The 124,426-nt window shown below is 38.2% G+C and overlaps 10 protein-coding genes, 3 long non-coding RNA genes and 1 pseudogene across 26 annotated transcripts; 3 read left to right on the top strand and 11 right to left on the bottom strand.

Moving 5' to 3' along the window:
* Positions 1 to 36,463: 36,463 nt before the first annotated feature.
* On the bottom strand, positions 36,464 to 38,726 carry LOC112202117 (plant UBX domain-containing protein 4). Its single transcript, XM_024343038.2, has 4 exons — positions 38,529 to 38,726; positions 37,897 to 38,182; positions 37,199 to 37,294; positions 36,464 to 36,996 (listed from the first exon to the last, which is right to left on the bottom strand). The coding sequence occupies exons 1-4, from the start codon at positions 38,663 to 38,665 to the stop codon at positions 36,616 to 36,618; spliced, it is 900 nt and encodes a 299-aa protein (XP_024198806.1). The 5' UTR covers positions 38,666 to 38,726; the 3' UTR covers positions 36,464 to 36,615.
* Positions 38,727 to 39,679: 953 nt separating this feature from the next.
* LOC112168362 (uncharacterized protein At4g22160) lies at positions 39,680 to 40,159 on the top strand. Its single transcript, XM_024305483.1, has one exon. It carries the CDS (start codon positions 39,680 to 39,682, stop codon positions 40,157 to 40,159), a length of 480 nt encoding a protein of 159 aa, XP_024161251.1.
* Positions 40,160 to 40,223: 64 nt separating this feature from the next.
* LOC112202116 lies at positions 40,224 to 45,835 on the bottom strand (annotated as a pseudogene).
* A 6,812-nt stretch (positions 45,836 to 52,647) lies between these two features.
* Positions 52,648 to 54,909, bottom strand: LOC112202118 (plant UBX domain-containing protein 3). Of its 2 annotated transcripts, none has more exons than XM_040506667.1 (4): positions 54,773 to 54,909; positions 54,234 to 54,426; positions 53,232 to 53,327; positions 52,648 to 53,064 (listed from the first exon to the last, which is right to left on the bottom strand). In XM_040506667.1, exons 1-4 carry the CDS (start codon positions 54,784 to 54,786, stop codon positions 52,807 to 52,809), a joined length of 561 nt encoding a protein of 186 aa, XP_040362601.1. In that variant the 5' UTR covers positions 54,787 to 54,909; the 3' UTR covers positions 52,648 to 52,806. The 2 variants fall into 2 exon arrangements, with proteins under 2 accessions (XP_040362601.1, XP_024198807.1); XM_024343039.2 differs by having other exon boundaries at positions 52,648 to 53,061.
* Positions 54,895 to 58,993, top strand: LOC112202119. Of its 7 annotated transcripts, XR_005800023.1 has the most exons (9): positions 54,895 to 55,274; positions 55,363 to 55,526; positions 56,300 to 56,347; positions 56,598 to 56,717; positions 57,207 to 57,296; positions 57,863 to 57,976; positions 58,282 to 58,326; positions 58,401 to 58,481; positions 58,729 to 58,993. It is a non-coding gene; the product is annotated as an uncharacterized LOC112202119 (long non-coding RNA). The 7 variants fall into 7 exon arrangements; XR_005800022.1 differs by lacking the exon at positions 58,282 to 58,326 and having other exon boundaries at positions 54,949 to 55,274; positions 57,920 to 57,976; XR_005800021.1 differs by lacking the exon at positions 58,282 to 58,326 and having other exon boundaries at positions 54,950 to 55,274; positions 58,740 to 58,993.
* A 2,436-nt stretch (positions 58,994 to 61,429) lies between these two features.
* Positions 61,430 to 67,279, bottom strand: LOC112202115 (probable 26S proteasome regulatory subunit 10B). Its single transcript, XM_024343037.2, has 14 exons — positions 67,067 to 67,279; positions 66,728 to 66,891; positions 66,466 to 66,621; positions 65,850 to 65,980; positions 65,550 to 65,697; positions 65,128 to 65,411; positions 64,582 to 64,706; positions 64,098 to 64,141; positions 63,107 to 63,238; positions 62,845 to 62,922; positions 62,474 to 62,556; positions 62,261 to 62,383; positions 61,890 to 61,950; positions 61,430 to 61,811 (listed from the first exon to the last, which is right to left on the bottom strand). The coding sequence occupies exons 1-14, from the start codon at positions 67,188 to 67,190 to the stop codon at positions 61,644 to 61,646; spliced, it is 1,821 nt and encodes a 606-aa protein (XP_024198805.1). The 5' UTR covers positions 67,191 to 67,279; the 3' UTR covers positions 61,430 to 61,643.
* A 3,397-nt stretch (positions 67,280 to 70,676) lies between these two features.
* On the bottom strand, positions 70,677 to 72,236 carry LOC112165602 (translation initiation factor IF-2). The gene has a single exon (XM_024302173.2). The coding sequence runs from the start codon at positions 71,945 to 71,947 to the stop codon at positions 70,937 to 70,939; it is 1,011 nt and encodes a 336-aa protein (XP_024157941.1). The 5' UTR covers positions 71,948 to 72,236; the 3' UTR covers positions 70,677 to 70,936.
* A 4,014-nt stretch (positions 72,237 to 76,250) lies between these two features.
* On the bottom strand, positions 76,251 to 81,410 carry LOC112167006 (pyrophosphate--fructose 6-phosphate 1-phosphotransferase subunit beta). Its single transcript, XM_024303942.2, has 16 exons — positions 81,102 to 81,410; positions 80,691 to 80,852; positions 80,478 to 80,599; positions 80,181 to 80,234; positions 79,982 to 80,088; positions 79,657 to 79,762; positions 79,257 to 79,320; positions 78,834 to 78,922; positions 78,196 to 78,327; positions 77,897 to 78,067; positions 77,697 to 77,812; positions 77,391 to 77,502; positions 77,119 to 77,203; positions 76,965 to 77,009; positions 76,776 to 76,844; positions 76,251 to 76,684 (listed from the first exon to the last, which is right to left on the bottom strand). The coding sequence occupies exons 1-16, from the start codon at positions 81,283 to 81,285 to the stop codon at positions 76,608 to 76,610; spliced, it is 1,695 nt and encodes a 564-aa protein (XP_024159710.1). The 5' UTR covers positions 81,286 to 81,410; the 3' UTR covers positions 76,251 to 76,607.
* A 1,476-nt stretch (positions 81,411 to 82,886) lies between these two features.
* On the top strand, positions 82,887 to 83,417 carry LOC112168350 (probable transcription repressor OFP9). Its single transcript, XM_024305473.1, has one exon. It carries the CDS (start codon positions 82,887 to 82,889, stop codon positions 83,415 to 83,417), a length of 531 nt encoding a protein of 176 aa, XP_024161241.1.
* A 1,148-nt stretch (positions 83,418 to 84,565) lies between these two features.
* On the bottom strand, positions 84,566 to 88,080 carry LOC112201780. 3 transcript variants are annotated; one of them, XR_005800165.1, is made up of 6 exons: positions 87,807 to 88,080; positions 87,332 to 87,380; positions 86,638 to 86,702; positions 86,384 to 86,536; positions 85,288 to 85,386; positions 84,566 to 85,087 (listed from the first exon to the last, which is right to left on the bottom strand). It is a non-coding gene; the product is annotated as an uncharacterized LOC112201780 (long non-coding RNA). The 3 variants fall into 3 exon arrangements; XR_002936905.2 differs by having other exon boundaries at positions 86,638 to 86,699; positions 87,332 to 88,078; XR_005800166.1 differs by having other exon boundaries at positions 87,332 to 88,077.
* Positions 88,081 to 95,168: 7,088 nt separating this feature from the next.
* Positions 95,169 to 97,512, bottom strand: LOC112202250. Of its 3 annotated transcripts, none has more exons than XR_005799177.1 (3): positions 97,015 to 97,512; positions 96,627 to 96,761; positions 95,169 to 95,426 (listed from the first exon to the last, which is right to left on the bottom strand). It is a non-coding gene; the product is annotated as an uncharacterized LOC112202250 (long non-coding RNA). The 3 variants fall into 3 exon arrangements; XR_002937234.2 differs by having other exon boundaries at positions 96,627 to 96,741; positions 97,015 to 97,511; XR_005799178.1 differs by having other exon boundaries at positions 96,627 to 96,741; positions 97,226 to 97,508.
* Positions 97,513 to 99,755: 2,243 nt separating this feature from the next.
* Positions 99,756 to 104,593, bottom strand: LOC112168346. Its single transcript, XM_040507303.1, has 7 exons — positions 104,037 to 104,593; positions 103,778 to 103,927; positions 103,286 to 103,471; positions 103,164 to 103,193; positions 102,514 to 103,037; positions 100,744 to 100,815; positions 99,756 to 100,450 (listed from the first exon to the last, which is right to left on the bottom strand). Exons 1-7 carry the CDS (start codon positions 104,584 to 104,586, stop codon positions 99,788 to 99,790), a joined length of 2,175 nt encoding a protein of 724 aa, XP_040363237.1. The 5' UTR covers positions 104,587 to 104,593; the 3' UTR covers positions 99,756 to 99,787.
* A 790-nt stretch (positions 104,594 to 105,383) lies between these two features.
* LOC112168338 lies at positions 105,384 to 108,932 on the bottom strand. Of its 3 annotated transcripts, XM_040507030.1 has the most exons (8): positions 108,587 to 108,932; positions 107,845 to 108,276; positions 107,376 to 107,564; positions 107,190 to 107,279; positions 106,967 to 107,092; positions 106,726 to 106,822; positions 106,387 to 106,626; positions 105,384 to 106,297 (listed from the first exon to the last, which is right to left on the bottom strand). In XM_040507030.1, the coding sequence occupies exons 1-8, from the start codon at positions 108,678 to 108,680 to the stop codon at positions 106,249 to 106,251; spliced, it is 1,317 nt and encodes a 438-aa protein (XP_040362964.1). In that variant the 5' UTR covers positions 108,681 to 108,932; the 3' UTR covers positions 105,384 to 106,248. The 3 variants fall into 3 exon arrangements, with proteins under 3 accessions (XP_040362964.1, XP_040362963.1, XP_040362966.1); XM_040507029.1 differs by having other exon boundaries at positions 105,385 to 106,297; positions 106,967 to 107,089; positions 107,845 to 108,932; XM_040507032.1 differs by having other exon boundaries at positions 105,385 to 106,297; positions 106,967 to 107,089; positions 107,412 to 107,564; positions 107,845 to 108,932.
* A 1,016-nt stretch (positions 108,933 to 109,948) lies between these two features.
* On the bottom strand, positions 109,949 to 113,396 carry LOC112168327 (ankyrin repeat-containing protein ITN1). The gene is made up of 7 exons (XM_040507160.1): positions 112,761 to 113,396; positions 112,496 to 112,651; positions 112,261 to 112,377; positions 112,123 to 112,152; positions 111,570 to 112,018; positions 111,358 to 111,474; positions 109,949 to 111,275 (listed from the first exon to the last, which is right to left on the bottom strand). The coding sequence occupies exons 1-7, from the start codon at positions 113,326 to 113,328 to the stop codon at positions 110,610 to 110,612; spliced, it is 2,103 nt and encodes a 700-aa protein (XP_040363094.1). The 5' UTR covers positions 113,329 to 113,396; the 3' UTR covers positions 109,949 to 110,609.
* Between the last annotated feature and the right edge of the window lie 11,030 nt (positions 113,397 to 124,426).

Genomic DNA, 124,426 nt, shown 5'->3' with positions numbered 1-124,426 from the left:
AAATAATTATGATATCAATGACTCATGGCTCTCTTGATATTGGACCAAAACATATATTTTCTGGTGCACCTGTTCCTTAAATTCTTTTAACATATTGTTTAGACTTTCTCATAAATTGATTATTCTTTTCAAAAAAATTGATTATTAATGATATATTCAATGTTGTTCAAATTTTCACTTTTAATTTTTTTTTTTTTTTCAATAGTATGTAAAAGAAATTTTTTCGATTGTACGGACATATATAGACTTCTCCCGTAGTAAGCCATTTAGACAATTAGATGTTATATTACCATAATGTCAAATTGAAATTTTGAAGACAATTTTATGGATGACCCAAGAAAGTACAAATATATGGAACCACAGAAGCTAGCACAAGCAAATCTTCTTCTGCATGCCATGCATATATCCTTCGTATAACGGTATAACCTATTAACCTGCCTTCCAAGTTCAATGTGTTATAATCCTCAAATATTATTATTTTTGGTCGGTATCCGCAAATATTTTCATTTACATCTCATACTTGGAAACAGTGATCGATATCCCAGTTTCAGACGAGACAATAGGGAGAAGAGCAAATATGGGAGCTAGACCCAGATTACCTTTTCAGTCTTCAAGGGTTTGGTCAAGTGAAAAATAAACTGACAAATTTTTTTTTTTTTTCTAAAGCAGGTGTAAATGTAAAATGTCTCCATCCCATCAAATTATATCTCTTAATTATTACAGGATCTGGTCACGGTCATAGCATCGATCTAATCTGTAATTATTCAGCACAGGAAAAAACTGGGGTTTTGCTGCAGCTAGAAAATAAAGCTGGTAAAGTTAGTGGGACAGTCCGAATGTCTCTTCCTGAAATCTCTCTCTAGCTTCTAGCTAAGCTAGGTTCTTGGGTTGGCGAGCTAGGTTCTATTTTTTCTCTCTCCCACTAAAGCTAGAAGCTCCATCATGTATGGCCCTATGAAGCTCCCACTGCTCCACAATCCACTCGATCCACACCTGATGTGAAAAATCGCAGAAAGGAAAGCTCCAATCAATGGAGAACAAATTGTCTTTATTTCGTTGTCTCACTGCATAATTCCTTTCTTATTTTTCTCGCACACTGACACACTTCGAATATATAAGACGTATTTCGATCTTAAGTTAATTATTGTGCATGTATGAACCACGAAGTAGTCCTTAAGTTAATGACTTAATATACATGGGACTGATGGGAGCACAAGCAATGGTATATATAGAAAGAGAGAAGTAGCCCTCTCTGAACTACCTGGTAATTGTTAATAGTTGATACTTCCCAGTTCCCACTTTCACAGTTGACAGTTCAGAATGCTCTATCATGAGAAAGCTATCATTCTTTAAATTTCAATGACTTATAAATTTGTATTTACCCCGTGGAAGACATTGTTGAATCTTCTAGCACTGCGATGAAACTTGTTCGACTTTGCTGCCTCGAATATGTTGCAAAATACCCAGTTTTTTTAATTTTAATTTTAATTTTGCACAATACCTAGTTGGAGGAACTTGTTGAACCTCTTACATTTTTTTTTTTTTTTTTTTTTTCATACGATTTTTTCACAGTTTACTGCTCCAAATTTACTCTCAAATGATCACTATGCATTTTAACTCTTCAAGACGTTAGTATGTCTCTCAAACAGAAACTTGAAACATAGTTCCTTTAAAAAAAGTAATGTTTTTGAAAGAAAAAAAATTCATAAAAGGAAAAGTGTAAGTGAAAAGAAAAAGAAAAAGGAGAAGGTAAAAATCATCACTTGTCAATCATTATAGAAAAAAAAATGAAAATCAATAATATTATTGGCAAAAAAAGATAATTAGGTTAGCAAGATTGAAATTGAGGAGAACATATTCAGTGCACCGACGTGTACTTACACCAACAGAAATGGACGGCTGAATAACATTGCATATATTTTTTTGTTATTAAAAAAAATTGCATATAAATATCAATGGTTGAGATTTGCTAGATCTGCTAATTCACTTGCACCGCCGATACATAGAAAAATTTTCCGAAATTGTGTTATTATTTATTTTTTTCTCACATCATGAAGGGAAATCAAGTAGATAGAATGATCCAAATTGGTAGAATCATTCTATCTTTTACATTTTCTTTTAGTAGTTAAAACCGCTTTGTATTTCCAATTTATTAATTTAACTAATCTTGATACTATAAGAAGGGAGTGAAAATAAAGCTAGGGTTTCTGGCTTTTGCATCTTCATCCAGCACCACACTGATTTCTTGATGGTTGTGGAGGTTTCTGTTAGACATGCGGCTGCGCTGGCTATCACTGACAATGGTTGGGTTTCGTTTGGGGCCTTCGGAGACGTGGCTGTCGTAGGCCACTCCTACATTGTGGGACGGCTACTTGCGAGGAAGAAAAAGCTTGATTTCAAAGCTCTTATAGGGACTATGGCTCCGGTCTGGGGACTGAAAAATCAGTCCTCGATGAGGGCGCAAGAGGATAGGTACGTGCTACGTTTTACAAAGGCGGAGGAAATACTGCACATTGTGTCAGGTGATCTGTGGTTCTACGGCTGATCTATGTTTTTGTTGGCTGATTATGATGGTTTGAGTGATACAGCCAAGGTTCTCATCTCATTGTAACTTGTTTGGGTGGAATTTATAGGGTTCCTTTAGTCCTGATGACAAATAAGGCTACAGCAATGCTGGGTGTGACGCTAGGTCATGTTCTACAGTTGGACAAGGTGAGGATCCGCCGGGGCACTAGGCCTCGGGTCCGAATCAATTATCTTATCTCTAATTGGATCAAGAAAGAGTATCCACTGATGTTTTCGAGTTCGAATTAGGCACGGCGGCGACTCTTTATCCCTAAATAGAAACCAGACTTGTCTGGTGTGCAGGTGGTCGACAACTTTGGGTTAGGGCTGCAACAAGCAAGTTCTTCATCTGGTTTGGGTAATCTGATACAAGGGCTGGGAGGGCTCCAATTCAAGGTGCTTCGTCAATAAATGTGGGCAGACTAGTGGCTCAAGATTTGAGCCATAACCTTTTCCAGTCTGTGCCTTCGTCTTTTACTTTCTCTTTGACAGGCATCTCTGTTGCAGATTTGGCTCCTCAGCTCAATAGGTTCCGCGCTCCAACCTTTGTAATTGTCAAACCAGCCCAAGAGCGTCTTGATGTTATCATGTTGTAGCCTTTGTTTGGCGTGAAGCACCATGCTTCCACCGGGATGGTGATGTACAACAAGATAACAAAATATGAGGCTTCATCCTCTGTCTTGGCTCCCCTAGAGCTAGAATTCCAGCCTCAGTTGGAGCTTCCTCATCAATATGGTAAGCTGAACGTTTCCCCAGCTAAGAAACGTAAAGTTGGAAGACTAGTAAGGTCTAAAAACAAACTAATGTGGAGGATGTGCATCCATGGAAGTTGGAAGCTGTTGCCTTGGGCTCTAAGAACACCAAGAAGAGAAAGTTTAGTACTGCTAAGCGAAAATTGGAAATGGTTGAGGTGCCAGATGATGGCACCTAAAATGTTGTGGAGGAGACTTTGATGGATTCTGCTAGTTGTGCTCCTAAAGAAGTCCCCTCTGTGTAGGAAGGTCCCAAGTTTTTTTCGAATAAGTTAGGGTGGACCTTGGTCCATCACCCTAACTTTGTCATGGTCACTTTGGTTTTGGTGCTGGTTTTAAGGTATTAACATTTAGGTAGCTCTAGGTTTACCTTGCATGGCTTGATTTTGATGTAGCCCGTAATGGTGGGTCATGTTTATATTGTTACCAACATTTTCATTATATTAATATAATGAATTGAAAACCCTTTTATAAATATAAAATAAATAAATAAATAATCTTTATACTACTCTGTATACGTTAATGTCCTTCTATATTTTAATATTTTTGACCTTTTCCCATATAAATTTCATGCTGCCATTAAATTTCTTTTCTTTTTCAAAAAGCATGTTAACCTTTAAAATTAAGAAGCTTCTATTCATACCTCCAAAATTGGTTTAGACCTTCCCACTTAATAGACCTCCAACTTACTTTTACAAATAATCAATATGTTATCTACACCTCCCTAATTTTTCCATAATACCCATCATTCAATAATATCAATAAAAACTTCTTTTTAGAGTGTTCTATTCATATACCTCCAAAATCGGTAGTTAGACCTCCATCAATTTTTGAACATTTCACAATATTATTTTACTCTTGGTACAACTAAGCCCAAAAAAAAAAAAAAAAACAAGCTTTCAGTTGATAGCTCTCTCTCTCCCCCTTCCCTTTTCTTATTGTTGTATTTAGTAGACATATGCATCTTTAGAGGCTAAGAGCAGTTCATTTCTTCAACTTCTTAAGATTCCCTCGTTTCATATATATATTTACTCAATGGGAATAGTATGTTCCAATGGATGAGTATGAATTTAAGAGAAAGTGGCATGTTGGTGTTTTGGTTAGAGAATATTAATTGCATATCTGAAATTGACTTGAGGAACTACAAAGTAATGAACTGGTCTGTTGATTTCTCAGCTTGGTAAGGATGAAGACCATAACAAAAATGACATGAGGATGACTATTTGTTGATTTCAAACCTCTAAAAGGGAAAAGACTTTTTTTTTTTTTCTTTCTCTTTTGTGTCTTTATTGGTAATTTGACATGAGTTGACAAAATCAACTATCTCTTGAAAAAAGAAATAGGTCCAAATACCAATTTTGAAGGTATGAATAGAAGCTCTCTTAAAATTAAAATGCGTAGTAATTGAAAAATAAGATGAAGTCTTACTTTAGGCTTCTTTTTATTATAGATAACAGCTGGGGGGAAAGAGAAAAAAACATAAAATATTTCAAACCACCAAGCCACCATTAGGTGGCAACCTCCCCTTGTTAAGATCAATTTTGATGGTCTAGTTTCGAATAACTTTGCAAATTGTGGAATTGTTATAAGAGATTCCGATGGAAGTCCTCTCATTGCGCTTGCAAAAGACAATGGAAGAGCTTCAGTACTGACTGTGGAACCAATTACCTCAAGAAACAGTCTTGTTCTAGCCAAAGACAAAGGATGTCAAAACATCATTTTTAGAGGAGACTCAAAATTAGTCATCAATGCAGTTAACAACAAAATCAAGCCACTGTGGATACTCTTTCAAATTGTTGAAGATATCAGGAGCATTGCAAGTATATTCAACTCAACCAATGTCAAGCACATTCTTAGATAAGCAAATTTTATAACGGGTGCCTTTGCCAACCCTGGTCATAAGACCGCTAAAGAGAAAATATGGGAGAGTTCTTTTCCAATATGTGAGACAAAAGCTTTATTTAGGGTTAGGATGCCCTAGAGACACTTATACTTAACTTTGCATGTATTTTTTTTTAGAAAAAAAGGAAAAAAAGAAAGATAGGTAAAATATAGGTTTTCTCACCTAAGTAACAATTGAGAAACAAGTGAATCTCAGCCGCATGTATTAAATTTAAATGCTAAAATTATAATAATTTAAAGGGGGGTGAAATTTGCACACCCAAAATTACAAACCACACACCCTATAATTTTTTTAATAATATTTTGTCTCACATCTCTTTTCACTTCCTCAAATACCCTCAAGTCAGATTTATTTTTTTGCTTGGTCTTTTTCTTTTCTCCTCCAAACCACGACAGAACCTTTCTTTTTATTTCTCTCTCTCCTCCAAACAATGACAGACTCTCCATTGAAGATTAGAAGTTGCCTCCAGAGATTATTTTATTTTCAAATTAGTTTCCCCATCAAGGTTGGTGGTCTCTGCATAGCAAAGTGCTTCATCATAGCTTGATGAAAGTAAGATAAGATAAGCAGGAAAAAATTGGTCCTTTTCCACTTTCACTATATCCCTAACTTTCAAATCCCTCCACTAAGTAAAATCAAATTCATCTTCCGATCGATGCACCAGAACTTTTCTGGTTCCCAACCTTTATGATTTTTGGAGGAGAAGTCTGTCATTCCATATCATCTCCGACAGAGCCCTTCTTTATGATTTGTGGGTAATATGTATTCTGATAAATTGAGAAGTTTTGGGTTTTGTTTGAGTTTTGGGTTTTGTGTTTTTGCAGAGGAGACTTCGTGTTTGCTTTCGCTTGTCAAGACATTTGATTATGTGCTCTCTGCCTATGAAATTTTCTGTAGCTTGAAGCAGGTCAGTGACATCAATTTTGTTTCTTTGTATATTGTGAATTGGTCAATTGGATGCTGAGACAAGTATGTGAGTGGTCAATTTGTTTCAATTTTGGGTGTTGGGGATTGAGATTTGAGAGCATGTGAATTGTGGGCAGGTTGATCCGAAGCTAAAGGTGTGTAGCGGCAATCCGATCAGAAAAGTTCTAGTAAGGGAAACAAAGGCATTTCATGCTAATACTCAAACTGTTGGGACTTCCAAAACCTACCATAGAATTCAATCATATGTTTATATTGCCAAGTACAGTGCCTGAAAATTGCCCAAAAGTTTCTCTGTTTTCGATGTCGATAATGGCAAGGTTGTGTTCAAGAGGGAAGAAGTTGATAGCTTTGCACAGCAATCACAAGTTCTTGTTTTCATTTCCATCTTCTGGGTTTGGATTATTTTAGTTCAGTGTTTGACTATTTGATTTTGGTACAAGTGAGTAATTAGCTTGTTTGCTTTGCCATTGAACATATAATAATCACAAGTCATCTCTGAAGAAGTTCTTGAAGATGTTAAACTAAATCAGTTTGAGAAGAAAAGCCTTATGACAAAATGTCAGAGTTGTGAAGGGGTTTCAGTTTTATTGGATAATTCTGGAATGCAATTAACAGCTGAGTCGCCTGGTGATGGAAATGAGGACAGAAAACCCTTGAAAGAATTTTGTTGTGGTTTGGAGGAGAAAGAGAGAAAAGAAAAAGACCAAGAAAAAAAAAGGAATCTGACTTGAGGGTATTTGAGGAAGTGAAAAGAGATGTGAGATAAAATGTTATTAAAAAAGTAGTAGGTGTGTGATTCGTAATTTTGGGTGTGTAAATTTCACTCCCCTTAATTTAAAAATATGTATTCATAATCCCTTAAAAACCGATCATTAGATGAGGAGCCCTGAGGTAAAATATAGCTTCAAGAATGGATAAAAGAGCTGGGAAATAGTTTACATAAGAGCAAGTCCACCCGTTGAGGTTGGCAGGTCAATATTATTTACTGCTTTTTGTCTTTTATTTTCACAATTTAAGTTGCCCTGTCAGATACTGTTCATAAAAGGTCACCGAATGTCAGTTGGCAGGTCAATAAATTAACCCAGAAAGTGACTTAGAATTACTTTTTGTGAATAATATCTGACTTGCCAACGTAAATGGTAGAAATAAAAGATAAAAAGTAGTGAATAATATTGATTAGTCAACCTCAATAAGTAGACTTACTTTAAGTGGGTCCTAATATGCTGATAGATATTCCCGTACGCAATTAATCAACTCAGTTTCCATATCGAGAGAGTAGAGACTGATTATCAAATAGAAAGATAAAGACAACAAGAAAACCCTAAAATTATTAAAAATTGGGAAATTTTGTTTTTCTTGTCATTTTAAAGAGGCACCAGCGAGCCAGCGAACCACTGAACATAGATGGGTTTGAAAAATGGGTACAAGGTAGCTAGACAACAGAACAGAACTTTGGGCTATGGTTAGGATTTAGCCAGATTTACGGTTACTGTTATAGGTAGATCTAGGGTTAGGGTTTCAAGGGAAGGAGGTACTCGAATCCGTCACAAAAGCGTAAGAATAAGAAAGCAAGCAAGGAGAAAAAGTTAAGAGGACGTCACTGGTGTGAGGTTTGAAGTCTGTATGGGAGGGAGGGATGGAGAGACAGGGAGGCTAGGCCCCTTGCAAGCAAAGCTTTTCTGATATGCACTTTACGTCAAGTCCATCAACAGCTGCATAATAGCAAGAATTGTTCAAATTTTATAAAGTAAAGTGTGTTTCTTTTTTTTCCTTTAAAGTGAACAAATTTAAACCCCAGATTTCAAAATGCTGGATAAACGCTTCACTATATGGAAATGTTGGTTGTATTCTGTTCATGGGATAACAGTTCCAAAGAAACATTTCCCGGTCCATGAGTCATTTGAAAGTTGAAAATCACTAACAATTTATTAGAAACATATAAGATGGAAATATATATATATATTTTTTTTCTGTGAATGGATGGAAATATAACATTAAAAAAACTCAGTAAAATCATACTATTCGGTAACAATTTTAAATATTGTACATCCCTCCCTGTTTTAAGTTATTTTATACCGCTCGGTAAAATACAACCCTTGATATAAAAATGGGGAAGATTCGAATTTAGGATATCTAATAACATTTTATTGAAAATAGTTACTTTATCTTTTTTATTATAATTCTGTTAGAAATGACATTTATGATCTCTCAACAGACAAAATTAATCAAATTCATTTTACGAGATAAACTAATTACTTTCCTATGCCAAAAATAAAAGATTCTTTAATTATTTTCATACTAATTTATCTCTCTGGTTGACTGTTTTTTTTTATTGTTTTTGTGAAAAACTGTTTTATCTTTTGATAAGTAAATTTTCATAAATATCCATTGTTTCGTTCTTCTAACAGTATAAATTGTACTAGAAATTCCCAAACAAACGAACAATATGCATCAAGGTGTCAATATCGATCGATCTAGTCAGTCAAGGTCACAACTCTCAAGGATGAGAATTCCATCAAATGAGGTTGATATGTTCATTCAAATAGTACAAGCGAGTTGTAGCGCGAGTTGCATTTACAATCTCACGAGCATGAATTTGCAAATCATGTTGCACCTATAGACTATAGTAATTATTCTTTTTGGCCTATGCTCCTGTTGTTCCCCAAGTATACAGCCTTCCGGTTTTTTTCTCTTGTCCGGTTAGACTTCTTTTTTTCCTTATTTTCCCAATCAAGTTCTTCACTTCTTTGTTTTGTAGACTATGCTTTTGCCAAAGCTGTCATTCTATCTATGGCATTGAGGAATCTTAATGTTTTGAGACCCAATCATTCAATGGGGGTGGTTGTAGCTTCATCTTATGGTCCAGTGTGGAAATATCATTGACAGCGTTACTTTTCAAACAAAGCCAAGAGGTTTCTATTATCAAAACGTTCTTATGCTTCGGTTTCTTGAACGCATGCGATGTTTATGATGTTGGAACCATAAGAATCATATCCACAGTTTGGCACAAATTTTCATTTTTATTTTTAAAATTCACTTTTAATTTTCTTTTTATTATGCTGATGCGTGATAAGATCAATATTAAAATTTAATCAACATACGTTATGTAACTAAACGATGGAAATACATTTTTGTAAGGTACTTGGGGCCTTTTTGGACTAGATAATTAGGATAGTTTCAACTTTTATTGCTGAAGTAAATCTATAACCAAAAAGTATTGCTTTTGGTGGCCAAATCTTTTTTTTTTTTTTTTTTTTTGTCAAGTTGGTGGCCAAATCTTAGTAAGCTTATCCTGTATTCCATTAATATTAAGCGATAAACTGGCAACCAACTAGAAAGGAGTTATTTGCTTTTGCACTTGTAGATAGTAGATGCCTCATTAGTGGTGTCCCTTTCTCAGTTCGTTTCACTCGTACAATGCTTTCCTCCATGCAGGTGCTGCTGCCTATTAAACCCTAGCATTAACGTTAATACTTTAGCTTAGTATTAATATAATGATCATTATGTGGGATAAGGTGGGAAGCTTTTTGGTTTATGATTAGAGTTTGAGATTCTTAAACGGGATTGAAAACGTCTGATCTTTACAGATCAGACGACTTTTTTTAAAAACCACTGGACAACTTTTAACTAATTCATAGGGTTAGGGGTGGTCTCATACTCATTTTTCATGTTCTGTGGCTGGCTGGCACATCAGTCATTAGTGATTAGAACCAAGAGGCCATTAGGCAGACCAAACCTCTAATGATAGTGAAGAAAGATGTTTTCATCTTTGAATAGAATAGCACGGAGCATATAATTATGTAATGCTTCTTTTGGCCGACAACATATATTGGCTTTTTGTTGTCTAATCTTTAGGCCACTATGAATGGAGGGAAACTGTTGCTCAAGAGTGTGCGAGATGCCTAATTAGTTCCTCTCCCACACTCAATCCCTCATAGAAAAGAAACCAGACACAATATGCATCTTACACTTATAAGGCAACAGACTGAACCAGGGTTCGGCTTCACTGGTTAAGAGTATGTTTCTAATTTCACAGATTGGGCCAGACCGCAGAACGCATTTATGACATTATACTAGCACAGCCATGTAAACAAGACTGTCGAGTTTCTGCTGTGTTCCATATCCTAATATCCTATTGTCTTCATGGACTTCTCTGTTTATCGGATTTTACTGTATGAATGTATGGTTTTTAATTTCGTAATCTTTGAATCCATTAAACACCGAGGCTAATCGAATCGGCGTTGTGAATTTTAACTTTTAAGATTACTGAATAATGGAAACATGCTGTGGCTAGCCATCGGACCATCTCTGTTAGATGGTTAATGCAAATGATGACATTAAGTTATCTAAAACTTCACATTAGAATTAACATAAACACTTTCACATATGAGGAGTCATACAACAGATTTATTAATAGGCTGGAGCAGCATAATGACAGTATCCAGACTCATTTTCTATTCCTTGAGACCATCCACTTCTCCCATTCTTCATGCTTCTCCCTATACTTCGCAAGCTTAGCTTCCTTATATGGACATCCCGAACTCCAATGAACAGCACATGTATATTACAAACAAAACATGCCCTCCGAGAAGGATCTTCAAAATCTGGAGGGCAGCCATCCTTGTAACCACAAACATGCCCTCAAGTTCTGGCTTAGTAAGGGTCAATTTATAAACAATCCAATCATAGTTTAATTTGATGGAATAGAAAAGCTACTTGAAACACTCCAAACAAAACATTAATATGCATGGGTAAAGCTATGGTATGTTAACATTTCTCATACATCAACTATTTTTACCACTTTAAGGATTCATGTTACCACTTTGAGGACTAATATTACTATTTTGAGGACTCATGTGGTAACTAAGAAAATTTACCACTTTAAAGACTCATGTTACCACTTTGAGGACTAATATTACTATTTTGAGAACTCATTTTACTACTTTTAATGTAATTGTATGCATGTCATATGTTAACATATTATAGAATTTTCCTAATATGCAGTATTGAACCATTATTGATTGAATTTCATTTGTATTCCCAAAACTAAGAAAGTGTGACGTCCCGAACCCGAATTCACCGGGTTACTAGTCATTTGGACGGTAAACAACTTTTACTTTCACTTTTACTGTCGTTTCAATGCTTTTAGGGGGCCCTAAAAGTTGACTTTTTGTTCGGGTCAAAATTTGAGAAAATTTCCTTCATGAAAGTTGTAGAGGACGTTAAACCGAGCGCGTGCATATGTGGTACGTAAAAATCGGAGTTCGTATACGAAAGTTATAAGCGAAATGGTAAAGTTACTGTTTATGGTAACTTTCTATAAATAGGACGAGTTACTGTGGTAACTCGTCATTTTTCTCTCTCCCCGATTTTCTCCCCCTCTTCCCCCGCGTCGCCTTCTCTCCTTCTTTTTCCGATTTCTTCACCGTCCGGCGTCCGATTGACTTGATTCCAGTTGTCCTTGGACCGTCTCTTCCTCCTCTATACGATGGTATCAGTGGGTATCGGCAATTTGGCCGGAAAACCCCGAATTTATGCAAGCACTGTTACTGTAGCAGTTTGCTTCCCCGGCGAAATTCCCCAGTTTCCGGCTATCTTCGGCGGTGAAATTGGCTCTATTAGGAGCGCCTCGAGTCACTGATCATCTTCCCTCAAGACTTCTAGTTGGAATTTCCACGTTTGGAAGGTGAATTTGAAGGATTTCCAAATTGGTGGGTTTGGAGATTTCCGGGTTTGTGTTCATTGGCAAAATTGGAGCATTTCAAGGTATTTTCTCACTTGGTCACAGTTATGAAAAGTGCTTAAAATGTTGAGATGATTCTGTGGTTGAAATTTGGTGGCCGGAGGAGGAGTTGGGCGCCGCATGAACAGTGGCACGCATGAATAGTGCGACGGTGAATAGTGCGGTCTATGAACAGTGATTTATATTCTGTTTTTTTTTAGCTAGTTAAATCCTATATTTGTTGTAGAGGTTGTTTATGAAATTTAGTGAATTTTGGAGAAGCTTGGAATTAATTATGAATTTTTGAAGTTTAGGGTTTCGATTATCGAATTACGAGAATCCGGCCGTCGGATATCTCTCGGTTCTGCCTTGGAACCTTTAAATTAACGAAATGGTATTAGTGATATAATTTGGGTTGCATCCGAGGAGAAATGGAGATGTAATTATGAGGAATTGATTTTAGGAATCGTATTAATTTGTCGAATAACTATTCACAGAATATAATTGTGTACAGGGCGATGTACCGAGCTATTGCTCGACGAAGGAACTCGTATGCATGGTCGCCTAAATAGTACTGTGAGTGGACATTTGTTTTTAAATTAATTCCGCATGCAGTATTATTATTATTTTCTTCCAATTGAGATTTAATTATGTTTTGAATATTTGAGATTTAGTTTATCGAGATTAGTATTGAAATTCCTTCCCGAGGGCTTTTCGTAGATTTTTGAGATAGTCATTCATGAGTTATTGAATTGAGGAATGATTTTCGGGAAGTGACTGATTCAGAAAATATTATGAGAATTTTGGATTTCGAATATCGATTTTTATGAGGATTCACGAGTACGAATGTTTCATCGAATATTTGAGCATGATTGATTTATCGAAATTTATTGAGCTTTGAGCTCCGCACTTATCAGCCTTGAAGTTAGATTGAGTTTTCTTTCCGAAAGCATTTATTGATTTACAGAGTATTTGATTTTATGCTTTCGAGGATGCTTTCGAGGATTTATTGAGATATTGAGGTTTGATTTAGTGAGTTAATTCTGAGTTATGCTTTCGGTGAATTATTATTGATTTATTGAAGTAATACCGAGTTTCTTTCCGAAAGCAAGTAATTGAAAGAGGTTATTTTCAGTTTCTTGAGGAGGCTATTCAGTTTAGTAAGGAGGCCAGTTTTGGCGCATGCGTATCTTACCTAGTTGGCAGTCCCTTCTAGGTAATGGTCTGGTTGGCAGTCCCTTCCAGACTACAGCTCGGTTGGCAGTCCCATCCGATGCGTCACCTGGTTGGCAGTTCCTTCCAGATGACATGAGGTAGTTGGTCGGCAGTCCCGTCTACTACCTGGGGTTAGTCGGCAGTCCCGTCTACTACATGTGGCTAGTTGGCAGTCCCATCTATCCACCGCCTCCTATTCCGGTTGGCAGTCCCTTCCGATGCGTCATCGGGGTGGCAGTCCCTCCTAGATGGCATGAGATGACTAGACAGCAGTCCTTTCTAGTCATCAAACGAGCCTCATGAAAATGATGTTTTTATAAGGATTGAGGATGAGATTTTAAGAGACTTCAAGATGTTCTTATTACGTGATTGAGATTTCAGTAAAGAGGATGATTAAGAGTGTGTTCAAGATTGTTACTGCATGCGAGGTTTTAGATAATAACTTGGGAAAGCATTAAGTTTTACTTATTCATTTGAAATTACTTATTTTTCGTCCACTCACTCTAACAGATTTTAAATGTTTTCCCCTGGGCCCTTCGGTTTTAAATGCCCAGTTTGCAGGCCAGTTTAGCTTGAGGTCGAGCGTACTTGGGGTTGAGGCATAGCTGTCATAGCTTCCACATTATAAGAGCATCGGTCATTTATCTTGCTTTCTATTCTCTTGTTCGCCTGTATATTAGATTGCTCTGATAACCTATGAGATTAATATTCTAAAATTCAGAATTGTTTATGAAATGAGAGATGTGAGATGTTGTGATATAGGGAGCAGGGTGGCTCCAGGAGAATAAGGATGGATGATTTAGAAGTGTGGATGTTTTTCTACAGGTTTTGGGTTGTCCATTTTTAGGGGAAGTTCTGTCAAATTTTTGGTAGAATTTCTTCTAAAGTGGGCCCCGCAGGGCCTCTTCGGATTTCAGGGTGAAATCCGGAGCGGGTTCTGTCAGTTGGTATCAGAGCACTAGGTTTTAAGATTCTGTAGACTTGTTTCGATCTGGTTACCTTATATGCTTGATGTTACTCAGTACCTCCCGAGTGATGGCCCGACTGCAGCGGTTCCCCATCGTTTACTCTTCGGTGCTGAAGTATTCATCAAGTATGTAAGGTACGTGGTTAGTTGATTTTCCTTCAGGTGCTATGCCTCTTATACGCCGACCTCATAGGGATCTGTCTGCATATCAGATTGTTTAAGTGTCTTGCACCTTTTCATGGTGATGGTGATGTTAGATTACCTTACAGGGTTGAGTTATGCTACGAAATGTGATCCGAGGGAATGTGGTGGTTATCTCTCCCTCGATGCCAACAAGTTTGTTGGGGTAAGGTTTAAGGTGCAAGACTGGAGTTCGATTTCGTGTTTGATTGTTAGAGTTGAGTGGGCATAGATTTGGGTTGTCTCAGTTTACTATAAATTGCTTTAGAATCAGAATTTTCGATGGAAATGGAACTAGTAATATTAGTGGTTCTGACGTTGAACCAAGTTTCAGGAGATGTGTTACGTGATGTGATATGGCACGTATGTGACATTTGTGATATCATTGATAGTTGTTGGAGATTACTTGGAAATCATGACTGGTTATCTTGGCTCTTTGACCTAACCATGATATTTGTATTTTGTTTTGTTCAGATTGGAAGGAATTGATTTTAGATACATTGACTTATAATTGATCCTTTTGAAGTTTTGGATCGTATTGAGTAAGGAGATAGACAGAATTTAAGTTTTTGATATAGTTTTATGTTTGAAACTTGAATATTTAGTTGGACGCTTAGAGCTTTACAATCGAGTTACGATGTTTGGCAGTATTTAATTGAGAAGATGAGAAACAACTTTTATATATGAGATTGTGCCTATTGCGTGTACTTAATTGGTTATCCGTTTTGGTTGAAATGGTTGTACCTAAAAATTGGAGAATAGTGGTAGTGATCTCGTTGGGTATTCATAATGGTGCAAGTGGAATTACTTGTGATACAGAGTATGTTTCGAGTTATAAATTGTGGAGCCTTGAAGATTAATTGTGATAGATTGTTGGTGAAGTTTTTGCTAGACAGTTAGATTGTGATATTGTAAGAGTGGTTAGTGGGATAACTTTGAGGAAATAAGTTTCTCAGTTGGCTCCGGAAATATTTCTAATTAAGGTTTGACCATAATTCTTGTTATATGTGGGTCAAACGTAATGCGGTATGTCTGTACAGTGGCCTATGTCGACGGCGATTAAATGAAGGAATTGGATCGCCAGGTGGTTGGATTAATTTCAGATCCAGGTACCGCTTTGTGTGAAATGATATGTTGGACAGGTGTCTGTTTTGCATCAAGGTTGTTGTTCGAGGAAAGACTCTGTGAACAACGTTTTGTCATCTAGGAAAATTGGTTGCTGCTTGAGTTGAATACGTATATTAACAGTTTGCTTTGAAGGAATTAAGTGAGTTTTACTACCTTGGTATCGTTACTTGTGGAATGGGTTAAACTGTTTGAGATTTAGTTCTCACATTAATTGATATTTCTACTGTATGGTGGCCCATATTTGGAGAAGTATAGGAAGTTGTAGGTACGATGACTTAGCAGGATGTTGGAGTTGAGTTTAAAAATTAATTGTTTGGACCTTGTGTTTTATCAAGGGTTTCAATTGACTCTTGAAGTACTAAATTGTTGAGCGACTATGGTTGAGTTGTGTTGTTGGATTTATGCTTAGCGAGATGAGGATTGAGAAATTTTGGTGCAATCTTAGTTAGCGCAGATTAGTTTTTGAAATTGTTGTTGTAGCTGGAATATTATTGAATAAGTGTTGTTAGAGGGTGGATCTTCAGCTACTTTATCCTCGGTTTAGCGATGACAGTGTCACTTGGGGATACCGGCTTTGAGCCATGCCAGGAGAGTTTGCTATACTCAAGTACTTGCAAGTTTGACGTTGATTATTGGAATATTATGGTGTGGTAACGTAGAGAAGAAAGAATGGACTACTTTGCTAGCAGTCTGGTACAGAAATTTTGAACATGAACAGGTATGCGAAATGTGTCGCCTTATGGCCAGCAGGGTATGTATCAAAGAAGTTTCTCTGGTTGACTTAGATGTCATCTCAAGGCGTTGATCAATGTTTTAGTTGGGTATCAAAGTAGCGCAAAGAAAGTATAGTGACCCTATAACCTTCATGATTAAGAACTTATAGGTTGGTTCGAGGCTACTCTTTGATATGCTTGACAACTGTGGGACCTCTACGTGCACGACATTTGATCAAAAATCCAAGCACAAATAGACAAAGAGGAAGTGTGGTTTTTGTGGTTGCTAAGGAAATTGGTTGTTTCAGACATGTGGGTTATCAGTGAGCATCTTGTGGTGTTTTATTAATTGTTGGACTTTCCATAACCCGTGTACGAATTGAAATTGTTTTAAGTGTGAGTAAATGTATTATCATGTTGTTGGTGAACAAAGTGGATCTTCACTGTACGAGTTATATGAAAAGGTATGAATGCTACTATTCAAACTGCATAGTTTGTGATATTGATACCATGAGTCATCTGAACTATTATTTGACCTAAATTTCTTGACGTCGAAGTTGTGTACTTGTGAGTATGTACTATTACATAGTTAGGTAAGACAAGGGTATCCAACTTGGAACATTGATACATTTGGGATTCTAAGTATATGTTTTGGTTGCTTGTGTAATCGAGATTGTCGAGATTATCAGCTACTCCAGTCGTTGACTTAAAATTGCAAAGGGAAAACTTAATCCAAAGAAGATTTGATTTTCGTTATGCAGTTTCAAGGTGTAGTTCGTTCAAGTAACCGACCTTGATTTAGCCTTGAGTCTTTATTCTGAGAATTTTAGTAGGTGTTTCTGCTCACATAGTTGAACAGTTTACAGATTGCTTCAAACATAATGCTTTGACGATGTTCTCCCTCAGTTGTTAAGGACTGTCAGTAATGAGTGGAAGTAAATCTATCTACTAAGACACTGAATTTAGTAAGAACGCTGTGGGAATTATTCAGATAGCAATAATTGGCTAGATTTCAGCTAGAGAATTGTTTCTTATAAGGGTTGATCTCCATGTTCTAATTGGTCAAGTTTTGGATCAGTTTTGAAGGTAATTTCTACATGATTTGAGCAGACTTGCACATCTTTTCTGTGCCTTATCATCGCCACGGCCGTACGATTGATGTGCTATTCATCTTGTGACTGTTTACTATGGATTGGCGTGTGCACCCATCTCTACTTCAACAGTATGGAATTTCGAGGACGAAATTTTTATAAGGTGGGGAGATTGTGACGTCCCGAACCCGAATTCACCGGGTTACTAGTCATTTGGACGGTAAACAACTTTTACTTTCACTTTTACTGTCGTTTCAATGCTTTTAGGGGGCCCTAAAAGTTGACTTTTTGTTCGGGTCAAAATTTGAGAAAATTTCCTTCATGAAAGTTGTAGAGGACGTTAAACCGAGCGCGTGCATATGTGGTACGTAAAAATCGGAGTTCGTATACGAAAGTTATAAGCGAAATGGTAAAGTTACTGTTTATGGTAACTTTCTATAAATAGGACGAGTTACTGTGGTAACTCGTCATTTTTCTCTCTCCCCGATTTTCTCCCCCTCTTCCCCCGCGTCGCCTTCTCTCCTTCTTTTTCCGATTTCTTCACCGTCCGGCGTCCGATTGACTTGATTCCAGTTGTCCTTGGACCGTCTCTTCCTCCTCTATACGATGGTATCAGTGGGTATCGGCAATTTGGCCGGAAAACCCCGAATTTATGCAAGCACTGTTACTGTAGCAGTTTGCTTCCCCGGCGAAATTCCCCAGTTTCCGGCTATCTTCGGCGGTGAAATTGGCTCTATTAGGAGCGCCTCGAGTCACTGATCATCTTCCCTCAAGACTTCTAGTTGGAATTTCCACGTTTGGAAGGTGAATTTGAAGGATTTCCAAATTGGTGGGTTTGGAGATTTCCGGGTTTGTGTTCATTGGCAAAATTGGAGCATTTCAAGGTATTTTCTCACTTGGTCACAGTTATGAAAAGTGCTTAAAATGTTGAGATGATTCTGTGGTTGAAATTTGGTGGCCGGAGGAGGAGTTGGGCGCCGCATGAACAGTGGCACGCATGAATAGTGCGACGGTGAATAGTGCGGTCTATGAACAGTGATTTATATTCTGTTTTTTTTTAGCTAGTTAAATCCTATATTTGTTGTAGAGGTTGTTTATGAAATTTAGTGAATTTTGGAGAAGCTTGGAATTAATTATGAATTTTTGAAGTTTAGGGTTTCGATTATCGAATTACGAGAATCCGGCCGTCGGATATCTCTCGGTTCTGCCTTGGAACCTTTAAATTAACGAAATGGTATTAGTGATATAATTTGGGTTGCATCCGAGGAGAAATGGAGATGTAATTATGAGGAATTGATTTTAGGAATCGTATTAATTTGTCGAATAACTATTCACAGAATATAATTGTGTACAGGGCGATGTACCGAGCTATTGCTCGACGAAGGAACTCGTATGCATGGTCGCCTAAATAGTACTGTGAGTGGACATTTGTTTTTAAATTAATTCCGCATGCAGTATTATTATTATTTTCTTCCAATTGAGATTTAATTATGTTTTGAATATTTGAGATTTAGTTTATCGAGATTAGTATTGAAATTCCTTCCCGAGGGCTTTTCGTAGATTTTTGAGATAGTCATTCATGAGTTATTGAATTGAGGAATGATTTTCGGGAAGTGACTGATTCAGAAAATATTATGAGAATTTTGGATTTCGAATATCGATTTTTATGAGGATTCACGAGTACGAATGTTTCATCGAATATTTGAGCATGATTGATTTATCGAAATTTATTGAGCTTTGAGCTCCGCACTTATCAGCCTTGAAGTTAGATTGAGTTTTCTTTCCGAAAGCATTTATTGATTTACAGAGTATTTGATTTTATGCTTTCGAGGATGCTTTCGAGGATTTATTGAGATATTGAGGTTTGATTTAGTGAGTTAATTCTGAGTTATGCTTTCGGTGAATTATTATTGATTTATTGAAGTAATACCGAGTTTCTTTCCGAAAGCAAGTAATTGAAAGAGGTTATTTTCAGTTTCTTGAGGAGGCTATTCAGTTTAGTAAGGAGGCCAGTTTTGGCGCATGCGTATCTTACCTAGTTGGCAGTCCCTTCTAGGTAATGGTCTGGTTGGCAGTCCCTTCCAGACTACAGCTCGGTTGGCAGTCCCATCCGATGCGTCACCTGGTTGGCAGTTCCTTCCAGATGACATGAGGTAGTTGGTCGGCAGTCCCGTCTACTACCTGGGGTTAGTCGGCAGTCCCGTCTACTACATGTGGCTAGTTGGCAGTCCCATCTATCCACCGCCTCCTATTCCGGTTGGCAGTCCCTTCCGATGCGTCATCGGGGTGGCAGTCCCTCCTAGATGGCATGAGATGACTAGACAGCAGTCCTTTCTAGTCATCAAACGAGCCTCATGAAAATGATGTTTTTATAAGGATTGAGGATGAGATTTTAAGAGACTTCAAGATGTTCTTATTACGTGATTGAGATTTCAGTAAAGAGGATGATTAAGAGTGTGTTCAAGATTGTTACTGCATGCGAGGTTTTAGATAATAACTTGGGAAAGCATTAAGTTTTACTTATTCATTTGAAATTACTTATTTTTCGTCCACTCACTCTAACAGATTTTAAATGTTTTCCCCTGGGCCCTTCGGTTTTAAATGCCCAGTTTGCAGGCCAGTTTAGCTTGAGGTCGAGCGTACTTGGGGTTGAGGCATAGCTGTCATAGCTTCCACATTATAAGAGCATCGGTCATTTATCTTGCTTTCTATTCTCTTGTTCGCCTGTATATTAGATTGCTCTGATAACCTATGAGATTAATATTCTAAAATTCAGAATTGTTTATGAAATGAGAGATGTGAGATGTTGTGATATAGGGAGCAGGGTGGCTCCAGGAGAATAAGGATGGATGATTTAGAAGTGTGGATGTTTTTCTACAGGTTTTGGGTTGTCCATTTTTAGGGGAAGTTCTGTCAAATTTTTGGTAGAATTTCTTCTAAAGTGGGCCCCGCAGGGCCTCTTCGGATTTCAGGGTGAAATCCGGAGCGGGTTCTGTCAGAAAGAAACTGAAAAAATCCTCCAAAAACCCTAAACCCTGAACCCCGTACATTTCTCTTGAAGACTATTTCCAGATAAGTTGAATGCCCATATTGTACTACAGAAACCAATTAAATTCCACTACAGAAACCAAATTCCACTGCACATAACAAAATTAAACATGTCCAATATAACAAGTGGATTTTCATACACGAACCATAGAATTAATACAAACAGCAATGTTATCCCCTCAAGACACAGATCAAAAGCATATCCTCATCTTCCATTTGCTGCTCCGAAAAAGGAATGCTATCAATGCAACCATCATCCACCAACTGAAGCTTCATCGTTGGATGAACACACGTACTCTTCCCCGTGCAATCAGCTGCTAACAAATATATTGATACGGTGTCATAGGATGAAAAGATCGAAAAAGAATGACCTCCAGCCAAACTTGAAATGAGAAACTCAAGAACTAGTAGCGTGTATCTCAAGGCCCATAGAGAATTTTTCTTGCTACGCAAGCCTATATTGTACAACACTAACGAAATTTTTAGATAGCCGAATTTTTTCCTGATATATATGTTTCTTTAAAACTATGTTCTAAACTTGTAATTAAATAAAATCATAAAACTGTACTACGTACACTAACGAAATTAGGAAGGAAGATTGATGACCAAAGCGAATTGGTAGACTCGAATCAAATCCTTAAATTTATGTAGTCGTTTAAATTTATGGAATATCTAACACATTAGAATATATTAAAAGCCGATCACATTGGGGATCATGTTATTGGAGAATGTGTCAAACTTCATCCAAATTTATATCTACTAGCCTCCGCATATGTCAATTGGTTTTTTTTTTTTTATATTTTTAGGAAGTTTTTCATTTTTTCATGAGAGATATTATAATCTTTTGAATTATGATATAGTCAATTGACTATCTTATCCTCATATAAAAATAATTTATTTATTAATATCTATATTATGTGAGGGCATATATGGTAGTTCAAAAATTTAACCATTCCCTCAAGAATTGGCTTAATTATATAAGATTTTCCACATTCTTTTTTTTTTTTTGGCTGAATGATTGAGGATAGGAGAGTAATAAAGTCTCCATATCACTCCATTTGATTAATCAAATAAGAAGAATAAAAGGAGGGAGACCAAAACCAATACCTCCTATAAAAGAGATTAACTAAAATGAAATTTATTTTTCACGTTATTTCTTTACATGAAAATTGTATATAGTTAATTAATTTTAAGAAACAAAAATACTAGTAAATGAAAGGGATCCTGACCTAAAGCATAGAATCAGGCCAAAGCTTTACCACTTACTCCACCAAGGCCCCGTTTGGTTGACAGGAATGTTATGGTAGAAAAATAAATTGTACTAATTTTCCTTTCAAGGATGAAATATAATTGATTTAGCATTTCCATTTGTGGTGTTTGGAAGGATTCAAGACTTGAGATTAGAAAATGGTTTGAGAGAATTAATTTGTTAATGATTTTCCAATAATGCCCAATCGAATTAAATATGGAAGATTAAAAATGAATGAGTGGAGATAGGAATTATTAATTGACCAAATTTTATAAGGGGCTAAACAAGTAAATTTTCAATTCCGTTTGAGTGAAGGAATTGAAATACCACACCCTAGATGGTATTTCTATTCCGCCTCTTTTATGGAATTGAACTCCGGTCAACTCATTTATTTTATTTTCATTTCCAGACTTATGACTTAACCAAACACGACAATTTAATTGAATAGAAAACTATTTCACATTCCAGATTTGATTTCCTGGCTAACAAACGGGGCTCAAGAGTTTTTTATACCCAACTACCCAATTAAGTGTTAAATGACAATTTTAACCTCCAATTAATTAAAAAAATTCCTCTCTCTGTGCAGAATCAACCGGCACCACAAAAACGGAATCGTCTGAAAGTCACTGCCAGTGCAAGATCACCAATGGTCTTTTGGTGGGCCGTCGGCTTCTGTTTGGATTTGGTTCGGGTATGTCGGAGTCAGGGGGTGATAGTTACAAGTGAGAAGGGAGATCTGGTTGTCTTCGCTGTAGAGACTGGACCGTGGGGGCGGTGCTTGTCAAAGATTTGTGGATCTCGGCCTTATTCTTCTTCCTGGTGTAGTGAGTGATGGCGGCGTTGAGGTCTTTTGGTTCATTCAAGTCACGACGGCAGGCGGTGGTTCTAGGTTTTGGTACGGCTGTTGGGGATGAGTTTGATGGCGGCTTGAATGATGAGGACGAAGATGACACAGTTCTTGGTGGTGGCAGCGATGGCATCGGTGTTGGCTATGGCGGTGGTTGGTGCGGCGGCAATGCTTCACCCAAAGCTAGGTTTGGTTGGGCCTTGCAGTGGTTTGTGGGTTTTATGGTGAAAAATAAGAGCTTGGAGACTCTGCCATGTTTCTTTTTTTGGTCTGAAGCGTCTTTTAGGTTTCTATTCTTCATTTTTGAGAGAAACTAAGAACAATTGAGCGGTTGATTGAAGAATTTGGGGAATTTTATCATTTTTTTTTTTGGTAAAATGGGGGCAGAAGGCCTATAAAGAAAGGAAAAATGAAAAAGAAAATTTTATTGGGGGGCAATAGATGTTTTGAATTGATGTAATCTCCTTTTTTTTTTTCCTTAATCAATGTTTTATTTGTCTAATTTTACGGAGATTAGTTTCAATTCCGGCGACCGAAAGTTTTATTGGGAGCAATAGACGTCTATTGGGGGGGGTAATACATGTTTATTCAAGGGGCAATAAACCTCTCAAGCCTCATATGAGATCTCTGACAACAGCTTTGGAGACTTCCGGAGAGGTTTCATAAACCTCTATTGTCCCCTAATAGACGTCTATTGGGAGACAATAAACCTTTCCCGCGACTTATGAAATCTTCGACGACCTCTTTGGGGACTTTCGGTGAGGTTTTCAGAAAAGTCCAGTGGCTGGTGACCGAAATCAGGCGGCCAGTGATCAGACTCCGGTGAAGTCTCCTATGGTTTCTCTTTCTTCCATTTTTTTTCTCTCTCTCTCTCTATGTAACAAAGGGGTGAGGGTAAAATAGTCTAAAAAATAAATAAAAAATAAAACTTAATCGGATATTAGGGAATACATTTTTAGAGTGTTTTGGGTAATAGAGAATTAAAAAAACTTAATAGAGTAAGTGGGAAAAAAATCCCTAAAAATGAGGTAAATGGACAAAAACCCTAAATGAAACTTGGGAGCTACTCATTTTCAAAAATCGGCAATGATGGAGTTTAGCCTGAGTGAGTACGATAAATTTTCAAAAATGAAAATGAAATTTGTGTTAGGCAAGTCAAGAGTTCTACTGAGTGAGAAGGCTCGAGTAGTTAAGTTATCAAGCCGAAAATAGAGTATTAAGATATAATATATAAAAACATAAAATGTGAAAACAACCACAGTAACCAAGCAGTGAATCATCAGTAGTTGGTAAACCGTAAATGGTTATTGAAGACGTATAAAGAGCTAAAGGAGGGAACAAAAATGGCGGCATGTTTTGAAATTCAAAAGAAAATCTCATAATCTTGAGTCAAACGGTCAGAGTTGCTTGAAGATTAGGACTACCACAGAATATCAGTCTAGGTCCACATGTCCTCTTACCATAATATCAGCCGTTCAAATATGAAAAACATCCAACGGTGCAGATTATGCTCATGAAGGACTAACCCTGCTAGGAATATTGGTACTATTATGAGAAGCACCCTTCTGCCCTCTGAATCTCAGTTCCAAAATCAAGCCAAAGATCAAACCCAGCGTTAACTTTCAACCCAAAGCCCTTTCATTTGTTTTGAGTTTTGACCATGGGGTTGTCCACCATGGGAGACACCACTCATAGATGTTCAAAGTAAGCCTCCTCAGTCTCTCATTCCCTCTTTGTGCTTTTGTCAATCTTTTGTTTCTTTTCATCTCAGCTAACTGCTATTTCCTAAATTCTAATGTTGCGTTTATTCCAAATTGCAGGAGGATTTTAATGAAATCGGTATATAAACAGAGGTAAATAAACGAGCATAGCAGGAGATCTAAGTAATTTTGATTATTTTCCTTTTTATCTGTTCTATAATGTGTTGTTTTCTTCACGTCTATAGGTGGCTTACCCTGCATATGGGGCCTCACTCTCTTTTCCGGCTCCATCTCCGGTGTCGGCCTCATGGCAGCCATACCCTCTGCATGCATCAGAGATTACTTTACTAATTCGTAGTTGCGGAAATTATGCCTATGTAGTAGGATGTCTATAAGCTATATTTAGTGGTGTTGCTTGATTTGCTGCTGAGGACCTTAGACTCTGCAAAAGAACATGTCATGATCCTAACAACCAATATAACTTGAACAATTCTTAGGTTCACCCCTAGGGTGAATGAGCATATTCACCCTCGTTGTCGATTAACATATTTTAACTTAATAAATTTATAATCCAACCATTCATGTTATATAACGTAATATAAAGATTAGCTTTATAAAAAATCAATCAAATTGAAGACCTTTTAGTTATTAATTTATATGAAATACATAGACGGTTCATCATAGTAGTAGTAAGTGTTGTTAGAACCATCTATTTGTTTGATTCAATTAGATAATTAAACGATTTCCGATTCGATTGATTTTTTACAGAGATGATCTATAAATGATAATTTAAGATATAGACCGTTGGATTATAAATTTATTAAGTAAAAATGTGTTAATCGACAACGGGGGTGAATATGTTCATTCACCCTAGGAGTGAACCTAAGAATTGTTCATATAACTTTATACATACATCATCACAAAAGAAGTCATGCGTGTCATGGTCAGGAATTTCGTCACCAATTTGGTGCCCTATGAGGAATGCCTTTCCTTCTCCTTTTAGGTCTCGTTTCGTTCGCAGAAATGAAAGTAATTCTTTTGTTTTTTTTATGAGAAGGGAAATGAAATTTTTGAAAAACTTTCCGATGTTTGGTAACATCTTTAGTCGTAAAGTTGTTAAAAAGTTTGTAATTTAATGCAATAAAATAATGTGTTGTGAGTAATAAACACAATGAAAGAAGAGGGGAAAGTGATTCTTTTGGAGTATGGAAGGAACCATTCCCCCTTATTTCCTTTGCTTCAGAAAAGTATTTCCTCTCCTTTTGCATCCCAAACGCAAAAAAGGAACAACTTTCCTTTCTGTAATGCCCCGGAAATTCGTATTTATTTTCCGAGGAATTTCCGGAATCTAATTTATGGTTGTTGGACGGTTTCGTGGCTCGTGGATGGAGCGGAAGTATTTCGGACGAAATTCTATTTGAAAAGTGTGACTTTAGGGGGGGCTCAAGCTGGACTTTTTATTCGTTGGGATTCTCCGAAAACTTCTTTCACGAAAGTTGTAGAGCGCGTCGATACGAGTTCGTGGATATGTGGAACGCGAGAATCGGAGTTCGTATGAGGAAGTTATGGCTATGGAAAGAAGTTTCCATTTTAGTATATATAGGAAAAATCAGAAAAAATATATTCATTTTCCTCATTTCCATTTCCGGAAGATATTTTCCTCTCTCTCTTCTCTCTCGTCCGCGCCTTCCGAGTCGAAGAATTTCGACTGACCCGACCCGAACCCGGCATTCCGACCCGACTTTTCCGGCCAACTGCGGCGGTCTCCGGCCGTGAAACTTGGCCAGCAGGGTCGCCTCCTCCGTCTGGTTGTCTCTGTGGTGCTCTCTAGAGCCGATTCATCTCCACGGCGGCGCTGCAAGGTGGTGCAGCCTTTTGTTTTCGGACCCGGTCGGAAAACACAACTCCGGCGACCTCATGACTTCAGGCTTCTTGGGTTGAGTTCAGAACAAGCTCGCTGATCGATCCATGGTGTTTGTTTTGATCGGTTGACGTGGAAATCGGTTCAACTCAGTTGGGATTACTGTTCACGGCTTGTGAGGTAGTTTTCGATCCCTTAAGCTTGTTTTCTGACTTCGAGCTAGTTATGAGAATTCACAAGCATGCTTAGATGAAGAACTTTGATGTTGGGAGTTTTGTGAAATAATGTGTTTTGGCCGGCGGCTGTGCACCACCGTCTGTGGTGGCGTTCCGGCGGTGTTCCGGCCACTTAAGGAACTGTTTTTGGTATTATATATGTTCTACTCGTTGATACGAGCGTTTCGATATATAATATGCAAATTTTGGAGTTCGTATGGAATTGTTATGATTTTTGCAGTTTCATACCGATCGATTATTCTGTCCGTGTGGATTTGAGCTTCCGATCGACTTGTGGTTTGGTCACATCGATCGTGGACGTATTCCTGAGACTTTGGGAGGTCTCGGATGTGGTTTTGCCTCGATTGGCGCCACTTTGGGGATTTTAGTTCAAAATAGGGGTTTCGAACTTTAATCAAATGTGAATCGTTACTGATTTGAGATCATTGGTGATTAGGTGCTTTTAAAGGTGAATTGGACGAGTTGTTGGTGATAGCGTTAGTTCGGTTCTGTATAGAAGACGCAGCGGGATTCTGAGGTGAGTAATCTCACGAAGTTCATATCACGAACGGGCTTACCTTTATCGTTTTGAGAGTTATTTAGTTAACTACAAACTATAGTTGGTATTAGTAGGCATTCCTGAGCGGATGACTACGTATATATATATATATATATTTACATGAAATATATGTGTTTTGGTGGTTTGTGGATTTTGAAACAATATGCATGAAATGATGCTTTTTATTGTTTTGGGTTGTGGCTTTTGGAAAACAAATGATTGTGGAAATGTTGATTTCGATTTGTTTTGAAAAGCGTTGAGACTTGTGTATTTGAGGAACATTTTAGTTCGCGGGTGGTTTATTCAAATATGGGTTTTTACCGAGAGTAATTGATAGGGATCAATTACGGGGAATCTTTCATTTTAGATTCGTGTAACATTTTGGGTCCACTGTGACTCCTTTAATGTTTTGGTATTTATACCGCGGGTCCAAAGACTTACGAGTTGAGGATCGTGGGTGGGAAAATCGGGACTTCACGCCTTTGGCCGGGTTAGTGAATACGATCAGTTAGAGCTCTAGTCTGTCCGCCGCGTTTGTTTATTCATTTAAACGTGTGAGTTTATCTCGTGATTTGAGTGAGTTTATCTCGTGCTTTGTTTATTGATTTAAACGTGATTTGAGTGAGTTTATCTCGTGCTTTGTTTCTTGATTGAAACGCGTTTGTTTATTCATTTAAACGTGTGAGTTTATCTCGTGATTTGAGTGAGTTTATCTCGTGCTTTGTTTATTGATTTAAACGTGATTTGAGTGAGTTTATCTCGTGCTTTGTTTCTTGATTGAAACGCGTTTGTTTATTCATTTAAACGTGTGAGTTTATCTTGTGATTTGAGTGAGTTTATCTCGTGCTTTGTTTATTGATTTAAACGTGATTTGAGTGAGTTTATCTCGTGCTTTGTTTCTTGATTGAAACGCGTTTGTTTATTCATTTAAACGTGTGAGTTTATCTCGTGATTTGAGTGAGTTTATCTCGTGCTTTGTTTATTGATTTAAACGTGATTTGAGTGAGTTTATCTCGTGCTTTGTTTCTTGATTGAAACGCGTTTGTTTATTCATTTAAACGTGTGAGTTTATCTCGTGATTTGAGTGAGTTTATCTCGTGCTTTGTTTATTGATTTAAACGTGATTTGAGTGAGTTTATCTCGTGCTTTGTTTCTTGATTTAAACGCATTTGTTTATTCATTTAAACGTGTGAGTTTATCTCGTAATTTGAGTGAGTTTATCTCGTGCTTGTTTATTGATTTAAACGTGATTTGAGTGAGTTTATCTCGTGCTTTGTTTATTGATTTAAACGTGATTCGTGTGAGTTATTCTCGTGATTGGTGTGAGTTGTGTGTGGTTTGAGTTACTCATACGGGCTTGCAAAAGCTTACCGGGTTTGTTGTGTGGCAACCCGGTGCACCATTCAAACGGTGTAGGGGTTAATCCTGCAGGTCAGGAGAATCGGGGCTGAAGTTGGGGTTGCATACTTGCAGCTAAACGGTAGGAAGCAAATTTTGTGACTTTACCGTTATTTGGACTTCCGTTGTAGTGAGCTCTGAGGAGCATTTACGTTTTATCTTGTTGTTGACAATTTAATTCGTAAGCTTGTGTAATATATATAACTCTATGGAGCGAGTGTATATTAACTTTGAGGGTTCAGGGCATCAATATGTGTGTAAGTTAAGGGGAAAAAGATTTCAGGTATTTGTATTGATGACTGAACGTTCACGCATGTATAATTATGGGATTATATATATCGATTTTCATGTGTGTAAAATCAGGGGCGTGACACTTTCCATGTGCTTACTTTTCGTGAACCAAACGAGGCCTGATAGCAAGTTCACCCGTTGGGTCAATAGATTAGGGTCACTGGGTCAAGACACTGTTCATTGCCACTAGATATGGGTTTCCACCCGTTCTGTTTCTTGACCGGTCAGTTACTGTTAATTGAATTTAACAAAAAATTATTCATTGTAAAATTGAAATATATTTGATCTAAATAGATAGTATTTGTGAGCCCCGAAAAATTCATCGAGCTTATTTTCATAAATTTTCACGAAGTGAAATCCTCGATTTAAGAGTTGGATAATAAAGTATATGACACAATGAGTTCGTGGAAATTTTAGGAGAATTTTTCGGATACCCGAACTATTTATAGTGATTTTCTAAAGTTTTGGGATTTTAGAAATTAATAAGGAAAAATGGAGAAATTTGTGCGGTACGATCTTGGCCATTAAAATACCCATTGCCTTCATCGTAGCCGTCCAAATTCAATTATTGGAGAGGCTATATATAGGATCAAATCAGGTCAAACATTGGCATACCATGATAGAAGCTTTTGGGCTTCTGACCCGCGAGCATGACTCGAAAACCCAGAAAGAGAATCCGACTGGTGCTCCATCGTTCGGCCATCTCCCAGTGACAAACCACCTGCGTTCGATCCCTCTCCTCAGCACAGACGTCTTCCTGGTGGTAGATTATACGATCAGCGACGGACAGCGACGATACGAGGCTCGTGAAGCTTGAAGTTTTTCAGCGGTTTCGTAGCGATTTCCGGCAGTTCCGACAACTGATTTAACTGCACGAGGTAGAAAAATTAATCCTATCAATACGTTCCACTTACTAATATTCTCAGTTTTTGAAATCGATCCAGTTTTAAACTTTTGATGATTTGGTTTCTGGGTTGTTCTGGGCTCCGTCACGACTTTTCAACACGCGCTTGATACTTTTCAGCGCTAAACAACAAGAACATGGCCTCCATGCGTGTTGCTTCTCGCGTCGCTCTCTCAACGTCTGGGCTTGGGCCAGCGTGGCAACCGGCTTGCTTGGGTCAAGAATTTGGTCAGGAGCTTCACCTTTTTCTTGGCCTGGGTCACGAAAGCTTAATTTGAAGCTGGTCAAGAGACCAGCGGTAGAAGCAACTTTTTCTTCCATTTCAATCACCACCTCAGCTTGCCTAGGTGGAGACCGGTCAAGAGAGCACCGGTGAACTTGCTCTTAGAGCATTTCCACCGGTCTTGTTTTGATCGGCCTTCAGCAAGGATTAATGAGGTGGTGACCGGCCACAAGGAAAAACTTGCATCCACCGGCCTAATCTTGCCCAGCCAAACTTTGGCTTTTCATGACCTAGTAAAAAAAAAAGGCAAGCCCTTGACTAAAATCTTGACCCAAACTGACTGGTTGCCAGCTCGGCCCAGAAGAAATCGTGGCTGACATCAGCCACTGACGTGCAGAGAGAGACGCGGAAGAGAGGAGGCGTGGTCGCCGGGTCCGATTTGCTCGGCCTGGGGGCAGCGGCTGGACGAGGCGAGGCAACCTCGGGGGCACCGGGATCATGGCCGGAGGACGCCGGAGAAAGGAGAAAAAGCGGGGTCGGGTCGGATGAGACCCGCTGGGTCTGGGGGCACGCCCAAGAGAGAGAGAACCTGAGGGGGGGGGGGAATGAAAAAAAGAAAAATTTTCGTCCTTTCAAACAAAACATAAATTTTTTTTTGCTATTTATAGAAAATTCCCATATTTGAAAAATTCATAATAAATTCATACGAACTCCGAATATTGCGTTTCATATATGCACGAGATCGTATCGACGAGCTCTACAACTTTCATGAAGAAAGTTTTCCCAAATTTTGAACATATAAAAAGTCAATTTTCACGACCTCCTAAATAACGTTCGTTTCGAAAATAAAAATCGATTCGAAACCGAATTTCTCGTACAAAACATATGTAAGAAAAAATCAATGAACAGTAAAACTGACTAGTCAAGAAACGGAGTGGGTGAAAACCCATGTCCAATGGCAGTGAACAGTTTCTTAACTGGTCGACCTCTTGACTTTTCGACCTTGACATTTCTTGACTATTCACTGCTTTTTGCCTTTCATTTCCACTATTTTTCTTGACCAGTCAGATACTGTTCACAAAAAGTCACCAAATGTCAATTGGCAGGTCAAGAAATTGGCCCAGAAAGTGATCCAGAGTGACTTTGTGAATAATATCTGACTGGTCAAGAAAAAAAGTGAAAATTAATGAAAGGCAAAAAGCAGTGAATAGTCTTAACCAGCCAACCTCAACAGATGGACTTGCTCTTAGTGTGTCACGGTCATAAATTTAGTCACCAATATGGTGCCCTATGAGGATGTCCATAAGCTATATTTTTTTTTTTTTTTTTTTTTTGAAAGGGGTTTGGAACCCAGCCTAGCTGGGAGGCTCAGCCCCACGCCCGGTTCCCTTTATTATATTAATAGAATAGTTTTGCAACGGGGGGGACATAAAACCTGAACCCCGTGCTACAGAAGTACCATCACAATTATCCTCGTAGAGAACATCCTGAATGATAGCAGGAGTCTCATCTAACCAAACCTCATCAAGTGCAAAACAACTAGCAAGGTGAGCCAGCCTATCTGCTACACCATTTGCTTCACGGTAAATATGTCTAATCCTAACTGATTGAAAAGCAGTAAAGTAATCCTTACAATCATCTAGGACCCGGCATACCTCCGAATAATTCTTCTCCTGGCTAGTTAGAGCAGTAATTAGAATGGTAGAGTCGCTTTCAATATCAATGTCTGACCAACCTTGGTGAATCCCAAGTAGAAGACCTGCTCTACATGCCTCCGCTTCCATATTAAGGACCGAGTGTGCATGTACAAAAGGTCGAGCCAACGCAGCAATACCCATACCCGAATCGTCTCTAACCACTACTCCAATGCCACCACATCCGTTCTCCACTTTAAATGCCCCATCCACATTTATTTTTAGTCTACCAGGAGGAGGTCTTTCCCATTTAACAATAGTCCTCTTCTTTTTCCGTACAGCTTTTGGATGATACAACTGGAACTCCTCAAGCAGCTTAACAGCCCATTGAATCATATTCATAGGTGCAAACCCATCCTCCTTCCATAATATATTATTCCTTTCCACCCAAATAACCCACAGCCCCATCAGAAAGAAATCACGCTGATCAGCTTTGAGCACATCCAGCATATCCAACACCCATTCAATTAAAGAATAGGAAGGGTGTACGCTAGCATTTAACTTGAGGGGCCCAAGCACCCAAAAACAAATCAAAGAAGGACAAGATTTGAAAGTATGCAAACCTGTTTCCAAGACATCCTTACAGAAAAGACAACGAAAGTCATCCACTTGTACATGACGTCGTAATAAAGCTGCACGTGTAGGGACTATATCCTTCAACAACCTCCAAATAAAGAACTTCACCCTTGGAGGTACTCTAGCTTTCCAGATCTTCTTCCAATAATTAATCCCAACCCCACCATACTCTCCCGACGATGAGGAAGGTCTAGTGACCTCATCAACCGAAGAATTATAAATGTGGTACCCGCTGCGGACAGAGTACATCCCTGATTTTGTGAAGTGCCAACTCAGCCTGTCATGGGCACCACGTAAACTCAACGGAATACACGCCATCTTCTCTACCTCACCCTCCGTAAACAGCTCCCCCATGAACTCAACAGCCCAATCTTTTGTAACTGGATCAATCAAGTCAGCCACTCGCAAATCCTCCATGCCCTCCATGACTGGAGAGTACGGACGAAATGAATAAGGCAATGGAACCCATGGGTCATCCCACACCCTGATACTCGCCCCGTCACCAACCTGGAATCTCAAACCCTTTTCCAACACTTTCCTCCCTAATAAAATACTACGCCAGGTATACGACTCCCCGCCCTTTAATGCAGCCTCCATGAAAGAACAACGCGGAAAGTATTTGGCTTTAAGGAGCTTAGCAATAATGGAGTCCGGTTGTTGAATCAATCTCCACCCTTGTTTGGCAAGTAACGCCAAATTGAAATTATGCATATTTCGGAAGCCCAAACCTCCTTGACATTTAGGATAACACAACTTCTCCCATGCAATCCAATGAATCTTCCTTGCATCTCCATCATCCCCCCACCAGAAACAAGCCATCAAACGGTGCATCTCATCACACAAATATTTAGGTACCTCAAAACAACTCATAACATAAGAAGGAATTGACTGAGCAACTGCTTTAATTAAAATCTCCTTACCCGCAATACTGAGTGTTTTCTCCCTCCAACCCTGGGTCCTATTCCGGATCTTCTCATTTAAATAACCAAATGCCTCCACCTTTGAGTAGCTTACCTCCGTCGGAAGACCCAAGTACTTGTCATGCTTATCAACCCTAACCACCCCAAGAATAGCCGCAATCCCTTCTTGCATCAACATATGCACATTCTTGCTAAAAGAAATACAACTTTTTTGAAAATTTACTTGTTGTCCGGAAGCTCTTTCATACTCGAGCAGGATTGTCTTAACGACCTCACAATCACCTCTCCCTGCCCTGAAAAAAACGAAAGAGTCATCTGCAAAGAACAAGTGACTAATGCTAGGAGCACCCCTACAGATTCGAACTCCATACAATGCCCCCCTCCTCTCGGCATTCAAAATACTACGGGAGAGCACCTCAGAACAAAGTAAAAAGAGATACGGCGAAATGGAATCCCCCTGACGAAGACCCCGTGAAGGGATAATCTGCCCTCGAGGTTCCCCGTTTATAATGAATGAATACGACACTGTGCTAACACAATCCATTATCCACCGTATCCAATCCTCCCCAAACCCCATTTTCCTCATCACCGCCTCCAAGAACACCCATTCAACCCTATCATACGCCTTGCTCATGTCCAGTTTTAAAGCACAATAGCCCACCTTCCCGCTTCTACGTCGCTTCAAGCAGTGAGAAATCTCAAATGCCATTAGGGAATTATCAGTGATAAGCCTACCCGGAACAAAAGCACTTTGAAAAGGAGAGATCATGGAATCAAGCAAAGGCTTTAACCGATTGGCTAGAACTTTTGAACCAATTTTGTACACAACGTTGCACAGACTTATTGGACGCAGTTGGTGCATATACTGGGGTACTTCCACCTTTGGTATTAAAGCCACAAGCGTACTGTTCACAGCCCTCAGAGCATCTGTCGATACAAAAAACTCACGCACCGCCCCAACTATGTCATCCCCTACCAATTCCCAAAAGGTCTGGAAGAAACAAGGAGAAAAGCCATCTGGACCCGGAGACTTTGAAGGATGCATGCTTTTAAGGGCAGCCATAACTTCCTCCTTTTCAATCTGTCTTGTGAGAGCCCGGTTATCTACCTCCGAGACCACACCCATCATACCTTCTAGAATATTCCGGAAATCTTCCGGACAGGAAGAAGTGAACAGGTCCTCAAAATAATGAAGCACAATACCCTCCAGCTCATCTCCCTCTGTACACCACACCCCCTCTTTATTAAATAAACCTATAAGAGTATTCTTCTTTTTTCGGTTCTTGACTCGCTGATGGAAGAATTTAGTGTTTAGGTCTCCATCCTTCAACCAAAAAACTTTTGCACGTTGTCTCCAAAAGACATGTTCTTGATGGAGGAGATCATTTAGTTTTGACTGAAGAGCCGTTCTGTCCTCTTCCAATGGTGCCGAAAGAGACGAGTCAAAGAAAACGGAAAGTTGGTTTCTTGTTGTAGCTATCTCCTTTCGTATACTCCCAAAAGTCTTCTCACTCCAAGACTCCAGAGCATCACGTGTTTTTTGAATTCTATTCCACAATAGTTGGGCAGGTCCCACCCCAGACACACTCTCCCAACTGGATTTGACCACCTCTTTGCACCTTTCATCCAACAGCCAACACTCCTCAAACTTGAATCTCTTTTTCTTTCTCTTTTTTCTTCTCTTCTTTTGTGTACGTACTTCGAGTAGAATTGGCAGGTGGTCTGATGTGCATGGGTCAAGGTGACGAACCTTAGATGCTGGAAACAAGTCACGCCAATGCAAAGAGCAGGTAAATCTATCTAACCGGACCTTGACCTCCTCCCCTCCCCTTATACCTCTCCATGTAAATTGAGGCCCCACAAATTTGATGTCGCCCAATTCACAAAAAGCCAACGCCTCTTTCATATCGTTCATCAGCCGTACACATCTTTGAGCACCCCCCTTCTTATCTGAGTTCTCACAGATTTCATTATAATCCCCCCCAACAACCCAAGGAAGATTACCATGCATACTCAGCTGTTTTAATAAATTCCACATACGAGAACGCTCCCCAGCCTTTGGAAAGCCATACACACCAGTAAAGCGCCACCGTCGAGGATCACCCTCGTCCCCGATCACAACATCAATATGATTATTCGAAAAGGATTGGAGACACACCTTAATATCATCATTCCACAAAAAGCAGAGACCCCCAGCTCTACTTACCCCCTTACCTTTCTTTTTCTGCACAAACCGACAGTTGACAGAAATCGCATTCTTCCATCCTAGCTGTTCCCCAACACCCTTCATTTCATCCGCAGTACACCTTGTTTCGCTAAGAAAAATAACATTGGGAAGGTTGAGGGAAACTATCCCTTTAAGCCCAGACACTGTCCAGGGGTTCCCAATCCCCTGACAGTTCCAACATAAGACATTCATTTCTCGTGATGGGTCGAGACCGGACCCATCACGGAGGAACGTTCACGAGCACGTCCATTGCTCATAACAGCTTTAGTAATCATCCTCGAACCCCTACCACCTCCTGTCTTCCCACTTCCACCCACTACAAAGCCCCGTTTGAACATTGTCTGTTTACTCTTGACACTAGGCCTCCTGCGGTTAGGGCCCAACTCGGCCTTCAGTGGAACCCTTCGCTGACTATCCAACCCACCCACTAAAAAAGACCCAGTCTCTAGATCACTCGAAACAAATGACACGTCCTCAGCAGACTCGGCCTTCGAGCCTTGGTCACGGACCACAGAAACAGGCCCAGACTGGGCAGACTGTAAAGGCCCCCCCGACAGCCCATTCTCCTTTTCCGCCGCAGATCCAGCAAACCCCACCACTGTAGTTGCGTTCGAAAATGGCGGGATAGGTATCAAATTATCGTGCGAATCCATGCATTGAATACCTCCATCACTTACGCTTAGCCTATTCGATTCCAGTTGAACAACTGAGGGATCCGTAGCAATTAGCGCCCCGGATTTTACTGGCTCATCAATGTTGTCATTATTACGAGCCGAGACACCTTCCAAATCTGGTGCATCACTAACCTCCGCCGTCAGCCTCCGTCGCTTTCCCGTTCTGACGTCCTCCTCCACCTCTCCCACCCCAGGACCACTATCAACCAACATCGCACTGTCCTCAGTTCCCAGCCTCCCATCCTCCAATTCCCATTCAGATCTATCCCTAACCATGCCAGACACCGGGAAATCTGGGGCCATCATCGACCAACCCCCCCTACCCTTGTCCAGAAAGCCGTAGCGCCGACCGTTCCGTCTCAGATTCTCCATCGCCGTCTCCCTCGATTGTAACTCCTTCTCTAGCAACCACTTGTCCTTCTTTTCCGCACAAAGCATGAAATCAAACTGTTGTTCGAGAATAACACCAGTGGTATGCAGGACACAATGGTTCGAATCATGGTGCAGCAGACCACAAAAATAGCAGAAAGATGGCAGCTTCAAATAATCTAACTCAAAACAAGACCCCCTGCTGTGACCGGGTAGCCGTATATGTGCCACTCGCCTCAAAGGTTTATCAATATCTATGAGGACTCTAATCTTCAAACTCGTGCCCAGATAAATCCCATGAACGGGCTCTTCCATCCTGACAAAGCGCCCAACAGCGTTGCCAATAAACCATAAGCTATATTTAGCTGTTGATAGTCTTGTTAAAGGTGGTGGTGGAGGATCTTGTTGTGAGCCTTCACGTTACTCTTCCTCCCCCATTGTCACTGTCCTTGTTGTTAGGCTGCATAAGTCATCACTTGGTAGAAATTCTGCTGTAATTCCCGAATATTTGGTTCTTGTTTAATAAAAAATTAAATTAAATTACATAAAAAAAACTTTTTTCAAATTTTATTGTATAGAATCAACCTTCTTGCCGAACATTGTACATGTGCACTGAAACTCCAAAAGTATAAGTTCACCCTCTTAATACCTTGCACATATAAAGATCAACCAGAATAAAATATAAAGGAGCAGCTGACTAGAATTTCTGGATCACAACCGAATTGGCAAGACCTGCCAGTTCTATTGTTTGAGTCGGATCATTGAGGATTTTGGGAGGGAACCCCATCACCTGCAACTGATAATTACTCGGACTCTCGGGCCTAGATGTGTTGACAAAGGTGCGTATGTCACTGATGGTGTGATGGTAGTTAAATTGTGCAATCATGCGGGTGCCATCAGCTAACCTAAGCTGAACTGATGTGGATGGCAAACTTTCATCCACAACTAGGCCCAGGGATGGAGTTGGACCAGTACTTGGAGGAGTTGATGAAGCGTTTGGCTCAGATGCCACTGGTGCAGAGCTGCTACCTAGAGTTCTTCCAACACCCTGAAATGCAACTTGACGCTTCACCGCTTCCTGCAAAGTGAGAAATATTAAAGCCTGTTGTAACTTGTAAGTAACAAATTCAACAATCCCCCTTGAGAACAGGCTAAATGTAATGCATTTGAACAGCATTGAGATGCATTTGCAGATTTCATTACGAACTTTCAATTACAATACTTCTGAATGGCGAGGTACATGTAATGCACAAAGTACATCTTTTAGAGAGAAGACTCACCGGGTATTTCTCGTTCCGCCTTATAAGATTGACATGAACTGCAGTACTTCTATCTTCTGGTTCCAACTCCCTTGGACATTCAGACTTTCGGATGCTCTGTGTTGAGACAGGAAAAACTTAGCAGTAAAAAACTAAAAACTACAAAATCATTGCGGAGAATACCAAGAACACAGAACCGATACTGGTGATAAAAGAGACATATATATACATATCTAAAAGCAAATATTTCAGAAGATCACAAGCATAGTCATAAAACTAACAGCTACAAGTTGAGAAAGCAATGTTTGATATACAATTAATAATTTAGATATTAATCATGAAAACCATGCCTAGTTCTAAGGGAATCAAATTGCCTCTGCCCCCCAAATATTTGGACAACTTAAGGGAGGCGTAATTTTAAAACTGAAGTCTAGCTTTTGAAATCAAACACTAAAAATATAGGTAACTATTATTAACAGTCCCACACTCCATTGTGCGGATGGACTTTAGACTTTAGAGTGTTAACAACAATTCTCAAAATACAACGGGACATCTTATTTTAGCTATGGATAGAGGGTCCCATATAATTGGTGCTCCTCGAACCCCCAAATTGCCGAGGCAAGTCCTGATCACTAACAGTCATTCTACAACCATCTAGTTTTTTTCTTTCTTCTTTTCTGTTTTTTGTTTTTGTTTTCTAAAACTTCCATAGCCATTACCTCTAAGAACGGTGCATTTTCAGGATCGTCCAACCGCCTCAACGGGCCATCATTTACACTGAAACCATCGGACCAGAAAATGATGTTATGAACAACAGTCTCGGGCTGCTGTGGAGCAGACTGTATAGTCTCCCCCGATAGTAATCTACCGGTTCCAGCAAAGCTCCTCGAGCTTGAGGATGCAGAAGAAGGATCAATCGGTCCCTCCACCGCTCCCAATTCCCTAGCTTGATCAAAGATCGAATCCACATCATTGCCTTTCGTAGGATCCTGTACGAGCATTCCACTGCAAAACATTGTTGATTGTACTTACAAACATTAACTCTCTTCCACAATTCCACTCTAAACTATCACATGTTTAGAAGAAAGAGTAGAACTTCCATCGAAAAAGAACCGAACTTTCATTAATCAAGTAGACTAGAAAAACTGTATGAAATTATGAAGCTAATCTTTAATTACAATTCAGTCCTTTTCGAGTCTAAAAAAACACAAACATGAAGAAAACCCCAAATTTCTGATAACATATTCAGATTTCTAAATCCAACATGAAGAATTTGCTAGCCATATGCATATAAACGAAAAAAGAAACAGAATTCAGAGAAAATTAGGGATGGGAGAATCGAAGGAGGGACCTTTTCTCGCCGCCGGTGTAATACTCCTGGGGAGCATCGGAGTCGCTGTCGGAGTCGGCGGACCTCCGGTTCAGATCGGAAAGTGTACGGATGCCTCCGGCTCGGGGTTTCGAGGGTTTCTTGTCCTTTGAGGCCATTGCTATCTGCGAAACCAGAGAAATTGAGCGATCTCGATTCTTGACTTTACTGATTAGCTTTGAGCGCGTCATTTCCTATATAACTATTTATTGCACACGCTCGTCAGAAGCGCGTGTGTAACATGGCTCCAAATAGCGGGAGATAATAAGCTGCGCGCGGTAATTTCTGTGTGTCAAAACTCAAAACATGCCAAATAATGTTTTTATTTATTGAAACTATCGAGCGTCATACTTCTATTATTGATAAACATGATTTTTAGGAGGTTCATAAAACATGGTTTTTATGAGGTTCTTCTGAGTGATAGATTTCAAAATTTTTAATCCGATTGTTTAAATTTTGAAAAATTATATAAAAAAAAATTTAAGTCTAGATTTTTAAAGTCCAGAATTACTTGAAAATCATGATTTACAAATAAGAAGAATTTGGTTAGAAAATAATAATATGAATTTTTTAATAAAAAAACGTGTATTATAATATACAGTTTTTCCCTTGAAGAAAATCATGATTTTAGACAAAAATAAATAAATTTGGAGAAAATTCAACAATCGACTACCGTAGAGTTGAGAATGCACGAGTATGGTTGTCATTAGCCTCGTTTGCTTGCATAAGCGTGGTTAGTCTCGCTAGTCGCTTGCACGGATGTCATTAGCATCACTAATTTGAATGGATATAGTTAACCTCGCTGCTTTATAATTTATATGGATACGAGCATCTTTAGCCTTGCTGGATTCCATATGCTGTAACTGCAAGTATCACTACTAAAGAATTCTCATCGCATATTCTTGTTAATTTGCGTGGGCATTACTAACCTCACTTGCATTCAACTAAAATAAACGAATCATACCGTCTCTCATAATTAAAAAAGGAAAAAACCTTCTAAAAAAGAAAAAAGCAATATAGTGGTAAATTATGACGAAAGCAGCTTTGCAAAGTTGTATTCATTTCACGTAATATGTCAACGTAATGCAGCATCACTTTTCGCAGCTGAGGAAGAAAGTCTCCCGACTCCGATAATGGCACACCGGGCCGGTCGACCCGGACCCAACCGGAGAGCGCGCAACCACCGCAACCGTCCACTCGCCCCCGATGCCGAGGATTCCCACGCGCTGCCGAGTTCCGACTCGGACAGCTCCTCCGAATCGGACGGCGAGTCGGCCCGCCTCTCCGGCCTCGCCGCGAGCTTCCGAATCGTCTCGGAGTCGCTGCTGAGGATGGAGCAGACGGAGCTGGAGATGACCAAGGCGAGGGAGGCTATGCGGCTCGAGGCGGAGAAGCGGCGGCTCGAGTCGGAGGCCGAGTTGACTCAGATGCTGCTGCAGACTCAGCTCCAGATCGCGTCGTTGGTTTCGCGGCGGAGGAGGGACCATCCCAGCCGTAAACGGAAGCGAGCTGAGGAAGAAGGAGAAGAAGGAGGAGAAAACGACTCGTCGTCTTCGCCTAACAGTGAAGGAGCTTTGGCCTTGAGCTTGCTTCAGTGTAATTTGTTATTATGAGTCAAAACCGGTGGCAAAACGGGAATTGCAATTCTGTACTCAAATTGAAAGTCTTTCATACCTGTACTGTAAAACATGCCATTGCTATTTATGAAGAAGAGAATGTACTCATTGATAGTAAAGAACTTATGCACACAATTGTCGTTGTCAACTTCTCTACTAAAAGTTGGAGCTTCTCTACTGTGATAAACCCTAATGAAATGGGCATGATATATACAGAAGTGTGTAGTACAATAGCTCATCTAGTGACTTCAATCAAGTACAACCCTGGCCTTCTTTATGTCAGACGCGGAATTTTGGGTTTGTCGGGGTGGGGAGCTGAGGAATCCCTTGCGTCGATTCATGGCACTCCCTATGTAGTCCTGCAGAGGTGGAAGACGGGTTTGGTCTCCGTCTTTGGGTACTTTTCCTCGGATCAGCTGTCAAAACCAGGAAGAGAAGTCTGTGAAGGCTAAAGACTACTGGAGACAGTGGGAGGGAGGTTCTAAAACAAAGATATTCTTTACCTTTGATGCCCACGACCTCTCTGCTTGTTGACACACATCTCTGATATCCCTTCCAGACATCCTGAAAATGGTCGGAGACGATTAGACAACAGTCAAAAGACAATATCTGTTGTAGGATTAAAAGGCACATTGAATATGAGGGCAACGGTAAACCAAGCTCCCAAGTTATTGTGAGTGATAAAAACTTGTTTTATAAACTAGTCCCCATGCAGCTTCTAGCATAATAACAGAGAGACAAGGTTATGAGCTATTGGCAGTTGGTTTCAAGAAACTCTCATTCCCAAAAGGAACAGGGAGAAGGAACATGTGTATGCAAATACTAACCAAAGGGGAAAAAGATTCAAGACAATTTTAATTATATGTTGAACTTACTCTTCTGTTACTGTTGCCAATTCATCTAATTCAGTTTCGGTTAGATGCTTTGCATACTGAGCTGCTATTTCCTTACGATTTTGATGATCAGGTAGGCCAAATGGGATAATTGAATCGAACCGACTGCACATAAGTGATAAAAGGAGAGTAAACAATCCTGGAAAGTTATACATTACTTTCATCTTCTAAATGAGAAAACTAAAACCAATATACCTGATCAGGGCCGGGTCGAGGTCTTGCTTCCTATTTGTTGCAGCAATTACAACCACTTTCTTATCCTGTTCAAATCTATCAATCTGCACAGGAAATGGTTCATTCAATAAGGGCATGACAATAGCTTCCTAACAGTGTCCAAGTTGATTATGGAAAGAATAAGTCTCGACTCTCTTTATTGAGGTTTTGAACCTAGTTGGAAGCTGGAGCACCGTTTGGATCATACAACCGCTTTTGCTAGGGCATGAGCCATGGTGACTCCAAACTTTTCTCAAAACATTTGATTAATGCTTGAATGAAATCAAATTTAGAACACTAGTTAAAAGGTGCATCATCTGTGTATTGTAAAACAATGACAATCCAATTATACCTTTTACAATCCAATTATACCTGTCGCAGCAAAACTGACAAAACTCTCCATGTGGCTTCATGCAAATCACTATCTCGCGAAATAGCAAAAGAATCAACCTGGAATTGCATCAAATAGGAAGCCATGTTATTTAAGAACCTTCTACAAAATATGAAAATCAAATAGAACATAAAAATACAGATGTCAACCATGCAAAGACAAAATATTATTGGTCGCAGAGGTATCACCATAACACTTAATGCATATTTCAAAGGTTGCCACAAAGCATTATTACTTCAATTACCTCATCTAGAAAAATGATAGCACCATCTGGGAGTTCATTAGCAAGTGAAAACACCTTCCCTAATAATCATTCACTCTCACCATAGTACTTGGACAAGATAACCTCAAGGGGAACATATAACATTGGGACGGCCTGCAAAAATACGCCACATTAACTTTTCTTTTCTTTTCCTTTTGTTCTGGCAGTAAATTTTTTTTCAGGGAACTTGGAGTTCAACTGCATGCAAAACCTTTGCAAAGATGACTCTGTTCACTTAAAAAGATAGATCATCAAATCAATCAAGCCATGTGATATATTCTATAGAGTGTGAAAGAAATCAGAACTTTCCATGTTTTTTGAAACTGGGATTTCATCTACATGCAAAACCTTTGCAAAGATGACTCTGTTCACTTAAAAAGATAGATCATCAAATCAATCAAGCCATGTGATATATTCTATAGAGAGTGAGAGAAATCAGAACTTTCCATGTTTTTTGAAACTGGGATTTCATCTACATGCAAAACCTTTACCAGAAACATTAATCTGCTCACTTAAAAAATAGATCAATCAAACCAAGCAAGCCCTTGACCATTTACTAGTCAAATCAGATGTATACAAGAAGCAAAGATGCTTATGCTACTGGAATGGAATGTTTATTTCATGAACTTACTAGTGTTTAGGCATTGACACTAAAAAGGGGGCATTGAAATGCGTAGCAGCTCACCGCTTGATTAGCAATGACACGAGCAGAAGAAGTTTTCCCTGTACCTGAAATTTAACAAATGTTCTAAGTAAGTTTGACAGATGTCAAAACTAATGCAATTGTATATTTCTCACATGTTTCAAAAGCAAGCACAAAAGTGGGACAAAGCTCACACGTTCACATCTCAAATATATTGAATCAACAAAGTTAAATTGGGTGCACCTGGTGGGCCTTCGAAGAGTACAGCTCGAGGTTTGTTTGACTCAAATTTGCGACGAGTTCCATGGGCAATTTCATCATATGTTTCAGGACTAAGCAAAGTCAGTAGTATCGTGTCTTCTATCTGTCTACACAAAATGAGCAGTGGCAGTTCAATATAGGTAATTAGGTAGTCTTAAGCACTCATGCACTCAGATAGTACACCCAAACAAAAGCAATCAAGAGTTCAAGACAGAAAGTAAGTGAGAAATGAACTCATTTTAATATATTCAATATCACCACACATAAATCAGTGATATAAAAAAATAACACAATCAAAACATGAATGTTATTGCAAGATAACAAAAGGCAATTGAGATTCATGTACGAGAAACAATTTCATCTCTCATACTCAATATCAGATATGCACCCTCATTGGTGATTGTTGAATTGACTGCTTTTCAAGGACACAACCTTGGAAAGCAGATATGTTCATTAGTTGCCTAACACCGGAAAGTCATTGTTTACCACCAGAAAATGGCATATCTATTACTGTTTGCCTCAGATCATAACACATCACATCCCACTCAAAAATAACTATTCATCAAGAATCAAGATTGCTCATCTAAATTCAAGAATCAAGATTGCACATCTAAATATAATTTTAAAACATTATAGATTTTTCTAAATATCTTCACTTACCGCTTTTGCAGATCATATCCAGCAAGATTATCCCATTAAATATCTTTGCTTGTAGAACTCATATTGGGTTCATCAACTCCATAAACTCTCACTCCCATGGACTCAAGACTGGTTATGAATTTCTCTATAGATGAAGTCTGCGCGCTATCTTCCCTCACTCTTCGCTCTGCAGTAGATTTTTTCTTGTGGATTAAGCTCTTTTTTGCCCCAGCTACTTGTAAAGCAGATACCAGAGCATCATGCTCTTCAGGACTCAAGCTGCCCTGCTTCATAAATTCAATTTCCTGCGATAATTTATGTTGACTGATATGAAAACCCCATAGCTACAGCTTCTTTACTTTTGGAATATTGAAGCAGCAGAAAGTAAAACCAAAGGTTTCAAAGAGAACACTTTCATAAAGTGCAAAAAGCTAAAGACTCACAGCTTTTTCTGTTGAGGTAATGACTGAACAGAAAACGAGGATGTGCAGATCTCGATCATGTTCATTCACATCTTTTAATTCCCCTTGATCAACTTCAGTTTCCTTCTGTTTCTCTGGGTGTCATAAGCATTAGTTGCCAAGCAACTCCACTGACATAGTTCACACAATATAGATAACACTACTTAGCACATCTTGCTTAATGCAACAATAAAGCCAAAATATATAGATAAAACTGAGTATACATTTAGGACACTAAAAAAAATAATGGTCTAACAGTACCTGTCCCAGGCGCGTAATGATATATCTGAACCACCACCATGCGCTTCAACTTTCAAGCCAAGATTAGAAGCAATATTTGCAATCACTTGTGAAGCTTCACATGCAGGAGGAATTTGGAACTTGATGGCTAACTATACCCCATTAAAAGCTCATTAGTGTTCATATTGAAAAGAGAGCTACACACAGATTCTTATAACAGAACAAAGCGCATACAAACAAAACTAATGTAGCTCAGAACTCAGAAGACCCTTTTAAAACTCAGTATACACTATAAGAGATGATTAGGCACTCCTCACAGTTTAAGACATTAAATTTAGAAACCAAGTAAGGGTAATGATGTACAGCTAAGACTTTTATCTTCTTCTGTTAATGATGTCTCTTTTGAAGTTTAAGGAACAATCAAAAATCACATTGTAATATCCTCAACTTGCCAAAATTGCACCCTCTTCTCAGCAGCATGAATTTTCTTTTACAAAGTAGTTTACTTTCGCCAGTTACTAAGTAGTCCTCGGGAGAGGACATTGCTAACTAATGCATGTGTGCATGTCCCAATCTAAGAAAACTTGAACGTGACTTATAAACCAACAGACATGTAAGGCCGTAGCATTTCACTAACCTTTTGCCCCTTGACAGAAACACTAAAGTTGGGATCAGAACCATGCTGGATCCCTTTACTCTTGAGCAAGTCTTCAATTTCCTGTCTTTGCTTCTTGGCAATTTCCTCCACATTATTCCCCGAGGCATCAGCCGGCAAACCCTGCACGGAAGCAGCCTGCAGAACACCAAAAATAACAGCAAAACAACTTCAACAATGCACCACGTAACCTATCACGCATTGCTCAATTCACAAAACCCTCCAACAAAATAATGCAAATGTACCTCCTCAGCATATGCATAAGCCACCTCCAGACCTCCAAGTCCAATCAAACCAGCCAAAACAGCCGGATACATACGATACCGCCCGGCTTGGCACAGCTTTCACCACCTCAATTTCATATGCACTGGAACGATATGGTTGCTCAAAACACCCTGCATTTTCATCAATCAAAGCCATAAATATGGTTAATGCTTCATAACACTCACAAAACTGATCACAAACACATCAACAAGCACAAACAGCTACCACATTACACAAAAAGCATTAGCATCAAACTTCAATACATGAATCATTATTGCTCGTATAGTTCAAATCAATCACAAAATCTTGAAATTGAGTAAGCTTACGGTGGCAGAGAAGGCGGGGAGTTGGGAGGTCACGTGAGCAAGCACGTGGAGGAGGGTTTGGGGTTTGGGGGACCGACCGCCGGGTCCGAGCTGTTCGGAGTATAATTCGTCGGAAAATGGTCATAGTTTCTCTCTCTAAGTTTAGTTAGTGGAGGTGAGAGTGGCGAACGGGTCCAGGCTTATATAGGGCGCAGCACCGCCGTTCGAAGGCGGTGGTGGTTCAGAGGACTTGAAATAGTATATAGAATTTGGGCCGGAAAGGCCTTATGTTGGGGATATATAGTCCATCTATGAGTTGGGTCAAGTGCCCGCAGCCCACAGTTATGGTTTTTAATTTCGTAATCTTTGAATCCATAACTGAAAGCTGAGCTATGAATTAGAGACCAAGGAAGGGAGAGACGGAGAAAACGTGAAAAATGAGAGGACTACCTGTTAATGAGTTGGTTACAAATTACAGTTTTACATACTTAATTACTTATATATCAGCTTTTCTACTACTAAAATTACCAAAATACCCTAACATACTCTTAACAATAACTAGTTAAACACCGTGGTCAGTCCAATCGGGTTTGTGAATTTTAACTTTTAAGATTACTGAATAATGGAAAAATACTGTGACTAGCCGTCGGACCATCTCTGTTAGATGGTTAATGCAAACGATGACCTTAAGTTATCTAAAACTTCACATTAGTTAATCAAATTAACATAAGCACTTTTACATATGAGGAGTCATACAACAGATTTATTAATAGGCTGGAGCAACATAATGTGACAGTATCCAGACTCATTTTCTATCCCTTGAGCGCATCCACTTCTTCCATTCTTCATGCTTCTCCCTATACTTTGGACATCCCGAACTCCAATGAACACCACAAGTATTACAAACAAAACATGACCTCCGAGAAGGAGGATCTTCAAAATCTGGAGGGCAGCCATGCATCCTTGTAACCACAAACGTACATGCCCTCAAGTTCTGGCTTAGTAGTGGTCAATTTATAAACAATCCAATCATAGTTTAATTAATTTGACGTAATAGAAAAGCCTACTTGAAAGTTGAAACACTCAGGACAAAACATTAATATGCAGTATTGAACCATTATTGATTGAATTTCATTTGTATTCCCAAAACTAAGACACTGAAAAAATCCTCCAAAAATTCTAACCTAGCTTGTACTTTTCTCTTGAAGACTATTTCCAGATAAGTTGAATGCCGATATTGTACTACGGAAACCAATTAAATTCAACTACAGAAACCAAATTCTACTGCACATAACAATATTAAACATGTCTAATATAACAAGAGGATTTTCATACACGAACTATAGAATAAATACAAACAGCAATGTTATCCCCTCAAGACACAGATCAAAAGCATATCCTCATCTTCCATTTGCTGCTCCGAAAAAGGAATGCTATCAATGCAGCCATCATCCACCAACTGAATTTTATCCTGATATATATGTTTCTTTAAAACTATGTTCTAAACTTGTAATCAAATAAAATCATAAAACTGTACTACGTACACTAACGAATTTATGAAGGAAGATTGATGACCAAGGTGAATTGGATACTCTACAATAAAGACCATTCATTAGGATGGGCATGTAATCACTAATCAATAGGAGCTCCATCATTGTCACGAATCAAATCCTTAAATTTCTATGGTCATTTAAATTTATGGAATATCTAACACATTAGGATGTATTAAAAGCCGATCACATCGGGGATCATGTTATTTCATTCTCCAACGTGTCAAACTTCATTCAAATTTATGTCTATTTTCCACGTTCTTTTTTTTTTTTTTTGGCTAAATGATCGAGGATATGAGAGGAATAAAGTATCCATATCACTCCATTTTATTAAGGATTTTTGTTCATTTACCCCATTTTTAGAGATTTTTTTCCCACCAACCTTATCTTATTCCCTCTTACTCAATACACTTTAAGGAAGTCTTCCCTAATACCCCATTAAGATTTTTTTTTTTTATACCATTTCACCCCTCACCCCTTTGTTACTTAGGGAGAGAGAGAGAGAAAAAAATGGAAGGGAGAGAAACCATAGGAGGCTTTGCCAGAGCTCGTCACCGATCGCCGGATTCCGGCTAACTTTCACCAATCCTGTCATCGGCAGCCGGATTCCGGTCACCCGCGGCAGCTCACCAGATTTTTCTGAAAATCTCACCGGAAACGTTTATTACCTTCAATAAACATCTATTGTCCGTTAATAGAAGGGCAATAGACCTCTATTGCCCCCTAATAGATGTATATTGCCCCCAGTAAACGTCTATCAGCCATGTATTGGCCCCCAATAGAACTTTTGATAGCAGAAATGGAAACTAATATTCCTAAAATTAGACAAATAAAACTTTAATTAAAGAAAAAAAACTAAGAGATTATATCAATTTTAAAACGTCTATTGCCTTCCAATAGACATCTATTGGCCCTCAATAGACATTCAAAACTTTTTTTTCTTTCCTTCTGTCCCATTACTTAATAAATAAATAAAATTAAAAAAAAAGATATGGGCACCCATGTCTTCTCCCTCTTGCTCCCTTCGCCGATTGCAGACCCGGGAATCCGAGATCTGTTGGAGAAGCAGAGCAGTGGCACGAAATTCTGAAGAAACCGCTCGTCAAGCACGCCGCTCTCGCCTACCTCCAGCCAATGTAGTCACTGCCGGAGCTCGGTGGCAAGGGCCTACTCGTCTTTCTCCTCCTCAACTACTTCCTCTTCCACACTTTCCCCAATCCTCTGCCGGCTTGGCTGTACGAATTCTTGGGATTGGGATTCAGCTTTGATTGGAGAGGTGAAGGAGTGGTGGAGCTAGGGCCAGGAGATGTCGGATAAAGGTGCGCGACATTGACCGGAAGCTTCCGCTGTTAGAGTGACGCCTTGAAACGATAAGATGCTGGAGAACCTCTTAGAACAGAATGACGATGTGAGGGGGGAGAAGCAATTTGAAGATGACATCGTGGTGGACAAAGAGGATCTCGGCGACGACGGAATGAACCAAGGAGATGACAGCGATGACCCACGCACAATTGATCTGGTTTTGTAATGATATCATTATGGTTTCGCCGAGCTCCGGCGTTGATATCTCGGCTAGAGAGAGAGAGAGGAGAGAAAGAGTAATCTGGTGAGAGAGTGGTAGATCGGAGGGATGAAAGAGAGAGGAGCATGGCATCGATGCATTTCTTTTATTAGGTTGAGGGCAAAATTGTCAATTCAGTTTAAATTGCGTAATGAGGAATAAAAATCTGTTGCTGGGGTAAGTGGGATAACTTTAGCTCATTTTGGGGCTTTTGGTCAAGAACTCTTTTATTAATCAAAGAAGAAGAATAAAAGGAGGGGATCAAAACCAATACCTCCTATAAAAAAGAGATTAACTAAAATGAAAAAAATTTATTTTTCACGTTATTTCTTTACATGAAAATTGTAATATTGTATATAGTTAATTAGTTTTAAGAAACAAAAATACTAGTAAAAGAATCTTAGGAGCTACTCATTTTCAAAAACCGACAATGATGGAGTTTAGCCTGAGTGAGTACGATAAGTTTTCAAAAATGAATAAAAGGAGGATGAGGCAACGACCATGACGTCGGCGAACAAACATGGAAGAATCCGCATGGCTACAGTGGAACCCTTTATAAAAAACGAAGCAGTGAAATGAAATTGGTGTTAGGCAAGTCAAGAGAGATCGAACGCTCGAGTAGCTGAGTTATTAAGCCTGAAAATAGAGTATTAAGATATAATATATAAAAAAAAGAAAATGTGAAAACAACCACAGTAACCAGGCAGTGAATCAGTAGTTGGTAAATGGTTATTGAAAACGTATAAAGAGCTAAAGGAGGTAACAAAATGTTGAGAAAGTGTATAAATATAACTCCAACATTGGAAAAATATAACTTTACTTATGGGTTTATAAGGGCTTGGACCACTACATCTATTGCCAATTGGTTTTGGATGTGAACTCCAGATTACTTTATCATGGTATCAAAGCCAGGTTTCCCACGTGTTTAGTTTCAGCGATGGCCACACGTGCTCACCGTCACCCAACATAACTTGTCCACGTGTATGGCTTGAGAAATCTTCACACATGTGGGGGCGTGTTGAGAATGTGTATAAATATAATTCCCATATTGGAAAATATAACTTTGCTTATGGTTTGTAAGGGTTTGGGCTCCATCCATTGCCAATTGGTTTTGAATATAAACCTTAGATTACTTTATCACAAAAATGGCGGCATGTTTTGAAATTCAAAAGAAAGTCTCATAATCTTGAGTCAAACAGTCAGAGTTTCTTGAAGTTTAGGACTACCACAGTATATCCTCGTGGTCTAGGTCCACAGGTCCTCTTACCATAATATCAGCCGTTCAAATATGACAAACATCCAACGGTGCAGATTATGATCAGGAACGATTAACCCTGGCTAGGATTAGTACTATAAATAAGAAGCTGTTAGTGCAAAATATTGTAGAATTGGCATTTCCTAGCTCAACAATCAAGAGTCATTATAACTAGGAATTGTTCATCTCTTGGGACTTCATAAATATGGAGATTTCAAAGCTTTAAGTCCTACTCTCCTCAACACATCATCATCAGGTATAAATTGCATTCATATTGCTTGCCGTTTTAGGACTGAAGGTTCTTATTTCTCTTAGCTTAAGATGAGACTTGCGTTTCAATCCTGTGTGTCTAAGCTGAGCTGGCTTGCTTTTTTTTAATTTGTCTGATCTTAAACAAATGAGTTATCTTTATTACACATACACAATCAGCCCTAGCTCCAGTCTTTTCATATAAATAGGTTCTCACACTCAGCTAGCCACATGCTTGCATTTTAGAGAGCACTGTTCTTCAGTTTCCCTTATCCTCAGATCTCTCTGGAAATGCACTGAGCCAAAAATCTTCTTTGAGAATGTCTTGGTAAGCTGTTCCATGTCTAGCTTCCAAAGGATTGTCAAACCCATAAAATCATACCTTTAAAACACCATCTGTGTATGTCTTCATGTGTGTTATATACATGCCTTTGTGCCTTGAGATGATTGACAACTATGTGGAGAGTTGTGTCATCTGAAGATTGATGAAGGAGGTTCATATATCCATAATTCAGAATCAGCAACAAAGCAAAGACAAAGCTGCCTTCTAGATTGGGTCTAGGAAGATTGTGTGTCTGTAAGTTCTTTATGTACTGATTTCTTTAGTGGATTTATTTCCAGCATAGTGCCCGCAGTTGTTTCACTTTGCTAAGGGTTTTACTGCGCTAACAAATTTGGTGTTTGTGTGTGTTGTTTTAGTTTCTGTTGATGGTTTGGTAATTCAAGAAAGTCATAACATTATTAGAGATATTGAGATCGATCTATAGTTTCAATTAGGATTCAAGTTACACTGCAATCCTATTTTAGGATGTGAACCAGCCTACACTCCTAAGACTGATTCCTAAAGTTATTGACACATTGACTCATTTCCATCGGTACTTACAAAAGCACCCTTCTGCCCTCTTAATCTCAGTTCCAAAATCAAGCCAAAGATCAAAGCCAACGTTAACTTTCAACCCAAAGCCCTTTCATTTGTTTTGAATTTTGACTATGGGGTTGTCCAACATGGGAGAGACCACTCATAAATGTTCAAAGTAAGCCTCCTCAGTTTCTCATTCCCTCTTTGTGCTTTTGTCAATCTATGGTTTCTTTTCATCTCAACTAACTACTATTTCCTAAATTCTAATATTGCGTTTATTCCAATTTGCAAGAGGATTTTAATGAAATTGGTATATAAATAAAGGTAAATAAATGAGCATAGCAGAGATCTAAGTAATTTTGATTATTTTCCTTTTTATTTGTTCTATAATGTGTTGTTTTCTTCACGTCTATAGGCGGCTTACCCTGCATATGGGGCCTCACTCTCTTTTCTGGCTCCTTTCTAGCTCCATCTTCGGTGTTGGCCTCATGGCAGCCATATGTGGTCTCACCCTCTGCATGCATCAGAGATTACTTTACTAATTCGTAATTGCAGAAATTATGCCTATGTAATAGGACGTCTATAAGCGATATTTAGTGGTGGTGTTGCTTGATTTGTTGCTGAGGTCTTAAAATCTACAAAAGAACATGTCAAATGATCCTAACAACCAATATAACTTTATACATACATCACCACAAAAGAAGTCATGTGTGTCCTGGCCAATATGGTGCCATATGAGGATGTCCATAAGAACAAGTTCATCCGTTGGAGGAAAAGGTCAAGGTCACTGGGTCGACCGGTCAAGAAACTGTTCACTGCTACTGGACATGTGTTTCCACTAGTTTAGTTTCTTGACCGGTCAAGTACTGTTCATTGAATTTTTTTGAAATTTGCTTATTGTAAAATTGAAATATATTTGATGTAAATAGATTGTAATAATGGACATTTATAGATAAATTGATATAGAACGGATGACAGCAAGGATCAAAACCGCGTTTATTTGGCATTTAGTTTGCTACAAATTTGGGTGTGAGATGTAAAATAAACGGTAGTTATTTATAGAGAATTTTTTAGATTTTTTTACCATTTTTTTTTGTTGCCGTCTCTTACCGTTACACATATAATCATACAAATTAATCAACCACCGTCAGATCTGGAGATACTATTCAATCCAACGAACCAGATTATTTGACAGTTGGGTTCGAAAATCCAAACCAACCAACGGGATTGTTCCACGTGCACCAGCTGCTGTCCCCTTATTGTCGCTTCGCGACAAAAAAAACTGCTGCAAAACGCTGCTGCGCGTTTTGCCGCGCTACACGACAAGAAGTGGCCTCCACGTTCGGTTCAACGCGTCTCTGTCTCCACGCTTACTACTGACGTCACCCACGATGGGCTCTGGGCCAAGGTGGCAACCGGTTAGGCTGGGTCAAGGTTTTGGTCTTGGCCTGGGTCAAGGAAATTAGAATTTTTGATGTTAGGCCAGTTACCCCTTGACCGGTGGTAGCTCCATTTTATCAATTCAAGGTCACCACCTCACCAATGACCAATCATAGGTGGAGACCGGCCACAGCAACACGCTGAAACATGCTCTAAGCTATATTTAGCTGTGGATGGTCCTGTTCAAGGAAGAGGTGGTGGAGGGTCTTGTTGTGAGCCTTCACGTTACTCTTCCTCCCCCATTGTCACTCTCCTTGTTGTTAGGCTGCATACTCATCACGTGGTAGAAATTCTGCTGTAATTCCCAAATATTTGGTTCTTGTTTAATAAAAATGTAAATTAAATTAAATAAAAAAAAACTTTGTTCAAATTTTATTGAACAGAATCAACCTTCTTGACGAACATTGTACATGTACACTGAAACTCCAAGAGTAAAAGTTCACGCTCTTAAATACCTTGCACATAAAAAGTTCAACCAGAATAAAATATAAAGGAGCAGCTGACTAGAATTTCTGGATCACAACCGAACGGGCAAGATCTGCCTCTTCTATTGTTTGAGTCGGATCATTGAGGATTTTGGGAGGGCGCCCCATCACCAGCAACTGATAATTACTCGGACTCCCGGGCCTAGATGTGTCGACAAAGGTGCGTATGTCACTGATTGTGTGACGGTAGTTAAATTCTGCAGTCATGCAAGTGCCATCAGCTAACTTAAGCTGAATTGATGTCCATGGCAAACTTTTATCCACAACTAGGCCCTGCTGCAAAGTGAGAAATATTAATGCCTGTGGAAGAACAGGCTAAATTGAATGCATTTGAACAGCATTGAGATGCATTTGCAGATTTCATTAGGAACTTTCAATACAATACTTCTGAATGGTGAGGTAAATGTAATGCACAAAGTACATCTTTTAGAGAGAATACTCACCGGGCATTTCCCGTCCCGCCTTATAAGATTGATATGAACTTCAGTACTTCTATCTTCTGGCTGTAACTCCCTTGGACAGTCAGATTTTCGGATAAACTGTGTTGACACATGAAAAACTTAGCAGTAAAAAACTAAAAACTACAAAGTCACTGCAGAGAATACCAATAACACAGAACCAGTACTGGTGATAAAAGAGATATATATACATATCTAAAAGCAAATAATCCAGAAGATCACAAGCAGAGTCATAAAATTAACTAAACCATAACAGCAGAGGCTAAGAGTCGAGAAAGCAATGTTTGATGTACAAAAAATAATTTAGATGATATTAATCATCAAAATCATGGCTAGTTCTAAGGGAATCAAATTGCCTGCCCCCCAAATATTTGGACATCCCAAAATACTTGCTTTAAAGGAGGCGTAATTTAAAAACTGAAGTCTAGCTTTTGAAATCAAACATTAAAAATATAGGTGACTATTATTAACAGTTCCACACTCCTTTGTGCGGATGGACTTTAGGGGAGAGGATCAGAGGCGGAACGAGGATTTGTAACTTGGGGGGTCGTCCGGAATAAGAAGGGGAAAAAAAACCAACACTAAACAAAGTTAAGCACTTGACGTATAATACGTAATCTCGTTAAGAAAATATACCATATATATATATATATACATAATGTAGATATATACAAAAAATTAATGTTCTCTTAACACTTAGAGTTCATGCGACGTCCATTCTTTATACATTTTTGATTTATTTCCTATTTAAATTTGATCTCACTAATCAAACCACTTTAGACTTTAGAGTATTAACAACAATTCTCAAAATACAACCAGGCATCTTATTTTAGCTATGGATAGAGTCCCATATAATTGGCGCACCTCGAACCCCCAAATTGCCGAGGTAAGTCCTGATCACTAAGAGTCATTCTACAATCATCTAGTTTTTTTTCTTCTTCTTCTTTTCTGTTTTATTTCTATGAGTCAAAGTTCCATAGCCATTACCTCTAAGAACGGTGCATTTTCAGGATCGTCCAACTGCCTCAACGGGCCATCATTTACACTGAAACCATCGGACCAGAAAATGATGTTATGAACAACAGTCTTGGGCTGCTGCGGAGCAGAAGGAGGATCAAACCGTCCCTCTAACGTTCCCAATTCCCTAGCTTGATCAAAGATCGAATCCACATCGAATCCACTGCAAACATTGTACTTACCAACATTAACTCTCTTCAAACATTCCACTCTAAACTATCACATGAACATGTTTAGAAGAAAGAGTAACACTTTCATCGAAAAAGAACCGAACTTTCATTAATCAATCAAGTAGACAAGAAAAACTGTATGAAATTATGAAGCTAATCTTTGATTACAATTCAGTACTTTTCGAGTCTGAAACAAAAACGTGAAGAAGACCCCAAATTTCTGATAAAAATTTCAGATTTCTAAATCTTAACATGAAGAATTTGCTAGTCACATACATAAAAACGAAAAAAGAACAAGAATTCAGAGAAAATTAGGGATGGGAGAATCAAAGGAGGGACCTTTGCGAGGCCATTGCTATCTGTGAAACCAGAAAGAGTGAGCGATCTCGATTCTTGACTTGACTGATATAGCTGATCTGAACCGGAACGTCTTTCCTTCTATCACCTACCAGTCATCACTCTGACTCACAGCTAATCAGTAGAGTGCGTCATTTAGTATATACCAATGATGAGAGTCACAAAGTGACGCTTTTGGCCTCATTTGAGATGTTTTTTTTTTGCGGTTCTGCCACTGAGCTATGCTTGATGCTTCCTTCCATCAGTCTCTTCTTTCTTCTTCTTCTACGGCCATCGGATTCTTCTCTCTTCCTGCCCCTATCGCCATCGCTCACTCAGTACGACATCGAAGAAGTTCAGCAACCACACAGCAGGAGATAGTTTGAATTGAGTTCCATCAAGAATAAGCTAATGGGTTCCATCATTCTTTTTGTGCAGAAAGATATTCAAGGGAGGATTGACAAAGAACAAGCGGTTCTTTGCTTTGTTCAGCTCCCCGGCATTGGTAAGTACTCATTGAATTGAGTCACGATCCTCTTTAATATTTTCATTTCAATCCTTTCATTTTAAACAAAAGTCTTTCAATTGTGCAGGTTACAATTCTGAGTTCAGTTGCGTCTGAATTTGGTTTGAATGTTGGAGCTTTTGGGATTAATTTGGGTTTGTTTCTGTTGACAACTACAGATGCAGAGAGGGAAACTGTATGTTGGATATTATGCGGCTATGAAGGGGTTCTCTGCTTTGCTTATCGGCATTGGTAAGCACTGATTGGTTATTTAGCAATGTGGTATGAAAGTGAATTTTTTCTGTATAATTCCATTCTTCTTGCTTTCTTATCAATTTTTGTGGGTGAGTGAGTGTAATAGATTTGGTTACTTAATTGGATGAATAGACATTTCTATAAGTTCAAAACTGTGGCTCTGGTTAGAATATGTAATATATATATATATATATATATATATATTGAGTGATGAACTTTTATTAGTTGATTGATTGATATTAGTTGCTGACATTGACTGATCTATGGAGAATGTTAACATATATTAATGTGTTAGTTTTTTTCTGAATTTCAAGGAGTACTATTTTGTCTCTGTATGTTGCTGCTTCTGTTTTGGCGTTTTCTATTGGTTTTCTCCCAGGTTGTGAGATTCATGGTCAGGTTTTTGTGTAATTGTTTGTTTTATCTGCAGAAAAGGTTTCAAACAAGACATATTCAGATTTTAAACAGAATATACAAAAGATATTGGACAATAAGAAGATAAAGAATCATAATAGGAACAATAGTACAATTGAGAGTGGTGCCTCAACTTGTGTTGGGGTTGGGTATTCACTCATGATTCAAATAGTTGAGAATCTACGAGTACATTATTTGGCTGCCCGTGCTGCTTTTACATATTATTTAGTTTCAAATACTGTATTATTATTTGTTGAGTTCATATAATGATGTCCTTCAAGATTTAAATTCACAGGTTGCCTTATTGTGTATATAGCTGTAATAAGTAATCAATTTTTCTGTTTTTTGTTCTACAGATATCAGGAACAGTGAGCTGTCAAAATCTCCAAGTATTTCAAATTTAGGTGCAAATGTTTGAATCATGTTATTAGGATTGCAAGTATTAATCTCTATGTAAATAGATCTTAGTTTTATGTGGAGTTGATTATTGTTCATATATGAATGCTGTCAGATTGCAGGAGCAGTTAATTATTAAGTTATTGTCAATTTGTTTGTTGTCAGTCTGTTAGCTTGAAGTAATGTTATCAGTTTACAAATTAATTTACAAATTATTATTGCGAAAAATAATTATCTAAACTTTTAAGTAAATTACAGTGATGGCATCGAAAACTGTAGCAAGAGAAACAAAGAGAATGCTAGGACAGTGTGATGGCATTCAGAATTCTGCTTCAACGAGAATTGATAGCTCAAGAAGATCAAAGATGTGGAAAACAGGTAGACATATCTGATATATTTGGAGATGTTAATTTGTATAAATAATTTTAGCAAAAATTGTTGTCTATTTACAGGTTAAACATTATTTAAATTTTGATTATAGCGTGTCAGCAACAAACGGCTGAATCATCAAATAGTTTCTGTGGAAATGACAAACAAAATTCTTCTGTACTTCACCTCAACGAGCTGCCATTGTGTATCCCCTTTATATTCCATTAATAACAGAAAAATGATATGATCATGTTCAGTTTGTATGGTGTACTGATGAAATTTTGGTCTGTCATTGTTTGGTGACAGACTAATAGATTGAAAAATTGAAAATGGATCAATCTAAGCTCTACTTGAGGAAAAATGGGTTGAGATTGACTGGCAATAAGGACAACCGCATTTAATGGATTAATGAGCATCTAGAGTAACCTAAATTTTTTATTTTTTTATTTATTTTTTTGTCAAGGTTGTTTATATAGTTCAGGATTTTCAATGGTGCAGTTGAGAGGTGAGAAAAAAGAGGAGAAAGTTGATACAGGCAAGAAAAGAACTCCCCGGGCAAAGGAGGTTGTTGACAAGGAACTACTGCAGGTATATTTTCAGATACATTCTTGCAACTTTTGGTTTCTTTATAATTCTGGAATATCATCATCAATATATCTGCTATAAGAAAGAATTTACTCAATGAAAAGGTTGTTTGAGTTTTTGTAATTGTGGATTTTGTACTTCAATTAGTAGAACCAATAGTGTATACTTTTTATTACTTATCTTTTTGTAAATATGGATTAGCAATAGCTTTCACTTTTCATTTACAATCACAGAATCTTATAGAGTTTTGATAGAAGTTCCTAAACTTCCATGTGGAACAGTAAGATACAAGAGTAAACTTAGCCTATGTATCACAATAGTGCTAGAGCCAGTAAGATATAAGGGTCAACCCCAATCTCTACAATTCACAATTGTGGTTGTCCTAGGCCCATGCATTTTTTATCACCCTGTGGAAAATAGAATTTTCAACCAACTCTTTAGCTGATGGTCTGCAGATTGGATTTGGATCCAACATGGCCTGATAGATTCAAACAATATGATGTAGTCAGCTTTGGAACTGACCAAACAATGACAGACAAAAATTTTATTGAACCTATTTCATTTTGCAGATTTTAAGAAATTAAAGTTGAATCAGCTTTGGAACTGATTTTGGGCAATTCTGTTAGGTTTACAGCTGACAATTGATCTTTGCTACAAGACCTGCAACTGCCTCTTCAATCCAAGTATGATCTCCGAAATTGATGTTCCAATTGTTTACATGTTGTTCCAAATGTTAATATTGTGTAATTCAACTACCAATTGTCTTAATTTATGAGCTTCCCATTTGCAACTAAAAGTGATAGATATGCTCATCTCTTTCTAGTGCGTGTATATATATGCTCATCTCTTTCTAGAATGTTTCTTTCCTACAAAAGCTTATTCACAACTTCTTTTCTACTACTGTTGAAGTAGCCAAATTCTTTGATTCAAAATTTGCTTCAATTTTCAAGGATCGCTTTTGTTAGTTAAATTGTGTATACTCATGCAGAGATTCAGAAATTTGAGGACATTTTGAAAGAATTTATATCAGCAGGTGATAATTCAATAAAGTCTGTTGATTCTATATTATCGTATCAATTACTTAACCTCAATGCAATTTTTTTGCAGACTGACTTCAACTGAATCATATCATTCACGAGGCATTAGGCAAGCTATGTTGCTGCGTTTCCTTACCCCCCACATTTCTTGGTAAGTATTAACACGTGCTCTATATCATTTTTGGAAAGAAGAAGAATGTACTGCTTCATCTCATACCCTCGCTTTATAATTCTGTAGTAGTATTAAATCAATTCAAAGTAGTTTTGGTGTTTAATTTCAGCTTCCAGAAATTGAAGAAGACAATGCTCTAGCTCTTGCTATAATTCCATGTTAGATTGAGAAACATTTGTCAAATATGTATTGCGGAATTTAATGATCAATCATCTTACCTTGCAAGGACTGTGGTAGAACTTCAAAATGGCAATGATGCACCGAACCTCAGGAGAGATCAAAGATTTTGGTCAATTTTTGGAGGAATCTTTAGCATTGTTTCAGAAGAAGTGGCTGCTAAAATTTTGATCCAAAACTGTTTCATTCAGTTATCTACAATTCTGCTCTTGAGTGAGTTTTTTCTTTCTAAATTTTGTGTATTAGTATATTAACATGTGAATGAAAATAATTTGGCTTTAAATAAGTTTCAATTTGAATGGAGATCAAACTAATGATGTCCACTAATGCTAAGGTATTCTTTAGCTCAATCAAGGCTTCTAATTTATTGATAACACTAAATCTCGCGGCAAAGCGCGGGCTAAATTTCTAGTTTCTTATATAAGTATTTATTCCACATGCTCGTCAGAAGCGCGTGTATAACATGGCTCCAAATAGCGGGAGATAGTAAGCTGCGCGTGGTAATTTTTGTGTGTCAAAACATGCCAAATAATGTTTTTATTCAAATTATTGAGTGTCATATTGATAAACATGATTTTTAGGAGGTTCATAAAACATGGTTTTTAGGAGGTTCTTCAAGTGACAGATTTCAAAAAATTTATGATTTTTCTCGTTTTTAAATTTTAGAAAATTATTTTTATTAAAAAAAATATTAGGTCGAGATTTTTAAGATCCATCTGTTTCAGAATTACTTCAAAATTATGATTTACAAATGAGAATAATTTGGTTAGAAAATAAGAATATGAATTTTTTACTTTAAAAACGTGTATTATAATATACAGTTTTTCTCTTTATGAAAATCGTGATTTTTGACAAAAAAAATAATTTTGGAGAAAATTCAACAATCGACTACCGTAGAGTTGAGAATGCACGGGTATGGTTTTCATTAGCCTCGTTTGCTTTGCATAAGCGTGGTTAGTCTCGCTAGTCGCCTGCATGCATGTCATTAGCATCACTAATTTGAACATCATTAACTTTGCTGGATTCCATATGCTGTAACTGCAAGTATCACTACTAAAGAATTCTCATTGCATATTCTTTAAGTGTGAGTCTTGTTAATTTGCGTGGGAATTGTTAACCTCACTTGCATTCAACTCAAATAAACGAATCATACCGTCTCTCAAAACCTTCTAAAAAAACTAAGAAGAAAAAAAGCAAGATAGTGGTAAATTATGACGAAAGCAGCTCTGCAAAAACCAAAAATCGGAGTGGCAAAACGGGAATTGCAATTCTGTACTCAAATTGAAAGTCTTTCATAACTGTACTGTAAAACAAATGCGCTATTTATGAAGAAGAGAATGTACTCATTGATAGTAAGAACTTACGCACATAATTGTTTCGACGGGAAAAATTTACAAATGGTGTCTGGACACTTACGGGACTTTCAGAATGATACCTGAACTTACAAAGTTATCAATATAATACCTGAACTCATTTTTTCGTATCAACGTAGTACCTACGACTAATTTCCGTCACGACTCTGTTAAATTTTGCAGGTGTGAAGCACGTGAGGCCGAAAATAAGGACAAAAAGACTTATTTACCCTCAAAAGTTTTTTTTACTGTCTTTATTTATTTATTTCTTTCTTTCTTTCTTTCTTCTTTTTTATTTCTTTCTTTCTTCTTCTTCTTCGGAGTTCTTCCCCGACGGCGCAAGTACGCCTTATTGTTGGACTGGTGTTGTGCTTGGGTTCTATGTGCTAGGTTCAGTGTTCAATTCATGGTATTGTTGGACTGGTGTTGTGCTTGAGGTTGTTTCGTTGTGGGAGATGAAGGTGAGTGGGTCGAAGGGCTGAGAGGAGTATGGGACCAGATCGGATCGCCATGGCTGCCGGAGTGGGATCTGGTTGCCGGTTCGATCGGGTTTGGAGACGGTAACGCACCGGGGGTGACGTTTGATGGGGGTGGCTCCAGATTGGGTTCGGTGGGAGTTCGATTACAGCGGTGGCGACTTGCAGTGACGGCGACATCATTACCTATGGTTTGGACAGGTTGCTGTTTCGATCTTCCATGGCCGCTGCTGTTGGGTCTGGCTACTGTTTCGATTTGATACAACACCTGAAAAAGCTGCATCAATAAATTCAGTTGGTGGGTTTGTGCAACTACTGAGATGTGAGAGAGATAAGCGAATGAAGCTTCGCAACGGCAGAGGTCTGATCAGGTGGGCATTTCGAAAGCAAAACATTCAATGACAGAAGAGCCTCATCGAGCTTCCCAGCAGCCAAGGCAGGCTATGCCTTGTAAGCCTGATCCGCTTTCCGGGCATCAAACTGAGGTTGAGCAGAGCTCTCATTCTTTGAGATTGAAGAAGAGGAAGAAGAAGGGGACGTAGATTCGAGAAGAACAGAGGCGCATGCGTATTCAAGATTGCAAATTGCAGTGTTGATCTCAGCCATTAGAACTTCTGGCATTGATGGGATGGTCTTGAGTTTCACGCCGTCGAAGACGCTCCTCCATTGGGAGCTTTTCTGGGAAGAACCCATTTCCCGGAGTTGGGATAAGAACCTGTTTCCAATTCAGGATTTTGAGCAAACACAATCTTTAATAAAAAAAAATTGAAAGAAAGAAAGAAAAGAAAAGAAAAAGAAAGAAAGACAGTTAAAAAAAACTTTTGAGGGTAAATAAGTCTTTTTGCCCTTATTTTCGGCCTCACGTGCGTCACACATGCAAAATTTAAAAGAGCCGTGACGGAAATTAGTCGTAGGTACTACGTTGATACGAAAAAATGAGTTCAGGTATCATATTGATAACTTTGTAAGTTCAGGTATCATTCTGAAAGTCCCCTAAGTGTCCAGACACCGTTGGTGAATTTTTCCCTTGTTTCGACTAAAAGTTGGAACTTCTCTATTGTGATAAACCCTAATGAAATGGGCATGATATATTCATATATACAGAAGTGTGTAGTACAATAGCTCATCTAGTAACCTCAATCAAGTACAACCCTGGCCTTCTTTATGTCAGATGCGGAATTTTGGGTTTGTCCGGGTGGGGAGCTCAGGAAACCCTTGCGTCGATTCATGGCACTCGCTATGTAGTGCTGCAGAGGTGGAAGATGGATTTGGTCTCCGTCTTTGGGTACTTTTCCTCGGATCAGCTGTCAAAACCAGGAAGAGAAGTTTGTGAAGACTGAAGACTACTGGGAGGGAGGTTGTAAAACAATGATATTCTTTACCTTTGATGCCCACGACCGCTCTGCTTGTTGACACACATCTCTGATATCCCTTCCAGACATCCTGAAAATGGTCGGGGACGATTAGACAACAGTCAAAAGACAATATCTGTTGTAGGATTAAAAGGCACATTGAATATGAGGGCAACGGTAAACCACGCTCCAAGTTTATTGTGAGTGATAAAAACTTGTTTTGTAAACTAGTCCCCATGCAACTTCTAGCATAGTAACACAGAGAAAAAGTTATGGGCTATTTTCAGTTGGTTTCAAGAAACTCTCCTTCCCAGAAGGAACAGGGAGAAGGAACATGTGTATGCAAATCCTGACCAAAGGGGAAAGAGATTTAAGACAATTTTAGTATATGTTGAACTTACTCTTCTGTTACTGTTGCCAATTCATCTAATTCAGTTTCGGTTAGATGCTTTGCATACTGAGCTGCTATTTCCTTACGATTTTGATGATCAGGTAGGCCAAATGGGATAATTGAATCGAACCGACTGCACATAGGTGATAAAAGGAGAGTAAACAATCCTGGAAAGTTTTACAGTACTTTCATCTTCTAAATGAGAAAACTAAAACCAATATACCTGATCAAGGCTGGGTCGAGGTCTTGCTTCCTATTTGTTGCAGCAATTACAACCACTTTCTTATCCTGTTCAAATCCATCAATCTGCACAGGAAATGGTTTATTCAATAAGGGCATGGCAATAGCTTCCTAACAGTGTCCAAGTTGATTATGGAAAGAATAAGTCTCGACTCTCTTTATTGAGGTTTTGAACCTAGTTGGAAGTCGGGGCCACCGTTTGGATCATACAACCGCTTTTGCTAGGGCATGAGCCATGGTGACTCCAAAATTTTCTCAAAACATTTGATTAATGCTTGAATGAAATCAAATTTAGAACACTTGTTAAAAGGTGCATCTTCTGTGTATTGTAAAACAATGACAATCCAATTATACCTGTCGCAGCAAAACTGATAAAACTCTCCGTGTGGCTTCATGCATATCACTATCTCGCGAAATAGCAAACGAATCAACCTGGAATTGCATCAAATAGGAAGCCAAGTTATTAAGAAGCTTCACAAAATATAAAAAGCAAATAGAACACAAAAATAGAGGTGTCAACCATGCAACAACAAAATATTATTGGTCGCAGAGGTATCACCATAACACTTATATGCATATTTCAAAGGTTGCCACAAAGCATTATTACTTCAATTACCTCATCTAGAAAAATAATAGCACCATCTGGGAGTTCATTAGCAAGTGAAAACACCTTCCCTAATAATCGTTCACTCTCACCATAGTACTTGGACAAGATAACCTCAAGGGGAACATATAACATCGGGACGGCCTGCAAAAACATGCCATGTTAACGTTTCTTTTCTTTTCCTATTGTTCTGGCAGTACAATTTTTTTAGGGAACTTGGAGGTTCAACTGCATGCAAAACCTTTGCAAAGATGACTCTGCTCACTTAAAAAGATAGATCATCAAATCAATCAAGCCATGTTATATATTCAACAGAGAGTGAGAGAAATCAGAACTTTCCATGTTTTTTGAAACTGGGATTTCATCTACATGCAAAACCTTTACCAGAAAGATTAATCTGCTCACTTAAAAAATAGATCATCAAACCAAGCAAGCCCTTGACCATTTGCTAGTCAAATCAGATGTATACAAGAAGCAAAGATGCTTATGCTACAGGCATGGAATGTCTATTTCATGAACTTACTAGTGTTTAGGCATTGACAATTATAGATCTTAGATTAAAATATAAGCCCACCCTATGCCTGATCAAGGGTAAAAAACATTAAAACCATGAATCTAAGGATAATACATCATTCATAAATGATAACAGAAAAAGGCCAATTCCTCAAGGAAGCACCTCAGTACTGTAACAGCTTCTGTCATAATATGGAGCATTCAGACAACAATAAGAGAAAAAGACATAACATGGAACAAAGCTGTAAATAGTCATATTTGAGTATTGGAACATTTAGGCTCGTTAGAAAATACAAAACATGTTTCCAGAACAATTATGATAGTATATAGTCAGTTATGATAGCATAATCGACCAAACAAAGTTTCTATAACATGAGCTCACAAGTTAAGAGTAAGATGGGAATGCTTTGATAGAAAAAAGATGGAGAGCTCATGATGGATGTAAGGTAAAGTATTAAACAAAAAAAAAAGGAAATGCCTAGCAGCTCACCGCTTGATTAGCAATGACACGAGCAGAAGAAGTTTTCCCTGTACCTGAAATTTAACAAACGTTCTAAGTAAGTTTGACAAATGTCAAAACTAATGCAATTTTATATTTCTCACACGTTTCAAAAGCAAGCACAAAAGTGGGACAAAGCTCACACGTTCACATATAAAAAAATATATATAAAATTGTTCAACTAAAATTTAAGGACTATTAGTATAATAAATACATAATGAAAAATAACTAAGGGGGCTTTCCTTAGCACCTTAGTACTAAATATACTCCTGGGAAATATCTGCTTCAGGTATATTTTTTTAGAGCACCAAAAGAACTACTTGTTTCTTGACAGTTGACACTAATGAATCATTACATGCCCTTCACATAATCACAAACAAGAATCAGAAATACATGAATCCTCTATCTCAGTAAGTCAGTTCAGAAAAGGAATCATCTCAAATATATTGAATCAACAAAGTTAAATTGGGTGCACCTGGTGGGCCTTCGAAGAGTACAGCTCGAGGTCTGTTTGACTCAAATTTGCAACGAGTTCCACGGGCAATTTCATCATATGTTTCAGGACTAAGCAAAGCCAGTAGTATTGTGTCTTCTATCTGTCTACAAAATGAGCAGTGGCAGTTCAATATAGGTAATTAGGTATTCTTAAGCACTTATGCACCCAGATGAGTACACCCAAACATAAACAATCAAGAGTTCAAAACAGAAAGTAAGTGAGAAATGAACTCATTTTAATATATTCGATATCACCACATATAAATCAGAGATATAAAAATATAATTCGATCAAAACATGAATGTTATTGCAAGATAACGAGAGGCAATTGAGATTCATGTACGAGAAACAATTTCATCTCTCATACTCAATATCAGATATGCACCCTCAGTGGCGATAGTTGCCTAACGCCCGAGACAATAACACATCACATCCCACTCAAAAATAACTATTCGTCAAGAATCAAGATTGCACATCTAAATATAATTTTAACACATTATAGATTTTTCTGAATATCTTCACTTACCGCTTTTGCAGATCATATCCAGCAAGATTATCCCATGAAATATCTTTGCTTGTAGAACTCATATTGGGTTCATCAACTCCATAAACTCTCACTCCCATGGACTCAAGACTGGTTATTAATTTCTCTATAGATGAAGTTTGTGCGCTATCTTCCCTCACTCTTTGTTCTGTGGTAGATTTTTTCTCATGGATCAAGCTCTTTTTTGTCCCAGCTAACTGTAAAGCAGATACCAGAGCATCAAGCTCTTTGGGACTCAAGCTGCCCTGCTTCATAAATTCAATTTCCTGCAATAATTTATGTTGACTGAAATGAAAATCCCATAACTACAGCTTCTTTACTTTTGGAATATTGAAGCAGCAGAAAGTAAAACCAAAGGTTTCAAAGAGAATAGTTTCATAAAGTTGAAAAAGCTAAAGACTCACAGCTTTTTCTGTTGAGGTAATGACTGAACGGAAAACGAGGATGTGCAGATCTCGATCATGTTCGTTCACATCTTTTAATTCCCCTTGATCACCTTCAGTTTCCTTCTGTTTCTCTGGGTGCATAAGCATGAGTTGCCAAGCAACTCCACTGACATAGTTCACACAATATATCAAACACTGCTTAGCACATCCTACTTAATGCAACAATAAAGCCAAAAGGCTCAAAAAAGTGCAAGCCAAAATATATAGGTAAAACTGAGTATACATTTAGGACTCCCAAAAATAATGGTATAACAGTACCTGTCCCAAGCGCGTAATGAGATATCTGAACCACCACCATGCCCTTCAACTTTCAAGCCAAGATTAGAAGCAATATTTGCAATCACTTGTGAAGCTTCACATGCAGGAGGAATTTGGAACTTGATGGCTACCTATACCCCATCAAAAGCTCATTAGTGTTGATACTTGAAAAAAGAGCTACACACAGATTCTTATAAGAGAACAAAACGCATATAAACAAAACTAATGTAGCTCAGAACTCAGAAGACAATTAACCCTGTGCAAGATGATTAGGCACTCCTCACAGTTTAAGACATTGAATTTAGAAACCAAGTCAGGGTAAGGACTAGCAAGAATATGTACAGCTAAGACTTTATCTTCTTCTGTTTAAGGATGTCTCTTTTGAAGTTTAAGAAACAAACAAATCACTCCGTGAACTCCTCAAATTGCCAAAATTGCACCCTCTTGACAACAAAATGAATTTTCTTTTACTATGTAGTTTTTACTTTAGCCAGTCACTTAGCAGTCCTCAGGAGAGGACATTGCTAACTAATGCATGTGTGCATGTGCCAATCTAACCACATTTGAATGAAAGTTACAAACCAACAGACATTTAAGGCTGTAGCATTTCACTAACCTTTTGCCCCTTGACAGAAACACTAAAGTTGGGATAAGAACCACGTTGGATCCCTTTACTCTTGAGCAAGTCCTCAATTTCTTGTCTCTGCTTCTTGGCAATTTCCTCCACGTTATTCGCAGGGGCATCAGCCGGCAAACCCTGCTTGGAAGCAGCCTGCAGAACACCAAAAATAACAGAAAAACAACTTCAACAATGCACCGCGTAACCTATCACGCATCGCTCAATTCACAAGCTCTCCAACAAAATAATGCAAATGTACCTCCTCAGCATCTGCATAAGCCACCTCCAGACCTCCAAGTCCAATCAAACCAGCCAAAACAGCCGGATACATACGATACAGCCCGCCAGCACCGCTTCGGCTTGGCACAGCTTTCACCACCTCAATTTCATATGCACTGGAATGATATGGTTGCTCAAAACACCCTGCATTTTCATCAATCAAAGCCATAAGTATGGTTAATGCTTCATAACACTCACAAAACTGATCACAAACACATCAACAAGCACAAACAGCACTAGCATCAAACTTCAATACATGAATCATTATTGCTCGTATAGTTCAAATCAATCACAAAATCTTGAAATTGAGTGAGCTTACGGTGGCAGAGAAGGCGGGGATTTGGGAGGTCACGTGAGCAAGCACGTGGAGGAGGGTTTAGGGTTTGGGGGACTGACGGCCGGGTCCGAGCTGTTCGGAGTATAATTCGTCGGAAAATGGTCATAGTGTCTCTCTGGGTTTAGTAAGTGGAGGTGAGAGTGGCGAACGGGTCCAGGCTTATATATGGCGCAGCACCGCCGTACGAAGGCGGTGGTGGTTCGGTGGACTTGAAATTGTATATAGAATTTGGGCCGGAAAGGCCTTATGTTGGGGATATATAGTCCATCTATGAGTTGGGTCAAGTGCTCGCAGCCCACAGTATCTATTCTAGCCATTTAGGAGTCTTTCCTATACTTTGACCGGTTTTCTATTGTGTTACTTTTAGTCTTTTACTAAATATGTAGGTAGGATTGTAGGTCAAGCCATGGTTACATTGAGTAATACTCATACATGTCATATTTCATGTAATATTTATTTCTTTAAGGACTCATGTTACATTTTTGAGAGCTCACGTGGTAATTAGAAAAAAATTGTCATAAAGGTAAATAAGGTTCTCATTAGATTAAAGTAGGTAATTAGAAAATAGTGCTCGTTAAGATAAACAGAGTCCTAGTTAGAGTATAGTAGGTTCTCATTTGAGTAATTACGTCCTAAAAGTGGTATTGTATGTATGTCATAAGCTAATTTATTATAGAATTTTCCCTTATAGAACACCCGAATACCTGTAACTTTGATTTGTTAAACATTCTCCTTTATTGCGTTACCCGAAGAGAAAATGGTCCGTACAGTACCTCAAATTTGCCTCCTTATAACTTTCGGTACCTCAGCTTTAAAAAATATCAATACAGTACTTAAGGTTCTGACCTTGACCGAACTTTGATACCTAGAGCCGTTACGTTCGTTACGGCGTCCGCGAGCTGGCAATTTATGAAGGGTATTTTTGTCTATTCATGTCTTAACTCAATTTTTTTTTTTTTTTGAATAAAATCTTAAAATCAATCTTTATGTTTCTGTTCATCTTCCGCTCTCTGCACATCATGAAATCCAGAAGAAAGAATAGGGACCTTAAGTCTCTCTCTCTCTCTCTCTGTCATTTTTCTCATGAAATCTGGAAACTTTCAAAAATTAAAGAACCATAAGTCTCCAAACTTCCTTTTACAGATTTCATTCGGGTTTTTTTGGAAGAGATCCAGGCTGGGCCTCCAGGTCTTTCAGATTCGACCGTTTTGAGCTTCTCGGAGGTCCATTTGGCTTTCCAGAAGGTTTAGTACTTGCTGGAAGACTGTACCCGGGACGACGCCCCGGCTATGGATGCTGATGAATTCGGAGCGGGTTGCGAGTCAATTTTGGGTCTTGAATCTGACCGATCCGGTGACGATCGGGATGGGTCACAGCTACGATCGGAGCTCCATTACGAAGTGGTTCAGAGCTGGAAAGCCGATTTGTCCGGAAACAAGGGAGAAAAATAAGAACATGGAGGTGGTGCTAAATTGGCATTAAAGAGGTTGATTCAGCAGTACTGCAATGAGAATGGGATTCCGTTTGGCGATTCCGGTTGTCGGAATCACGACATTGGGAGGAGTGCAGTTGCAGGTAGCTTGGCGGCTGAGGGAGCTATGAAAATGGTGGTGGAGTTTGTCAGTGGAAGTGTTGGGATTGGATCGAATAAGGTTGCTTTTGAGATTCGGCTTCTTTCCAAAACGAGCATTTTTAATAGGTCTTGTTTGGTGGAAGCTGGAGTGGTGCCGCATTTGTTGAAGCTGTTGGCTTCTGCAGGTTCGAAGACTTAAGAGAATGTAGTTGCATGGTTGTTGAATCTGTCGAAGCATTCGAAAGGGAAAGCTGTGATTGTTGAAAATGGGGGTGTGGATTTGGTTGTGGATGTTCTGAAGGAGGGTCTCAAAAAGAAGGAAATGGGTTTTGATTTTTCTTTAGTTTCAAGTCAACTAAGGTGGGACGAGATTGGAATCAAATTGGGGAAGAAAACCCCCAGAAAAGCACAGGAGAAAAGAAGCCCAGAAAGGCCTAGAAAGATAAGAAGAGGTTTGAAATTTGATGATTTGGGTTGGCCTCTATAAAATGTGTATGGATTCTCTCTGTTGACTGAAACTTGAAGAAGATGGTTCAAAGTTGAAGTGGGGCAAGATGGTTTGTTGTTGTTGCTGGCTCTCAACGATGATTGAAATGAAGAAGTAAGAAAGAAGAACTGATTAGCAAGGAGAAAGTGATGATGAACATTCTTTTGCATTCATGTAAAAAAAAAAAAAATCTTTTGTTATTTTTTTTTAATTATATAAAAAGAATAAATAAGAAAAAAAAGAGTAAAGGGTAAATTTGTCATTTTAAGTTTAAAATTGCCATATGGCAGACGCCATAACGGAGCTAACGGCTCTAGGCACCAAAGTTCGGTTGGGGTTAGAACCTTAGGTACCGTATTGATATTTTTTAAAGCTGAGGTACCGAAAGTTATAAGGAGGCAAATGTAGGGTACCGTACAGACCATTTTCCCTTACCCGAATAACTGTAGCTTTGATTTGTTAAACATTCTCCTTTATTGGGTTCGTTAAGTTTATCGTTAAGAGATGTTCATTGAATCAAAGGAATTCTTATGAAAGGAAGGGAGATGAAATTTGGCACCCTTTATTTTGTGTTTTAGCTGTACAAGGAAGTGAAGAATTCACTTGCTTTTTGATACAAGACATTATTACTTTTGATTTCTCTTGTGAAATTAAACGTAACACTAGCTTGTTATATTTCAAGAATCATGAATCTTGAATAGGAATAATTGTGATTTTGTTTTGTAGTAAGGTAAGGTAAGGTAAGATGCGATTACTTGAGATAACGACTGCATTTTGAAACGGAAGAGTATACCAAAAGAGTCTAAACAGAAACGCCAATCAAATTTAACGCACTGAAACAGACTGACATACGAGTTCACAATTTCTGGAATCCATAGCCTGGTTTTTGTTTGGCCATATGTATAGAAAGTTGGTTTGAGATTTGGAAACATGTGTTCGCCGTTCCCAAAGTTGAAAGTGAAAACCATGAATTCCCGTGCAGATGTTCAAAAGCACCCAATACAAATCCATTCTCTTAACCTACAGAAACTGCCATCTAGTGTCAATTTCCCAAACACCATCCACAAAATCTGCTGCCTTGTCTTCCTCTCCATACAAAAAAACACTCATCAGTTACACTGCAATGAGAGTTAAAAAAGAAATTCAAACTCAGAACAAGAATACTGAGACTATCTTGTATCGTTACAAGTCTCGCTCATCTCAAGATCCTTCTTTTCGCACCATCTTTAACGACACTATCACTACAAGTCTTAGAGCAGCTCATCTCAAGATCCTAATGACTTTTAGGCAACTCAAGGGGGGGATTATCAGAGCACAATCAAAAGCCTAAAACACGTACAAAGTAACCAACTTTATACATGGGTAAAAACGACAGCACCCACGTTATAAAGGCAGGTGCATCATCACTTTTGAGACTGGTTACTTTCTAATGCTGGCATATGAAGTCAAGCTTTTGCGCCTACTGGTACTGGAATCAATGATGTAACCAAGTCAATAAGTCAATGCTAGCTTCTAAGCTACACAGCCTAATAGAATAAGCACATTCAAACTCAAACTGAATATTAAACCAGATGACATAGCACTTTCAGATCAGATAATTCCAGAAAAACCAAACAAAAGCCAACCCATTTTTTCTGTCAAGAAAGCTGCTACCTTTTCCGTTTAATTTACATATGAAAAAGAAAGAAACCCTGTTTTTCTCTTAATTTTTTCAAAGAGAAAAAAAAAGATTCATCCTTGGATAATATAGAGTTAATAATATATAAGAGGGATGATGATGATGATTAATAACTTAATACACCTTCTTAGAGAAAAGGCTGCGCAGATTAAAAAGATTACTACCAGCCCCAGCAGCGTTACTACTATCTCCGCCACCGCCAGCGGCGGCGCCACGGTGGTTGTTGCCACCACTACTGCCGCCGATTCCTACAGCACTATTCATGACGTCACTTCTACAACTCAAATGGCTTCTGTACCCGATACACGTCGGAACATTCAAGTTCAAGACTCTGGGTTTTGCACCACCTCCTCCGCCGCGACCGCCGCCGGATGCGGTGGTTTTACCCCGGCGAGTTTCGGGTGCTTCTTTTTTGGTGCTCTTCTCAGCATTCTTGACTTGGGTTTCGGAGGTTTTACCCAGGGTTGAGGCTCCACGCCGGACCTGCCAAACCGGGCTGCTCCGACCCAAGTGGACTCCGGCCCGACCCGGACTCGCCGGCCACTTCCTCGTTGACTTGGACTCGCCCGTCGAGTTGCTCCTCGAACACGGCGCGCTGTTCACCTTCCGGGTTCCCGGAGCCCCGAATTTGGGTCGGGTACAAGCATTTCCGGCGGATCTGCTCCGCGAAAACGGCCACAGATTGATGTTCAGCTCCGCCGAGCTCGCTCCGGTGGCTGCTCCGCCGCTCTTCCGCTCCTTCTTCTTCTCCTTCTCCTTCTCCTTCTCACTACCCTCACTCTTCTTCTTGAACATGTCCCTCCACCGCCTCGATACGGTCAGCACCAGAGCTCCGGTCGACACCTGGGCTTCCGGGCCGGGTTCCGGTTCTGGGTCGGGAGCAGAAATCTCTTCAGAGTCGGGTCGCGGGTTCGGGTCGGGCGGGTTTTTGGGGGCGGGGACGAGGCTGAGAGGGAGAATGACACCGTCGACGAATAGTTCATCGGCAGAGATGAGATCAGGTTGCGAGCAAGACGGGTTTTGGAGCCTCCAGAACTCGAATTCCGGGGAGCTGGAGTCGGTGCTGGTTCGGCTTCTTTGAGTACAGTTGCGACCGTAGGGTTTGAATCTGGAGCCATCTGCCATTGAAGATTTCTAGAAAGAAAGAAAAGAAAAAATGGTGGTGGGGGAAAATGGGAAACTGGAAATGAGGGAGTCAGGTCAGGTCAGGAAGGGAGCGAGTTTGAGGAGAGGAGGAGCCTAGACCCTACAAACAAACAATAAAGAAATGGAGGACAGGAGAATTTGGGGTTATTTAAAATAGAGAGAGAGAGAGAGAGAGAGAATAGTGACGATGGCTTTTGGGTCCAATTTTGATGCAGAGAAGAAGCAACCATTTGGGTTTTAAACTCCGGAATCAGAATAATTGTGATGCCTCCGCCTCCCTCCCCTTTGATTAGTAAATACGTGTATAGAAACGAACTGGGATACGTTATTTTGGCTGCATCACCCATTGGTTTTATACTAACTTATTAGGTGAGGTGTTTACTCGTATGCGAACTCGTCGTAGGCATGTAAACACCATCACGCGTCGGAGTGATTATAGTCAATTTTAAATTCTGAAAGAATAACAATGATATACCAAATTAGTAATGATGTGGTTTTATGTAGTTACCTTATGTGTTCGTGATGTAGAATGATACGTGTATTTGATTTGGTTTAATTATAAAAATTTTCATTTCTAATTTGATGATATTAGATTAAATTGTATTGGATCTGCTTTGTCTTTTTATTCCCGTTAACATGCGGATTTACCTTAATTATGGCATTTCATAAATTCTGATTAGTATTAATTATGTACATCTTGATTCATTGGAACTCCCTTCTTAATTACCTTAGTGCATTGTTTTTTTTTTTTTAGTGGTCCCTTCATTAATTACCTCTATATAGCGCGCAATTTCCAAACAACAATGAAGTGTAATTCGCTATCACCATTATGTTTCCAAAGCCATAATTGGATGGTTGATCTGTATTTTGGTTGATAATGATATCCCAATTATTAAGAAGGTGCTAATTCCTCTCGAAGACAAAATACTTGGCAAATAAAAGTTGATTAATGAACACAAAATAATTCCCCTGCTAACAATGTGAAGTGAGGCTGAGGTCATCTCAAGGTGTCCCGTTCATGTGGGGTTTTAAGATTTCAATTCTAAACCAATTAAGTTGTGCCTACCCAAACTAATCATGTATGGCTAGTTGGCTACTATTCCATCTTTAGTGTCATTCCGAGCGTTGACATTCACAGCCATTATTCTGTACACTGTTTGATGAACTGTTCATTGATCCGAGAACATCAAACACAATCATATTACTCTTATAATTAGATTCATTGTACTATATTTTCACGATACATTGTTTCATTACGAAATCGATAGAATATTCAGTACACTGACGTGCACTTGCAAACAAGAATAGACTACTAGATATTATCAAGTACATTTTTTAGTTATTGAAAAAAAATTACTTATAAATATCAACGGATAAGATTGATTGAAATTGCTGGTTCACTTGCAATGCTGGTGCATAATATAGAAGGATTTTGCTATGAGATCTTTCTTTTATAGCTCTCATTAGAGTCTTTAGTCGGACGGTCAAATCGATAATTATCAATATGTCTCTAATTAAGTTCAAACAATAAAAAGACATTACATAGACAACTTTGAAGACAAAAATAACGCTTCCAATATTCGCAGTCGAAATTAGTGAGGATTTTTGGCATGCGATTTAATTTTTCTTAAAAGTGATACATAAACTGGACATATTAAGTGATATTACCGCACCGCAAACCTAAGACCTTTCTCAATTTAAGGAATTGTATGATGGTTTCGTCTCAACTCTCAAATATCCGAATTATCAAATTTTTGGTTTTTATTCAAATATCTTCCCTATGGAAAATCACCTAAATAAAAAAGAATTTTGCTATTATTATTAAAAATTGTCATCACAATCACCTGCGGTTCTATATGTTCCACACATCACACTGAAATTTCAGAACATCCACGGATCCACCACCGTAAAATGGACAAACGTCCAAGTCGATCATACAGACGTTTGGAAACACCAGCTACATATATGATCAATCCATCTGGAAATAAATACAAAAAGTTATCGACTAAGTCTTTGGCCTATATGATCTGATGCTTTGCTCCAACCATGCAATGAACGCAAGCAACAGTGAATAAAATAAGACGGCACGGTTGGAATCTTGGAGTTTTTCAATGTCTACAAGACAATAATAATCGAAATGGCCAATATTCTCGACCATAATACTGCTAATTAGGTACGTATCTGGCTAGCTATGACAGCCAATTATATTATTGGGTACGTGGACCTGAACCTGATGCAAAAAGATGGAAGTGATATTATGAAGAAGAAGATGATGATGATGATGGATTGATGGGTAAGTAGATGGTGGAGTGTAGTAGTGATGGTAGTGAATCCGGTGTGGACCTGGAAATGATCGAGATCGGTAGAACAGAAGATGGCTTAGCGATCGGGGAATGCATGGCTGAAAAGGATTTCCTTTCCCTTCTGCTGTTAATGGCGTTTGTTCGTAGGCAAAATGATAGAGCCATGTGATCCAATTTGTGAAAAGCAATAAACGACTTATACCATCAATGCTTTGGGTCCCCAAATCCAAACAAAACCCTAGCTCTCTAACCACTTTTTATCCCATTAATACCCGTTAATGTAGCTACTAGCATAACAAATATGAATACATACGTGTAATATTCGGATAAATTTTATCCGATGTGATTGTAGTGTTGCTGAATTCGGTACGGGTTTCTCTATGAATGTTGGTTTGTTCACTCTGTTGGATAATGGATATTTATGGTGGATCACTATTACGGTGCGTTTGGAGGAGAAAATTATAAAATCTGTAGAAATTTATAAATGATGAAATCTTTAACTCCATCGATCTAAAATTTCATTAATTACAATTTCTATTGTTTGGTTGCATCTATTTAGGATTTGAAATGTGTAATAAATTAAGAAAATTTAAAACAAATAAAAAGATAAAACATAAAAGAGTTTTTTTTTTTTTAGGTTTGGACGATAGTAGTAACCACATATACACCCTCATGCAGTGTATCCCAGCGTAACCTGACTAATCATTGCACCGCAGACGCACGAACTTTTGGTGTTTAATCAACCTAGGTCCCTCAAATCTGCTAGCCACAGGATGGAGCTGGGATTCGAACTCTAGACCTGGGGGTTCCAGACTAGGCCGCTCGACCAACACACCACACCACACCACGTGGTTAAATAGAAAAAAGTCTTGTTTTGGAAATAAAAATTGAATACTGTAAAGGAATTTGTAAATGACACATATTTTGGTGGAAATTGGAGTGAGGAATTTAAATAACTAATTCCTTCATTTTTTTCCACAGAGAAATTTAAAACTTCCAATCTGATTATGCCAAACGAGGGAATTGGCTTTTAAGAATAATGAAATCCTCACTTTCAATTCAATTCCATCATTTTTTCCCTCATCCAAATACACTCTTATTTGCCTAGAGGCTTCCATGACAAACTTCTAGCTTTATAGTTAACGTCTTTGTGCACATATATTTAGCGTTATTTTTTCACTTGATTTTTCAACTAATCGGTATGGTGTATTGCAATATAATGTCTATAGTATTAGTGTAAATGTTTTTAAATATGCGATAAACCCTAATAGTGTATTGATGGCCATGTTGATATTATTAACTTGACCTACAAGTGAGAATGTGATTTGGGAGAATTGACAAATCAATCCAAATTAATGGGGGCACCCAGCCTGTCATGCACGAAGCTAGCTAGCAATCCCTAACATGATTCCTATGAATCTATGATCTTTATGAGGACAAGAACACATGGTATATAATGTAAATGTAAGATGGACCATAAGAGGGTGCATTTTCCTTAATTCTTTTCTCTTGTTGGGTTTAGGGATTGGGTGAACTCCATTAATATTTCCAAATATTGCTTTATACCCTTTTGGGCTTTTGACAGCATACACATACAAATCCATGAGCTATGAGACAAAATCAAAACCATACATCTATCTCTTTTTAAAGACTTCTAGGAAAGCAAAAAAAAGATGAGCTCACATGACAGAAATGAAGAGATTTATCATATGAAAAACTCACCAAAGCACGTTGGTTTATTTAGGCTGCGAGGGATAGGCTCGTAGCACCAGGTCTTGGGCTAATGACTTGTCTTCTTCATTGCTACATCGATTATTACGCACTTACCTTGGATGCTTAGCTATGACTTACGACTTCCTCGACCAAAATTTATTGCACTAGATGATTTCGCCTTCATGATTTCTGCCCGTTTTGGTTACTTTATTCGGGATTACGGAGTATTTTAGGAGACGAAGATATTTTGCAATATAAAATCAATATTAAGAAAAACGAAGGCAAGTCGATCTTTATTATCTGTCTTATTACCCAGCAGCTCACAAGTTGTCTTGGGACCAAGACTTGTTACACATAAAATCGAGGGGTGACCTCTAATACACCCAGCAAAGAAAACAAAACCTGAAAACAGAGAAGCAAAGAAATCTAACAAGAAAAAAGCAAAATGTGCTCGGCGGATAAACAGCCAAGTACCCACCACTCACGTTGAACGTTTTTATACATCATCCCTTAATGTCAAAATTCCACTTCAAAAGCAAAAGAAGATGCAGAATGAAGCATCCGATTGTTTTTGCAGGATATGTGAAATTGCCGAAGCAAGAGCTCAATGAAAGGCCTATAGCTTAAACTTCAAGCCCGAGTTCCAAGATTAGTGTGTGACTAAGGGAATTGGAAGCTGGGCCGAAAAATTGAATGGGACCTGCATTGAAAAACTTCCAGTTAAATTACAGAGAAAACAACAAAGAAAAAGTCATGAAGGTCATAGATATGTTATCGAATTCATAACGAACCAGGACTGATGTAACGATTCTTGATAGCCCACTCGTTCCTCAGAGATGCAAATTTCTTGAATGGTGCAGCTGAAAGTTTACAAGACATTAATTAATTGTTGATTCAAGATTTGAGAAGCCAGTAGTCGATGAGAGTGATCATCATCACATGGCATGTTAAATCACTACATTTACTCAACAAATCCTTACCTTCAAGTTCTACCATTGCCTTCTTGATCACAGGCTTGAACTTACCTGAAAAACAAATTCAACTTTCAGAATAGGAGTTCTATATAAACTTTTCATGCTCATATCTGAAAAGATCCTAAAACTGCATAATAACAGAAGTAAATGATTACCATACCGTGTCTCCTCTCCACATCCATCAATGAAGTCAACGCAGTGCCACCAACTGTCCATTCTTCAACAGGAGCAGCCAAATTGTTAACCTGGAGGCATCACATGATAAAGCACACAGATGAAAGAGACTGTTAGTGCACTTAGGAAACTTCAGTCCAAAAAAAGAGGATATAAAAACTAATACAAGGCCTTTTTAGGCAATTAATATTAGCCTCGTGAAGAAGAACGATGGTCCGTGGAATAAATAAACCAGAGAGATAGGATAGAGTTACAAACCGATGATATCAACCCAGTTTTTCCACCATGAAGGAGAGCTCCAGCAGCATAACCCAATGCATAGCAGTAGTTAGCGTCAAAGTTAGTTGGTAAACCACATCTTCCTTCATACCTGAAAATATTACAAAACAGGTGAGCAAATCCAACATATGCAAACCTTAATATCTCTCTCATGCAAAACCACCAAGATGTAGTCAAAATGAAATAATTGATCCACATTGTGAGTACATATCTCTCTCAGATCAGTCCATTGGAAATGAAATGTAAAGCCAAAGTATTATGTCCTCAGGTTAAGAATAGAAATACCCGAAAAAGTGAGATTTTCCTTGGAATTGGCCATGGTATGAGCCTTCCTGCTTCCTCTTTGCCAAGTCAGCCTCAACCATTTGGATAAGCATCTTCTCTGTTTCTATCTTGGCAACCTATAGTACAAAAATTTTAACTTACATGATGATGCCTAGAAAAACAAAGTCAAAAAGAGAGATGATGTTACTAAGTATATATACCTGAACATTTCCATGAGGATCTCTTTCAAGCATCAACTGCTCCTGGATTGCTTCAGGTAGTAAGTCAAAAAGCTGTAGAGACTGACTTGTGAGTTTCTTTTTCCACAACCCATCTTCATCTACAACATCATGGGCCAGAATTTCATTCAATTCAGCAATAAGCTCCTGCACCTGAAAATGGCAAAGTTACAAATATTACACGTTAGCAACACAATTATTTGTGCAGTGATTTTGATTTTTAAATGTACACAAAAGACACAGGATGAAGTTCATCATAGTCAAAGATTCAAGAATAATACCTCAGGAATGAAGTCAATAAGACCTTCAGGAATAAGTATAACACCGTAGTTATAACCAAAATCCGCACGCTTCAAGATTATGTTTACAATGTAGTCTGTGACATTTTTCAGTGTCTGCTTCTTTGCCGCAACCTGCACCAGGATATTAGTCAGATAAGTACATCCAGTAGAACCTTTTGTTCCAATTATAGAAAGTAAATACAACTTTTTTAAAACCCTGTTCAATCTCTCGATTTTAATTCTAATTATGTAATTCTGACCAATCACTAGACAACCTTAGATCTATTCATGGATAATGAATCCTAAAGCCAAGAATACCTTACTTTATGACAGCTGCCAATAAAAAAGTTCTTTTTATATCAACTTAACAGTGGAAGGTTTACTAGGGAGGGGTGACAAAAAGTTATGGACAGCAAATTCTGAAGAAGTTATGAATGCATGAGCAGAACTTGAGCCTGCTGTTAGCTATCTCAGGATTGAGGAGTGCCAGCGCCACTTTAGTACTAACAGAGATACTGATGCTTACTGCATTAATTCTATCAAAACACCAAAACTTTTTTTCTTTCGTTCTTTTTCTTTTCAATAATCAGTGGCAAAGTGTTCCATTTAAATATAAGGAAAATATACTGCTGAAGTACCTCTTCTCCAATAATTGTGATATTTGGATGAGTTTGCAAAGCACACTCTAATGTAATGTGTGAAGCTGCACGTCCCATAAGCCGTACAACTGCAAACACACGAATAACTATAGTAAATACACTGTAACAAAATAAAAATAGATACATAAATGTTATCAAACTCGTAGTCGTAAGCATGCAGAATATAGAGGTGTCTATCAAAAAAAAAAAAAAAAACTAAGAGTTATTCATTGTGACATGTCACAAAAAAAAAAAAAAAAAATCCTTTTGTAGTGAATCATTTATTAAGAACAGATAATAATATAAAAGTCAGATTTTCTTGTTTCATCACTTTTAACAAGCAGCATAGAGCACATGTAAATGAAGATTAAGTTACCAAATCATAACTATTTTCATAACAAGTAAGAAGGATGATTTACTTACAATGATAATATTTTCCGGTTGACCGGGCATCTATCATGACATTGCCAATCATTTCTGAATATATCTGCAAAAAATTTCATAATTGACTATCATGACAATGTTGAAACCAAAGTATGCTGTAGCAATATGTTTCAAAGAAGCATCTAATTGGTGGGGATTTCCCATTTATGAGTTCCTAGCATGTTTCCTTGATATTTTAATGAAAAATTTAAGAACAGAGTCCGGACATAGTGAACCAGAAAGCACAAGTACAATGTACCAAATCCCTTGCACACAACAGACTCAGTGTGCTATCAGTGGTTCTGTATGAAATATAGTAGTTCAAGAAAATAGAAAACAAGATGTAAAGTATGGGTTGATATTGATTATGGCAATGAAGAATGCTAATAGTTATATTCACCTTGCAAGCTGTATCGAACCCAAAACTTGTGGGGACCTCTTTACATTTCAAATCACCATCAATAGTTTTTGGGCAACCTATCACCCGAGTTTTCAAGTTCAGTCCCCTGTTTTAAACAATTAAAGAAATAATTACCAAACCGAAATATCAATATCAGAACAAACCACTTTTCACATAATGACATCAAGGGCCACTAAGTTGAAGAAAAATTCCATTGTTATTAGGTTCTACTTAAACAAAGTAAAAGCCAAACATACAGAGAAGACTGCATGTTTCCACTCAAAAGTAAAGTCATGATAAAGAAATTGGTAAGAAGTCAACATACTTAAAGTTTTCAGCAAGGAGGCACGCATTTGTGTTTGAGTCATCTCCTCCAATAACAACAAGACCATCCAAATCAAGCTTCACAGCTGTCTCTTGTGCTTGCTTAAACTACAAGTCATATCCATTTACACTTGCTTAGATTATTAATAGTTACGAAAATATACTTGACATGGATTTCCTCACAAGAAAACAAGAGTTACCTGCTCTGGAGTTTCAATCTTGTCTCTTCCACTACAAATCATATCAAAACCACCCTGGTAAAATAAAAATATGAGCAATATGTCATCAATTATCACAACACAGCTGCTGCATATATTGCCCAAATTGCTTGATGCATGGCTAAGCAGAAGAACAATATTTGCAAAGCTTATGAGAAAGCAGACACAGACACGCATATCAGCAAGCCAGATTTATGTTCAATATTACAGACTAATTGCTCCTTACAATAAGTAACAGTTAATATAAACTTGGCGCAAGTAAATGGCCAAGATTCTCACCTGATTTCTGTAAGGATAAACATATTCCGGTGTAAGCTCAACGTATTTGCATTTCATGATACCAGCAGGTCCACCTCTGAAACCATACATCGTGCTCCCCTTGGCGCGATCTTGCAAGTAATCTAACACCAAAAACACAGATCAAGTTCAACCGCAGTTCCAAAACAATAGAAAACCACGAAACTGAATCCACTCGCTACTTAAAACTCTCACCGAAAATTCCAGAAATCACATTGTGGCCTCCGGGTGCTTGGCCTCCAGACAACACCACACCAATCTTCAACTTCTGGTTCGGCAGCTCTGCACTGGAATCACACTCCACCAACTGTGAAGAAGGCTGACCGAAAACATTGGGAAACAGCTTCGCGATCTCCTCTGAAATCACAAATTTCAAATCAACACGCGATCAAATACGGAAACGAAAAACTCAATCACCTAGATTTGTAGTGCAAATCAAACTTTTCTTGCAGCTAATATCACAAAACACAATCCAGAACGAAAACCAGCGCCACTACTAAGGCGAATTTCTAAGAACCCAAACGAAGTAGGATTTCTCATACTGGAAATCAATTCAACAACTAAAACCGGCGGGATCGGAAAAGAGAGTGAAAGTACGAAACTGACCTGGATTGCCGGCGGCGGAGCTAGCAGGTCCGTCGACGAGCTTGAACGGCTTTTTGAGCACCGAGGGGAGAGGAAGCTCGTGGTCGATACGGCTCGACTGGACCTCGCTGTAAACGGAGGAGACGCGGCCGGAGACCGGCGCCGGAGACGAAACGCCGCCGTTTGCAACCAATGAGGGACTCATCGTCGTTGTTAGAGAGACTTGAGAGATCTTTAGGTGTGACCGACTGCGTGAAGCTATCGAATTGTCTTGGACTCGGACAGTGAGGGAGTTTAAAGTGGAGGGCTTCGAAGAGACGATCTTACCCTTTTCCGGGGTTTGGATTCTCCGCCCTGAAAGGTAGCTGCTGGCCTATTGGGTGTCGGGGTATTTTGGGGATTGTGGGACCGAGAGACGGGTTGGGAAGTAGCGTGGGATGTAGGGCGTTACGGTGGAGTAGAGGGGCAGTGGATAAATGGATTATGCGAATTTGCGAAAGGTGCTGGGGTTAGGTGCTTACCTAACCTTCCGACGGTTGGTAAGGCGCCAGAAATATAGACAGCAAAAGGTATATTCCGTAATCGCTACCGTACATTTGGTGTTTATAGGTAAGGATTAGATGGTTTTGTCTTTGGTTTTTACCATATGAGTGTGAAACTCTAGGCCCAATTATTTGGATTCACAGCTGGGCTGGGCTGGTCATGAGTTGCTCCAAATTATAGGTCCAACTATGTGAATTGTTCATAGCACGATTAAAGGCGGGTCGGGTTGGAATGATCCAGAGTGACAGGGTGTTGGCTTGGAGCACTTAGCACTAGAATGATTTGCTTGACCAAAGCAGGTCCCGAGATAATTATGTGAACCTTTCACGACACGATTACAGACGAGTCGGTTGGGATGATCCGAAGTGACAGGTGTTAGCTTAGAGCACTGTAATGATTCATTGGCCCAGCTTCAGCAAGTTCCGAGACAATTGGACTCCGGTCACCCCCACATGCTTTATAAATCGGCCAGCCCGAGAAACTGAAATCAGGCTTGAACAACCAATTCACTTTAAACGGGCCGCTATAGCCCAAGATTGGTAGTTTGAAACCCTAAAGAAAAGTGATCGGCTTGATTGTAGTTAATTAAGTGGCAGGACTACTAATCAAGTACTTAAGTGATCATTAGCATTTGCTTTACCAATGAACATTATAGCAGCACATGCCACTTTTTGATGGTTGAAGTTAAACATGACCAGTCTACCTAATCCAAATTGATATGGTCACATGCTAAACACTATGAATTTCCCATTGTTTTAGTTTCTCTCTCCCTTTGAGAATGCTTTGAGTACAATATACAGTGATAGGAATCCACAAAAGAGATTCTCACCAACTGTACATATCCTCGTGGGATTTTCTACATAATTAGATGATGCATCAAGCAGCATTAAACAACTAAATATTGAAGATAGAATTGCAAGAATAGCTCTATTCAGTTCATCTAAGGCATGCTTTGTCCCTATACTCTAACAGTTTTTAATAAAAGGATTCATGGAACCCTACTTATTTCCATATTAACCAAACTTTCAAGATCATCTGCCACCTAATAAGAGCCTATAAAGGAAACTATTCCGGTCCAGTACTTAAACATCATGATCATGGCTCGATTAACTAAACGAATATTGTTCCCCATTTGCCTTCTAATCTCATGAATTTAGTGTTGTAAACACAAGACACAATCATGATAAACGCAGCCCACTTGCCCCATTGTGCATAACTTTTATTAACTCGTCTCAAAATTCCTTCAAATTAAGCTCTCCAACAATGAGAGCCTCCAGGCAGCACAAGAAGCAAGCGCAGCTGCAACGTAGAGCTCCGATTCGGGCATTGTGTTGCAGTAGCTGCAGGCTCAGCGTGTCTTCGTCTTCCGAGGAAGTAGAGAGCTCCAGCACTTCTGATCGTAACAGGTACCCGTCGATATCAAGCTTAGCGCATGCGATGGTTCAAGAGAGACTAGACCAAATGATTAGAGAGAGGCAGGAGGAGGATGCCGCGAGAGTAGTGCATGTGGATCGTCGGAGAAGAAAGAACAAAGTAGTATATGATGATCGAGCACAAGCAACAGGGACTAAATTTGTCGTAATGGTTGCGATGGAAAAGTGTTCCTATGATCCGAGAGAAGATTTTAGGGAGTCCATCGCGGAGATGATAATGGCAAAGCGGATCGAAGAGCCAAAGGATCTTCGTAGCCTCTTGAATTACTATGTTTCGATGAATTCGGAAGATTATCACGGGATTATACTCGAGGTGTTTCATGAAGTTTGCTCTGATTTGTTCCTATGTAAATGCCATTAATTGATTAAATATTGATGAACAATGTGTCTAACATAGAGCAAAACCAGTGTTTACACTTTTTTGTTTTAATGAGTATGCGAATGAGAATGATATGCATGCCATTATGGTATGACATGCAGTAGTGAACAATTATATTAATTATTGTCATTCTTTATTTTTATTATTATCAGTGAAAATATCTACAAAAAATATAGAAGGTGTACATTATGAAAAAATATAAGGGAAATGATGGAAAAGGTCACATTAGATTGTGAAATGATAAAAAGGTCACCTAGTTTCCCACACTACAACAGAAAACATCATTTGCGAGGAACAAATTCGTAGCTAAAAACAGATATTTCGTCGCAAAAGTACTTCTGCGAGGAAATTTTTTTCGTCTTCAATTTGTTGGAGAATGCTCGTCAAGAAAAGCTTCAGCGACTAAAAAATAATGTCCTCCTCAAACCATTTTCGTGATGAAATTAATTTATCTCGCTGTTATTCTATAGCGACAATTTCTTTCCTCACTCAAATCCATACTTTTTTCTCATTAAAAAAGTTCGAAGATTAGAAAATAGTCGTCAAATATATTTTCCGACATACTAAATTTCCTCGCGAAATTAATCATTTCCTCGCCAATGATAATTAAAAATTAAAAAATATAAATAAATAAAATATTTAAACTAGTTTTTCTGTGACGAAGTTTCGTCGTTATAAGCTTTGGGTGAGGAAGTTTTTTCTCGCTGTAAACCGTTTTCAACGAGGATATTTTGTTTCACTGTACCATGTATTCTTTCAGCCAGAAAAAGTTTACTCGTTAAAGATACTCAACAACGAGGAATATTTTTTCTGTCGGCATTAGAACTATAGTTTTTGGGACGAAAATATTTTCGTCGTTATAAATAGCTTTGGCGACCAAGTTTTTCCACACTATAAACTATTTTTAGCGAGGAAATTTTGTTTCATCGTAAAATTGATCTTTTCAATGAGAAAAAGTTTTCTCGATAAAGATACTCAACAATGAGGAATGTGTTTACCATCGGTGTAAAATCTACAGTCTATAGTGAGAGAAAAAAAATTTGTCGTTATTGATTTTAATCTATAGCAAGGAAATTTATTTTTATTGCGATTGTCTTCTTATTACGATACGACCTACCGGCGACACATTATTTTATTCTAAAAAGAGGATTCTTATTCAAAACTAGTTAAGCAAGAAACAAAATAATAATTCATAATGTTGTCTACCATAACTACTAATTGGAATAGTCTAAAATCAATACTGAACTCAAAAGGATCTAAAAATCAATGAACTTGTTTAACTGATACTAAATCCTAGATGCGCATAACTAACTTGATACTTGTTGGTTCATAAAAGTTGCCATGAACTCCTCAAACTTTTTGTCTTGCTCCTGCAATTCTTGGATCAGCATGTTTTGTGCATCAATCTTTTCTTGTTAAGCCTTTATAGTATCTTGGGTCTCTTCAAGTTTATCTTCTAACTCTTTATTCTTCTTAGACATTTCATCTATTGATGATCGAGAAGTGCTAGATGGTGGAGGCCTAAGGCCAAAACCAGAACCCTTGATATAGCCTGATTTTATTCCAAGAACCTTTGCGCATATTTCATCATCATTCATGGTTCGAGTCCCATCAGGAAGAGTTGTCTCAATTCGCATCTTAACCATTTGATCCTGCAAATAAATAAAAAATACATTTAAGTGTTTCTGCTTAGTTCCTAGTAAATCAAAATAATCTCTTGTAATCAAGAGGTATATTCATCATCTTAATCTATGTAATCGTTTTTTATATAAATACATATCTATGTATAAATATGCATATAGTTATACATCTATAATTTAAGTTATATTACATACATCAATAGGTCACTTACTCATAATTCTTTCGCTCCCAAATCCCAACCTTTTTTAATGCTTTTGTACTCCATTTGAAAGTGTTCAATTGCACTTAGTATCTCCCCTGTTTGTGCAGCCTATTGCATTAAACAAAAAAATGTTGTTAAGACATTCATGTATAATAGGTACAATATATTAATTAACAAAACTATATAGATAACTCATAATCTGTTCTTGATGCGACATGAAAGACTTCGACCCTGCTTTATGGTGATATTTCAAACGTGACCTATTAATAGAATTTTTCTCTGAAACAATCTGGAAAGTATAACATATCAAATGATTATTTTGGAATTGTAATTTTCTATTCCTATCGTTCAAAAGAAGACTAAAATGTAGAAATTATTAACAAAATTAGTGTAGTATTTGAAAAGCAACTATAGCAAAAATAAAAAGAACAAACAAACTTGTACATATCTGAAAATCTTCACTAGAAAAATAAATATACAGAAAAGCCCATTCTTCTTCACTTTTAACATATTTGTGTTTATTTTCTAATGCTTCCTCTTTTGTTGAGAATTGCTAAAAATGCTTCTTCAACTTATAACTGAAATTAGTAAACACTGTTCGAAATGATTTATTCACATATCTCTTAACCCAAGGTAGAGACATGTCAATGTCGTACTTAGTCTACATATAAATAATTTAATGTCAGACAAAATACGTTACTATAGTTATATAATAAAATAATATAAATATTTAGGGAAAAAAATCACTCACAATTATTCTTTTGATCAAACTTGTCCTATCTTCTGGTGTTACTTCCTTCCATTTTTAAATACAACAATGCAACACAATGAGTACCTATAGTAGATCCTTAGATATCGATTGATGTCCTAGCATCATTCAACCCTTCAGTTGTAGCATTTATTGATGGTTGGTTAGTAGTTTGGCGCATAATGTGTGCATTCATTGAGTCACCTGTTATAATCAATGTAATTTTAACTTATGATTTCTATTTTTTTTTTGTTTTGAATTAAGTCATAGGTTGAAATAACTTAAGATTGCAGCAATTGTTTTAGACCCATAAAGAATATATATAACTTAATTCAGAATGGTCAGAGTCTAACTTACCAACAGTAGGCCTTTGGATAATGGTACTAGCAATAGCCCTTTGGGTAGTTCTATTAGAGGTAGGCATATCAGGAACTTCAAGTTCATCTTGCAAAGAAGTTGGGGGTGAAGGTTCATTTGCTTGTACGCGTAACCGTTTTGTCACAGTGACACCTGTTCATTTGACATGATTTTGAGTAATCATGAGTGAAATAAATAAAACAATTCTATATTTACATACTATGTTTGTAGCAAAGAAATTGTACAATACATACCAACATTAGCCTTTTGGGCACTGGAAACATTAGAACGAAGACGTTTCGACATTTTGTCACTGCTACTATAAGAAAAATAAAATAAGTTTAACTTACAAGACTCATAAGAAGAGCCAAAACTACAACTACATTGGATATCCAAACAATTTGAGGACCCTATTGTACAACCCGAGCAATTAAATAATTTGCCAATAGCTTGAGAAATATTTAAATTAGCAGACCCAGTTAGTTTTACTGACACAAACACCAATAAAAATCGCAGAAGATGCAGATCATTAGACATATAAGGAATAGATGTTAGCATATATAAAGCCAGTACCCTATGGACAGAGCCTAAGCCACTACCCAGTCCCCCTATGATCTAATGATTATTTGGTTAATAATGACCTTAGTCTAATGGTTTAAGCCACTCATTATTTCACCCATTATGAAGCCAAGGGTAAGCTCGTTGCAGAAGTCCCCCCATTTCATCAAACACCATAAGACATTCCATTATATGTTCTTTTAGACACGTATAAACCCATCTACAGATCTCCTCCACAATTACATACTATCTCCCTTTATTAAGGATTCCAACCATTAATTTTTTGGCTTTGTAGAAGTTTGATATAGATCCTATCATCAAATAAAGTAACTAATTGCAAGACTAAAATGGAAGCTAAAAAAATCTGAGTACACAGAACAAAATAATTACCTTAGAATCTTGAACTTGAGCTAAATTTTGGAAATGCTCCGACTCTTTCCTGCACAAAAGCATAAGTAAACAGAGGTTGCACAAAAGCTCCGATTCTTATAATGCACTATTGATTGTAACAGAGGTTGCAGTTAAGTGTTGCAACTTGAATTAACTAGAAATATCAAAACTTTTCAAATACCCAGATCACAAAATCATCAAGAGAAATCCAAAAGCAATCACAATACTTGATGGGTTAACCAATTAAGTAAAACATGGGAGTCCACCTAGAGCAGAACACAATCACATGCTTAAGATATGTTCAATTATATATTATGATCGCAACAGATCGAAACCCAACAACTCATAAAGATTACATATCAGAGAAACCCACAATTACAGAAAACCCATATGCATCCGTCAAACATTTAAAAGAATTCCATGACAGCAATATTGAAATTTAACATCTTTTAACACAAGATCAGAGCAGAATGACCTTGACGTTGTTGTTGGCAGTGGAGGAATAGATTTGAGAACCGCAATTGTGTATTTTGCTGAAGGAGAAGTGAAGGAGGCGACTGGGATGCGCGTTCTTATAACCCTCCGTGAGAGATAGTGATCTGAGAGAGCTTCAAAGATATGAGATTGAGAGAGGAAGCCACGAAGACGCAGTTTGAGGAGAAAACCATGAGATATATGGTCGTGCGACTGCCGAGAAATAGAATTCTTTTCTCCTTAGGGTTTATCTTTATTTTTCTTCTTCTTTTGAATTAGCGCCAATTTATTTTCCTCCCCGCCTTCGGTCATTTAGGTTTTCATTATCCCGCTTCTCTAATTGATTTCTTTTTCTCTATTTTTTGATATGCCTTTTATAAAAATAACAATATTCCCTGTTAAAATAATAATAATAATAATAATAATAATAATAATAATAATAATGTATTTATAAAAATAAATTGGGTATAGGATATTTTTATGATTGCGAAAATCTTAAATTGTAGAGAGATTCATGATATTCGATCATATTTTTAAAAGAAAAAATATGAATAATGATTATGAAATTAGACATGTTAATAGCATTGCAAACTTAAACGGGAAAAAGAATAGTTTTCTATTGGGAATATATAAAAATATATTATGGAGCATTTACTCTTAATCTATTATGAATGTGAAAACTCCTTAATCTAGTGGGAATAGAAAAAATCTAAACTAATCATCGATGAGAAAGCTCCTTCATATAATAGGAATAGGAAAAGTTCAAAACATGTTTATATGTTTTAGGGATTTGCTTAAGGTAGAGGCTAGCCATGATGCAACAATAAGGTTATTCAATTTTGAGAATAATTTTAGTGAATCAGTACGGATATTTCTTGTTTAGGAGGACATATCCTGTTAAGATGGAGCTATCTAATCGAGGTGGAAATATTTAGTTGAGGCAGATATGTAGTCAAGGTGGAAATATCCAATTGAGGAGGGAATATATGGTTGAGGTGGAAATATCTGGTTGAGGTGAGAATATATAGTGGAGGAGGAAATAAATTGTCGAGGAGAATCTCGATAGGATGGAACCCTGCAAGGATGATCTGAGTGAAGAGAAATTTGCTCAAGGAAAAATTCAAGTTCAGTACAATCCCTTTGAGATGCAATCTATTCGAGGCACAATCCCTTCGAAGAAGAATGCTCTTGAGTGGATATGAATGAGGCAGAATCGATAAGCGGGTTATTAGCTATCTTGGGTTCGAGACCCTTCTGCAAATAGAGGCGGCCTTAAGGGTGTGCGGCCGTGTGGGTTTACACACACACACACACACACACACATTATATACATACCCTTCTAGTGAGGGATGCCTTTTTTTTTTTTGTCATTTTAAGGCATAACTTATTAGACTAACTTTTCGATCACATATCCATATCTCATCCGTTCAATTTTTAGATATATATGAGTAGATCACCTCTGCAAATTTTCAGTTAAATTGATAATAGTTAGGGCATTCATAGATGCAATTTACAATTATAAATATGAACAGTTCAGGTCGGACAGATTCAGTTCGTCTATTGATTGAATCTAGTTCGATACCTTAACGATCATCAATTTGGCTAGAAATTTGTAGAAATGATCTATACATTAGGACCTAAAAATTGAACGGTCGAGATGCCGAAATGCGATAGAGTCTAATAAGCTATCTCTCAAAATAGCCAGAAAAAGATATTCCTTACTATATATATATATATATATATATATATATGTATGTATGTATGTATGTATGTATGTATGTATGTATGTATGTATGTATGTATGTATGCAGCCCTTCTTGGCTGCGGATATCCGCACCTAAGCAAAAGGTGCGGATTTCCAGTTTTTCCCCACTTTCCGATCATATTTTCACATCTTAACCGTTCAGTTTTTAGGTCCTAATGTATAGATCACTTCGGAAAATTTTCAGCCAATTTGGTGATCGTTAAGGCAGCCAAAACTGCAATTTACCATTATAAACACGAACGGTTCCCGTTAGACAGATTCGGTTCGTTCGTGTACATTGCAGTTTTGGATGCCTTAACGATCATCAAATTGGCTGAAATTTTGTAGAGATGATCTATACATTATGATATAAAAACTGAACGGTTAAGATGTGAAAATATGATCGGAAAGTGGGTAAAAATGAGAAATCCGTACGTTTTGCTTAGGTGCAGAAATCCGCACCTGAGTAAGTTTGTGTATGTATGTATGTATGTATGTGTATGTATGTATATATGTATATGTATGTATGTGTACATATATATATGTATGTATATGTATGTGTGTGTGTGTGTGTATAAAAGCTACGTATAACAAATGTCTTGTCTTGCTAGTAGTTCAGTTGGTAAGATCGCTGCATAATTCTTCAATGAACAAATTATGTACCTAGGAGACCCCTTTTTTTTTTTTCTCCTTTTTCACTCTCTGTTTTTCGACCTTTCTGTTTAATTGAAACTGAAATGTTGCAATCCAATTGTTATACTACATACAAGGCAAGTTCGTATATCAATTGATGCAAAATTATTTTTTTATCAACTAAAGAAAAATACTTATTTATACTTGATTAAAAATAATAATTCATACTTGATCAAAATACTAGTTTAACTACCAAAATTTACAACAACAGAATAATTAGATCATCAGTACATATATAAAGGGCGAGGAAATCATTCGTCACTTAAATGAGACTTTTAGTGAGGAATGATCACATTTGTCGCTATTTAATTTGGCTGGTCTTATCCAATTTTGTGCCACACTAATAACGACAAAATCGTTATTTTGTCGCTATTTTTTTTTTTTTTTTTTTTTTACGAGAAAATGGTTTCTCGTAGAACACGAACTTTTAACGAGGAAACCATAGTTTTGTCGCCATTTAATTTGGCAGGTTTGACATAATTTTCTGCCAAACTAATAACGAGGAAAGTGTGATTTCCTCTCTAATGGCTTCTTTTGACGAGAAAATCATTCCTCGCAAAACACAGACTTTTAGCGAGGAAACCATAGTTTTGTCGTAGTTGAATTTGGCGGATTTTGTATAATTTTCCGCCAAACAAATAATGACGAAATCGTTATTTTCTCGCTAATTGATTCTTTTGACGAGGAAATAGTTTATCGTAAAACACAGACTTTTAGCGAGGAAACCATAACTTTGTCGTCGATGAATTTGGCGGGTTTTAAATAATTTTCCGCCAAACAAATAACGAGGAAAGTGTATTTTCCTCACTAAATGTTTCTTTTGCCGAGAAAATAGTTCATCGCAAAACACAGACTTTTAGCAAGGAAACCATAGCTTTGTCGTCGTTGATTTGGCGGGTTTTACATAATTTTCCGCCAAACTAATAACGATGAAATTGTAATTTTCTCGTTGAATGTCTTTTTTGCGATGAAAAAATTCCTCAGTGAACTCTCATATTTCCTCACTAATAACATGAAGATTTAGGAGACCAAATTTTGGTCACCTTTAGGGATGAACCGAAATATTCGTCGTAGAAAGTGGTGTATAGTGAGGAAAATATGTTTCTCGTAGAAAACCTAATGACATTTAGTGAGGAATTGAAATATTCCTCGTAAAAAGTGACATTTACTGAGGAAAATAAATTTCTCGCAAAAAAGTTGGTCGCTAAAAAGGCTTTCTGTTGTAGTGCCACTTGATAAAAAGGTCCATTATAAATTGTTAGTAATATTAATTTAATCCTTATTAATAATAAAGTGATGTTAAAAAAGGTCAGTTTTTAATTTTTTTTGATTCCCATTCTACCCTTAAGCTTAATACACGTTTATAACCGTGCATTCAAATTTGACCTCCAATTTTGATCAGAAATTCCAAAACCTAAAAGCTTGATTCGATCTCTCTCTCTCTCTCTCTCTCTCTCTCTCTCTCTCTCTCTCTCTCTCTCTCTCTCTCTCTCTCTCTCTCGTTCCTTTTCCACACAGACACAGACCTCGCCTGCACCGGAGCTTACTCCGATCTCTTCGTTTTCATCACCGCGGCGAAGTCGATATCTGCTTCTACAGTATCGGGACCGACTCGCCGGTAATCGGATTGCTCCAGATCGTTCAGGTCGATCCGGCGTCGACCTTGAAGGAGACGATGAAGGTTGCGGTCTCCGGGAACTACTCCATTATTAGCAGCTTGCCGTCGCGGTACTCGAAGAGGAAGAGCAACAGAGCAGTATACCAAATGATGCACTGGAGCACGATGACCTGGACCATAAGGCTGCCGGACTCCGGGATTTGGTAGCCGTACATGGCGATCAACAAAGGAATCCCTATGACCAGAGTAATCGAATTGCTTAATTGAATCCAACACTTCTCATTCTGTTCCAATTTTTATATGTATGCATCATTCAGACTTGATATGTGATGATGAACTAGTACCACTAATTTCTGCACTAGCTTGCTTGCTTGCTTCAATTTGTACTGGTTGGGATTTAAGCGGAATCAGAGACTTGCTTACAATCGAAGTTGAAAAATTAACATCGCTAGAGCTTTCATAGTGATATGAGAGAAGAATTAACTTTCATGTAAGTGTGTTTTGATCCTGCAAATTAAACAGATCAAGCTTTAACATGCATGATATAAATTAAATTCCCATTAAATGTAGCTTGCATTTGATATTGGAATTCATGAGACCATTGGTATTGATTATGCGTGTATGCAATTAGTAACAGTTGTGGTTCTCTGTAAGCTGGAGCTTGTTCTTGGGATGATCAAGTTATATGGTGAATAAGTGACTCATATCTTTGGTTGGTACTGATGGTGTGGGAACTAAGATGAGTCATGTGGGAATAATGAACTATCAAGAAAGTTTGTACTATAATCCATATAATTGTGTTTGTTGTATTATAAATTTTTTTTTTTTCCATAATCCATGCTATGTTCATTGATTCTGTTATGTCTTTTAATTGATTCTATGTTCTTTGATTTGTTTCATTATGTTCCAGCTCTTATATTTACATTTCATTGGCTAAATTCAAGGTAGAACAAAGATCTGCAAATCTGAAATTGTGTTTTTGGGCTTTTGATGCAGTTGCCTTTTTACTGAAAACTGTACATTTTGGTTGGGTATTTGAAGTTGGTGTCTTCATAAAAGTTGTAGTAGACATCTTAAAGATCATTTCAAAATTCGAATCTCTTGAAAACGATTTTTCTAGAATTAGTTATGATTTTTCAAAGTTACAGGTCTGTTGCATGATTTTTGTTTTAGACAGCAGCACTGTCATGTTCTTGGTATTTCTTTTACTAGCTTCCTATTCAATCATGCTTGGAGGAACCAGCATTTCAAAACTAGACATCCCCAGGTTTCAAATGAAACAAACCTTTTCCTTTTTGGAATTCATACAAAGGATTTATGTCACCATGAAGTTAGCGTTTTGCATAATTCATGAGACCATTGGTATTTATTTGGTAATACTAATACCCAAGATGAGTCATGTGGTTGTGTACGTGTTTTGATTTCTGTACTGATCAACTTCAATTCTCAGGTTGCTATGAGTGTCGATGATATTGTCACTTCTGGAGCCAAGCCATTATTTTTCCTTGATTACTTTGCTACAAGCCGCCTTGATGTCATGTGGTAACTTATCGTTTGGAGCTTTTGTTAAATGATGGTATAGCTTAAGGCCGTCATATTGCGTGAAATTAGATATGTATATGCTAATGCTCCTTGGATGCTGGAGTTTATGTTCTGCAACTTAGTTCTCTTGTAGCCAGTGATTCATTGGTCGTTATATCGTTCCAGGAATCCATTTGGCTGAGCCTGGTTTTAGTTATGGCCTCTAACCTTATGCATATGTGCAATATTTATATCATTTGCAGTCCTTCTGCCTTTTGTTGCATTCCCTTTGTTCAATAACAAATGTAGCTCTGCTTCTTATAGAGTCAGGACCCTCATAATACTCCTATATGTTCACAGTTAATTAATGTTTTTTATTCATGTGACTTGACTATTAACTTGTGACTTGGCTACTAACAGTTACTTGGCTATTAACTTGTGACTTGGCTAATAATAGTGACTTGGCTACTGACAGTTACTTGGTTAGTGACATGGTCAGTTACTTACTTGGTTAGTGACATGTGATTACCAGTGACTTGACTATTAACATGTGACTTGGCTTCTGACAGTTACTTGATTAGTGACATTATCAGTTACTTACTTGGTTAGTGACATGGTCAGTTACTTAGTTAGTGACATGTGATTAACAGTGACTTGGCTATTAACTTGTGACTTGGCTACTGATAGTTACTTGGTTAGTGACATGGTCAGTTACTTAATTAGTGACATGTGATTAACAGTGACTTGACTATTAACATGTGACTTGGCTTCTGACAGTTACTTAGTTAGTGACATTGTCAGTTACTTACTTGGTTAGTGACATGGTCAGTTACTTAGTTAGTGACATGTGATTAACAGTGACTTGACTATTAACTTGTGACTTGGCTACTGACAGTTACTTGGTTAGTGACATGGTCAGTTACTTAATTAGTGACATGTGATTAACAGTGACTTGGCTTCTGACAGTTACTTGGTTAGTGACATTGTCAGTTACTTACTTGGTTAGTGACATGGTTAGTTACTTAGTTAGTGACATGTTATTTTGCAAGTTACTTGCCAATTTCAGTGACATGGTCAGTGACTTGATCAACATTGGACATGGCCACTGACTTAGCCAGTGACATAGTCAGTGACTTAGGCAATGACATGCAATATGACAGTGACTTGAAAGTTACTTGGTCAGTGACATGTGTATAACTTTACAAACTGTAACCTGACCAGTAACTTGGCTAATGACATAATCAATGTCTTAAGGTTAACAGTGACCTGGCCAATAACCTTACAAACTAAGGACCTGGCCTAGCCAATGACGTGTATAACAGTGACTTGACAGTTACTTGGTCAGTGACATGTGTATAACCTTAAAAACTTTAACCTGACCAGTAACTTGGCCAATGACATAATCAGTGCCTTGAGGTTAACAGTGACCTGGCCAATAACCTTACAAACTAAGGACCTGGCCTAGCTAATGACGTGTATAACAGTTACTTGGTCAGTGACTTGACAGTTACTTGGTCAGTGACATGTGTATAACCTTACAAACTGTAACCTGACCAGTAACTTGGCCAATGACATAACCAGTGCCTTGAGGTTAACAGTGACTTGACCAGTAACCTCACAAACTAGGGACCTGGCCTGACTAATAACTACACTGGCCGGTGACATGACCAATGACATACAATGTGACTTGGCCACTGACATGTGTATAACAATGACTTGTGGTAGTATTACAACACAACTAATCAAGAATTAATACAACAGCAAAATACTTCACACTCACTACAAAGAAGAACTAAGGCACCAATCTGGTGTTTGGATTATGAATTGGAAAGGAGGAGATACTCTATAATTACACGTGTTTGAATCTTAATATTTTTTATAATAAATTTCAATGAAACAATGAATGATAAAAAGTCCCCAATTTCCATTTCAACGATCCTTGATTATATGATTGGAGTCTGTATCTCATGTTGTTCTTGTTTGCTACTAACTCTTTTGCCCTCCTTGCTCGTCCATTGCGCTCATAAACTCCTCTACTGTTTAAACTGCAATCAAATCATCCCACATTATTAGAAAGGAAGTCACCTAAAGCACAATAAGAAAAAAAACTCATTTGAACATAGAAGCCATGTTATCTTTTGTCTGATACTCACATATATATATATATATATATATATATATATATATATATAATCAAATGTTCTACATACTTAAGCCAAGTACATATCAGCCCAGATTTCCTTTGTTTTCGTGATGTCAGATTTCTAGGGCTACTGGTTATGTTTAGTCGTTTAGAAAGGGAAATGAAACATGCAAAACAAATAAATCTTCCGAACATGTTAGAATGGCTATATATGAGGCAACTGCCTCAAGTCCCTAGAAATGGTTCAGTTGAAAACCAATTGACAAATGATTCACTTATGGTCATCTCCCACCTTCATCAGTCAGTCACTTACACTATAGTAACTCAAAAGAACCATGTGCACTACATGAATAACAACAACAATCGGAGGAGAAATTTCAAATCCGTAATGATTGCAAGTACAAGTGCAATACACACATTGTAAAGGTGAAATATAATAGAAGCATACTCCTTAGTCCTTACTGACAAATAACAATAGCATAAAACTCGAACTCAAATTCACTGACTATTGTTCTTCAATTCCTACTTTACTTGCGATGAACTTGTCATGTTTTTCATTGATTGACTAATTGTAAATCATGCTAGAGTTACAGTACAGACTCATATTTCTTCCTTCACTTGTGTTACAGTATTCAACAAAGTTTCAAACTGATGCCCATGAAAAGAAAATTCAAGCTTCAAAGCAATAAAGTGATATCATAATAATGAACCTAATTGATCATAATAATAGCATTTTCACACTGCATATCTCTACAAATAAAAGGACTAGTGCTCACCAATTACATACAGCTAAACTGTCCTAGATTCCTATAAAATTCGCGGTGGTATATATATATATATATATATATATTGAAATCACTAATCATGCTACGCATATGAACTATTATCAATAAATTTATTCAACAATTCATCGAGAACCGAATGTCCTAAAATCTAAGAAAATCAATTTTTCATGATCAAACAACAAAATTCTTATAAAATTACATGAGACCCTAAGCGAATTAAAGAGTATCAACGACAGCGATAAACTAGAAACCAGCAGTAATAGGATTAAAGTAGTAATACGGACTGGGATGAGATCAAAAAGGGTGGCCTGGTCGACCTTGACGAAGTCGGCATCCCAGTTCTTGAGGTCATCGCTGCCGGAGGAGGAGGAGAGGTCAACTAGAAGAGGAAAGTGGAACCAGAAGCGAGTCTTGCTCAGTAATTTCTGCCTCCTTCAGTTTTTTAGCCACAACTTGTAATCAAAATTAAATCAGATATAGAAAATCAAAGATACAATCAAACTGAGAGTATCATATCCTCAAAGTAGCATTACTACAAATGAGAAATAATGCACTGCACCTCCAAAATTGAAAATGTAAATACAGGTGAAATGAGGAAGCTAAAAGATCAAATGTAAACTAAAAATGATCATTTTGTACTTAATATTCTGGTTAATTGTATGTGGTTCAAATTACAGGTTTATGAACTAAGATCATGAAGACTACCTTAACACTTGTGGTGTTCGTTGCCTTTGTCTTGGTTTTTGCATCTCTATTAGCATGAAAATTAGTCGTGCAAGTTTGCTTTGCTACTGAAAACGGCAAAGTACAGCTTCGAAACGAAAGAATCGGAATGCCCAAAAACTAACACGATCAAACCAGTTTCCGGCAACAATTACAGTTCAAATTTTACTTCAACAATAAAACCTGGGCTTACCTTGATGGTGAGGTCGAGAGGGAGAGCCTAGGAGATGGAGTTGTGCTTGGAGGCTCGTCGTCTCGCCGAGATCTTACCGGCCTCGAGGAGCACTGATCTCAACTGCAGGGCGCGATCAATGAGCTTGATCTGATCGGTGTCGAAGTTACGGGAGTCGAGGATCCACTCGAAGGAGAGATCGATGGTGAAGGGCGGCGAGTCGGAGAAGTCGAGGAAGGTCTCAAGGAGTCGCGGTCAAGGAGGTTAGGGAGGGAGAGAGAGCCAGCGGTGGCATCTTTTGTAATTAAGTTTAACTCTAGTGGTAGGTTGTTAATAGCTGACCTTAATTATCAGGAGGACATTTGTGGTGTCTGGATTATCATAAAGTACTTTAAAATGACATCTTTTATCATTGTCCCAAAAATATATGTAAGTGTATTATTCAGACATTTCATTACATCATTCGTTGAAAAGTTTGATAAAATATTAATTAATTAATAAATTAAATTTCAAATTTTAAAATATCAATTTATTTTATATTTTATTCAGTAACATGTGTAAAATATGAAAATATACGTAAAAATCGTATATATTAAATGTGTAATACTTTTTATTGCAAAAAAGAAAAGAAAAATTTAATGAGTTCCTTTTAAAAAAGAGAAATTTTAAATACACACCCCTTAATCACTTAATACACATCCCTATTATTTTATATTTCATATTAGATTTTATAGGTAGGTTAAATGACCAAAACAGTCATCTATGCATTAGAAAGAAAGAAAAAATAGTCATATTTTCCTTATATATAATAATTTATGTATAAATAGTTAGATAAACACAACAAATTTCTATACATGGCCTCCTAATTTAGTACAAGAATAAAGTTAGAAACTATCTAATTTAATTTTTTTTAAATATATTGTAATTAAATGAGGTTAGAAGCCATAATATTTAGAATTGCAAAATCATTGGTATTAAATGTTTTTAAAACGGATCGTTTTACTCCCATTTTTTAGTTAATTTCCTTTTCTTTCTTTTTTTCTAAGAGATACAATTAATTCATTTATTTTCTAATATAAAACATCACGGGTGAAAAAATTTTGTAATTGTTAATTTGTTTGGCCCCTCTAATGACAACTTTGTAGTTCCACCATTGGAGAGAAACTAGTGATATAGTTTTGGTTAAATGTTCAACTCATAATTTTATACTTAATCAACATGGTGTTTGGTAGATGAGAACTCAAATAATATAAAACCTATTTATATACATTTATTTAAAGGGAACAATAATAAATCTTTATGAATTTCTGAATAAGTAACACAAGTAATCAATATGGTCATTTAAAAACATCAATATACTAGAATATACTAATCATATTAAATAGCAGCCTTAATATAGTCAAATAATAGGATATTTTATGATTTTTGAGATTAAGGATATTTTAGGTATTTTGGGTTGTGTATTTAGTAGAATATTAGAATGAGAAATTAAATGGGTGGTGTATTAAGTATGGAGTGTGTATTAAGTAATTAGGGGTGTGTATTTAAAACTTCTCTTTAAAAAAATACAAAGTATGAACATATTTAAAAGGAAAAAAAAAACATCAATACAAGAAGGGAGCTTCTATTCATACCTCCAAAATTGGTATTTGGATCTCCCAACTTAATGGACCTCTAACTTACTTTTACAAATAATCAATTTGCTATTTAGATCTCCCTAATTTTCCTACAATGCCCATCGTCCAATAAAAGATTTTTTTTTTGTTATGTTCTATTTATACCTCCAAAATCGGTAGTTGAACCTCCTTTAATTTTTGAAGATTTCACAATTCTATTTTTCCCTTGATATGATTAAACTGCACGGAAGAAGAAGAAGAAAAAAAAAAAAACTCTAGTTGGTAGTCCTCTCTCTCTCCCCCTCCCCCCTCTCTCTCATCATAGTTTTTCATTAAATCAATTGAATATAGAAGCAAGTTGGTATTGGCTATTTGAGATGTTTAGATATTACATCTAATTCTCAAAATCTTTAATTAAGTTTTTGAATACAAACTTTTCATGACTTAATTATCATTTACATACAGGCAAAAGAAACATTAAGTGCCCATACTGAAAGTGGTCATGGTGTTTCAAAGCTGGTCCAACATAATGCCTCCTTAGCTTGGAGAAGGACACATATTTACTAATTGTTTCGAGTTGAAACAAAAGCACAAGGGACAATATCATAGGCGATGCACAACTTAAAATTTTGCGAATTGCCGCATTGAAAATTATTGTTTGTAGAAGTAAGAACATACTCTTTTTTTTTTGCCGGTTAGCTATGAGAATAACTGACATTGCGGATGTCAATATTCAAATCTCACTGGCATCATGGAAGGGGTGGGGTGAGGATTAAAAAAAATAATTTTTTTTTTTCCTTTTTGTGTCTTTATTGGTAAAGACATGAATTGCTAAAGTCAACAATAGCTTGAAAAAAAAGGGAGGTCCAAATATCAATATTGGAGGTATGAATAGAAACTCCCATCCCATAAAAGAAAGAAACCGCTCCAAAAAAAAAACGCAAAATAAAGATCATTTTTGTTGGTGTTAATTGGTTTTGAGTTTTGAAAAACCAACGGAGATGAGATGCCACGGAAGAACGCTTTGGATGGCCTGTACAGAGTACAGGAGAGTCGTTTTGAAGGCCACGTACAAAGGGAACTGCAACAGCGCGAACATAGTGACCGGAAGAAACGCAACGCAGTATATAAAAGTTGTTGTCAGGCTCTTCTTTGTCGAAATTGTCAGCATCAGTGTGGAAGCAAAGGCCAGCATGGTCACCGCCACCGAGAAGAAGAGGAAGGTGAAGCCGAGGATAAGCTTCCGAGGGAGAGAGTAGCGGAAGTCGTCGATCTCGTACGGTGACGTCAGAATCGAGAGGAACATGACGAGTGACGTGAGCGAGCTGGCTAGGGAGAAAGCGTCGGTGATGATGAAGACTAAGAAGAAAGGGCTGTGAAGAAGGAGTGGAGTGCCGCTTTTCTCGTCGTTGCCTCCAGGGACGGTGAAGGCGGCGGCGAAAGCGACGGTGGCCATTAGTCCTGCCACCGTCGAGCACGACTCGGCGGTCCGCTTTATCCAATCTTGGGCCTCCTTGAGAAGCTCGCCATGTGTGCGACGAAAGTACTGTTTGGGGGTCTCGTTTTTCTGTTCCTTTTCGTTCCAGGCAAGTTGCATCGCATAATGGGGTGGAATCACCTGCTCCACAATCTGCAAATTAAGTAACACTTGTTTAGTATAGACCAACGAGTTCTGTCTATGTTACATTAGTGTGTGTTGATATATCAAGTAAACCAATTCGATATATAGAGGTAGTTACACTAGCATGCTCCATGCATTGGTAAACTAACTAGCCCAGTTTAATTTCAAGCTATCTAGTCTACGATTGTAGCTAGGAAACTGTTTTACTGTTGTATTGAGAATTGATCTACGTTGTTTGATGTACCAATGAGTTACCAACTAGCTACAAAAGGAGTAAGATCTGATCGAGTCACCGTAAGTACCTCAAACCATTCTAACTCTTCTTGCAACTGGAGTGCAGGACCAGGCTGTGTGCTTCCTTTGTAAAAGGCCATGTGTTGATGTCATAATTTGGTTCGACAAATACTTTTGACTTTTCAACCCACTCCACGTAGGAGGCGTTGAAATGTCAAAGAGTCCACGCAAGACTCTGACCTTTCAACGCACTTAAACCCTTTATCGAGAAAGAAAAGATAATCCTAAGGTGGAAATAACCATGACTAGTGAGATGCCTCACTTTGGTACTCCAAGTCTTCAACCTTGGATCTCCACCTCTTAAGTCTTGGACAGTCACCATGTGATTGACTCACCACCTTGGATGGCAAGGCAAAAGCATATCACGACCTCATTACTAGAAAAGCATTGTCCAAAGGAATCAAGAGTCTCGAACCACAAGACCAACAGTTCGACCCCCAAGCTTAAAAGCCTCGACCTTTAAGAATCATGGCCACGAACTCCAAGGCTAAAGCCTGGACTATCAACTCACTCTTAGACAAAGTCATTGCAATGGGACATAGTTAGCGGAAATCAAGGGCTAACTCTCACCTACTAGGCCAGGTGTCGTGCTCTGATGATGAGTATGGTCTGTGGCATGGCCCAAGAGTGACGTGAAAGGAAGAGACCACAGAATTATGACACCTGTCACCAACTCTGTCAGATGGAGTGTCAGGAAGCGGAAATTATGGGCTGACACCCCGATTTTAGGGAAGAACCCATACTTTTCCCTTTCCACCTCAACCACTCTTCTCCTATAAATACCAATCCTTTACAAGCAGAAAGGGACGACTTCAACTCTCTCTTCTCTCCCAAAGCTATGCCAAAATGCATAGTCTCTTATATCTCTTCTCTACTGACATGTCAACTTCATTCTCATGTCAAAATGCTTAAGCATTATTCTTTCTTCTCCAATCTCCATAAATGTTCAAACACACTTATCTAACTTAGGCATCGGAGTGTGTTTGGCCGGTCTTAGGCTGGTCCTCCGATAACCTTCCGTCTCTTCACATTTGCAGGTCCTTTCCATAAAGATCTGCCAACTCAAGGCAGTGGAAGCCCAACACCAGGTGGAGGAAGCCCAACATTATGTGAAGGAAGTCCGAGACGAGACTATCAGCTTCACCCAACAAGGAGCTTGGAAGCCCAACACCAGGTGAAGGAAGTCCGAGATGAGACTATCAGTTTCACCCAACAAGGAGCTTGGAAGCCCAACACGAGGTGGAGGAAGCCCGACGTGAGGCCATCAGTTCCACCCAAGAAAGGAGCTTGGAAGCCCAACACCAGGTGGAGGAAGCCCAACATCAGGTGAAGGAAGTCCGAGACGAGACTATTAGCTTCACCCAACAAGGAGCTTGGAAGCCCAACACGAGGTGGAGGAAGCCCGACGTGAAGCCACCAGTTCCACCCAAGAAAGGAGCTTGAAAGCCCAACATTAGGTGGAGGAAGCCCAACACCAGGTGAAGGAAGTCCGGGACGAGACTATCAGTTTCACCAAACAAGGTAGCTTGGAGGCCCAGGATCAGGTGAAGGAAGCCCGAGGCCATACCTTCAGTCACAAGAGGTGAACGACCAAGGCTAGGCACAGGACTACCAGGGCATACCTTCAGTCACAAGTGGACGACCAGGGCTACTCACGTAGCCAAACTAATCGAAGGAAAAGATAGGCCCACTTGAAGAAAACAACCCCACCACTTTACACTTGGATTTCAACGGAACCTCCGTTGACTCGTTGATGCCGAAAATGGCACCAACACCATGTTTCCAACATGGTGCAAGATTGTAAATCCATTGTTGTCGATACGTCGAACTAACCTTGACTTGGGTGATTCCATCCTAATGACTCGTTGAAAGACGTCCAACTGGCGGTGCAGAACAGCAACATGCAGCAAGTTTTGCCCCTTTTCACTTATATGCTCAACTGCCGGAGGGTAGACTTTAAGTATCTCATCCACAATTTCTAGTATTCCGTGGCTTGTTGCAAGGAGCAATGGCGTTGGAGGTGAATGAAGTATGGATGAAGCTGCTATTTCTGGGCCGCCACTAACGGCACCGCTGCCACTTAAGGCTTCTGCACCTAAAAGGGCTTCTATCCAATCAATATCAGCTTTGCGATCCAAAGAGGGAGCATCATTTGTAGCAGTGGTGACCTGTGAGCTAGCGATTTCATCTTGTACTCCTATGCTGTCCCATGAAAAGTCTGCTTCAATTAGTAACTTGGCTAGTTTGAAGGCTGATTCATGCCTCTTCTTGTCCCCATAGATCCTCTTCATTGTGCCCCAAGCTGCAGTTTCTAACTTTGTATTAGAAAAAATTTGGTCAATTACTTTCCAGCTGTTGCTCACCCACATTAGAAGTGAAAAACTAGACAAGATTATTTAATCATTTGGTTAACGGAAAAATAGGCTACCTTGAAGAATTTTCCAAACCGCTCTATTAACTGCAAAAGAAATATTATCCCTCATCGTTAGAATGTTAATTGCAGTCACTAGTAACTCTTTAATTTATAAGAATTAGCACATTTGAAGTTACCAGAAGAGATGGCTTGCCGTAAAGCAATGGTGCAGCGGTTATTCATATATGGACATGTTTGACTCTGAGGCATCTTGAAGCAACCTGTATTTTCCTCGTCACCTAGATCGCTGAAAATGTATTCATCAGCCTCTTCGTCTTCGTGGCTGCCATTTTTATCCATTATCACATTCTCATGTGGAGCACCTGCATTACATATACAACCTCCTCCACAATAAAAAAAGTTCCCAAAAACATCATCGCCATTAATTAATTATTTGCAAGAAAGTTTATCATGATAGTTGGAGATCCCAAGATCTAATAAGTTATTTTGCAACTCTTAGATTTTTTTATGCATAGTACTATTTTTCAATATCCTTTTTAGTTTTCATGAACTGTATGTCTATGTATAGTGAACATTGACTCCAAAAAGCAAGAACAGAGCAAATTAACTAATTTAAATGTGATCAATTGGTAAATGAGTTCAGGAAATTAAATTGAAAGAAAGCATACAGGAATAAATGAACCTCTTGATCGGTCCATATTTGGTTCCACTCCTGAAAGCTGAAGGATTACATGAAAGCAGCTGAAGGCCTGTCAGCCGATTTTCGTCTTTTTGCTTAACTAGTTGCGTATACCTTTTTGCTATCAGAAGTGCAAGCTCTGCATTCAAATTTCGGAACAAGATCAATAAAAAGAAAACAAGAACAACATCAGACATTACTGTCCATTGCCAGGTGGAAAATGAATTGATCAAATAGCTAGTAATTACCAAAGAACTCGGCATGTATTGCAGCATGAAGAATGGTAGTCCGCACTTTATTGGGGTTCGTCTTACGACCCCTAGGTCGCAAATGAATATCAAGATCAAGATTGCGAGACTGGTTTTTGTCTACTTCGTCCGCCAACAACTTGAACATTTCGGTTTGGCCATAGTAAGCTGCCGTATAGAGAGGCATTTCATTTTTGTTGTTCGAAATAGACAACAAGTCTGATGCCTTTCTTAACAACTCCTCCACAAGGCTTGTCATGCTTGTTGCTGCAGCCTCGTGCAGAACTGTGTTTCCGAGGGCATTCTTCTTCATAAGTAGCTTATCATTAGAACCCCCGGAACATCTTTTGACGATTTCTTTTGCTATGTCTTGCTGCCCCATGTTAATTGCTAAATGGAGGATTGTATCATCGTGCACTGTTGGAATGAGCTTCAACCTTTCATCATCAGATCTAGTTTTATCATAACAATATTCCATCACTTTGGCTTTGTCACCATTCTTTAGGCTTTGATATAGGTGTTTGGGATTTATGCTGCTATTTTCTGCCATTGTATGGAGTTGAGGATGGATCTATAGAGCTTATGTTGCTAACTACTACTACATATACATTATATATATATATGTATGTATCCTTACATAAACCAATTGGAATTGAGGTACGTGTTCCACATTTTCATTTTTGCTTTTCTTTTTTCAGTTTTGCATATTCCTTTTTTTCTCTTTTTGCTTTTTTCCTCTTTTGCTTATTAAAGACCGCAAGCAAGGAATCAAAAAATCTTTTTTTTTTTTATCGAAAAAAGCAATAAAAAAAATCTTTTCATTTAAAAAAAGGATTTTTTTTTTTTTAAAAGGCTTGTAAGAGACAACAGTAAGGCAAATTAAGCTAAATCTTGTAAGAGAATATGGTAGATGGGATTGGTCAGGCCAAAATTTCTTCAAAGTTACAATGAACTTTGCTGATAGATTTCTGTGTTGAACCAGTTTCCTAACGCTTATGGTTGCTTCACATGATATCGATCAGAAGGGGCAGAATATTCATGAATGGGTGAGTGTATGCAAGTGCCCGGCCCCAATATTCGAATCTCTGATACATGGTTATGGAGATAAGTAGTGTTCATAGAGATGTTTCAAAGAAAGTTGTAAAAAGGAGTAAGCACTGAACTATGCAAGACCTGCGCCACTCAAATTTGTTTTATAAGGTTATAATGCAAAATGTTAGTGAAAATGCCTCAAAGAGGTTGCACAAGGGGTATGCAGTCCAACAATGCAAGACTGGGTATCCTACTCCTAGTCTTGCTCACATGAAGAAAAATGTCAGAAAATTACCACTTGCGGTTTAACCATTCAACTATGCTCCTTTCCCCATCCTAGTTATTAAATTACAGTAGATAGATCAAATTACAAGTGAAATATACGACTTTCTGTCTATTAAGTGATCAAATTACAATGTCTTGACTTATTGGATCCAAAGCGTTTATTGATGAAGACACTGTTGATACAAAACAATAGATAAATCAAAAGGCCTTACGCAAGCTAGCTCAATCACTCTTTCAACTGAAAAAACTCTAAACACAGAATTAACACAATGAATGACCAAAGCTCACTTGATAGCGCATAATGCAGCTAGAACTCTTACATTTTTGTTGAGGAATACAATCAACTAGAGTTTGCAGCAAGTCCTTTATCGTAAACCAAGTAATATTGAAATAGAGAGGAAGCTGCAGAAGGAGGAAAAAGGCAACTGGAAAACAAGCAATGGTAATGATCGGAGCAGTAGCCTGATGCAGCCTCTGGTTTATTGTAATGTCAAGAGTAGCAGCAAAACCAACCATCAATGCTGCCACAGACCAAAACAGCATGCTTAACCCCAAAACAAGCTTCAATGGCAGAGCCCTCCGGAAATCTCTCTCATTCATTTTCGATGTGCTGATGGATAGAAACACCACCACGGAGGTGAAGGCAAAACAAAGGGATGCCACATCAGATGCTGTGAAGACAGTGAATGGTGTTTTGGTTAGGAGCAAGGGCTTGCCTGTCTTTGGATCCAAACCTCCAGGCAAGGTGTAGATGCTTGTAAAAGCAACTGTTGCAATAAGAACTGCAACTATAATGCAAGAGTTTGTTGTTCTGATTAACCATTCTTGGCCATTCTTCACCAGTTCTTTATGCTCTTTTGTGAACAAAGCATGAGGTGTCAAATTGTCATGATGATTAAGATGGTTGATGTGATGTGGAGGCACCAATTTCTTCACTCGCTGCACTATGCACATGATATGGTTATTACAACAATCCATAAAGTAAAGAAAGAGCAATGAAGAAACTCATCTAAAAGAAAATCTGAAAAAGCACCTCAAACCAGTGAATATCTGACTGCAAGCGAAGGGCTTCCCCTGGCCTCTCCCTTGAGGAATAGTGACTCTTATATGCTGCTTTATGCAAAATGCCGTCACCGTCTTGATTGATTTTCCACAGGAGCCTCGGATATGAAACATGACAAGTTTGGAGAAGATATTCCAAAAGCTGTCTCCTCCGATGCTCCACAACAACATGAAATATGTTCTCTCTTTTGTGGTTTTCATGCTCGATGGCCTGTGGGAACAGATTAAAAATGGCCTCAATGATTTCTATAATCCCATTCCTAGCAGCAGCCAGAAGTGGAGTGTCATTTTGACCATCAGTGTTGTTAACCTGCCATGACTTGTCTCCTCCAGCCAGAATTTTTGAAAGCTCCACCACCATGCCGTGCTTCTTCTTTGTGTCCCACAGATCTTTAATAGATGGGAACCTATCCATTAACATGTGACCTTTCCACATTAATCACTAGTGACTGAATACATGCAATACTGTATATATAGTATGTGTCACAATTTTAACCTCTATCAATGGTTTGCCATATTTTGTGTCAGCGAGTAAAGTAATTAGCACGAACCTTTAGCAATGATGCTCCAAAAGGTGACGTACATTTTTGCTGTGATCTTCTGGAAGGCTGTGTTTGGACTTGGAGGGAAATGAGATACATTTTTGTTTCCATCCTTGTCTTTGCTGTGATCGCCTGCTAACAAAATCCAGTTCATTTTAATAAATAGTCTAATATATATGGGGTCTCCATAGAATGCATTAGGTGATTGAAAATTAATCTTTAGAATGCTTACCACGCTCCAAATCTGTATTTGGAGTTGGAGGGACCTGAGATACACTGTTGGTTTCGTCGTTGTTTTTGCTGTAATCAACTACCGGAAGGCCTGTTAAGAAAATGCAGTTAATTGAATGATAACTTCTATGTTCTAGAAAATGCAGTTAATTGAATGATAACTTCTATGTTCTAGAAAATGCATTACATGATTTACATCTAATTGTTTCGCAGTTCGACATACAAAGATAGATCAGTTTCTCCAATATGCCAAAGGAATATCCACTCTCAAAAGCAGATGGAATGTTAGCTAGCAGCTGAAAACAGGTTATGCCATCTGAATCCTTCCGATCTGTCCGTATGTGGTATTCTGGTTTTACTAACTCCAGAGCTGTTTCTGTATCACAAACTCACATAATACACTAAGTTATTTACCGAATGACTATCTAGTAAAATGATACATCATAACAATAAATAACAGCATATATGTTCCTTCAATAGTTCCAGAACTGTTTCTGTATCAAAAACTCACTTAACATATACAGTATATTAAATGATACATCATATATATTACATATAACAACAGAATGATAAAAGCCATATAAGTATCATACACTTGTATCAAAATCTAAACAATTGTATACATTACATGGAATGAAAGAGTGATGAGAGATTACCAAAGTAATAGCCGCGAATAGCTTCATGAAGCATGGTGGAGCCGGGAGATGAGGTGTGATTGGAATATAGCCTCTCATGATCATCAGCATGCTCCATAGCGTCTTTCTTGATCACCGCCGCCAAATGCTTGATCACATTGATATTGCCATATACTGCGGCCGTAAAAAAGGGTGTTTCACCTCTCTTGTTTTTAGTATTCAGTTGCTTCCGATCATATTGCATTATGATATTCACCATGTCGACATTTCCTATCGAAGCTGCCTCGTGAAGAGGTGTATTTCCAAATGCATTCTGTTTCACAAATGTTCCTGGTCCTCCGGAAAAGTAATCTCTGAGTTCACCATCATCTCCATACACTTTCTGAAGCAGAGACGCCACCAGTTCTTTGTTGTTACTGTACACTGCAACATGAATTGCGGTATCCTTGAACACTGTAAAAGGCAAGCATATATTTAGGAAATCATCCGAGTAAAATTCGTTCAACCTCCCCCACTTTCTTTTCATGAAGAGATGGTAACAAAGGGATCTTGTCTTATAAGTGGACATCCTTGTCTATCTATCTCCCTAGCTCTTTCTGAAAAATGAGAACCTTGTTCCGAAGACTACTAGTGTTTACAGTAACAAGAAACTAAAGAGAGTGATGGTATAGACAGAGAGAGCATCGACTTTGCGTAAACAAGTCGCATAGCTCAAAAATACTTGTAGTCTAAATAATTAAAGATAAAGGTTCTGTGCTGCAACCTTTTCTTTTCCATCTTAATTGTCCAATTACGCCTCCAACATCAGTGACATCATTCCTACGGCGAGCCAGATTCAGATCCTCCGAGCAACACATGTTCCGCAAAAGCGAGACCCCTAAATCAGTGAGGTTAAACACACCCAGCAAGGACCAATGTCTTTAAGGTTTTTGAGCAAGATCCATTTGCGAGAAACCTCAAACCTCCATCTGTAATAGAGCAACAGTTTTCCAAATTCAAATAGCTGAGCGAACTAGCCGCCGAGCCGAACCAATCGCTTCAAGGTCTTTGTCCGAGACCTTGAAGCAAAATCCCAAATCCAAACACGTCATATTTGTAGCTAAACTCATAAACGTAAGTAGTCCTGATTAGAATTCGCAAGTGGGACAGTGGGTCGGCGATGATGGGCTCAGACGTCGATGACCGCAGGGATCGTGTTTTTGGGCCTCTCGGCTTCTCTTTAATTTCTTGCCTTTGTTTGGGCTTTAATGAACTCGGATTCTGTTTTGTAAATTTCATAAAAACGACATGCAGCTATTGCCTTGGGGAAAAGTTACCAATTAAGATCGTCGGAAATTTATTTGAGAGTTGGGTTATATTATTTTGGGGCAATGATATAGGGCCTCAATGAGGCCTAAGATTTGTGGCCTCAAATCCTAGGTGTCATGCCATATAAGTAAATAAAAATTTACTTTCAATTCCATATAATATATCTTGCCACATCATACTATTTCAACACCAACTTTACCCTTCTACATTTCCTTTTAGATGTTAATTAGGGGTGAATCAATTACATTAATGAATTTAATTAGATGACAAAAAAAAATATCAGCTATTAATTATATATTAATTTAAGAGATATGTCTACTGATTCTTTAATCAATATTTTTCTTCATTTAATTAAATTATTTCCTTTAATTTTTCTTCCCAAATGGCATTAATATATTGAATTATGTGTCAAGAAATAGACGTTAACTTTTCTTTCCAAATATTGATTAATTTCATCCACAAAAATATAGCATTAGTTAATTGAATTTGAGAAATACTTATGTCTAAATTAAGAGGTACGAAAAAATTACACGTTAGCAGCCATTAATTAACATCTACAATCTAAATATAAGGGAAAGACAAACAAAAAATAATAAATTCATATTTAACGTTTAAAACCTAGCTACATAAAGAGAAAACAATGAACAAAAGAATAAATACAATTATATGAATATGTATTTTTCACCTTATATTTTCAAAATTTGCAGGAACCTAACAAAGGTTGAATTCATATACATGTGTTATACAAATCTATTAATCGAATGTACGTGCAAATCTATTAACTGAGTTACATGAAATTTTTTCTACTTTTGATTGAAGAAAAAAAAATTGTTGTTTAAATCTAAGCATGAGTGTAAAGAAAAAAAATGAAAGAAAGCCAATTTTTTTTTCTTAGAAGAAAACCAAAATAATTTAGAGTCATTAGATTTTTGAAGGATAAGATGGTCTTTTTCTCAATAATGACATGGCATGATTTGAAAAATAGGTGAATTGTGTAGATGACATGGCATGACACCTAAGATTGAGGCCACAAATCATAGCCCTCATTGAGGCCACAAATCATTTTCCTATTATTTTGCTTATATGCAGATCCATCGGAACATGCTTGTGCATGCAGTTAAGTGTGAGGGCGGCAAATAAATATTTGTGGATGCAACTCCCGTCGATGCAGTTGATCCAAGCACTAAATGCTTGAAACTCTTACTTCCAAGCGGTAATGATCAGAAAGATGAGTGACAAGATGGCACAGTTGAAGCTTCTAATTAAATGGAACAGCACTCAACTCTCAGCAAGAACTGTGTATGCACGGGGTAAAAAACAATTAAGACATAGACGGGGAGAGGATACTGTAACATAACACCCTGTATTAGAGCGAACAATTAATAATACCCTAATGCTAATAGGCTATCTGCTATCACCATGGAGTTTGTGTGACGTTATTTGTTTAGGGAGTTAAAGCTGACTAAATGGTTAATGAATCATGAAGTGTGGGCCTTAGTGGCCTTTGAGCAAGCAGTTTCGATAAGTGGCCAGGGAAGAATTCTTTTCACGACTTTGACTGAGGACTTTCCAGTCCTTATTAAGGCCTCCCACAACGGGTACTGCAACAGCGCAAACATGGTGACCGGAAGAACCGCAACGCAGTATATAAGAGTTGTAGTCAGGCGCTTCTTCATCGGAATTGTCAGCATCATTGTGGAGGCAAAGGCGAGCATGGTGACGGCCACCGAGAAGAAGAGGGAGGTGAAGCCGAGGATGAGCTTCCGAGGGAGAGAGCGGTGGAAGTCCTCGAGCTCGTACGGTGACGATAGGATGGAGAGGAACATGGCGAGTGACGTCAGCGAGCTGGCGATGGAGAGAGCGTTAGTGATGATGAAGACCAAGAAGAAAGGGCTGTCGATAAGGATGGGCTGCCCGTTTCTTGCGTTGTTGCCGCCCGGGATGGTGAAAGCGGCCGCGAAGGCGACGGAGGCAATTAGTCCAGCCACCAAGGAGCACGAGTTGGAGGTCCGCTCTAGCCATTCTTGTGCTTCCTCGAGGAGCTCCCCATGGGTTCGAGCAAAGTACTCTCTGGGGGTCTCCTCTTTGCTTTCGTCCCAGCCAAGCTTATTTACAGATTTGGGTGGAATTATCTTATTCGCGTTCTGCAAGTTAAAGTACAAAATAAATTGATTAGTGTAGAAAGGGAGGAACGACATCAAGTTTAATTAATCACTTAAGTACTACCTGAGACAACTCCTCTACAGTTTCCGTATATTTTCGTCTACAGAACTCTTCGAGAGTCTCTTTTTGTTCAACAGCAGGATTCCTTGCATAATATCGTGGGACTAACTTCTCCACCTTCTGCAAGTTAATACCAATTAGTTAAGCCACTATGGATCTTTTTTCGATGAAATAGAGGATTAGGCGAGAATTGATCCCTTCTGTTACATACATACCTCATACCATTCTAACTCTTCTTGCAACTGAAGTGCAGGACCAGGCTGGGTGCCTCCTTTATAAAATTTCATGTTTCCAGCATGGTGCAGTATTGTGAATCCATTCTTATCGGTTTGTCGAGCCAACCTTGGCATTAACCTCTTCGTCACATCAAACCTCTTCGTCACATCAAAGATGTCCGGCTGACGGTGCAATATAGCGAGGTGCAGTATGTTTTGCTTCTCTTTGTCTGTATACTCAAGTGACAAAGGGTAGACTCTAAGTGTCTCCTCCACAATTTCTAATATTCCATTGCTTGTTGCAATGAACAATGGGATATCTGGAGTCTCTGACTGGGATGGCGCTTTGATGTGCCATGAAAAGTCTTCTGCAATTAAAAACTTGCCTAGTTCTAAAGCAAGTTCATGCCTTTTCCTTTCGTCATGAATCTTCTTCATCGTTGGCCATTCTGCAGTTTGTTGTAAACAAATTCAGACCGAGTGAATTTATACATGCAATAGTCGTATATACAACAGCAATATTTCTGAGAGAACCAGGGCGAGGATGTTGTACCTCGCAGAACAATCCAAACTGATCTATTAACTACCAAAAAAAAATTTGTATACATTAGTATCTGTTCATCAAACTAATTATGATCACATACAGTTATCGATTTATCAATTTTGTGAAATTATTAATGTACATGCTTACCTGAAGACATGATTCGCCGTAGAAACAGAGTGGCTCTACTGGAACTTTGTACATGACTATCATCACTGGAATTTTGTTCATGAACATCTTCCTCTTTAGCATCTTCGTATTGAGCACCTACATTATGCATAAATTGCACATAAATAAACACACACACACACACACACACACATATATATATATATATATTTCATTTTAATTTGCGTAAAGAAAGATTAGGGATGATGATACATACAGTTGTAAATGAACCTCTTGATCAGTCTACATTTCATTCCACTCTTGAATGCTGAAGAATTGGATGAGAGGAGCTGAAGAGGCGTTTTCAAATTTTTGTATTTTAGTAGAACAAGTTTTGCATACTCCGGCTTTCTAGCTATCAAAAGTGCAAGCTCTGTATTACGAACAAGGGTGTTAAGTCTAGGAGAAGATAAAAAAATAAAATAAAAAACTTTGTTTATAGTATTATTGCTTGAAACCTAATCAAGTAGCTAGAAAATTACCAAAGAACTCGGCATGTATTGCAGCATGAAGAATGGTACCGCGTATGCGTTCAGGGTCGTAAGAGTACTTCCCACTTTTTGTAACAGGGTCGTTAGAAGGATACAGGGAGAACAAATGGGGATGAAGAGCATGTTGATCGTTTTTCAGTTTTTCAGCCAGCAAAATGAAATTTTTTTTCTGGCCAAAGTGAGCTGCTGTATAGAGAGGCATTTCCCCATTCTCGTTTGGAATGGACAGCAATGCCGGTGCCTTTTCCAACAACTTCTCCACAACACGTACACAATCAATTGCTGCAGCCTCATGAAGAGCAGTGTTTCCAAACTCATTTTGTTGTGTGATTAGCTCGTCATTATGCCTGCTTATTTCGATGATTCCTATTGCGATGCTTTCTTGCTCCATGTAAATCGCCATATGGAGGATTGTGTCGTCGTGCACTGTTGGAATTAGCTTTAATCTTGCATCAAGAGTAGTAGCTTTTGCATAAGCTTTCACCACTTCTAATACATCACCGTCTCTAAGGCTTTCATAGAGGGGTTTCGATTGTTCGGAAGTACGTATTTCTTCCATTGTGTACAGAGTTAGGGATCTCGAAATAGAGACAGCTAGCTGGTGTGCTTATAGACCAACTTGTTAGGGATGAGTTGTGTTTATATGCAAGTAGAGTTTGGAGCACGCATTGCATGATTCACGAACCATATATATATATATATATATATATATATATATATATATATATTTTTTTTTTTTCCTCTTTTCCAATTCATTTGCTTTTTAAAACTAAGCAAGGAATAAAAAAAGATTTTAGTCCTGCGAATAACCGCTTTGTCTTTTGCTTTTTTTTATCTTTTACTAAAGAGCGAGGGATAACAGAGGCTCTCTACCACTCAATTTTATTAATCAGGGAAGAAAGGGACCCGACTAGATCTTCAAAAACAGTGAAGTGTTGTAAATGATAATGACTATTCATGTAATATGTATTGTTTAATGTATGCGATTGACATACTTGTAATGTGCGATTGACATACTCGTAATGTATGCGATTGACAGACTCGTAATTTATGCGATTGATAGACTCGTAATGTGCGATTAGTATAACTATTATGTATTGCCTTTTGTATACATGATGTAACCCTATATAAACCACATGGTCAGATGAATACAATACAATTTTTTCAATTCTCTACAACACGTTATCAGCACGATACTCTAACCCAAGCCCTACCCAGAAAAAACCCCCTCTGCCGCAGCCACCCTGCAGTCCCTGCCGCAGCCTCCCTGCAGCACTGCTGCACACTAGTTCCTGTGCAGATCAGCCTGTTTGCACGCCCCAAAACCTCTTGATCGGTACCTCACATCAAAATATTTCCTTCATCAAAGTTGTTTGTCTCTGCCTCTTCTATTTGACCTCCAAATTTTAGCCCTATTAGAGTAGTTTTGAGACCTGTACACTATTCGAACCGGGAGCTATTCAGAAGCGAATCTGCTTCGAATTTCAACAAGTAAGTTTTAAAGATTAAAGTTCCTGCTTTCTTGTCTTTTAAATTCCTTTTATTTTCTGCAGAATGTTGGAATATATGTTGCCAAATGGTTTTGAGTATTTAACAAAGCGGAATTGTGGGGATTCACGCTTAACGAACTAAGAGTGTTCGTATAAACTAAGAGTGTTCATAATTAAACGAACTAAGAGCGTTCATATGAACTAAGAGTGTTCATAATGCTTGGAGTAAGAGCGTCTGTAAGCAACAAATTGTGACCATATTAAAACATTATTGTTTGGTCTAATCCAAAAGAGATTCTTGGAAATTGTTTTCTTGGTAGCATAGCTTGGAAATCTTATTATTTTAGTTTTCGTAAAAGTTTAGCTCCGAAACTAATATATCTTCTCTTCTTATTTTCAGGATGTCGAATGAACCTAGACTCGACTTTCCCATGCTTGACTCAACAGGCTCGGATTACCACAGTTGGGTAACCGATGTTGAGAACCATCTCACTTCAAAGGGAATATTACCCATAATCCAAGCACCTAACCCGGATCTTGTGTTCGTGCGAACACCTACAAAGCATGCTCAAGCAGTTATCTTGATGCGACGCCATATGGACAAGGCACTCAGATTGGAGTATATGTCGATCAAGAATGCAAGAGAGCTATGGGTAGCGCTACAAGAGCGCTTTGGCAATGTCCAAGATTCCCTCCTCCCTGACTTGAAGGTTCAATGGAACAATCTGCGCTTTGCTGATTTCAAGTCTGTTGCTGAATATAATTCAGAAGCTCTTCGCCTACAGTCCATGTTGAGGTTTTGTGGACAACCTGTCACAGAGCAAGAGCTAATTGAGAAAACTCTCTCCACCTTCCCCGTTTCAGCCATTGTGGTATCAAAGCAATACCGCACTAAAGTCAATGCTGGATGGATCACGAGGTTTCATCAGCTTATCAATCTCATATCTGTAGCTGAGAAACATGATAACATACTCATGAGGAATTATAATTCAAGGCCCATTGGAACTAAGAGCGTTCATGAGGCGAATTATAATGCACCCAAAAGATGGCGCAAGGAGCGGAACCCTAAGAATAAGGGATATGAGGGACGTATGGGTCCATATAACCGCCCTAACCAAGAAGGAAACCGCAAGTTTGGTGCGGTTACACGTGGTGGCAATGCCACACGTGCGAGAGGGGGTCGTGGCAACCCTGGCCGTGGTGGTGGCACCATGGGTCGTAGTGGTGGCACCAACCCTCCTAGGGAACGCCCACAACGTGCACCTCAATTAAAGGGAGGCAACCACAATGATGTGTGTCATCGATGTGGATCAAGTGAGCATTAGTTCAAGTAATGCAAGGCAAGTGAGCAACTAGCTGCAAGATACAGGGCATACAGGGACCTGAGGGAGCAAGAAGTGTACCTTGCAAAAGAACAAGAAAATGGTGGAGACGTCCATCTCACCATAGAGGACTTCAAACCTGACAATGAAGTGCACAAGGATGCCGCAGACTTTGATTAGATTAGTCCTTTTATTTTCCAAGAATTTTTGTAATAGCAATATGCCTTAGTCAATAAGTGACAATTGTATTAATTCTTTCTCATGTGGCGCACCCAATAAAATATGATGACTAGGAAAGTCATTGAGATCATTGGTACTTAAGAGAGCCTCGCTCCACCAACATCTCTCTACTTTCCTGGTCATATTTGATTGGAGTTACCAAACAAATAGAGTGATTACAATGTGTCTTAGTTTGATTTTATTTTAGATTAAACTTTCTGGGACCTTTGATGTAATCATTGGCTATCTTTATTAATAAAGTATCGTATTATTATTCGAAGTCATGGACATGTTTTAATTCCGAACTTTATTATTTTTCAGTATGTTTCCTGGAGAGTTGGAATGCCTTGTTGATAGTGGCACCACACATACTATATTGCGACATAGGCAACTATTTCTATGGATGACGCCTAGTCGATCTTCTGTGACTACGATGGCTGGACCATCACAATTGATTCATGGTTGAGGACCAGCTCAATTTATGTTTCCAAATGGCACAAGTATTAATGTCACCGAAGCTCTATATGCTCCTAGGGCTAAAAGGACCCTATTGAGTTTTAAAGATATAAGAACCAATGGTTTTCATGTGGAAACACATTGTGAGAATGGACAAGAGTTCCTTTGCATCACCTCTAATGACTACGGACATAAACTAGTATTAGAGAAACTTATGTGTCGATCTAGTGGGTTGTGTGCAACCATTATTCAAATTATTGAATCCAACCATATCATGAGAAATGACTTATGAGATTCTGACACATATAGGCTTTGGCATGACCGTTTGGGACACCCAGGTCGTGATATGATGATCTGTATATTAAAGACTTCACACGGACATCCATTTTTCAAAACGAAAAGAAGTCAGAACCAAAATTCGATCTAAGGTAGGGCTGACGCCGCCTACCCCCTGCGGCCCAAAAGTGGTATTGAAGCCACCAATACCTTCTTGGTTCCTTTTTCTACTTCTAAAGTCAATTGTGACTTCATGGCTCAACCGAATACTTCCCTGGTTGCTTCTAAAGCCCATCTTTCATTTTACAAAGCCTGCTCTTTAGAAAAATTAGGATCGAGACCATCCTATGCAAAAGACACTAAGGAAAATATTCCATTTTTACAAAGAATGCAAGGTGATATTTGTGGACCTATTCAACCAACTTGCGGACCATTTAGATATTTTATGATGTTGGTTGATGCATTGACACGATGGTCACATGTCATGCTATTGTCCACAAGAAATGCTGCATTTGCTAAACTCCTAGCACAAATCATTAAATTACGGGCTCACCACCCTGATCATCCCATTAAGTCAATTCGTCTTGACAATGTTGGAGAGTTTACATCAAAAACGTTTGATGACTATTGCATGTCCATTGGGATTGAGGTTGAACACCCTGTTTCTCATATTCATACCCAAAATGGTCTCGCAGAAGCTGCCATTAAAAGATTTCAAATGGTCGCTAGAGCATTGGTTATGCGCACCAATCTCCCTGTTTTTGCTTGGGGCTATGCAATATTGCATGCAGCTGTACTCATTCGTTTGAGGCCTACTGTCACTCAACCCTTTTCTGCGTCCCAGATGGTTACTGGATATGAGCCTGATGTCTCACACTTATGCATATTTGGGTGTACAGTTTATGTGCCAATTGCGCCGCCACAACGCACCAAAATGGGTCCTCAAAGACGATTAGGTATTTATATTGGATATGACTCTCCAACCATTATCTGCTACTTAGAACCCTTGACAGACGATCTATTTATAGCTAGATTTGCGGATTGTCACTTTGATGAGACAGTCTTCCCATCGTTAGGGGGAGATAGGAACAATAATGTTCAACAGGAACGACATGAATTGTTGTGGTCTGTCCCCACTTTGTCTCATCTTGATCCCCGAACCGCACAGTCCGAAATAGAAGTGCGGAGAATTCTCGATCTTCATAACGTAACAGACTCTATGCCTGATGCGTTTTCTGATATCGCTAAAGTGACAAGATCACATATACCTACTGCAAACGTGCCTGCAAGGATTGATGTCCCTAAAAATCATGGATATGGCGCCATCCCTAGGGGTATTGGGTATGGCGCCGCCACCACTAATAGTGATGGCAATGTGGCTCAAGCTAGGCTCCCAGCAAGGAAACATGAGAGGCCCAAAGGTTTGATGGATTCTCGCCCGATAAAGAAAGCGAGTTTGGCACAGAAAGATCCATTAATCATCGACATAAATAACCCGTATCATGAAGATATTCCGGATTATGGTTATGTCCAAGAGACATCATTAGGGGACGCTCCAATGTTAGAACCAATTACAGGGAATAGGGAGATCTCCATGAATTACACTAGTGTACATGAGACGTTGAATCGAGATTCTATTATTCTTGATGATGTGTTTGCATATTCTATTGCTCAAGGAATTATAGAACACGATGATATCAAACATTGCTCCATTGAAAAATGTCAATGAAGAGTAGACTGGCCTAAATGGAAAGATGCTATCCAGGTTGAATTGGATTCACTAACAAAGAGACAGGTATTTGGGCCTATAACGCTGACACCCCCAAGTATAAAACATGTTGGCCATAAATGGGTCTTTGTTAGAAAACGTAATGAGAAAAATGAGGTTGTTAGACACAACGCCTGCCTTGTGGCGCAAGGTTTCTCACAACGCCCTGGAATCGACTACGAGGAGATATATTCTCCCGTAATGGACATTATAACGTTCCGCTACCTTGTCAGTTTGATAGTTTCTGAAAAACTTAACATGCAGCTTATGGATGTGGTTACAGCATATCTCTATGGGGATCTAGATCTAGTTTCTGGAAAACTGGACCTGTAAGGAGTCCAGTAGCATTTCTGGCCCAACCACTATTCCAAAAGCTCTGAAATTCTAGAAAAATGATCTACACTCATAAAGGAACATTTGTTATGAAGAAGTCACGAGCAAAATCTGAACTTTTGGTGGAGAAATAATTGAAGGAATAAAAGGGTAGAAACTGACCTAAAACCAGCTCAATATTCACATGTTCATGTTTCCTACCCACATGAAGAAAACTAGATGCTTTTCTCTTTTTCCTTGGATATATTTTTCTACTCCGTTCTTTTTAATAGATCATCATCACTTCCATGTTTCTGCACCTTCATGCTTTGCTTTCATTTCACCATTACCCCATCTTTTACTTATTTTACAAACCACTCCCATACTCCACTTTCATTATTTTTCTCTCTCATCATTTCACTATTCTTTTTCTTCCCTATTTAAACACATTCTCCTCTCACTCTCAATGACCAATTCCTTCATCCCATTACATCTGATTTCTCTCTTCATCTCCTTCACAAAACCTCCATCTCCACCTCCCAAAATCCAAACCCACAATACCCAATCTACTCCATCATCACCACCACAACTACCATCTTCCACCACCATAAACTTCATCACCACCACTCAAAGTTAGCCAAAGGAGCATCATATCTTCATCACCATTTCATTCATCATCACCATCAAGAAGTTCATATCCATCCATTCCACCATCAAGGAGGATTCAAGGAGCATTGAAGGAGAAAAATGAAGGAGAAGCTACCCATTGATTTGTTAAGCTTCAACTAGTTCTTTCTTCCCTTAACTCTTTAATTTACCTTGATTTACTTTATAGATATGATGCCAATTTGTATGATTATGAGTGAGTAGTTACTTTGTTGGGGCTAGGGTTGAAAGCCGTAGCCAAACTTGTATGAATTGATGTTTTAATTGACATTTGTTGTTATTTGTGATTTTCATCTTCATATGCTAATTCAAGAAGTGAATGCATTCATTCAAACTTAACTATTTTGAATGTGTTGTGTTTGTCATCTCATGAAAAAAATGTTTAGGGAGTAGTAACCTTAAACATTAATTGTCACGCCCCTGATTTTACACACATGAAAATCGATATATATAACCCCATAATTATATATGCGTGAACGTCCAGTCATCAATACAAAATACCTGGAATCTTTTTCCCTTTTACTTACACAGATATTGATGCCCTGAACCCTCAAAGTTAATATAAACTCGCTCCATAGAGTTATATATTACAATACTTACGAAATAGATTGTCAACAACAAAATAAAACGTAAATGCAGCTCAGAGTAACTATACAACGGAAGTCCTTAATCAACGGTAAAGTTACAAAAATGGCTTCCTACCGTAAAGCCGCAAAGGCGCTACCTCCGCTTCAGCCCCGATTATCCTAACCTGCAGGATTAACCCCTACACCGTTTGAATAGTGTACCGGGTTGCCACACAACAAACCCGGTAAGCTTTTGCAAGCCCGTATGAGTAACTCAAACCACACACAACTCACGCCAAAAATAAGGAAAACAACTCACGCTTTGATTCCTTAAAACACGAAATAAAGGAGAATAACTCACACTTTAATTTCCTTTCAAATCGAAATAAAAGAAAGCAACTCACACCTTATTTCCTTTTAAAACGAAACATAGAAAACAATCCACACTTGATTTCTATCAATAAAACATAGAAAGCAACTCACACCTTGATTTCTATCAATAAAACATAGAAAACAACTCACACCTTGAATTCTATCAATAAAACATAGAAAGCAACTCACACCTTGATTTCTATCAATAAAACATAGAAAACAACTCACACCTTGAATTCTATCAATAAAACATAGAAAGCAACTCACACCTTGATTTCTATCAATAAAACATAGAAAACAACTCACACCTTGAATTCTATCAATAAAACATAGAAAACAACTCACACCTTGAATTCTATCAGTTGTACCATAAGCGTACCATAGAAAGCAACTCACACCTTGATTTCTATCAAATCGTTAATAAGGAAATCAACTTGCACCTTGTCCCCTTAAAAACCATTAATAAGGAAGCAACTCACACCTTGTTCCCTAAAAATACGTAATGTCATGAGTTGTAAATAACCAATTCCCGTTACCCCATGAATTACCTATATGGCAGACAGATTAGAGCTCTAACTGAAAAACGTAACCACTCGTCCGGCCAAAGACGTGGTCACCTGAGATTCTGCCCAAGGTCTTAGACCTTCGATCCTCGGGCCGCAATGTCCCTTGGAGCAAAACATTAAAGGAGTCGCATCTGACCCAAAATGTTACACAAATCGCAACGCTTTTGAAAACAATCGAAATCAACATTTCCATAATCATTATTTTCCGAAAAAGCCATAACACAAAACAATAAAAAGCATCAATTCATGCCCATTGTTTTCATACCCAAATCTCAACACTTTTCTCAAATCTCAACACTTTTCTCAAATCTCAACGCTTTTCAAAACAAATCGAAATCAATCATTTCCACAAATCATTTGTTTTCCAAAAGCCACACCCCAAAACAATAAAAAGCATCATTTCATGCATATTGTTTTCATAAATCCACAAACCACCCAAAACATATATATTTCACGTAAACATATATCTACTAATACATGAATACGTATGTATATATATACATCCCATAATATACATATATACACACGTAATCATCTACTCAAAAGTGCCACTAATACCATCTATAGTTTGCAGTTAACTAAATAACTCTCAAAATAATAAGGGTATTCCCGTTCGTGAAATGAACTTCGTGAGATTACTCACCTCAGAATCCCGCTGCGTCTTCTATACAGAACCGAACTAGTACACTATCACCAACAACTCGTCCAATTCACCTTCTAGAAGCACCTATTCACCAATGATCTCAAATCAGTAACGATTCATAACCAATTTTAAGTCCGAAACCTCTGTTTTGAACTAAAATCCCCCAAAGTGGCGCCAATCGAGGCAAAACCACATCCGAGACCTCCCGAAGTCTCTGGAATACGTCCACGATCGATGTGACCAAACCACAAGTCGATCGGACGCTCAAATCCTCACGGATAGAATAATCGATCGGTATGAAATTGCAAAAATCATAACAATTCCATACGAACTCCAAAATTTGCATATTATATATCGAAACGCTCGTATCAACGAGTAGAACATATATAATACCAAAAACAGTTCCTTAAGTGGCCGGAACACCGCCGGAACGCCACCACAGACGGTGGTGCACCGCCACCGGCCAAAACACATTATTTCACAAAACTCCCAACATCAAAGTTCTTCATCTAAGCATGCTTGTGAATTCTCATAACTAGCTCGAAGTCAGAAAACAAGCTTAAGGGATCGAAAACTACCTCACAAGCCGTGAACAGTAATCCCTACTGAGTTGATCGAATTTTCACGTGAATCGATCCAAACAACCACCATGGATCGACCAGGGAGCTTGTTCTGAACTCAACCCAAGAAAATCGAAGCCGTGCCGACGTCGGAACTGTGTTTTCCGGTCGGGTCTGATTTCTCCAGTCTGCACCGCCTTGAACTGCCACCGAGACGGAGAATCGCCGTAAGAGAACACCAGAGGGACGACCAGACGGAGGAGACGACCCTGCTGGCCAAGTTTCAAGGCCGGAGACCGCCGCAGTTGGCCGGAAAAGTCGGGTCGGATCGGCCGGGTTCGGGTCGGGTCAGGCGGTTTTCTTCGATACTGAGGGAGCGGACGAGAGAGAAGAGAGAGAGAAAAAAAAAAAGCTTCCGGAAACGGAAATGAGGAATAATGAAAAAAAAACTGATTTTTCCTTTATATACTAAAATGGAAACTTTTTCCAATAGCCATAACTTCCTCATACGAACTCCGATTCTCGCGTTCCACATGTCCACGAACTCGTATCGACGCGCTCTACAACTTTCGTGAAGGAAGTTTTCGGAGAATCCCAACGAATAAAAAGTCAACCTTTGGCAACCCCCCTAAAACCATATTCTTCAATTAATTATTCGCCCGAAACACTTCCGCTCCATCCACGAGCCACGAAACCGTCCAATAGTTATAAAATTAATTCCGGAAAATCCTCGGAAAATAATTATGAATTTCCGGGGCATCACATTAATAGCATGATAGCATCCTCTATGTGCATGTGAGGGTAGTGAGTTAAAATCACCTAGATCTAGGATTGGTTTGCTTGCTTGATTATCTAAACTCAAATCTTTATGCATCTAGGAGCAAGGAATTGATACTTATCCGGTAATATAACTTGTTCTTGGATAGTTAGTTTCGCACTTATCCGGTGGAAATTGATAAAATAAAAGGAGTTTAAGCCTTTGTAGTCTTATCCGGATGCAAAGAGGGTAATTGGGAAATTAGAATAGCATCACTTGTATTTGAACTTCAATACTTGCAAGGGAGGTTAGTGGTAGACAATCCAACCCCTAACTTCATCCATTATATTACTAGTTTAGTTTAGAGTAATTTAGTTTACATTTGAGCAATTAATTTAATTTGGTTCACTACTCTACCCAACAAACAATTTCACTATCACCACAATGCACATACTCACCATGAGCCTAGATTTCCTTGTGAATTTAGGTTTGTGATTATACATTTGCATATTCTAGCTCTCCTTAGGTGAACACCCTAGCTAGTGAAAGGAATCCAATCCTCGTGGGTTCGACAATCTTTCTTAAATCCCTATACTATTACTTGTACCCCTTATACTTGAGGGTGGCTATTTGGCTAACATATATTAGTAGTTTTTTACAACTATGGAAGTAGCTTCTTACATAGTTATATCATTGTTAAACCGTGGATATTTTTTGTATCATTGAATATGATTTCTTTTCTCGATTGTAGTAGCATTTTTATTTTGGTTGTATCATTTACATTTCCATAGCTTTGTTAGTTTCTGAGAATAGCTTTTTCAAATTGTGGGAGTAGCTTTTGTTCTGCTAGGTAGTAGTTTTTTTTCTACTTGGTTATTGCTTTTGGCATTGATGAAAGTAACTTTTGGTGATAGTGAGAGTATCTTTTGTTACTAATAAGAGTAGCTTTCTGGTATTTGTGATAGTAGCGTTTGTTGCTAGTGAGAGTAGATTTTGATATTGGTGACAACAACTTTTGTTGGTTGGGATAGTAGCTTTTGGTTTTGGGGAACGTAGCTTTTGTTGGTGACAGTAGTTTTTGTTGCTGGTGACAGTAGCTTTTGTGACCTTGCCGGAGGTTGTCGAAAATCTCATCAGAGTAGTTTTTGTTGCCAGTGATAGTAGCTTTTGTGACCTCGTCAGAGGTTGTCGGAAATCTCATCAGAGTAGCTTTTGGTGTTAGTGATAATAGCTTTTGTGGTCGCCGGAGACCCGCCGGAAGTTGGCGGGAGGTCGGCCGGAGACCCACCGGAGTTGACCGGAAACCTCGACGGAGAGAAGAGAGAGAATAATTGTTGACTTTTTACTCTAGTGGTATTTATGTAAATATGTTAGTTTTTATATCTAAAATATAACACATTTTTTAATCTAGTGGCCTTATGAGGGAAAAAAACTAGTTTGTGGCCTTATGGCTAAAAAAACATTCAAAGATGCACTTATATGTAATTAACCCAAGATAATAATCCATAAGGTAGCTAATCCGCTGTCAAATTTCGGTGCATCTTCTGCTTTGATGTGGTGTTAGTGACTCATATTGTTTGTTTATCTCATTGTAACAAGGGAAAATTTCGCAAATAGTACACCAAGTAAAGGCCACTAATAATTCTTATACATAAAGTTTCAAACCAAACATTTCGGTACACGA

The sequence above is a fragment of the Rosa chinensis genome, chromosome 5 (genome assembly GCF_002994745.2).
Source record: "Rosa chinensis cultivar Old Blush chromosome 5, RchiOBHm-V2, whole genome shotgun sequence".
Lineage (NCBI taxonomy): Eukaryota > Viridiplantae > Streptophyta > Magnoliopsida > Rosales > Rosaceae > Rosa > Rosa chinensis.
Note: the sequence above shows the minus strand (reverse complement) of the source record. Positions and strands in the feature narration are given on the sequence as shown.

Coding starts and splice junctions, on each gene's coding strand:
- LOC112202117 (XM_024343038.2), bottom strand. CDS start 38,665: ATGGCCTCAAAGGACAAGAAACCCTCGAAACCCCGAGCCGGAGGCATC. Junction 38,183..38,528: donor TACACCGGCGGCGAGAAAAG/GTCCCTCCTTCG, acceptor AATGTTTTGCAG/TGGAATGCTCGTACAGGATC. Junction 36,997..37,198: donor GGCGGAACGAGAAATACCCG/GTGAGTCTTCTC, acceptor CTCACTTTGCAG/GAAGCGGTGAAGCGTCAAGT.
- LOC112168362 (XM_024305483.1), top strand. CDS start 39,680: ATGGCACACCGGGCCGGTCGACCCGGACCCAACCGGAGAGCGCGCAAC.
- LOC112202118 (XM_040506667.1), bottom strand. Junction 53,328..54,233: donor AAAATGCACCGTTCTTAGAG/GTAATGGCTATG, acceptor GTGTCAACACAG/TTTATCCGAAAATCTGACTG. Junction 53,065..53,231: donor GGCGGGACGGGAAATGCCCG/GTGAGTATTCTC, acceptor CTCACTTTGCAG/CAGGGCCTAGTTGTGGATAA.
- LOC112202115 (XM_024343037.2), bottom strand. CDS start 67,190: ATGACCATTTTCCGACGAATTATACTCCGAACAGCTCGGACCCGGCCG. Junction 64,707..65,127: donor GGATATGATCTGCAAAAGCG/GTAAGTGAAGAT, acceptor CTCATTTTGTAG/ACAGATAGAAGACACAATAC. Junction 64,142..64,581: donor ACTCTTCGAAGGCCCACCAG/GTGCACCCAATT, acceptor GTTAAATTTCAG/GTACAGGGAAAACTTCTTCT.
- LOC112165602 (XM_024302173.2), bottom strand. CDS start 71,947: ATGGCAGATGGCTCCAGATTCAAACCCTACGGTCGCAACTGTACTCAA.
- LOC112167006 (XM_024303942.2), bottom strand. CDS start 81,285: ATGAGTCCCTCATTGGTTGCAAACGGCGGCGTTTCGTCTCCGGCGCCG. Junction 77,813..77,896: donor ATCCTCATGGAAATGTTCAG/GTATATATACTT, acceptor TTTGTACTATAG/GTTGCCAAGATAGAAACAGA. Junction 76,845..76,964: donor GGCAATGGTAGAACTTGAAG/GTAAGGATTTGT, acceptor GTAAACTTTCAG/CTGCACCATTCAAGAAATTT.
- LOC112168350 (XM_024305473.1), top strand. CDS start 82,887: ATGAGAGCCTCCAGGCAGCACAAGAAGCAAGCGCAGCTGCAACGTAGA.
- LOC112168346 (XM_040507303.1), bottom strand. CDS start 104,586: ATGGCAGAAAATAGCAGCATAAATCCCAAACACCTATATCAAAGCCTA. Junction 103,472..103,777: donor CAAGAGGTTCATTTATTCCT/GTATGCTTTCTT, acceptor TATGTAATGCAG/GTGCTCCACATGAGAATGTG. Junction 103,194..103,285: donor ACGGCAAGCCATCTCTTCTG/GTAACTTCAAAT, acceptor TTTCTTTTGCAG/TTAATAGAGCGGTTTGGAAA.
- LOC112168338 (XM_040507029.1), bottom strand. CDS start 108,391: ATGTCCACTTATAAGACAAGATCCCTTTGTTACCATCTCTTCATGAAA. Junction 106,823..106,966: donor TTGGAGCATCATTGCTAAAG/GTTCGTGCTAAT, acceptor GTTAATGGATAG/GTTCCCATCTATTAAAGATC. Junction 106,627..106,725: donor GAGGAGACAAGTCATGGCAG/GTTAACAACACT, acceptor CTGTTCCCACAG/GCCATCGAGCATGAAAACCA.
- LOC112168327 (XM_040507160.1), bottom strand. CDS start 113,328: ATGGAAGAAATACGTACTTCCGAACAATCGAAACCCCTCTATGAAAGC. Junction 112,019..112,122: donor AGTTTGGATTGTTCTGCGAG/GTACAACATCCT, acceptor AACAAACTGCAG/AATGGCCAACGATGAAGAAG. Junction 111,475..111,569: donor AAGAGTTAGAATGGTATGAG/GTATGTATGTAA, acceptor ATTAACTTGCAG/AAGGTGGAGAAGTTAGTCCC.